The 144,179-nt window shown below is 36.8% G+C and overlaps 10 protein-coding genes and 1 non-coding gene across 12 annotated transcripts in view; 5 read left to right on the forward strand and 6 right to left on the reverse strand.

Annotated features, from left to right (window-relative positions):
- Positions 1 to 11,932: 11,932 nt before the first annotated feature.
- On the reverse strand, positions 11,933 to 12,958 carry LOC135628887 (CASP-like protein 1E1). Its single transcript, XM_065135839.1, has 2 exons — positions 12,688 to 12,958; positions 11,933 to 12,448 (listed from the first exon to the last, which is right to left on the reverse strand). The coding sequence occupies exons 1-2, from the start codon at positions 12,945 to 12,947 to the stop codon at positions 12,106 to 12,108; spliced, it is 603 nt and encodes a 200-aa protein (XP_064991911.1). The 5' UTR covers positions 12,948 to 12,958; the 3' UTR covers positions 11,933 to 12,105.
- A 2,554-nt stretch (positions 12,959 to 15,512) lies between these two features.
- On the forward strand, positions 15,513 to 20,388 carry LOC135628428 (lipase-like). 2 transcript variants are annotated; one of them, XM_065135063.1, is made up of 11 exons: positions 15,513 to 15,755; positions 15,910 to 15,999; positions 16,210 to 16,289; positions 17,000 to 17,065; positions 17,204 to 17,251; positions 17,350 to 17,417; positions 17,898 to 17,970; positions 18,057 to 18,218; positions 18,796 to 18,990; positions 19,800 to 19,888; positions 19,959 to 20,388. In XM_065135063.1, the coding sequence occupies exons 2-11, from the start codon at positions 15,933 to 15,935 to the stop codon at positions 20,071 to 20,073; spliced, it is 963 nt and encodes a 320-aa protein (XP_064991135.1). In that variant the 5' UTR covers positions 15,513 to 15,755; positions 15,910 to 15,932; the 3' UTR covers positions 20,074 to 20,388. The 2 variants fall into 2 exon arrangements, with proteins under 2 accessions (XP_064991135.1, XP_064991134.1); XM_065135062.1 differs by having other exon boundaries at positions 15,514 to 15,809.
- A 2,920-nt stretch (positions 20,389 to 23,308) lies between these two features.
- LOC103999078 (putative glutaredoxin-C14) lies at positions 23,309 to 23,852 on the forward strand. The gene has a single exon (XM_009420734.3). It carries the CDS (start codon positions 23,393 to 23,395, stop codon positions 23,702 to 23,704), a length of 312 nt encoding a protein of 103 aa, XP_009419009.1. The 5' UTR covers positions 23,309 to 23,392; the 3' UTR covers positions 23,705 to 23,852.
- Positions 23,853 to 27,388: 3,536 nt separating this feature from the next.
- On the reverse strand, positions 27,389 to 33,560 carry LOC103999195 (uncharacterized). The gene is made up of 4 exons (XM_065136393.1): positions 33,447 to 33,560; positions 32,157 to 32,356; positions 28,847 to 28,905; positions 27,389 to 27,883 (listed from the first exon to the last, which is right to left on the reverse strand). Exons 1-4 carry the CDS (start codon positions 33,558 to 33,560, stop codon positions 27,798 to 27,800), a joined length of 459 nt encoding a protein of 152 aa, XP_064992465.1. The 3' UTR covers positions 27,389 to 27,797.
- Positions 28,862 to 28,980, reverse strand: LOC135630103 (small nucleolar RNA snoR104). Its single transcript, XR_010493628.1, has one exon. It is a non-coding gene; the product is annotated as a small nucleolar RNA snoR104 (small nucleolar RNA).
- Positions 33,258 to 36,862, forward strand: LOC135628258 (SPX domain-containing protein 4-like). The gene is made up of 4 exons (XM_065134859.1): positions 33,258 to 33,467; positions 33,614 to 33,955; positions 35,982 to 36,141; positions 36,228 to 36,862. Exons 2-4 carry the CDS (start codon positions 33,662 to 33,664, stop codon positions 36,656 to 36,658), a joined length of 885 nt encoding a protein of 294 aa, XP_064990931.1. The 5' UTR covers positions 33,258 to 33,467; positions 33,614 to 33,661; the 3' UTR covers positions 36,659 to 36,862.
- Positions 36,863 to 58,074: 21,212 nt separating this feature from the next.
- LOC103999186 (pentatricopeptide repeat-containing protein At1g31790) lies at positions 58,075 to 60,182 on the forward strand. Its single transcript, XM_009420855.3, has one exon. It carries the CDS (start codon positions 58,117 to 58,119, stop codon positions 59,560 to 59,562), a length of 1,446 nt encoding a protein of 481 aa, XP_009419130.3. The 5' UTR covers positions 58,075 to 58,116; the 3' UTR covers positions 59,563 to 60,182.
- A 1,184-nt stretch (positions 60,183 to 61,366) lies between these two features.
- On the forward strand, positions 61,367 to 66,473 carry LOC103999054 (pentatricopeptide repeat-containing protein At5g12100, mitochondrial). Its single transcript, XM_009420702.3, has 2 exons — positions 61,367 to 63,667; positions 65,732 to 66,473. Exon 1 carries the CDS (start codon positions 61,417 to 61,419, stop codon positions 63,568 to 63,570), a length of 2,154 nt encoding a protein of 717 aa, XP_009418977.2. The 5' UTR covers positions 61,367 to 61,416; the 3' UTR covers positions 63,571 to 63,667; positions 65,732 to 66,473.
- A 286-nt stretch (positions 66,474 to 66,759) lies between these two features.
- On the reverse strand, positions 66,760 to 71,382 carry LOC135628248 (cullin-1-like). Its single transcript, XM_065134841.1, has 18 exons — positions 71,243 to 71,382; positions 71,055 to 71,154; positions 70,361 to 70,546; positions 70,204 to 70,251; positions 69,929 to 70,132; positions 69,781 to 69,858; positions 69,617 to 69,706; positions 69,440 to 69,520; positions 69,287 to 69,349; positions 68,766 to 68,852; positions 68,542 to 68,691; positions 68,397 to 68,452; positions 68,196 to 68,316; positions 67,956 to 68,117; positions 67,656 to 67,799; positions 67,352 to 67,570; positions 67,079 to 67,246; positions 66,760 to 66,953 (listed from the first exon to the last, which is right to left on the reverse strand). The coding sequence occupies exons 1-18, from the start codon at positions 71,380 to 71,382 to the stop codon at positions 66,852 to 66,854; spliced, it is 2,199 nt and encodes a 732-aa protein (XP_064990913.1). The 3' UTR covers positions 66,760 to 66,851.
- Positions 71,383 to 137,619: 66,237 nt separating this feature from the next.
- Positions 137,620 to 138,226, reverse strand: LOC103999038 (protein RALF-like 33). Its single transcript, XM_009420678.3, has one exon. It carries the CDS (start codon positions 138,189 to 138,191, stop codon positions 137,838 to 137,840), a length of 354 nt encoding a protein of 117 aa, XP_009418953.1. The 5' UTR covers positions 138,192 to 138,226; the 3' UTR covers positions 137,620 to 137,837.
- Positions 138,227 to 139,961: 1,735 nt separating this feature from the next.
- Positions 139,962 to 144,179, reverse strand: part of LOC135628877 (uncharacterized) — an 8,825-nt gene continuing 4,607 nt past the window's right edge. The window contains exons 4-9 of the mRNA XM_065135824.1: positions 143,953 to 144,006; positions 143,275 to 143,547; positions 143,117 to 143,179; positions 142,938 to 143,006; positions 142,738 to 142,783; positions 139,962 to 140,301 (exon numbers count right to left, since the gene is read on the reverse strand). Coding sequence (XP_064991896.1) covers positions 140,240 to 140,301; positions 142,738 to 142,783; positions 142,938 to 143,006; positions 143,117 to 143,179; positions 143,275 to 143,547; positions 143,953 to 144,006 — 567 coding nt within the window. The 3' untranslated portion in view covers positions 139,962 to 140,239. The remainder of the gene's footprint in view (positions 140,302 to 142,737; positions 142,784 to 142,937; positions 143,007 to 143,116; positions 143,180 to 143,274; positions 143,548 to 143,952; positions 144,007 to 144,179) is intronic.

The following is a 144,179-nucleotide window of genomic DNA, read 5'->3' on the forward strand; positions in this document are numbered from 1 at the left end:
TCCTATCTTGTTCATTCACATGCAAATTATTATAGAACAATCTAACAAGTCTATGATAGATAGGTTCACATATTTGAAGGATTGGTATGATATCTAGGTTAGCAAACCATTGAATAGGTTCTAAATCACTTAATTCTTCTAAATCAATATATTTATCCTTATGAATATTTCTAGATTCTATGGTTGGAAATTTAAGGGCATATTGATGAGAATCGAAAAGTAGGTAGTCATAGTTTTCATCTAATCTCCTCTTCCCTTTGTCCCTTAAGGATCTTCTAGAAGTCATAAATACTACAATTATGAAGACAAATAAGATGCAAGAATACGTAATGTAAAGGAGTAATCAATTTGATTTAGGGATTACCTTTGTAGTTTTTCCTTCTTGTGATCACAAAGAGGATGTTTGAGATTGATCCTTGATTTAGCAGAAAAATGGGGATTCTTTGAGTTGCTAGAGGGAGGGAGAGCAAGAGGATCAAGAGGTTTGGAGCACTTTGAAAAGGTGTAGAATGAGTTGGGGTCGGTTCTACCGTCGGCCCTAGCATGTTCTTTATATAGGGCAGGTTGCGAGCAGTGGCACCGCCAACTGGGCAATGCAACCGCCTACAACCCCTGACTAGCTGGCCGGTGCTACCGCCAATTGGGCGATGCCACCACCTATAGGTAGTGAGCATTGCTTGCATTGAGGTGGGTGCTGACATTTTGTGGTTCCTTCTTTGTAAGATTTTTATCATTTTGAGGTGCACACACTCATTTATGCATCATAAATTCTATTCTTATAAGAGGAGAAAATTTGCATTATAAGTTCATGCATCATATAAAATTAGTATGCAAACATCATATAAAATTTACATGCCATAAGTTCATGATCTTGTAAGATAGAATTCGATAAGGAAATCTAGAGAAAAAATTAAAGAGGAAAGAATGTATCCAAGAAATTTAGCATACCTAATTCTCTTCTTATAAAATCAAATTGTTCCTCAATCAAAAGTTTTATAAAAATATCAGCCAATTGATGTTTCGTGTCAATAAATTCTAATATTATATCATGATTATTATCATGATCTCGTATGAAGTGATGCTTAATGTCAATATGTTTAGTTCTAGAGTGTTGAATAGGATTTTTCGTTAAACATATTACACTTGTGTTATCACACTTTATAGGTATATTCTTCGGGTGAATTCCATAATCTTCTAAAGTGTTTTTCATCTATATAACTTAAGCACAGTATGCACCTACTGTGATATACTTAGCTTCGGTTGTGGATAATACAGCCGAGTTTTGTTCCTTGGAAGACCAAGAGACAAGTGCATATCCTAAGAATTGACATGTTCCAGATGTGCTTTTTCTATCTATTTGGCAACCAGCAAAATTAAAATCGACATAACCAAGCAATTCAAAATTTTTAGATTTTAGATACTATAATCCTAGTTTAGGAGTTCCTTTTACGTATCTAAAGATCATTTTGACAGCTTTTAAATGAGATTGCTTAGGATTAGATTGAAACCTAGCACAAAATCCTACACTTAACATGATGTTTGGTCTAGTTGTAGTGAGATATAATAAGCTACCTATCATACCCCTATAAGCTTTTTGATCAAGGTTTTCTCCACTTTCGTCAATGTCTAAGTTAGTGGAGGAACTCATAGGAGTATTGATAGCTTTTGAACTATCCATGTTAAATCGTTTTAGCAAATCTAATGTATATTTTGTTTGACTAATAAAAATACATTCATTAAGTTGTTTGATTTTCAAGCCTAAAAAGAAGGTTAGTTCCCACATTAGGCTCATTTCAAATTCTAGGCTCATACTTTTAGCAAATGATTCACATAGAGATTCATTTATAGAATTAAAAATAATATCATCTACATAAATTTGAACAATAAAAAAAGTATTTTTAAAATTCTTAATAAATAATATAGTATCGACCTTACCTTTAGAGAAATTATTTTGGATAAGAAATGAGCTAAGTCTCTCATATCAAGCTCCTGGGGCTTATTTCAATCCGTAGAGAGCTTTAGTTAATTTAAACACATGATTAGGAAAATTATCATTCTCAAATCCGGGAGGTTGTTCAACATATACTTCTTTGAAAATAAAGCCATTAAGAAAGCACTTTTAACATTCATTTGATATAATTTAAAATTATTACTATTAGCATTGGCAAGGAACATCCTTATGACTTCTAATCGTGCCACAGGAGTGAAGGTTTCTTCATAATCGATACATTCTTCTTAGTTGAAACCCTTGGCCACTAATCTAACCTTATTTCTAACTACGATACCAATTTCATCTTGCTTGTTTCTAAAGACTCATTTAGTACCAATAATTAAATGGTCATTTGGCCTCGGAACAAGCTTCTACACCTTATTTCTCTCAAATTGAACTTTTCTTGCATTACGATAACCCATGAATCATCTTTCAAAGCCTCGTCAATGCATTTAGGTTTAATTTGGGAGAGAAAAGCGATATTGACATAAAAATTCTTAAGAGAAGAACGAGTTTGAACCCATTTTGATGTGTCTCCTATGATTAGCTCCTTAGGATGAGCATCAACATACTTCCATTCTTTGGGTAAGGATGTTTCGAAAGAAGATACATCCAAGTTGCTAGATGGAGAAAAGGTTTCATTTAAATTCAAAGCATCAAAATTAAGATCATCATCAAAATCATTTTTCTTAACTCCGGAAACTTCATTAAAAACAACATTAATATATTCTTCTATAACTAAAGTTTTTTTGTTAAAGATACGAAAGGCCTTAGAAATAGAAGAATAGCCAAGAAAAATCCCTTCATTGAATTTTGTATCAAACTTTCCTAAGGCATCTTTTTCATTCAAGATAAAACATTTACACCTGAAAACTTTAAAATATGAAACATTGGGTTTTTTATTGTTTCACAACTCATAAGGAGTTTTGGAGATTAATAGTCTTACTAGAACTCTATTCATGATATAGCATGTCGTATTTATGGCTTCAACCCAAAAATATTTAGGTAGGCTATGTTCGTTTAACATGGTTCTAGCCATTTCTTATAAGTTTATATTTTTTCTTTCTATTACTCTATTTTGTTGAGGATTTCTTAGAGTAGAGAAATTATGGTTGTCTCCATTAGATTCATAAAATTCTTGAAAATCATGATTTTGAAATTCATCACCATGATCACTTCGAATTGATGAAATCATAAAACCTTTTTCATTTTGAACAAGTTTACAAAACTTAGAAAAATACCTAAAGCAATCACTTTTGTGTACCAAGAAGTAAGTCCAAGTGTATCTACTATAATTGTCCACGATGACGAAGGCGTATTTGCTACCTCCTGGGCTTGATGTAGCAATTGGTCTGAACAAGTCTATATGGATTAATTGCAATGGTCTAGAAGTGCTTATTTGGTTCTTTGGTTTGAAACTAACTTTTATTTGTTTTCCTAATTGACATGCATCATACACATTATCTTTAATGAATTTAATGTGAGGAATTCCTCTTACAAGTTCTTTTGATGAGATTTGAGTGATTAGTTTTATGCTAACATGACCTAATCTCCTATGTCAAAGCTAAGCTTCGTTATTCAAAACTAAAAAACACATTTCATTACAAAGATCATCAATGTCGATAGTGAATATATTATTTTGTTTTAAAGCAGTCATAGAAGTATTTTTGTGTGGTTTTTCAATAATGCAAGTATTAGATTCAAATCTAATGATATATCCTTTATTATACAATTGACTAATGCTCAAAAGATTATGCTTTAAACCATCAACCAACAACACATCTTCAATAAAAAAGTTGGATTTGTTACCTATGGTTCCTTTGCTAATGATTTTATCCTTGCTGTTGTCTCCGAAGGTGACATATTCTTCATCTAGGCTAGTGACCTTAGAGAATCAAGATGGATCTCCGGTTATATGCCTTGAGCATCCACTATCAAAGTACTATCTCTGGCTCCTAGCTTGTGATGGTAAACGTTTCTACAGAAAAGGATGATTTTTAGGTACCCATTTGACCTTGGGTGCCTCAAAAATCGATCGACTTAACTTATCATTTTGTATGGAGTTCTTTACGATTCTTTTAGGAACCCAAATCAAATTATGTGGATTACATTTCTTAAATGGACATTGATAAGCAATATATCTAAACTTTCAACAAAAGTTGCATTTGTTTCGGGGTGAAACATGCAAGGTTGGACTTTTAACAAAGATGATTGGATTTTGATATGTTACTCACAAAGTTGATTCCATCTCTTCTATGAACATGATTTTTGCTTGCAAGAATTATGTTTAAGGATTTGCTACCTACTTCAAATTTTTCTAAGGTTTCATGTAGTTATGAATTTTCCTTTTTAAGTATTTCTAATTCATCGCATTTTGTACAAGGGGCTAGACTATCATGCTCAATTTTAGTCTATCAAAATCACTAATAAGAGAAGCATGTTCCTTTTTTAATAATTTATATTTTTTACTAACTAATTTACATTCATCGAATAAATCATGAAAAGCACTTACTAATTCATCAAAAGATAAACTTGCATCTAATGAACTACTTACCTCATCTCCAATAGCCATTAGCGTAAAGTGAGCAACTTGCTTGGTGTTGGTTTGCTCCTCAACTTCGGATGCACTTGAGTCATCCTACGTTGCTTTAAAAGCCTTCTTCTTCTTTTGTTATTTCTTCTTTGCTTGGGGACATTTATTTTTGAAATGTCCTAGCTTCTTGTATTCATAGCATATGACTTGTTCTTTCTTGGGTTCAAATTTATTTTTAGTATCATTTCTAAATTTATTTTTTTTTATAAATTTTTTAACTTTCTTGTCAAGAGTGCCAAGTCATCATCATAGTCCTCATCACTTGAATTTTCTTTCAAGTGGTCTTCTTGAGTTCTTAGTGTCATATCCTTCCTGTTCTTCGGAAGGTTGTTCTCAAGCTCTATATGAGCATTACAAGTCATCTCATAGGTCATTAGTGACTCGATTAATTCTTCGACAGGAAAGTTATTTAAAGCCTTGGCCTCTTGAATGGTCGTTACTTTAGGATCTCAACTCTTTGGAAAGGATCTTAAGATTTTATTAACAAGTTCAAGATCTGAGAAACTTTTACCAAGTCCTTTTATACCATTGACGACATCTGTAAATCGAGTGTACATGTCTCCAATGGTCTCACTCGGTTTCATCCGAAACAACTTATAAGCATGGACTAAAAAATTAATTTTTGACTCTTTTACTCTACTCGTGCCTTCGTGAGTCACTTCGAGTGTGTGCCAAATATCAAAAGTTGTTTCATAAATAGACACATGATTGAACTCGTTTTTATCTAAAGCACAAAACAAGGCATTCATAGCCTTGGCGTATAAAGCGAAAGTCTTCTTCTCTAACTTATTTCAATCATTTATTGGAAGAGAAGACTTTCGAAAATCATTCTCGACAATATTCCTAAGCTCAAAATCCATAGAAATCAGAAAAATCCTTATTCTAGTCTTCCAATATATGTAATATGTTCTATTGAACATGGGAGGACGTGTAATTAAGTGATCTTCTTGGTTGCTGGCAAATGTTATCTCTCTTGGGTTTTAAACCAAATGAGAGTGACTGAGCTTTGATACCAATTATTAGGATCAAGAGCGACACTAAGAGGGGGAGGGGGTATGAATTAGTATAGCAAAAAAATTACCGATTTCAAAAGTCTTCGTTTCGATTAAACCCGATTTCGACGAAAATCGTTTCGTAAAGATTTTAACTTAAAAGCATATGGGAGCATAGAGAAAATAGTAAGAAGGTAAAATAGCTTGCAATAAAGATAAATTACTCAAGACAAAATGTAAACCAGAATTTAGAGTGGTTCGGTCGTTGTGACCTACATCCACTTTTAGATTCCTCCTCTGTCTAGGTCACCAGCATCCACTAATGGCCTTCCTTCAATATGCGAAGACCAATCACCTTTTACAGTGCTTTATCCTTTTCACGGGTTTAGGAGATAACCCTTACAAGTCTTACACCTCTCTTGAATGCTTTCAACACTTAGAAAGGGAGGAGGAGGACTCTAGCACTTTTTACAACACTTTAATACTAAAAAATTCAAGATTATGCCAATGCTTTCATACTCTTTCATGTAGAAAAGGGTAGAGTATTTATAGACCCCAAATGGCTTCAGAATTGGAGTAAAAAAGTGTCTCATCCCTAGATTTCGGGGTACTAGCAGTACCACCGCCATTATTGGGCGATACCACTACCTGACACCTAACACTGGGCGGCACCACTGCCTGACAGGGACAATGCCACTATTGATAGCATTAACTGTCGGCGGTATCACTGCCCAAAGCACCTGGGAGACTGGGTCCCGGGCGGTGCCACCACCGGTCGTGACTTCAGGTGCTGAGTGGGTTGTTCAACGAGCCCAATTCAGCCCTGTTAAGGGCCTAGTTGGCCCCTATTTGAGTTAGTGGGATTACCTCCTAATCCTAGCTCACCTAATGTACTAACTATGATTAAGGAAAGTAATTAGTCCGGTATGTCGATTTCTCTCGGCGATCCTCCAGCGAACTTCTCAACGAGTCTTCCGGCGCGCTTCCGATGAACTCTCGGCGATATTCTGACTAGCTCTCGGTGATCTTCCAATGAGCTTTCGACGATGAACTCTCGGCGATCTTCCAACGAACTCTCGATGATCTTCAGACGAGCTCTCGGCGAGCTCATGGTACATCGTCCGAATCTTCGACTCCGACCTATTATCTATTTTACGCCTTACTGCTATCATAGTTAGTCCTGCATACTTATCTCAACACATAGATTAGGTCAAACAATTTACCAATTGATTTCATCATCAAAATTCAAGATTCAATATATTCTTCTTGATCGAAATCTTTAGCCACTAATCTAGCCTTGTTTCTAACTACGACACCAAATTTATCTTGCTTATTTCTAAAGACTCATTTAGTACCAATAACTAAATGGTCACTAGGTCTTGGAAGAAGCTTCCACACCTAATTTCTCTCAAATTGGTTCAACTCTTCTTGCTTTGCAATAACCTATGAATCATCTTTTAAGGCTTTGTCAATGCATTTCGATTTAATTTGAGAAAGAAAAGCGGCGTTGGCATAAAAATGTTTAAAGGAAGAATGAGTTTGAACATGTTGAATCTCGTATTTTGATGATGAAACCAATTGATAATTATGTTTATGTTTAACTGCATTTTGAGTTATGCAAGTCTACTCGATCAGGATTAGACAATTAAGGCAGGAGGAATTGACGTTGTGCCGGAGGAGATCACGTTAGGATATTGGATGGCAGAAGGCTTCGGACGTTGGGCATCGGGCCAAGAGCGGAATTGCGCCAAGGATATCGGTGTTGCGGAGGTCAACCGCCGATTGGGCAACAAGCCGCAAGAGAGGATGATGCGCCGAAGAATCGGATGAAGCGCCAACCAATGACGTACCGAGCAACAGAATGTCAATTCGCTTTATAATAATTGTCTAGATCGGAGTAGAGTTTTTGCTTGTGTGTGCAGGATTAACTACGATAATGATGAAGACATAAAGCAAAACAAAGTGTCGGAGTCAAGCACGAAGGATTCATTGCGAGTTCAAGAGTTCGACGGAAGTCCGAAGGTTCGTCGGGAATGCTGCCGGAACTAGCCGAGAATGAGTAGGGAGCTTGCCGAAGGGTTTTTCGGAAGCTCGCCAGAAGGTTCGTTGGAAGTTCGTGGAGCTCGCCGAGAAAGATCGGAGCTTGCCGAAGAAGCTCATTGGAACTCGCCAAGATCAAATCGTGAAGTCTAGGAGCTTGCCGGGAGTCCGCAGAATGGTTTCTGAGAGTTTATCGGAAGACCGCCGGAAGTTCGTCGGAAGCTCGTCGAAAGAAGTCTTGACTTGCAGACTTTGTAATAGCTTAGAAAATGTCTTTAAATTCGTAGTTAGCATGTTACTTAGGGTTAGGATTAGGTGTTAATCTTATAACCCAAGTAGGGGCCAATTGGGCCCGAGTTTGGACTGGTTTAGGCCAAGTTTGGAGCCCAAACTAGTAAGCTGTAAGGGTCTGGCGGTGGCACCGCCAGACTGGGCGATGGCACCGCCCAGCACCCGAGAGCTGGGCGGTGGCACCGCTTGACTGGGCGGTGGCACCGCCCAGCACCCGAGAAGTCGGGCGGTGGCACCGCTAGTGCAACGGTCGACAGGCGGTGGCACCGCCAGTGCAACGGTCGACAGGCGGTGGCACCGCCAGCCTCGGGAACTCAAGGGAATTCAAATTTTGGAGATCAATTTTGAATCCTCTTGGGGTCTATAAATACCCCCCAATTCTCAGCAGAGAAAACAACCTTTGAGAAGCAAGAGAGTGAGCCAAAAGTCTTAGCAAAGTCTTTAGCAAGTTTTTGTCTTCAATTGCTTTGAGTGTTCACCTCCTTCTTTCTATTCAAAAATTTGTAAGAGTGTGAACCACTTGTAAAAGGTTGTAAGAGGGGTATTAGTCCTTCCCCTACAAGAGATTTACTAGTGAAAGTTGGGAGCCTCCTCGAAGAAGGCTTCGCAAGTGGATGTAGGTCATTTTGACCGAACCACTTTAAAACTGCTGTGTTATCTGGTTTGCATCCTACTCTTGCCATTTATATACTGCAAACTTCTCTACTTAGTTACTACACTTCCATACGTTTCTAAGTTATCAAGCTTCTAAAATCAGTTTCCATTGATATTGCTTTTCATCGTACGAAAGATTTATCAAAACCGAAGTTTTAATCCGCTGCACTAATTCACCCCCCCCCCTCTTAGTACCGCTCCGATCCTAACAGAACACCCTTTGATGTGTTTCCTATGATTAGCTCCTTAGGATGAGCATCTACATACTTCCATTCTTTAAGTAAGGATGTTTCGGAATAAGATGTATCCAAGTTGCTAGTTGGAGGAGAGGGTTCATTTAAATTCAATACATCAAAATTAAGATCATCATCAAAATTATTTTTCTTAAATTCGAAGACTTCATTAAAGACAACATGAATAGATTCTTCTATAACCAAAGTTCTTTTATTAAAGATACGAAAGGCTTTTGAAATAAAAGAATAATCAAGAAAAATGCCTTCATCGAATTTTGCATCAAATTTTCCTAAGGCATCTTTTTCATTCAAGAGAAAACATTTACAACCAAAAACTTTAAAATATGAAATGTTGGTTTTTTGTTATTCCATAATTCATAAGGAGTTTTGAAAAGTAATGGTCTTACTAAAACCCTATTCATGACATAACATGTCGTGTTAATGGTTTCGACCCAAAAATATTTGGGCAGGCCATGTTCGTTCAACATAGTTCTTGTCATTTTTTGTAAACTCTTATTTTTTTTTTCTATTACTCCATTTTGTTGAGGATTTCTCGGAGTAGATAAATTATGGTTATATCCATTATATTCACAAAAATTTTGAAAATCACAGTTTTGAAATTCACCACCGTGATCACTCCGAATTGATGAAATCATAAAGCTTTTTTCGTTTTTAACAAATTTACAAAACTTAGAAAAATACTTAAAGCAATCACTTTTGTGTGTCAAGAAGTATATCCAAGTGTATCTACTATAATCATCTACAATTACAAATACGTATTTGCTATCTCCTAGGCTTGCTGTATCAATTAGTCCAAACAAATTCATATGGATCAATTGCAATGGTCTAGATGTGCTTATTTGATTCTTTGACTTGAAACTACCTTTTATTTATTTTCCTAATTGACAAGCATCATACATATTATCTTTAACAAACTTATGTTTGGAATACCTCTTACAAGTTTTCTAGATGAGATTTAAGTGATTAGTTTCATGCTAGCATGACCTAATCTCCTATGCTAAAGCCAAGCGTCGTCATTCAAAATCGAACAATACATTTCATTACAAAGATCATCAATGTCAATAGTGTATGTATTATTTTGTTTTAGGGCAATCATGGATGTGCTTTTATATGGTTTTTCAATAATATAAGCATTGGATTCAAATCTAATGATATATCCTTTATCACATAATTGACTAATGATCAAAAGGTTATGCTTTAAGTCATCAACCAACAACACATCTACAATCAAAAAGTTAAATTTGTTATATATGGTTCCTTTGCTAATGATTTTACCCTTATTGTTATCTCCAAATGTGACATACCCTTCGTCTAGACTAGTGAGCTTAAAGAATTTAGAAGGATCTCCGGTCATGTGCCTTGAGCATCTACTATAAAGGTATTATCTCTTGCTCCTAGCTTGTGATGATAAATATTTCTAAAAAAAAGGTGAATTTTAGGTAACCACTTAACCTTGGGTGCCTCATAAATTGATCTAATCAACTTATCATATTGCATTGAGTCATTTGAGGTTCTTTTAGGAACCCAAATCAGTTTATGTAAACTATATCTCTTAAATGAACATTTATAAGCAATATGTCCGAGTTTACAATAAAAGTTACATTTGGTGTGGGGTGATATATGCAAGATAGGGCCTTTTACAAAGGTGGTTAGATTTCACAAATTCAATTCCGCCTCTTATAAGAACGTAACCCTTATTAGCAAAGATCATGTTCAAGGACTTGCTATCAACCTTAAACTTTTCTAAGGTTTCTTTGAGTAGCAAGTTTTCCTTCTCAAGTGTCTCTAAGTATTCATACTTAGTGCATGAAGATAATGAAGGATTATCATGCTTAAGTTTTTCAAATTTATTATTTAAAAGGGTTTGCTCCTTTTTTAAAGAATTATATTTTTTGCTCATTATTCTACATTCATCAAACAAATCATGAAAAGCATTTAAAAGCTCATCGAAAGATAAATTTATATCTAATGAACTACTTACCTCATCTTTGATGGCCATTAGTGTGTAGTTGGCAATTTCCTTGTTGCTTTATTCTTCGTCTTCGGAATCGCTCGAATCATCCCATGTTGCTTTGAGCGCCTTCTTCTTCTTTAGTTGTTTCTTCTTCATTTGGAGACGTTTGCTTTTGAAATGTCTCAGCTTCTTGTATTCGTACCATATGACTTGTTCTTTCTTGGGTTCAACTTTATTTTTAGTGTCATTTTTAGATTTATTTTTTATGAATTTTTTGATAGGGTGGTACCATCGCTTGGCAGTAATAACTGTGGACGGTACCACCATTCAGTCTGGGTAGGACCACCGCACAAACCACCTAGGAGACCGTTCCCTGGGCGGTTCCGCCGCCTCAGTCTGGTGGTTCCAGCAACTTGGTTGGACCTTGAATCCGACCCAAACCAATCTAATTACGGGGTTATTTGGCCTCTAACTGAATTAGTGAGATTATATTCCAAACCTAACCCTAATTATATGCTAACTATAATTCTTAAGGCATACACTAAGCAAAACAAGTCTGCTTAGTTTATGTTTCTTCCGGCGAGATTCCGACGATCTTCCACTTTAAGTCCATACCTTTTTAAATTGATGATGAACTTATTATTTATATGATATCCATGTTGGTGTTTATTCTAACATTATTTATATGAGATTTTAAATGAAACTAATTATAAATTTAAGTTATAGAGACCATCCTTAGAAACTAAAAATTTTAAATTAAGTATAATTAAGGCTAGATATATGAATAAAAAAATTAGATATTTATATTAATTTTTAATAAGATAGAGAGATTGATAAAGATATCATTTATAGAGTAAAAATATGATGATCAAAATGGTGGAGGATTTATGTGATTGTGTGGTCATCAACTATCTTTGAGATTAAAAAAAATATAAGATAAATTATTAGATCAATAATAATTTTTGAATCTAAGTGTTGGTAAATAAAAACTAACATATTTAAAAAAATATGTGTTCATGAGATGAGAATATTGAGTTGATATATGGAGTTATAAAAGGTTTTGAAAGAAAATATTTTTATTCATGAATAATTAGTGTTTCTTGATACATTATAAAATAATAAAGAATCATTTAAGATCATTTAAGTACATTGATGCGTATCTTTTCCCTGTTTCCAACAGCAATAAATCACACACCTTGCATGCTTCGCTCCATGCACGTCTTGTGCTTTATTATCCCCTCATAGAGATCAAAGGAAAACATCGGATGCATTACAAGAACATGTCCTAATTGATCAAAGAAACAACTAGTGCAAACATCTGGAATCTGCGTTGAAGACTACTGAGACTTCTTCTGCAGGACAAGTAGCTTGAGGAAGACTACCAGCAGGTAAACCACAGCTGCAAACATCGACAGAACGATGGCGGCCTTGACGCTGGCGCAGAAGCCACTCGCGTTGCTGCAGATAAATTTCGTCCAGAAAAAGCGCGCTTGTCCCTGTTCTGCCACGAGAATGATCGCACTCGCAGCGCCATTGCTCGTGAACAGGAAAGCCAGCATCACCACGTCTGCAAGCGACAGTGCCAGTTCTAAGCCCTTGGATGCGGCCCTGTTCACGAACGACAGTGCGAGGGAGGCGATGGAGTAAACCAGCACGAGCACGTTGGCGATTATGAAGTATCTGCATGAGATGAAAGATGGAGATCAAGATGATACAACACGCCAACGATTATGAAGTATCTGCAAACGATGAATTAAGATGGAGAAGATGATACGACACTTCTTCTTCTTCTAAGATCGTAAAAGTCTTGGAATTAATCTCTGGTCATCAAGTATGTAAACGAATACCCCCATGCAACTCCATGCATGCATGGATATGCCGCGGCGGAAGGAAGCGGGAAGAAGGGAAGAAGTACTTACACGAAAGCGGCGGAGTTCACTGACTTGATCTTTGGGCCGGTCACAGACGCACCGAAGAAAGAGTCCGCAGGCGTCAAGTCTTCCTTCGCCGCGCCCATCACGACCGCGGCGATGAACGTCAACACCACGGCGGCGGCGCGAAGGACGTGGTCCAGGAGCCGCTCCGGCGGCGCCGACGCTTGGGCTGGCGGAGAAGAAGAAGAAGGCATGGGTGGTGCTTGGGTTGGAGGAGAAGCAACGGGCTTGGGTTGGGACTCCATTTCCAAGTATCAGCCTGCTGTATGGAACTTGTTCTTCTCCATTGATGATGCTATAATATATATGCAGCATAGATATGTGAATGACAAGATGCCAGCTGACATTAATGAGCCACCAATTGCCCAATTGGTGTCCCATAAATCATTAATCTTGAAGAAGGTGACATTAATGGTGAGCCACGCATTGCCCATTTGGCATTTTCATACATATAGACTAAGGGACAAATCAATTGAAATATAATACAAAAGAAAAAAGGATGAGTGTCAATTAAGATTAGAAAGAACAATGGCGACATGGTTGTGCCCATCACCAAATAACTTTATATATCTTGATCTAAAACGCCAGCTAAAGCCACAGATGCATTCAAGAAAGCATCTACTAGTTTGACTTAGGTTTTTGAATGCAAGGCCAAATTCTACATGATATGCGATTGTTGTGGTTTGCATATTCCGTGCTATTGTTCCACTGTCATTAGAATAGTATCTGACTTGAGGATTGGAAGGGGTTAAATTAATCTCACAAACAAAATCTCTTGTCATCAACATTATTTATGTGATGTGTGCTGAGGGATGTTGAATGGGAAACATGGGTGTATGTGAAATGTGTGCAACAGAAGACACCTATAATTGGTATGTATTTTAAGAATATTAATTATATTTAAATTATTTAGAGAAATTTTAATTAATTTTATTTTTTTTTTAAGGATTAGTATTAGAGTTAAGATCAGAAAATTAAGACTTGATGAATTAGGTTTTATTGCTATAAATATATAATATATTTCAAGATTTTGAAGAAAGGGAGAAAGGTTATTTTAATGAATCTACTTTGAGTGCTTTTACGTTTTTTTTAATGAACCTAGATAGGGTCGAAAGGTTATATGAGAAGGTGTGCAATGGTATTTTTATTTTAATTTTTCTTATATTATAAAGGATTCAGATTCTTGAACTATGTTAATTTTCTATCAATTTTTTTATATTTCTTTAGACTATTTTTATTTGGTCTCAAAAGTCTTCTATCACTCCCCAACATGAATCCAACAACATTCCCCTTCTTCATAGGAGGAGAATCTGAGTTGATCCCAAATCTACACCACCAACCATGATCCCACAATGACCATTAATTCTCTTTTCTAATATGGAGTTCAACTCAAATTATTGTAAATGCCAAAGCCTTCTTCTTGCCTGATGATACAGCCCATCATCCCTTCCTAGTCATCTAACAAGGAAAAGATATCGTCCTAGATAATGAGGTTGAGAGGTGGTCGATCGATACCCTTCCATGCTAATTCATGCTTTTATCAATGGATTATAGCTACCGACTCTAAAGTGTGAGCCAACACCTAACGATGAAAACCCTTTTGTTTGATAACAAGAAAGATGACACTAAGAAGCTACACAAAGACAAAAGATGCTTATACTTGTACTCACTTGAGACAACAATAGCCCAACCACATTGAGGCGACATCCTTATGAAGTCAGCATCATAAAGTGATTGTATCTTTGAAACGTTTCAAAGACAATTGAGTCTTCAAGTTAGTTCATCAATGCCTAAGTTGCCTTATGCCAAGGTCCTATCCACACAATGATTGTGTTCTTCAACAAGTTGGCAGAGTCTTTGCAGCTTTAGTCAAACTACTTGTCCTCAAGCCAAAATGTGCAATTAGCAAACCAATTCATTCAATAACTAATCATATGGTTTACTAAAAAATAATTCCTCCTTACAATTACACAACATATTCACTTGTCTGATTAAGCAAATGTAGAAAAAATTGATTTATGTCCGTTTAATATGTCTCATTGCATTGTACCAAGATATCCCTTTCGTATTTGTCTATAATAAATAAAGTATTAATATGTATGATATGATATTGTCAGCGAAGATATTTTCTTACTCGTGCATGCTAAAATCTAAGAATAAAAACACGCGATGCATTATGACTGATAAAATATTATTTTTATCCGAAATATCTATGGAAGATATCCTCTAATTATTTTTGGTATAAATAATAACTACCTAGTTCTCAAGATCAATATTTCAATAAATCCTAACCTAAAGTGCAATGAGGGCCAAATGAATAGCCCAATCATCCTGTATATTATATAAAAACATGCTAACTAGGTATTCTTGGTTAGCATGAAATATATTGCCAATCTGATATTACTGTACAATATTGAAAACTATGACATCATAGTGCATCCTATCCTTGGATCCTCACATTCCCACCACAGAGTTGAAATGTAGCAGCCAAGAAACTAAACAAAGTGAACCTCACAGTATTCTGGCCCTACTTGCCAAGTTGGACATGTTCTTGTCTTTGATGCATTGATTGAATTGCTTTTCCTGTACCTCTCGGAAATGCATCATCAGCTCAATCAAAGCAGCAACAAATGTTTCTGGATGATGTATTTGTAATGTTTGTCATTCCCATCCTTAAAACATTTTCATCTTTTAATATTTGTTCATACTGACAGCCATATTCCCTTTTCATCCAACTCTGTTGTTAGAAACAATTAACTGTGGCCACCAAATCTGTTGTTGGGAACAAAAAGTGACGCCAATTTCAGAACGAAAAATGTTTTTAGTTCATGGCTGTCTCTGCTCCATATTCCGACAATTACCAAATCTGTTGTTAGAAACAAAAAAATTAAAGGTAATTTTGCAACAATAACGTTTTCATTTTTTGTTTTGACAGAGCAACTCCGTCGGCTGGCAGACCGAATGGGAGACGACCTTCGTTGCTTCATAGGGTTCCCGCCCGCGCTCCCGACGTGATCGATCTCGGTTCACCCAAAGAACTCGAATCATCGAAGGTGCCCGCATCTTTTCCGCATCGTCCATCCTCCGAAGCTTCGATCTTTCACACGGTTTCAACAGTTTCTTCTTTGCAACTCCCTTTCATCGAAAACTTTCAAGAACTGCTTGGTGAATCCCCGATAGGTTTAATCTTTGTTGGGTTTCGTGTAGGAATCCGTCGTCGCTGAAGGGTTATGGCTCGATGGCTGTGGCTAAAGTTGTTGGTTTTGATTGGATTATTTGCTTTTTCCGGGGGAAGAGGTAATCACTAATCTTTGGTTATGTGAATTCCTCAAATTTTAGCTCAAAGAATTAGATGTGATTTGCTCATTTGCAAATTCCAGTTTATCTGTAAACCCTCTAATTGTGTGTGAAGTCTGTTATATCGTCGCCTATGATGAGTGAGAATATTTTGTTTTATTTGCATGTTTAAATCGTAATGTCGCGACTCTTCTTCGTGATGGTTAACAGAAATTAAGATCGAGTATGAGGATGATGCTCCTCTCTACAATCGTACGCTCGCCAAGATACTCGTGGAATATGCTTCTGCTGTGAGTATGACCTTGAATGTCGATCAAAGACGTCGACTTACGTTGAACTTGGCTTTAAATAAATTATATGTATATATCATCATTTTTATATTTTTGAAGTATAAGTATTATGCTTTTAAAACAATACGTCTCTTTCATATATCCCTTTTTCTCTATTGTGTTTCCTTGTCAATTATGCATCTGTATCAGTTCTCTGTGTCTGTGCCCATGCAACCTTAACAGGGAAGGAGGAGGAAGAAGAAAATATGAGAGAATTTTGTTATTATTCGAATGAGTACAAGGGAAGTACAAAAAGAAGTGCACTACAGTGTTTTCTTTGATAGGGAGAAAGGAAAATTGTACTACACAATTCTTGATTCCATGAAAGTTAATTTTGTTGAGAATTCCTAACTATAAGTGAACCACTCTTATTGATGAGAAATAGGGTGCTTATTGTAGAAGTAGATTTGGAATCCCAATGTCCAATGACTATGAGTTTGCTTTTTTTTTTTGTATCTTTAATTTCTGAAATTCTGAAAATAGAAAGCTTTTCTTTAGAAACCTTGGAAACAATGGAATTCCTTTTGATAAAAGAACTATGTTGGAAAACATACTTGATGCCTTGGATTTGAGTTTTTTTCCTTAAAAATTGGTGACACATAAACCATATTCAGTATTTAGTCATTGATGTTCTGCTTCTATTTACCTGCAAGTGTAATTGTCTCTTGCAGGCCTATGTCACAGATCTAATGACACTTTTTACTTGGACCTGCTCAAGGTGTAATGATTTGACGAAGGTAAAAGGAACCACAGTTGTTCATGCACATTTGTGTTTTTTGCAAAGATTAAAGATGCTCGTTCCATGATGGTCTTTCTAACTGCTTGACAAGATAGTATCTCTGCCTTTCTAACGCTGGATGCATGAACTCAACCAGGGGTTTCAGATGATAGAGCTGGTAGTTGATGTCCAAAACTGCTTACAGGTGCACTCATTTTTCTAGATTCTATGTATGTTAAACCTAATTCATGTTCTCCCCAACTCAGAGAAATATCTTCTGTTGTATATGAACTGTCTATGTAGGCATTTGTGGGAATTGCTCATGATCTGAACTCCATCATTATTGCATTCAGAGGTACCGCTGGGACCAGGTACTAATGTAACATTCTGTTATCTATTACAATTATGCTGTTAATACCAGAGGGGACATGGATGGCTCTAGCATTCAGAGTATAGATAATAATTGACTACTAAGGTGCATGCCTCTCAACGCATGTGCTTGCATGCAGATTCTTTTGCCATTGTTGGCATGGAAGTTTCTTTTCCATGCTGTGTACTGGCTGTTAAGTACCGTGTACCATTGAATAAGAACTGTTGATGTATATGTGCTAATCGTATGTGAGTTACATATCTCAGTGTGTGCCATGTCATCTGCCTAATGGCATGGGAACACTACATGACATTTTAATCCTTGATCACTCTGACTTTAGCTGTCAAGGATGGATCTATAGTGAAGGAATTGATTGCATTATCTGTAGATCTTTAATTGTAAAGGGAGTCTGTATCATGTTTCCTGAAATACTTACTGATTATGGAGTCAATAGACATATTTGACTTACTGGATTTTGCAGCATAAGGAATTGGATTGCTGATTTGTTCTGGAAGCAGCTTGACTTAAGTTACCCAGGTGCAGAAGATGCAATGGTATTCAATTCATCCTCAGTTGATTTGAACCTGACAATTGGTGAATACCTCTGAGTCATCTTTATTCTCCACTTTTGACATCATAGGTGCACCATGGGTTTTATTCTGCTTACCATAACACCAGTTTGCAACATGGGATTCTTAGTGCTGTTCAAAGGACAAGGGAGTTATATGGTAATCTCCACATTATTGTTACAGGGCATTCATTGGGAGGGGCTCTGGCTTCATTTTGTGCATTGGATCTTACTGTAAGTGCCATCGAAAGTTCTCATTTGCTTTCTGCTATTAAGACAGACAGCCTTACGGCTGGTCTGCTAACTGTCCAAATGATACTTCTATGCCAATGTATTTAGAAATGGGATGATTCTCCTTGCATCTTGCTGGCTCTTTTTTATTTTTAATCGAAAATGTGAGCATGGATTTCAGATTACTCATATGACAATTGACTTGGACTGGGTAACTAATTTCTTTTTAAGAAATATCCTTATCATTAAAAATATCCTTATCACTCACTGTTTCAAGTAATATGCCAGAGAGTATTTTAATGAAGTAATTTCTTTTTAAAAAATGTGAATTATGTACCAAACTAGCTCTTGTGTTTGTGTGAATGTAGTTAGATAAGGATGTTTTTGATGAATTTTCTACTGAGATTAGAAAGCCAGCAATGACAGTCATTATTCTATTTACCTTTTGTTTAGTAATTTTGCATGAAAGAGTCTTGGTTTAGTAATTGGTTTTGTTAGATGAGATCATCGACTACGAATACACCATTGCTTGATGACTAGTTGGCATTAATGTAACAGGATTTCTTCTTGAACTTTGCAGGTTAATCACGGAGTAGAACTTGTTCATCTTATGACCTTTGGACAACCTCGCATAGGCAATGCTGCTTTTGCCTCCTACTTCAGCAAGTTTGTGCCAAATGCAGTTCGTGTGACGCATGAGAATGATATAGTGCCCCATTTACCACCGTACTACTCATATTTCCCAAAAAAGTCATACCATCATTTCCCAAGAGAGGTATATCTGCTTGAACTTGTTGTCACAATGTTAAAAAATAGTTCAAAGTCAAACAAAATATATTATGTAATCCCATAATTCCAGTTCTATGATATCACAAGCTCCATTTTTTCTGACTTTTTTATTCCTTAAGTTTAATTCTCTTACTTCGATGTCATAAGTTTTTTAATTTCATTACCTTCATTAGCTTTTTCCCCCTACTTTTCCTAGGGGAGGTGATATGTTTGTGGTTAATGTTGTGTCACAGCACACCAATGTTAAATTTGGGAGGGCCAGATGGGATCAATGCACAGTAGATACTTGACCTAACTAAACTTAGAGGCTGGTGAATCGTCTGTGTCAAGTTATGCTAAACAAATATACCAAGCCAGAACATTGAGTTATGCTTAGGCTTTTGTTATTCTATAAGCCTTAACCATACTTGTTATTCTGCAAGCCCTCTAACCATAGAATTACAGGTTATCTTTGTTTTTGCTTGTGTTGGAAAACCCACCATAAAAATGTGTACATAGCTAACCAAGCCAAATTAAAGTGAGAAGAGCAGTTATAAGGTTAAAAGGTTCTGGTTAAAACATGCTTAAATTAGTCTTAGATGGTTCCTTCTTGGAATGTGGATTGAAAATGGTTTAGTTCACAGCTGAAAGTTCAACCTCTACATATGATGTCATATGTGTGCCATCTTTTTCCTTTTTTCACTCACAGACTACTCATCATATCATGAATGTATTCCATAAAAATCCTCTTGATTGATCTAAGCTTTTTTCCCATATAGTTCAAAAGCAATCATTTTTATTTCGAAACAAATTCAGGTGTGGCTTCATGACATTAAAGTGGATGGCGTAGAGGACAAGGGAGAGAAGATTTGTGATGACTCTGGAGAAGATCCTTCTTGTTGCAGGTATGTCTACCTTCTATTAATGTAACAAACATTACAATTTTCATTGATGTTATGCTTTGTTTTTGTATAGGTCCGTTCATGGGACAAGTATAAGGGACCATCTCAAGTATTACGGCGTCGAACTCAGAGCTGACACAAGGGAGTCTTGTAGCATTCTAGTTGATTCTAGTGTTTTACAGTATTGATGTAGGGTACAATGATGACATCTTATCCAGGGATCCTACTGCTCCATCACATTTGAAACTAAGTTCACGATCAGATACTGCTAGCAGCTCTGTTTAGAATTCGTTCATTGGAAAAATTATTCCTAAAATCCATTCCTTGTAAAGAGTTCTTTGTTGCTGTATATTTAAAATTAAGTTCACCATTGGATTCCGATACCAACTCTGTTTAGAATTCGTTCATTGGAAAAATTATTCCTAAAGCCAATGCCTTGTAAAGAGTTCTTTGTCACTGTATACGGTGAGAACCATCTCATATCTTTGTCATCCTGAGAAGAATGTACATATGCACCCACTTTTTTGTGATAAGAGGCACTGATTAATGTATTTTAATGTTTAATTTTACATGAACTCGTGCTTGTTAAGGAATGTAATTATGAACAGCATTATTACCACGACTACTTGATACCAAGGTGCTCTTATTGCAAGCATAGAACAGATCGAATACCCTCAATTTGTTCTATGCATAAAGAGAATGCTCATCCAAGTTTATTTGTGTTTCTTGGTCTTGTTAGTTGTGTTTGGGTGTATGTGCTCATGAAGATCATCCACATTCATAACTGCTCATAAATGATTTCTGTCTGATTCTTTGTCTTTCTCCTATTTAGAGGGATTTCCAGTTATGATATGCATGGACAACACATTTGGATGTTGAAAGGGTTGAAGTTACCTGATTGTTTTCTGCCCCCCATATCACCTGAGATGATTACACAAATGGCAGATCCAGTCACTATCATGCAGTGCTTTCAACCCTGACTAACAACTAACTTTAGTTTACCAACCTTGGTCGACATATTTGACATCTAAAACATTATTTCTAAGCTCTTCGAGGATGTTGGGTAGTTTAGTTGGTATCATCATCTTCATCATTTATCTTTATAAAAAAAATCTTTTTTATGGTATCATCCAAAACACTATGACTCGAATCTTGATTACTTGGATTGTAAGGAAGAAATTGGCAAAATCAATTTTCTTTTTTTTAATAATAATAATATTTTTAATCAGAAGCGAGGATTTAGTCGGCACCATTTTCTAAAGAGTTGAACAAACTGTAAGAAAATTCCTCAATGTTTTCAAGATTGATAACTCACTCACTGTCTCTGATGACAAATATCTTGTCGATCTAAATTATGAACCAGCGTTCATGTTGCAAGGAACAAGAAGATGTAATTAGTACCAGACGAAAGCATTGAAGAGCTTCTTGATGGTCTTTAGACCAGACGATCACCCACAGCCTTCCACGAGACCAGCCAGCTTCATCCCCCTATCCATCTCCGAGCATCAAATGCAAGCTAACTGAGAGGTGGAAGTGTGGACTTCACCAAAGGTTAGCCGTTCATCTCGTTGGATATCCAAGATCGAACAGAAGGTTAAGCAGCTCTCAAAGGAGAAGCTTAAACCCCAATGTGGGTCTAGAAATAGCTTAATGAGTAAAGAATGCTTACGGAACTTTGATCTTGTGATGCTTTGATGCAAGAATATTGTGGACTTGAGAATGATGCACTTTGTATGGGAGTCAACTACTATGATATGAACACTTCAAGCAGCAAATATTCTAATCTGCATTGAAGCATCTGTGTTCGCTGAACAAGCCACCACATGCAGAAAAGTTTTATTCCATGACTCACCTTGCTTCAAATGAATCAAATTACCCAAGCAAGCACACACAGTGATGGGTGCTCCACAACCATATCTGCAGTTTAGTGAGAGAAGGATGGGTATCTTCTCGTTGACTTCCTTTTGTAGAGAATTCCCCACATGTGGCCATGGAAGAGCCAAGTCCTTCATTTCAGATACCTTGGTGCTGTCATCATCTTAATTGGTCATGGACAGAAGGGGCAAGAGGACCTGCAACATGTTTGACTCCTCAAGAACCCAAAGGTTACTACCACCATCAGCTTCAATTCCAAACCAAATGATGTGATTTCCTCTTACTTCACTCTCACTCCAATGACTAGGAGTGTGCAAACCATGATCTGGAATCTAGTTCTTGTGGAGTTCAATCTGCTTGGTACAAACAAGGTTCTGAGCTTTTTATGTCGTTTCTTAGAGACTGCTGATGCATAAAATCCTTATCTATCTATAGACAGCAATCCAACATCAAAAAGAGGCATCAACATGGAGAGGTTTCGGCAGCGGTATGAACAGAATGAAGCTTTCGCTTGAAGTCTCAACACGCATTTTGCTGAATTCCCAGGGAACCAACTTATCATTGAGTTCAAACCCAATGAACATTACCATCAGCCACAAGCTCGAATCCTTGTTTATCTACTACGGATGATGTCTTTTCTCAACCTCAGATGTACTAAAGATGCTAAATCATACATATTTTCTGCTTTGATGCCAGAAACAGTGGCAGGCAAAATGCTCAACACAAAGTCAATGCAACTTTTCGCATCAGAAACAACCAGTTCAGCTTGTTAGAGTGGAGAGATGGTGTGGTCTGTGTCATTCAATATGTGGCCAGCAGCAGATTGATGCTATTCCATACCTACGCATCTTTGTCTTCTGAGGTCTCTTCTCTGTGTTAGATTATCTGATTTTATTTAATTAGATAAAAATATATTATAAACTTGATTGAATTTTGATTATAGTTATCGGTCAATAAATAAGAAATAATCTTAATAAAAGGAATTCTCTTAATTACTTTTTTTTATTTTTATCTATAAATAGATGATATTTTTTAACTATTCTTAGTCTTTATCACTATAACTTTCGGATCAAACGATAATGTATTTATAATCATAAAAATTTTTATGACTGATGTCAAAAGATAACCACATCTAAACTTCTTATTTGATTTTAATTTTTTATATTAATTTTTTTTTCCTATAAGAGAAATATAATTATAGTTTTTATATTGAGACTGTGGTCGTTCCAGAAACAGGAACATGACAAAAACCTGCATCACTCGACAGCCCCAAACAATGAAGAGGGAATTCAAACCTTATCAAGGCATCATGTGCTTGTGGCATCAAAGATTGACAGCGGAGTTTGCCTCCCCCATATTCCTAATTTGCAGAGCCTTATCGGTACTGAAACAAAGTACATTGATAATCGAGGCCCACTTCCGGTACCAACTTGTTCCGAGACAAGACGTGATCGCAGCCATACTCCCAGAAAGATACTGCGTGATCAAATATCTAGTGATCATGGACTTTGTTAGATTATACCGAGACCAGTGGACTTCCATGCCTATATAAGCAAGATGATCAGAGAGCAGCAGTGAATCAAGCACCGAGCGCACCAAGGAGTAGTTCACCGAGAGCCGTAACATCCGGGGATGGACAAGGTGACGAAGCTGGCTTCGCAGCGAGCTGTGGTCATCTTCAGCCGGAGCTCCTGCTGCTTCTGCTACAGCGTGAAGAGCCTGTTCCATGAGCTTGGCGTCAATGCTGCCGTCCATGAGCTGGACGAGGACCCGAGAGGTGCGGAGATGGAGAAGGCGCTGGTGAAGCTGCTGGGCCGCAAGTCGCCGGTGCCGGCCGTGTTCATCGGCGGCAAGCTGGTCGGATCCACGGACAGGATCATGACGCTCCATCTCGGTGGGAATCTGGTGCCGCTGCTGAGGGATGCCGGAGCTCTCTGGCTCTAACTGCACTTACTGCTACCTGTGGATATGCTGGCTTTGTATGGAGTGGCTTCAGTATGGAAGTCTCTTCCCTCTTTCTTCTCCGTCCTCCTGTTTGTGCGTGATGTATGGAAATAAACTGCAGAGACCGATGTCAACAAAAATTTCTTCTTCTTCTTCTTCGTTTGTGCGTCATGAACTAACTGTAGAGATATGAACAGTGTTCTCTGCATCATGTATCTGTCTCTGGTGAAGACTTCGTTTGACCTGCAGAAACCCCACCAAAGTCACGTCACATTGGCCGCTGAAAGATTTGGGTGACCCACAAATTAGGATCGAAGGCATGAAAAGCAACTTGGCTTTGTTCATAGTGTTCCCAAACCCTATCTAACGTAAATTATTCCCATGCTTTATGTTCGTGGTGAAGAAAAAAGCCAATATATTATACAACCACACTTCTGCTTGAGAAAGTAAAACAGCAAATATTATACTTGAAGTGCAATAATTCTTCAAGTATGCGCATGAAGTTGATTGATGTTAATTAAGGCATTTTTTATGTAATAAAAAGGAGAAAAATGATGGTTGAATTAAAATTGTCTGTTTTTTTATAATTATAAATTAGGCAATTTGCAATTAATAAATCTTTTTTTTTTTTAGGATTTTTTATGTAATATATTATTTTAATATATGAAAATTATGTATAATTTAATAAATATATACATATATATGCATATTAATATAAATAATAAATGCTTGGTTATTATTTTAATATAGTATACTATAAAATCAAACCTTTAGTTTCCATTTTCTTTACTTTAATTATGAATTTCTTTATTTGAATTGGAAATAAAATTTCAATTTATTTATATATAATATATATTATAATTAATTAGTTGACTATTAACACTTGATTTATTAATTTTGGCGATGATGAAATCTGTTCTATATTTACAAATTATATACAATGTTCCATATGCCTATTCTATGATTATAATATAATGTTTCATATTTATAATGACAACGTTATAATTAGAGTGTTTTAATATCTTTGTTACCAAGTTATATTAACGTCTTTCTTAAAATTTAAATGTTAATCAATATCTTCTTTTACTATATTATTTTCTTTTTCTGTTCAACTTCAAATTTCATTACATAATTAATTAAAAATTTTATTTTACTAATCCATTGAACGAGTTTTTCTTACCAAGGGAAATTAAAAAAAGAAAAAAATTGATAATTGAATTAACACAATGGTGATTTCTCTAAAAAAATATCCATGTTTTGGATTTTTTTTTCAAAAGGTACCTCTATATTACTTTTTTTTTCAAACCGTTTCCCTAATTTAAAAAATACCTAAAATATCCCTTAAAGGTTTTCTCATCAATTTTTTTCATATTTTTTATTATTTTTTAATCGTTACCATATTTTTACTGAAGTATTGAAAATGCTATAACTGCTATTAGAAATTCTATAAATAGCATCATATTGTAATACATCATTACGATATTATATTTTTTAGATTTGCTATTTGGTTTGGTTGATGTTAGGAGTTCATTTAGATCATTTATAATATTTTCAAATAGGTCATACAGTGTTTATATTATGATAGTTAAACATTGTAAGGAGTCAAAAATAGTTACACATAGAAAAAAATTTCGAAGGACGGTTTAAATATTTTTAAATTAGAGATACCATTTTAAAAAATAAAATGAGGATATTGATTGAAAAATATCGAAAATGTGAGTATTTTTTTGAAGGTAAAGTATAATTTAGGTAAATTAGAACCAATAAATGATCCATTCCTAGAAAACTAATGCATGTGATTATTCCTTCCATAAATTCAACCACTATCTTGGTTAGATTTTCAACTCTCTAGGCAAACCCTTTTGTGTTTTTTGTCTGTAAGTACAACAATATAGATGTATCTCAAACAATTACTTCCACTGAAAAACTTTGGCAAGTGATGACAGTGAGAGCATATAAAGTGCGAGGTCGATTTGCAGCATCACAGATAGGCCTCATACCACTAAGTCGATGCACATGACATGGGATTTATACCCTCTGGCCCCTACATGCAGTCAAGGATAAGAGAATATTGAGAAGGGCAAAGTGGTGGAGGAAGACTTCGGCCTCGTGAAACATTCACGATTCCTCAAAACCCAACTTGTTCTTGGAATCAATACCTCGAACACGATGATGGTTCTGCCGCTGACAAACGCATGCTTGTTCATGTGGGGGGAATCATGGCGTCGCTATATTGCCGGTTGGATAATGCAAGATAAATGAAACGATTTAATTTCATGTTGTAATCATACAATGAACATTCTTCTTTTATGCAAAAATAAATAAAATTCTATTAAATGAAGTTAAACATGCCATTCATTCCCTCGCAATCTTTCGCGATAATTCGTAAGCCAATCGGCCGATCGATCACGCTCACAAGACAAATGGATAATCCGAGATAATGAACATTCTAAAATCGGATAATCCTCAAAGAAATTTGAGTCAAGCAATTGCCAAAAACATCAACTTTTAAGAAATTTTCTTTTTGGCTTTTTTTTTGGTAAAAGAACTAGAGTTTCATCCTTGTAATACATCAGGACTTACAGGGGCAGCCAAACCCCAAGAGACGAAATCCCTCCAAAAAAGATTTAAGGCAATCCAGTACATGAAGCTCTTTTCGATGTCAATGCACTTGCACAGGCTTGAATCCTAATCACCTTTTAAGTTGCCAAGAAAAAACCAACCTTATCGGTTATATGATGACCATATGATCACAACTCGAGAGTGAAGAAGTCAGTCTATTGGTAAAGATGACACGCCATATTTCTTCAGCCACACAAGCAACACATCTCCTTAAGGGTAGCAGCCGCAGCAGCGATTACCCTCCCTCAGCAATCCAGAGGATGAAGCCAAACCCTCCAATTTCACTTCCAGCTTTGTTTTGACCTGCACAATAATACCAACTTTAGCAACCACATCAAGGATCATATCCAGTATTTTGAAGAAAAAAGTTGCTAAAAGCCGCAAGACCTTCTAGCTAATATCAAGCAATTTCTACTATCATAGAAGCAGTTGTGTAACAAAAGCAAATACTCTGACCTAAACTCTATCTTCCCATGCAACAGCGACACCCTGTGGGTTGCATTAAAATGAAACTACAAAAACATAATGCTCTGACCATGAAGGAACAGCTGTTAGAACAGGGGACTCCAATAGAACATTTGGGACATATTAAACAAGCCACGCACATCAGGAGCCAATGGAATCATCTCTCTGATTAAGATTAAAATCACCACCCTTTTCAGCTCATAAATGATCCAACAACCACAGTTATGAAATGTGTGACTCAGACCTCAACCAAAATATTACTTCAGCAAGATGAACCTAGGCAAAAGAGGGCCTGAACATTAAAGGAGATTTGGATGCATGTATATCTAACAGCTTACATGCCTAATAAAGCAAGACTTGCTTTGGGATCAAATTATAAAAGATCTGCATTTTCAGCAATACTCAACTGCCTGTATTCAGTCTCCAAATCTTCCTACCATAATGATCTTAAGTAGATGGCGCAAGCCACTCTTAGGTCACCAGAAGAACCAGAAACATAACCATACAGCCAAAGAGGAAGCATAACCACAACTCTTCAGATTAATGTGACAAACAAGGAGTATAAAAGTACTGAAATCAACTTTTAAAAACTAGAAAGAAAAGCAAGGGCGCATTGCTCAAATAATCATAAAATCTGATATGTCCACAACAATTTTTTTTTTTAGTAAAAAAAACATATATACAATTTGGGAGCAGCAGCTCACACTAAAGTAATGCTTATGCAGGTCCAAGAAACCAGAAAGCAGTATAGAAAAGTAGAATTCTATAAGCATACACTAATTGACACTTGACATCCCACTGAATTCAGATGTTAGAATCAACCAGTTCAATTGGATAGTCCAGATTCACCACAACCAAATCACTCTTCCTCAAGTAGGTTCTTCCTGTTGCAAAGGGCCCAAAACAGACATAATTTACAAGCACAGTAGCAACAGTACCACCTCGCACAGCTGGCAAAAATATCAGCAACAGTGATCCTCAGATGGAGAGTAGGTTTGACCGTGTCTCAGTTCTCTCTTATATCTTCAAGACGTGGGTCATATTTCCTGTCCTCAGTCCACTTCTGTTGCACGTCTGGCGAGCAAGCAATGCCTGATAAGGAAAATGCATCTCAATGTCACAAAGCATAGCAGGAAGAAGATACCCTAAAGTACTAAACTACTGCTCCCAATGCCTCAAGACTTGTGGTAACAATGTATCAACAAAACAATAGCTAAAATATGACAAATTTCCAGTTTGTCATGACAAATAACTAATGAACAGTCCATCACTTAACTGGTTTTACAATGCTTTACGGTAACCAATGACTTCACATTCAAGTATAGACCTTGTGACACTGACAACATCTTTTGTAACATCTGATACATATGTACACCATTACACTAGGCCAAATAACTTGCAGAGCTCCTAGTCAGAGTACATATCCCCTTTAAGAATCACAGATTAAATATTGACAGGGTAAACAACCAAAATAGCATGTATAAGGCTTGCATAGTGATGATTATAATCAGATGTAAGGTGTCACCACTAGGCACTTAGTTCTCTAAGATACCCTGATGACTAACTCTCTATTCCTATATTCCTAAATCAATTCACATACTTAAAGAACAAAAATTCAAGCAATGGTTTCAGTATACTTGCTGAAGAATCTTACACAAGTACCTTCTTGCTGGGAAACCAGTTACGATTAGTTGAGATGAATAACCATCATAAATGTAACAAAAGAAATGTAGCAGTCAATCATTTTCCATCTGATGAAATACCAGCATATTGATAATTGGATTACATATACACAACAGAATTAAAAAAATGATTTTGCCATGTAACACAGTATCAAGATACCCCGTCCTACATTATAATACAATTTATAGTCCAGACAAGAATGCATATGCATTATCAAGCAAGTCAAAAGTGCAAAAAGTAATCTCACCAGAAGATATCATGTGCAATGAAAACCCAAATAAATTTCGAGAAAAGTTCAGCTTGTTCGGATCATCACAAGATATGGTATTAAATCCAAACAATGCTTCAAAAGATTTGCTCTCCGAATTTTACCTAATGTCCTCATAGATGCATGTCTTGTATCTTGAGACTTGTAGAACTTTCTTGTAGTACTACAAGCAGGAAAATACAAATTTCAGTATAGGAAGATTGTATCGGGTGAACATCTCTTTTAACATATGCCCCCCTTCTTTTCTTCCATAGTGTTTCACTTCACATAGACCCTTGTCACCCCACCAAATAAACATCTAAAACACAAAAGTCTAATTAAAAAACTTAATGAACTTAAGAGATGAATTGCATTCAGCAAATGACTTCATTAAATATTAAGAAAATGTTTGGTAGCTATTAACATCAATAAAGGTCATGCAAATTCATGCAGAGCAGAAAGCAAATATGTTTTACTTTTTTTTCACCAGTGAAGCAGATCAATGTATAAAAGTTTTTCAATCAATGAGAAAGAAGAAACACTGTCAAATCATACACATCAAATTATCTTCTTCTTTCTACTTTTCATGGTCCCATGAAAAGTTTTATTAATAAAGAACAAATAATATCACCACTGTTTTCAAAAGGCGTTCGAGCAAGGCCCGAGAGTCTCTCAACATGTCAAGGTGAGGCATTTCAATGAAGTGCCGCTCAAGCACTCGCTTGAGCCCAGGAATCAGGCACCTCAGGTGAGCACCCGAGTCAAGTTGGATCAAGGTTCTAGCAAGGTTCAATTGAACAAGTTAGTTCAATCAAATAAACTAATGTACTCTAACACAACCCACCGCCGCCCCCCCCCCCCCCCATCGTTAGTTCAACACAATCATTGAATTTGATATTAAACTCCACTTTTTTAATATTTTTGTTATTAGAAAATGAATAATGTAATTTGGTGCTTTATATGATTTCAAATTGATATATCATTTTTATTTTTATGATCATATTTATCAATCGTAATATATATACTTTTTAAATTTTAATATTCAGGAGCACCTCGCTTTGCTTGGTCTAGCACCTGGAGCCATAGACATTTTAGGACCTTAGCACCTAGTACTTTTAAAAACACTAAATATCAGTCAATATTTTAAACAAATTTAACGACAAACAAAGACAAAAATCTACTTTGTAACACTTAGGAAAGTATAGTTATTCTTTAGGCACATAAAAATATAGGTAGTCAGGTTCTCTAAAACAATGACATGATTTAAAACTTGTATTTTGTTGTGTATTGAGGGCATAAAGCCAATTGGCCAACAAAGTTTCCCTTTGCTCTCACCCCTCTTCTCGTTGCTCGCATGGGTAATTATTTGCTCTGTCGTCTTTGTATTCAGACCACCGATAGGCTTCGCCAACTCCATGGGTAATTATTTGCTCTGTTGTCTGAATACAAAGTTTCCCATTGAGCCAACATCACGCAAGAGATTGTGAGCAGCTTGATCGACCAATGTAAGGAATTACACAGCAACAAATATGCCTTACCCCCACTTTAAGTGGGACAATGTTGCAAAGAGATTGGAGACACATCGGAAAATCAAGACGATAGCATATGACTTTAGTGACTATGCAATGGTATTGATGGGCTTCTATGAGAGGGCAAATAACTCTAAGTGTGACCACCTCATGGAGATGCAAGCAGAGACAGAAGATGGCATCACTTGTAAGGAAATTGCATCGATTATAAGTTTGTAGCATAGGCACCATTTTCTCGCTTCTGTGCCTATGCCACAAACTTATTATCGATGCAATTTTCGTGCAAGTGATGTCATCTTCTATCTCCACTTGCATCTCCATTAGGCAATCACACTCCTCCAAGATACCATTCGTCACTCGCTTGCAGAAGCCCATCAGTACCGCCACCTAGCAGCCAAAGTCATACACTTTAGCCCGAAGTGTGCGATGCATCAATAATCTCTCCACAACGTTATCCTACTTCAAGTGGAGTGGGGTATTTTCATTGTTGTGTAATTCCTGACATTGGTCGATCGAGTCACTTACAATCTCTTGCGTGATGTTGACCCGAAGGTTGACAATGCCCGATGACAACAACAATTCCCTTCTATCGGAGTTGGCGAAGCTGGTCGACTATGGCGGTTCCCTTCTATCGGAGATAGCAAAGCCCGTCGATGATCTAAATACAAAGAGGATAAAGTGGATATTACTCTTGTAAGCGACGAGAGAAGGAGCAAGACGATGAGAGGGGCGAGAGCAAAGGGAAACTAAGAGGGAGCAGGGGCGAGACGACGTGAGAGGGCGAGAGAGGAAAACTGAGAGAGAGGAGCAAGGGGCGAGAGTAGAGGGAAACTGGAAGCAAAGAGGGCGAGACAAGGAGATGACATTTTAAATAATAATAATAATAATTATACCTCTTTTAGTTAATCACTAAAAAATAATGCTATTTTAAGATTACTTTTTCTACAAGCACAATAATATTAATAACAATAGTAATAGTAATAATAACTATTTAAGGTTAATCCCTAAGAATAATACTATTTTAATATCATTTTTTCTAAAATATCAAAATTTAAAAACTTTGAAGAGAAAAAATATTTTTAAAATCTTAACATAATATTTTCTCTTATAATTAATATAATATTTTAAAAACCTTAGTATGCAGTTTCTACTCTTAGAATTAATATTTCTCTTAGCGTTTATATTGTCATCAGAAGGTAATAAGTCTGAGAGACAAAACATATGAAACTTACTTTGTTCAGTTGTAATGTTGCAGCATTTGAAGGCTTCATGTAATGGACCTCCAAGTTGATGTTTAAGCTAAAATTTTACTAATGAATAGCCCTTTTTATAAGTTTCATATGGTGATGTTTAAACTTTAAAATCAAGGAGGTAGCACAAAACATTAAGTTTGGTCGACACTCACATAACATAATAACACAAAACTAATAATTTAGTAAGAAGAATAATAAAACTAACAAAATGTCTACTTGTGATTCGCTATAGTATCTTAGAAAGTGTTCATCAAATTTCCTAAAGTTCACAGGTGTCTACTCATAACCACTTGTCAGCATAAATTGCACGATCCGCCTTGATTGATAGAACTTTCGTCATGTGCTCTTGTTAATAATCCATCATATGCCTAAAAAACAAAAAGATTGATGATCAATGTGTATATCCACCATCACATTCTCAACTATCACTGCAGTCATAATTCTAATGCCAACCTCATCCAATCAGGACTCCATTTTCGGTTCAATACTTTTAACTTAATAGCAAATCCAATTTGCACTAAGCTCTCGATCGTGATCTAAACAGACAAAGTATCCCCATAACGCGGTATTAGAAGACGAAATAAACTTTCCAGCCGAAGTAGGAAAAATGTGTCGAAAGAAATGAGGACAAGATGATGAGGAAAGGAACTCACCCATGAGGGCTTCCAAGCCAAGGCCGGTGCCGGATCCGACATAATGGCCGCGCTTGGACGACGCGGGTGAGATCCTCTTGGGCGTGGTCGCCGCAGCAGCAATCAACCACCTCGGACGGCGTGGTCGGTCGATCGAACCCAAACCCTACATCGAAGCAGTGGCGGTACTTTATGGCGAGCGAATTTTGCGTATCAGTCCACTTGAAATTTTCACTTCAGTTCGTCTAATTATTTATATTCCTACAATCTAAAAATCACAGATTATATTACATATTTTTAGCGTATTTAACTAAAAACAAAATTATATTCTTAAAAATAAAATGTTAAAATCATTTCAATTAAACCACACCATCAATTTTTATTCATAAGCAAAACAATTGATCTTTCCGCGGGCGGTAGAAATTTAACCAGCAATCAAACACAAACGTTACCGAAAAGAATCCATTTTCTTCTTAGTATGATTCAAAAGTAAATTCTATTATATATTAAGTTCGATTAAGATGCCAAAGCACAACAAGAATGGCAACAGTTGCTCAACCGTCCATAGCAATGGGTCGGAGCTATTGAATTTAATATATCGACAAGCATCTTTTTGGTTTTATCGAGATTTTAAATATTTTAATTTATGTAAAATCAACATAAATGAAAAATGAGAGAAATTTGTTATGCGAGTCAATACTTTTTATCTTTTATCACACAATTCTCTAGTTTTCCAAATTTTATAGCATGCTTTTTTCTTCTACTAAATGATGTGAATGTATTCAAAAAATATATAACCTATTATTAATTTTGTTGAGCCTTATCTTAGCATGATGTTACTCAAGTTCCTCATCACGTTCAACATTATGTTTGATACCATTTTATCAAGATCTAAAATCTTTTTTCTTAAGCTCATATATTAATGATACTAGACTCATATTACTCTTTATAATGGCCAAAATTGAAGTATTTTTATTTAAAAAAAATAAGGTAAAAGATCAAAGTGTAAAAAAAGAATTAAGATTTATATAAACAATATAAAAGTAGTAAAATTCACAACAAAGAATCATGAGTTTAAACTAATAATAGACTTCTCTAGGAAAAAAAAGACCGAGGTATTTTTAATTTAAAAAATCACAGTATAATTATCAAAATGTAAAATATAATTATAAAATTTAGTAAATTTCATAACAAAGAGACTTTGCAAAAAAAAAAAAAAAATCATAACAAAAGAGAATCTTATACTTTGTTTCCTTCTCTTCTGCGGTGGGCGGATAAGGACGCAGCCGGAGGAAGAATATACTCCGTCACCTGACGACGACGTAGACGTGGGTGGGTATCCCAAACTCCTTCCTCGAACGTTTTCTCGTCTCCTCCCTCGCTCTCATCTCCCAATTCGCCGGCCTTATTCTCCCTCTTCCCCATATTTAAAACCCTTCGATTCCCCCTTCAACCTCAATCTACGTCGTCTTCCTCAGTTATTCTTGCCGGATCAAGAACCCCATCACGGAGTGGGCGAGAAAGGCATGAAATTTGGGAAGGATTTCCGGAGGTTCCTCGAGCAAACACTGCCGGAGTGGAGGGACAAGTTCCTCCCCTATAAGCCCCTCAAGAAGCTCATCAAGCACCTGCCGCCGCCGCCTCCTCGGGCGGAGGGGCTGCCTCCTCAGGCGGAAGGGCCGCCTCGCCCCACCGGAGGCGCCGCCCGGCCCTTGGCCCCCGCCCTCGATGCGTGGTTCGCCGCCGTCCTGAACGAGCAGCTCAAGAAGTTCAATGACTTTTATGTCGACGAGGAGGAGTATTACGTGATATGGTTGCAGGTGATTGACTTCATCGTCGAACCCTCCTTAAATTTAGTAGGCGATGGTCCATCATAAATTCGTGTATATTACCATGGAGAAAACTTTCCTGATCGGAGTGGAATATCATGAAGGAAGGAAGAGCAGCACCATTTTTTGGGAAACAAATTGGCCAAATTCACACATGATTTACTCCTGCAATCTCCTTGGAAGCTTTTAATGTCTATATGGTATCAATGTATTGATTTTAGTCTACTTGAGCGTGAGAAGAAGGCATGCGGCTCTTGAATCGACACTTCAAGATTTTGGACGTAATTGACATTACATGTGGAGAGAAAACGTTGAGGTAGTACTGCTGTATTTATAGATTGGTTAGGCAAAGCTGCTACCTTTATATAGTTACACAAAGTCCACTTACATGGCTGTTTCTCAAAGGCAACTTGACAATATCGTTATTTATACAAAGGCAGATTTGAGCTTGGTAGGGGTTTACTGGAGCTGGAACCAGAGTATGTGATTCAATTATTCATAATGATTCTGGTGGAATCCTACTTGGTCGATGATATAGCAAAGTGTTGGGTCAAATTAATTCTTGATTTGGACAACAATGTTTTCTGTCTTTTATGTGATTTAAGGATTCCTTCAATCCACATATTAAGGTAGAGGGTCACATCTGGCTGAGTAAACAAAAATCTGAAAAACAGCAGTCACTTTAGGTCTTTAGATCGACATCTAAGTTATCCTTTAATCTTAAAGGGTAAGTTAAACGGTTTTCAGTGGAAGTTTTTATCATGTTAGGTTTAATATGTTCTCTTGTCTGCTGTTTTTCGGTTATTTAATTTGTCTTGTTTACTATGACTGACTCTACATTTACGTCTCTAGTGATATCCTCTTTTTGCTAGGAATCCTTCTGTGTTAAAGTTCTAAAGGACCAAAATGAGTAGCCATTCAGAAGGATAAAGAGGGTTATGCCAATAGGTGTAGACGAGCTCTAGTTTGTCCTCTGCTTTTTTTCGTGATAAGGTCTAATTTATGTCTTTTATTTATTTATCAGTGATCACTCGAAGTTGCTTGATGGAGGCTTGATAAATAATGTTTCTAGCTTCAAAATTAGCCCCAAGTTTGAAGTTTGAATCTCTACAGAAATGTGCTACTTATTTTTCACCTCTTGACCTTTTGAACTAGTCAAAACACTCATGCACACCTAATTTCTAGCTTTACTGTACAAGCAATGGTGTAAATGTTGCTGAATGTTAACAACTATAATTATTAGTGAAAGAGCTAGCAGGATAGAACTGAGCATGAGACAACAGAAGATGGTTGTCTTGAGACAAGCACAACTGGAAAATGAAAAGGCTGAATTAGTACGAGTAAACCTAGAAAATAATGAAGTTGCATTGCTTTCATGAAGAAGTATGATGTAGCATATATGTGATGTTACACAGAAAAATCATACTAGGTATAACTACATGGAAAGCAAATATTTCTTTGGAGGTATTTTAGCATTTTTAATGATAATTTTTAAATAGTTTTATTATTTTCTTTATGTCATTTTTAAGGGAGTAATTTTTCAGTAGGATGTGTCATGTTATCCCTTTCTTTCATCCAGGCTTTCAATCTTCTATGCCCTGATTTACAAATCTCTTCTCTTGGTAAAAGTATTTATTATGACTTTATATATTTTAATTTAAAATTTTCCAAGGTTGATACTTGAAATTATTTTCTCTGTGAAGATGAACTGTGTTCATTTGACAATCACCGATACTGTATCTGATTGTTTTGACCTCAGTGTCTCTACTTAATCTTGAAATCCATCTTGATCACTGTAACTGCTACTTGTGGACGTGGTTATGACTAAGCGAAAAAGCTGATTTATTTGTTATCATAACTAGTCAGCCTTTTCCTTTTAGAATATTTCTGTGAGAAATAAAGTGTTTGGAGTTCGAACATCTTGAAGATGCACTTGCTTTCATTTTTTCTTGTTTCCTATGGTTATTGTTTGCGGTCCCATATTAACTAAGTATTATACGTCTTTAATGGATTCCAGGGACTCAAGGAAAGAATTGAGAAAATCAAAGAGCACAAACGTGGAACATTTACATTTGACAGAAAATTTAGTGAGGAGATGTTGGAGATTCGTAAAGATTTTGTCACTATCCATGGGAAGATGGTTCTTTTGAAGAACTACAGCTCCCTCAACTTTACAGGTAAAATTTAGTTACGTTTTGTGTAATCCGTAGCTGTAATGGACAAAGTTAAATTGCAATAATTTACCATTGCACTCCGATTACAGGCCTTGTCAAAATACTAAAAAAATATGACAAGAGAACAGGAGGTCTGTTAAGTCTGCCTTTCGCTCAACATGCTCGTCATCAACCATTCTTCACAACCGAACCACTGACTAGGTTAGTCCATGAGTGCGAAGCAAATATCGAGGTGCTTTTCCCATTGGAAGCAGAGGTTATTGAATCACAACAAACAGAAAAGGGAGAAACACATCAAACATGTAATCCTGAGGTTTCATCTGTTCGAGCAGATAATATTGGTGTATATCAAAGCATAAAGGCCGCTATCAAAATAATACAAAGACTACAGAAGGCCCGCTCCACCTACAATGATGATGATGGATCTGGAGTCGTTACCACTGAGAGTTCAGCGTCTGACACGTCGGCAAACTCACAGAACCCGGAGGTAGATCAAGAAAGTGTACATTCTGATGACTAGGCCTCCCATTGTGTCTAGAAATCTGCCTACTGTTTTTCTGTTTTTTAGCTCCTGAGTGCACAATGGAATCAGTCTTCTATCGTGGATAATAATTCATTACGGAAATTAACCATTGTTGTAAATGTGTAAATTTTGTATTATTTGGCTCTACGATAGACCTTTATCACAAAAATGTTCAGGTTTTGTGCACCTTTCTCTCGTTAATCAGATGTCATTCATCTTTTGCCATATATGCGGTCTTATTATGTTCAATCATGTTCTTTCGAGGTATCAATACAGGCCAAAATTGCAGTTGAATTATTGCATATTGGCTATTTCTCTTTTAAGCTAAGATTGATTTATTTCTTCCACCTTTTGTACTGTTATTTAGGGTAACACGATCCTTGCAACTTTCAATCAGGTATCGATCGCCTACTAGAGAAGAACTTTGGTCGGATTTGGGCTCCTTCCTTCTCTCTGCTTCTCTCCTTCGCTTCCTCGCTGTTGTACCCCAAAGCTCCATTTATGTGAGCGAGGGAAGGTGGAGGGCCGTTGCCCACGAGCAGAGAGGTGTGACTGCACATGAGTGACTGCCAGGAGCAACACGCGGGCGAGTGTAGCGAGTGACTGCGGCGATAAAGACTACAGTGGGGAGCATTATGAGCAGAAGGCAACTGCAATACGTGGGCAGTGGTGAGGGCCGCGGGGTCATGCGCAAGGATTACAGATCGGTATGGGCACGTGGCAAGCGGTGACGACGTGAAATGCATCCGTTGCAGCAGTGTGCGTTGGAAGCATAGGCATGTAATGGGGGCCCACATGGTAAGGAATGCCAAGCGCGAAAACCTTGCGTAAAGGCGATGTGCTATGCGAAGGTGGGGGCCCGTGAGAAGTTGACTTAGGTTGACATCCCTACTTGATTTGATTGAGCCAAGTCTAACTCAGTTTTGAGTCAGTTCAGCTTGAAAACTTCTTCTCCTCTTCTCTCAAAACTGACTCAAAACTGAGCCAAGTCGAACTGACTCGTAACTCAGATTTAACAACCAGAGAAAAACTATCTTTGTATCGTGACTCAGTTTTAACAACTAGAGAAAAACTATCTTAGTATTCAATACTTGCTATCTCGCTATATCCCTTAGCCACAAGGCGAGTAACTACCTCCTTCCATGATTTTAAAGATCTACTTGCACCCAACTAGCCTTTTGTTAGGTGGAAGCTTTATCAATTCTCAAAGTATGATATTTTAATAATGATTGTAACTCCTTTATCTTCATTTGATGTAATTTCTTTTAGTTTGAACTATCAAGAGTCTCCTTATATGAAGTTGGCTCTTCTGCAACTCCTTTGTAACAACGAATGCGTAAGTGATGATGTTTACATATTTTGGGTTTAGATGTGGTCTGTGATATTATCTGTTGAGGTCAATACTACAAGGTCACTCCTCCTTAGTTGATTGTAGTTCCTCCTTCTTTGTTTTATCTTTGAAAGATATAGGGGTGACGACAAGTTTTTTAGGTATGGAGGATGATTTTAGAATCAAAATTTCTTTGTTTAGTCAAATCTATATCTTTTGCAGCCTCCTCATTGTCCTTATGTATTTTGGATTTATGAGTCTTTGGGTACCAAACTTTAAAGCATTTTAACTCTAAGAGATAACCTAAAAAAATGTAATATTTTGATATAGGTTCTAGTTTACCATTATTTACCTTTACATATACTTTATAACTAAAAATTTATAAATGTGAATAAGAGGTAAGGGATCTACTTTTTTTTTTTTTTTCTAGTTTCTTGAACTCAATAGTAGATGATGGTGATTTGTTTATCAATTAGCATACAGTCGACTATACCTTAACAAATAATGACTTTGGAAGCTTACTATTTGAGATCATGCACACCACTCTTTCTAAGATGGTCTAAGTTATTTTCTTTATTACCCTAATATGTCGTGGAGTGTAAGACACTATATAGTGACAAATGATTCCTTCCTTCACATAGTAATTATTGATTTTGCTACTATAAAATTCTAGGCCAATGTAGATAGGAAGCATCCAGCACACCTCCTAGTTTATTTCTCTATCATATTTTTTCACATCTAATTTTTTTTAAAAATATCACTCTTATATTTTAAAATATATAATAATATCTTCCTTGAGAAGTCATTAAAGAAGATGAGTATATAGCAAACTCTTCCTTGAGACACTACTGGCGAGGGACCTCATAAATTTGAATCGATATAATCGAGAATTCCATTTGTGTGATATTATCTAGTGGAAAAGAAAACTCTTACTTTGACTCTTATTTTCAAAAATTTAGTGCTCACATTATTTAAATCTTGATAACTTTATATCGCCTAATAAACATTACTTATTTAAAATCACCATGCCTTTCTCTCCCATATGACTTAGTTTCCTATATCACATCTTTGTATAGTCTTCATACGAGATAAATGAACTAGAAAGAATCAAATCTTCTTGAAGGATGTAGAGTTGACTTTTCTTTTTAGCTTTCATCACCAGAAGAGCTCTCTTTTTTACTTTAAAATTTTCATCTTGGCTAGAGTAGCCATAGCCTAAGGTAACCAAAGTAGGCAATGGAATTAGATTTTTTTAACTCGAGAACATGCTATACCTTTACTAGGGTCCTTACAACCCTATCATGCATCTTGATTTTAACTGGTCTCATTTTGATAATTTTGCATGACGAGTTATTTCCCGTAAGCACATCTAATTTTTCTTGGGTGAGTTCATATGCGGGGAATATTGGAAAAAATAAAATAAAAGTTAATTTCCTAAAAATAGGTTTATATCAAATCATGTGCGACGATTGGGAGCGAAAAATTTATCAATCTGAAAACTATCTCACCTAAAAGAACTTGTATATTCATGATCTACATATTCTAGTATATTGATGAAGGAGATCTCACATTCTTCTATTTAGTAGTGATCTATATAGTGGATGAAGTGGCGACGCACCTCCACCAATACAGCAGGGGCAATCCTTTTTTATGCCCTTTTGCATTAGAGAAGGGATAATCGACTGAGAACGAAGTAGGGAGAGAGATAAAGAGGTGGTAGCTATGGGGGATAGCCTTATAACCATTTTAGTCCCACATCTCTTTTATAAAGAGCTTTTGTTGCTAATTCTAATGGATCTTGTTTTATTAAGTATTAGATCTTCATCCAATAACCCTGGTATATTTGATATTTGATTTTTATCTAATTATCTTTAGCTTAATAGAAATTGAATCTTTATCTAATTATCCACTTTAAACTCTTAATGGGTTTCACATATCTAATCTAAGCTAGTAGTGAGTTGTACATTTCAGATTCTTCTAAAGAACTTATTCTTTCTCAATCTGAATGACCCTAGCTAGAGATTTGCTTGAGCAAGAATACATATGATATTTCTCTCATGACATACAAGGCGGATGATTATCTATTAACACTTAATTACCCTGATAAGGATAAGATTAGCTACCTCTCCTAATGATCGATTGTGCTATATCTAAAACTTTCAGACCTATAAATCTGGTATCAAAAAGTGAAGTACTCATATAGGGATATCCTTGGTGTCTCAAATATAAAGATCAGATACACAACTAGGACTACATAACTATTATTTAACGATGTGATATCATTAACCATCCAACATTCCATGAGCGGATCATTTAGTGAACTTATTCTCCAATGAGCACATACACTATATCTCTAGTGTCCTCACATAAACAACAATGAGACTAGTTGCCTCCGTTATATAGATCGATATATAGTATACTGATTTGTTTGGCTATCCCGATGTCCCTTTCGAGTAACCTATTGCTAATCATAGGTACCCTATAAGCTAATCACGTGAGTGATGACATGTATTATTAGTCATATGTGCCCTGCAAGCCAATCACATAAGTGATGACACGTGTAATATGACACACTCTTTTTACTTATTATTATTATTATATTTTCTTATTTTATATTATATATATATATATATATATATATATATATATATATGTTGGGAAAATACCTGTTAAAGCGGAATATTCTTTTCCCTCTTTGTGTATCAAAATGGGTTCCTCATCAAAATACCAACTTGATCCAAATGTAAAAATCAACCAGCACAGCATAAACAATAGAACAAATAATCAACCACACAGTGAGACCAAATCTTTTAACGTGGAAAACCGAAAAATCACGGGACCGTAGTCCACCTCAAACTTCCACTATCAATAATAATGATAACAGGTTTATAGTATGTCTTCTCTAGAATAACTAGATGATCAGTATAACATCAAGAATATAGATCTTGGCTCTAGCATATCATCAGGATGGATCTCCTCAAAAGAAAATTCTAGGTCTCACAGAGTTGATATCACAGGAAAGTACCTTAGAGAGGGTAAACTGTAGATCAACACCGTTAGGATTGTAGAGTTTGCTGCAAGGATTCTCCACATAAAATTTAGGCCAAAACTGACAACGTTTGGCCACCGATCGTCAAATAGAAAACTCAGAAATCTTACTTTCTCTCTCTATTTCTCTCTCCTCTTTTCTCTGTACGCCGCTGCACGCTGCACGCTGCCGCACATGTTCACTGCACACTCTCTGATCTATTTTCCTCACATTCTCTCTTCTCTTTTTAATTTCTTTCATTTGGGCTCAAACGACCCAATTTGTCCAAGCCCACATATGGGCTAGACCTAACAATTCTCCCCCTCCAGCTCATATGGTGGGCTGTACCAAGCCCGCTCTTCGCTTATATGCTTCAAGCTTCTCCTTAGGCAAAGACTTTGTCAACATATCTGAACCATTATCATTGGTATGTACTTTTTCCAATTGTAATTCTTTCATCTCAAGCACATCACGAATCCAGTGATATCTCACATCAATATGCTTGGATCTAGAATGGTATGTTGAATTCTTAGAGAGGTGAATGGCACTCTGACTATCACAGTAAACAGTATATCCTTCCTGTTTCAAGCCCAATTCCTGTAGAAACTTTTTCATCCATAAAGCTTCCTTGCAGGCTTCAGTAATTGCTATATATTCTGCTTTTGTGGTTAATAGAGCAACATACTTCTGTAACTTAGACTGCCAAGAGACTGCTCCTCCTACAAATGTCATCAAGAATTCCGAAGTGGACTTCCTGGAATTAGTATCACCTGTCATGTCTGCATCTGTGTAACCTTCTAACACAGGTTCATCACTACCAAAACATAAACACAACCTGGAAGTACCTCTTAGATATCTTAATATCCATTTCACTCCTGCCCAATGTTCCTTTCCAAGATTAGAGAGAAATCGACTGATAACTCCAACTACATGAGCTATATCTGGCCTAGTACAAACCATAGCATACATCAAACTGCCTACTGCAGATGAGTAAGGCACTCTGGACATTTCTTCTTTTTCTTTCTCACTTGTAGGACATTGTTTCGAACTAAGCTTAAAATGACCTGCAAGTGGAGAATAAACTGCTTTGGCTTTACTCATGTTGAATCTTTGAAGAACCTTTTCAATGTAAGTCTCTTGAGATAGCCAAATCTTCCTTTTCTTCCTATCACGAAGAATCTTCATGCCAAATATTTGTTTCACCGATCCCAAGTCTTTCATGGCAAAAGACTTACTTAGCTCTCTTTTAAGCTTTTCAATTTTTCCAACATCATGACCAATAATTAGCATATCATCAACATATAGCAGTAAAATAATAAAATCATCATCTGAAAATTTCTCCATAAACACACAATGATCAGATGTGGTTCTATCATACCCTTGGCTCATCATAAAGGAATCAAACTTCTTGTACCACTGTCTAGGTGCTTGTTTGAGTCCATATAAGCTTTTCCTAAGCTTACACACCATATTTTCTTTTCCCTTGACTTTGAAACCTTCTGGTTGCTCCATGTAAATTTCTTCTTCTAAATCACCATGAAGAAATGCTGTTTTTACATCAAGTTGCTCAACTTCTAAATTCAAGCGGGCAGCCAAACCAAGAACAACTCGGATAGAGGACATTTTTACAATCGGAAAAAATATTTCTTCAAAGTCAATACCTTTCTTTTGACTGAATCCTTTCACAACTAGTCGTGCCTTGTATCTTTGTTGTGAGCTATTGTTTTCAATCTTCAATTTATAAACCAACTTATTCTTGAGAGCTTTCTTCTCTTTAGGCAACTTTACCAAGTCATAAGTGTGGTTCTCAAGTAAGGATCTCATCTCTTCTTGCATAGCTTTAACCCACTCATTCTTATTCTCATGTAGAATAGCTTCTTGGTAAGTTTCTAGCTCTCCCACGTCAATAAGCATAACATACTCATGTGGATGATATATGGTAGAGGGTTGTCGCTCTCTAGTGGATTCTCAATGGAATCTCAACTAGTGGTGGAGGTGCCTGTTCAGTTGGTTCAGCATCATCAACTATAGGTGTATCATCACTAGTATTATCACCACAATCTTCTTGTTCATCTCCCCCATAATCATCATGAACTATAGGTGAAGGAACTGGACCCAAACTCCAAGGAATATAAACAGAGGTTTCTGGCTTCTCAATATTATTACCATCATCAAATAATTGGTCTTCAAGAAACACAACATCTCTACTTCTAATAATCTTCTTGTTCACTGGATCCCATAATCTGTAACTAAACTCTTCATGACCATATCCCAAGAAGATACATGCTTTTGCCTTATTATCAAGCTTGGACCTCTCATCTTTGGGAATATGAACAAATGCTTTACACCCAAAGACTCTCAAATGATTATAAGATATATCTTTTCCTCTCCATACTCTCTCTGGAACATCACCTTGCAGAGGAACTGATGGAGAAAGATTTATCAGGTCAACTATAGTTCTCATAGCCTCCCCCCAAAATGACTTTGGTAACTTGGCGTGGGAAAGCATACACCTAATCCTTTCTTCAATGGTTCTGTTCATCTTTTCTGCCACACCATTCTGTTGAGGAGTTTTAGAAACTATTTTCTCAAGCCTGATACCATGGAACCTACAATAATTCTCAAAAGGACCCCTGTACTCGCCACCATTATCTGATCGAATACATTTTAGTTTTCTGCCAGTTTCTCTTTCAACACTAACATGAAATTCCTTGAAAACATCGAGTACCTGATCTTTAGATTTCAAAGCAAAAGCCCAAACTTTTCTAGAATGGTCATCAATAAAAGTAACAAAATAAAGAGCACCTCCAAGAGTTCTAGTTTGCATAGTATAAACATCAGTATGAACTAAATCAATAACATCTGATCTTCTAGATGATGGATATGTCTGAAATGCAACTCTATGTGTTTTTCCAGCTAAGCAATGATCATAAGATTTAAGAGATATACCTTGCAACTCTGGTAAGAACTACTTTCTAGCAAGAGTTTGAAGTCCCTTCTCGCTGATATACCCAAGCTTCTTTGCCAAAGATCTATACTTTCACCTTTTCGAATTGCATTAATCTCTCCTTTGTGTAGCTTAGCTTCCATGGCATAAAAACAGTTAATCTTCTTTCCTTTTGTCACAATTAGAGAACCATTAGTGAGTTTCCATTTACTTTCACCAAAATAATGTGCAAAGCCCTCATCATCAAGTCTGCCTGTAGATATCAAGTTAAGATGAATATCTGAGACATGCCTTACATCTTTGAGTATCAATTTACTCCCAATACTGGTCTCCAAACAAATATCTCCAATACCCACATTCTTAGATATACCACTATTTCTCATTCTGATATTACCAAATTCACCAGTAGTGGAAGATATAAAGAAATCACCATGAGAAGTGACATGAAATGAAGCACCAGAGTCAATTACCCAATTACTGTCCTAAGCTACAAGACTAACACAAACTTCATCATAAACAATAGTGATATTACCTTCAACAGCAATTGTATTGGTCTCTTTTTCATTTTTCTTCATTTCATTCTGTTCTCTCTTCCAAAACCTATACTCTTTCTTCATGTGACCTAGCCTATTACAGTGAAAACATTTGATATCTCTTCTAGACTTGGATCTTCCTCTATAACTATGTGGATTTCTACTATGACTTCTTTCACGTCTTTCTTGTTTTTCAGTAACAAATGCCCCAGAAGAAGATTCACCCTATTCTTTCCTTCTAGCATCTTCATTTAGCAAACTGTCTTTAACCATATCAATAGTTAGAGTTCCCTCTGGCGTGGAGTTACAAATAGTCATCACATACGTTTCCCAACTTTCTGGTAAAGAGTTGAGAAGTAACAATCTCTGCATCTCATCATCTATATTCATTTTCATAGCAACCAACTTGTTTGCAAGACTCTAAAATAGGCTTATGTGCTCAACAATGTTACCACCATCTTTATACTTCAAATTTACATGCCTTCTGAGGAGAGAAATTATATTTCCCACTGTCTTTTTCGCAAAGAGGTTTTCTAACCTTTGCCAAACAACATCAGCTCTGGTTTCATTTGAAATATGCTCATGCAAGTTTATATCCATCCATCTTCTAATATAGGCAATAGCTTTTCTATGTTGAACTTCCCATTCTTCATCGTCCATAGTAGAAGGTTTATCTTTAACCTTGATAGGCTTATACAAATCTTTGCAATATAGCAAATCTTCCATCAGACGCCTCAAAATGGAATAATTTGATGAGTTCAATTTAATCATACCATCTGACTGCTCCATTTCAATCACACAAGAAAACTAGTACCAAACAACATGTTGCTCTGATACCACTTGTTGGGAAAAAACCTATTAAAGCGAAATATTCTTTTCCCTCTTTGTGTATCAAAATAGGTTCCTCATCAAAATATCAACTTGATATCCAAATGTAAAAATCAACCAGCACAGCATAAACAATAGAACAAATAATCAATCACACAGTGAGACCAAATATTTTAACGTGGAAAACCCAATGTGGGAAAAACCACGGGACCGTAGTCCACCTCAAACTTCCACTATCAATAATAATGATAACAGGTTTACAATATGTCTTCTCTAGAATAACTAAAGGATCAGTATAACATCAAGAATATAGATCTTGGCTCTAGCATATCATCAGGATGGATCTCCTCAAAAGAGAATTCTAGGTCTCACAGAGTGAATATCGTAGGAAAGTACCTTAAAGAGGGTAAACTACAGATCAACATTGTTAGGATTGTAGAGTTTGCTGCAAGGATTCTCCACATAAAATTTGGGCCAAAACTGAAAACGTTTGGCCACCGATCGTCAAACAGAAAACTCAAAAACCTTACTTTCTCTCTCTATTTCTCTCTCCTCTTTTCTCTGCATGCCGCCACACTGTCACGGACTTAGCTGGTTTTGCCTAAGTCGTGCGGCACCCTTACGTGTCCGTCCGCAAAGGTCAATCTCCCCGAAGCTTCCCATTGTCCCTTAGGACCAACAAAAGAGAGAACGGGTTAGAGAGAACGCCTCAATCGGGATCCACAAGCAAACATCTCCGAAAAACACTTCATAGACAATGCAAATTACAAACAGACTTTGCAAGCTCTGAACAGTTGCACAACAAAGGGTAAAATGGTCAATTATAGACCAAAAATCTCTCGCACGTGTCCACATGACACAACCTTAATTTACAAGCCTAAAGAGGCCACCAACCCGACTAAAATGAGATTATTAAGCTTTCGATCGCCCCTCTACATGCTTTACAAGGCATAAACATGCCAAAAGACACGGACATACATAAGCATTACATCAAACATCTTGTTTAGAAGTTTGTCCGTGATAGCACGCTGCACGTTACCGCACACGTTCACTACGGGCTCTCCGATCAATTTTCCTCACATTCTCTCTCCTCTTTTTAATTTCTTTCATTTGGACTCAAACGACCCAATTTGTCCAAGCCCACATATGGGCTGAACCCAACAATATATATATAATGATATATATGGATTTATGCAATGAGAATCAGATCGTGATAAGATCATGATAAGATTACTTGAAAGATATCGAAATAATCAGATAAACTAATTTCCCTAGGGTACTTCGTACTTATTTAAAGCCAGAGGAGATGGGCTTGGAGCCTCGTATCAACGGGCTGCATTTGTTGACCAGGGCTACGAGGACGGTTCCTGACGGTGTTCGTGAATTGCTACCAAGAGGATGTGGCTGGTAAACTGATGGAGTACTATTCCACCCTTAAACGAGTGAAAGGTTGGCAAAGGTCTGACAGGACGAGATTCCCCTTCTGAGATTACTTCACCAAGTGAGAAATGAGCTCCTTTTGTTTGTAAATATTGTTGTAGCTTCTGCAGTTTCATTGTTAGTGTGATATAAGCTCAATGCAGGGATTTCTAAATCAAAGATTTAATGGTTTCATTACAGCTGCAGGATGGCTTTTCATGGACTTCACAATCCAACACGAAATTGGATGGCAGTTGTGCAGGTGAAACTAGAAATTGGATTTTCATGCTTGTTATTTGCTGGTTAGACATTAAGAAACAGGATTATGTTCCTTTCTTGATAGTTCAAGAGCTCTTGCTCGTAGTGATTTGTATCTCATTTTTTGGTTATCTTTTAGCATACTTAAAACTTGCTCTGCCTGTCTTTAGTGTATGCCAATCATCTATCTATTAGATTTTTTGTAAAAGTAATTTGTAATAATCATAAAAGTTATAGATATTGGCTAATAGTGGGATGCTCTTGATGAGAGAAACTCTCATAATAATTTATCCTAGATCCTCTACTCTCACCTATAAATAGATAGGACATTTATGGATTGGATGAGGCATGTAACGCATCTTATAAAAAACGTAGTCGAGAGATTATAGTTTCTCTCTCAGTCTCCCTGAATTATCAATTTAAGTGATCAAAGTAGGAAGAGAGGAAAATGATAGTATAGTTCTCCTTGCAGATAACGATTTTAGATTTAAAGACAGTGCTCTTGTATATTATATAGAGATTCTTTTCATATGACATCAAAATGTACACATCGTAAAACATATATAATGTTATTTGATTTCAATCCTAACATAAAAGATTTTTTTCGCATTACATATAGCATATTATATATTTTATGCTTATAATTGGTATCAGAACCTAGGTTCTTGAGATCAAATACATTAGATTTATTATTTTTATTTATGATGTTTGAATGATCCATATATTATTGATTTGTATTTTTATCTATTCTGGTTTGCTCTTTGCTTATCGGCAACATTAGATTTTTTGTAAACGTGATTTTTAATAATTGCATAGGATCGTTGTGCAGCATTATTGTCGACCTTGCTGTGCACGTCCAACAGATTTGTTGACAGCAACGGCTATGCTGGGCAGAGTGCGCATCGCAATAGACGTTCACACAGTCGATAACCGTGCATACACACCAGGTGGTGGACCGCGCTCAAGCATACACCACGCACGAGGTTAGTGCTGCAGGGGGGGGGGGGGGGGGGGGGCACACAGTTAGTAGCCACTCGCACGCAATGATCGTGCGTGGGTAGGAGCCGTAGCCAGACGTGCGCAGGCGATGGTAGCCACTCGCGGGCACAAGCTGAGTGTTGGGCTAATTGCACGGGCAGTCACACGGGCGGTAGTGCGTACACGCGACTGCCGTGCACGGCTAGAACCCGCGTCGGTGGGCAGGCCACACCAGTAGCAGTCGTGCATGCAACGACGACACAAGCAGAAGGGTTTTGGTAAAATTACAGTTTTGCCTTAGGGTTTTACTTTTTATTAAATTACAACTTTGCCCTTTTATATTTTATCTTTTTAATATTTTGATAGTCCTACCCTTTACAATCTCGTAATTCTAGTTTATGTCCTATCAACATATTTATAATTTTACTCTTATAAAATTGAGAATTCTAATTTATATCCTTAATTATAAAATTGATAAATATAATTTATTATAATTATGATTGAATTTGATCATGATTATTTTTTATTATTTGATTGGATTTAATTTTGATTAAAAACTATAAATTAGGTTTACTTTTATAATTTTCTCATATGACTTATTGATTACATTTTTACATATGGTAAATAAAATCCAATTATTGTTCTTGGATATTCATTTGATTATTCACATGTATATATTTAAAATTATGAAATAATATTTATCTTTCACATGAAGCCATGATTTATATGTTATCATATGAGTTTTTCTTTTGTTGATTAATGTTTAATAATTATTATGATTATTATTCTATTATTGAATTGCTTCGCATAAATTAAATTAAAAAAATTAATGAATATTATTTGTAATTCATCTCTCTAAATTTTATTTCACTTGTAGCTACAAAAGTGGCCTAGGATGATAGATTTTTGGGATGTGAATTATAATAAAAGTTTTATCATTTATAGGATATTTTAAATTATATTTTATATTATTGTATTTGTCTTGTAGACACCAAAGTAACCAAGACCAATAACTTATAAAATAATATGAATGAATTAGTCTTAAATGATATTAGAAAATAATATTCACATTGATATACATAATTAGGAGATTTAAATAATCCTAAAGAAAAATATTTTAAATAATTATGTGATGAGATAGGATGATACTATTTTGGATATCTTTATAATTTAGGGTTGTATACCTAAAGGTAAGAACACTATTCCACATGGATGGTATTAGTCCTCCATAGATGATCTTAAGTGAACACTAGATATGTCAATATTTCACTCAAAGGTGAAATATAGATAATATCAATAGTTCATCATATTTTAAAAAACTCAAAATATTAATGTTATTTTATATTTTATAGTGGTATTTGCGTCCATACATTCTTATGCTTCTAATGTCCTTGTACTATTTGGATCAAATTATTCAGAATGGTTAAAGTATATGCAATTCACATTAGGCGTATGAGATCTTGATTTAGTATTGCTTGTTGAAAAGCCCGCAGATTTGATTGATGAAAGTACTATAGAATGAGTTAATGAAATGAAGACTTCGGAAAGATCTGATAGGCTTAGTTTAATGTTCATAAGAATGATGATTGAAAATAATATAAAGACTTCATTACCGATTGCAACTAATGCATGAGAATATTTAAAGGTTATTAAATACATATTTAAATCTGTTAATATGTCATTGGTTGACATACTAATGAAAGAATTGACTACGGCTCAATATGATGATACTCGAGGAATTCAGGATCATATCCTCAATATATTTGATAAAGTTGTAAAACTTAAAGCATTAGGTATGAATGTTAATGAGTTTTTCCTCGTGAAATTCATTCTTAATTATTTTCCTTCTCAAGTTGGCCTATTCAAGATTTACTATAATACAAATAAGGATAAGTGGACCTGAATAAGTTAACTAATATATGTGTTTAGGAAGAATTGAGATTAAGATAGAAAAACTCATATAATGTCATGACTACTACTCAAGGAGTTGGTAAAAAGAAAAGAAAATTGAAGCATCATCCATCAAACAAATTTGTTGGGTCTGAAAATGTTAAACAAACCAATAAAAAGAAAGTTTTTATAGTAAAATGTTTCTTTTGTGGCAAGAAAGGACATGTGAAAAAGGATTACCTTAAACATAAGACTTAGTTCAAAAAAATATATATAAACTCAACCTTTATATGTTTCAAATCAAATATTACAAAAGTTCATTCTAATACTTGATGGATTAATTTTGGTACTTCAACTCATATTACTAATACTATGTAAGGATTTCTTTCAATCTAGAAACTAAAAGAACATAAAAAATTCATCATTATGAAAAATTATCTCAAAGTGAAAGTGATATGAGTATGGACTTATCGTCTACGCCTAGAGATAAGTTATCTGATGGATCTTATAAACACGTGTTATGTTCCTGTTATTTCTAAAAAATTAGTTTTTCTATCTAGACTTGATGAGTTAGGATATTGTCTTTCTTTTGATAATAGTAAACTTAATATATTTTATGATTCAATAAAAGTTGGTTTTAAAATTTTGTGTAATGGTTTGTACATAATTAATTTGAATCTTGAGTTTGTAAATACATTATTGACCTTGGAATCAAGTGTTGGATTGAAACATAGTTTCAATAATAAAATATCTTCTATACTATGGCATAGACGATTGTAGCATATCTCTAAGGAAAAAATAGAAAGATTAGTGAAGGATAATATTTTGGAACATTTAGACTTCACTAATTTTGATGTTTGTATATATTGTATTAAGGGAAAGCAAACTAAACATACAAAGAAAAATACCACAAGAAGTAAAATACTCATTGAGATTATTCATACTTGTATCTGCAGACCACTCCATATTCCTTATTTTAGTAGAGAAAGATATTTCATTATATTTATAGATGACCTATCCAGATATGACTATATTTATCTAATATATGAAAAGTCTCAGACCATTGACACTCTTCAAGTGTACATAATAAAGTCAAGAGATAATTATATAGAAAAGTTAAAATTGTTAGATCTGACAAGGGTGGTGAATTTTATGGCAGATATAATGGATCTGATCAGAATATTGGTACTTTTGCTAGATTCCTAAAATAATGGGGTATTTATGCTAAATATGCATTACTAGGTATGTCACAGCAAAATGGTATTGTTGAAAGGTGAAATCGTACTCTTATAGATATGGTTAGGAGCATGATGAGTTATTCCTCTTAGGACAGCTATGCACATCTTGAACAGGGTTCCTAGTAAGTCAGGTCCATCACTCAATTTGAGTTATGGACTAGTAGGAAGCATAATCTGATATATTTATATATTTGGGGGTGTCATACAGAGATAAGAGTATTCAATCTATATCAAAAGAAATTGGATCCAAGAACTATTTATGGATATTTTATTAGTTATCCAGAAAAATCTAAGGGATACAAATTTTATTGTCATAATCATAGTACGAGGATAGTAGAATTTGATAATATAATATTTCTAGAAAAAGAAAAAAATTAGTGGGAGTGAAAAATCTCGAAGGATCAATTTTGATATTAAGAAGATTCAAGTTAATTCTCCAATATCATCTTCTATTCAAAAAATTTTTGTTCCACAAATCAATAAGAGAATTGATGAGGGTGAACAACAAAATAACATTAATGAACTCTCACATGGTGTTGATGTCATCGCTGATGATCTTATAGAACAATCACAATTGGTAGCTTTAAGAATATCCCAAAGAAAAAAAAAACATATCATTTCTGATGATTATGTGGTATATCTACAAGAATCAGATTATGATATATGAATAAAAAGAGACCCCTTATCATTCTCACAAGCCATATAAAGTTACGATTCTGAAAAATGGTATGATGCAATAAAAGAAGAGTTAAAATCAATGGTCCAGAATGGTGTTTAAAAACTCATTAAATTGTCCAATAATTATAAAAAAGTCAATTATAAATGGGTCTTTAAGATAAAACACAACTCGGTGGGCAATATCGAATGATATAAAGCTAAACTCGTGGCCCAAGGATTTTCTCAAAAAGAAAGCATCGACTATAACAAGACTTTTTCTCCAGTTTCTAAAAAGGACTCATTGAGAATCGTTATGACATTAGTAACTCATTATGATTTTGAGTTACATTAGATGGATGTGAAAATAACATTTCTGAATAGGGATTTGAACGAGAAAATATATATGAAACAACCTAAAGGAATCATAGAAAAGTGAAAAGAAGGTTGGGCTTGTAAACTTAAGAAATCCATTTATGGCCTTAAACAAGTTTTCAAACAATGGTATATAAAGTTTAATAGTACAATTACTTCCTTCAGATTTAAGGAAAACATTGTTGATCAGTGCATATATTTGAAGGTAAGTGGGAGCAAGTTTATTATCTTAGTCTTATATATGGATGATAGTTTACTTACTAGTAGTGATCTTGGTTTGTTATACAAAACCAAGATATTTCTCAATAATAACTTTAAGATAGTTGATATGAATGAGGCAGCCTATGTTATTTACAATAAGATATTCAGAGATAGATCTCAAAGATTATTAGGATTGTCTCAAAAAAGATATATTAATTATATCTTGGAGAGATTTAATATGCAACTTTACTCAACCAATAATATACCTATTACTAGATGTGAAAAATTCAACCAAAACCAGTGCCCGAAAAATAACTTAGAAAAGAATCAAATGAAGAATATTTCTTATGGGTGCCTAGTTGAAGGTCTATTATATGCTCAAACTTGTATAAGACCATATATCAGTTTTGTAGTTACAATGTTGGGAAGATACCAAAGCAACCCATAAATGAAACATTGGAAAATTACAAAGAAAGTAATAAGATATCTATAGGGGACTGAAGATTATATGCTTACATACAAGAGATCATATCAGCTTGAAGTGACAGGATATTCATATGCTGATTTTGCAAATTGCCTCGATAGTAGGAAGTCCACTTTATGATTTGTATTAATATTAGTTGGTGGGGCAATTTCTTAGAAAAATATAAAGCAATCGTTTATTGCATCATCAACAATTGAAGCTGAATTTGTGGCATACTTTGAGGCCACAAATCAAGTCTTATGGTTGTAAATTTTCATCTTAAGGTTTGATGTGGTCGACTCAATTGTCAAACTGCTAAAGATACTTTATGATAATACCGTAGTTTTCTTCTATAAGAATAACAAGTACTCTAGTGATTCTAAGCATATCGAGATAAAGTGCTTGGTGGTTAGAGAAAGAGTCCAAAAATAACAAGTGTCAATTCAGAACCTAAGAATCATTATGATGATTGCTGATCAATTTACTAAAGCTTTATAGTATAAAATATTTAAAGAATATGTTCTTAGAATGGAACTTGTGAGAAAGTCATAAAAGATATAGTCATGGTTGTTTAGGTGGATGATATTATTGACATTCTTTTTTACTCAATTAAAGTTATTTGTTTCTACTATCATGTTTATATTTATGTTTATGCATATTATAATTGAATATGATAATATGATTGTCTTGAAAAGATAAATTATATGAGTCATTATGGACTATATTAGGAAAGACTAACAATGATGTGGTACATAGAAGGGAGTATGACATTGATGATAGAAATTGCTATGATTCATATTGATAGTTGGACTTAATATAGTATTATTGTGTTTATTTGACTTATTGGCTTATTTTTATAATTCATGGCCATGTATAAAATACTTTTCAAAATTTTTAGAATCCAATTAGGTAAAATTATTTTTAAACAAATTTTATTTTATTTATTTTGATTTTAAATATCTTTTATATCTTATCAGATCAAGTGGAAGAATGTTAGATTTTGTGGCCTTTTATAATTGGATAAGATATATAATAAAACTAATTGGATTATGATGACATATATTGGTTAATAGAAAAGTTCATATTATAGTAGGATTCCTTAGGGGATATCGTTGATGGGAGAAACTCTCCTAATAACTTATCCTAGACCCTTTGATCTTGCCTATAAATAGAGAGGACCTCTAGAGACTGGATGAGGCATGCAATGTATCTCATAGAGAACACAGTTGAGATATTACAGTTTCTCTCTCAACCTCTCTGAACTATCAATCTAAGTGGTCCTATGAAAGGATAAGAAGAGAGGAGAAGGAGAGTCTAGTTCTTCTTACAGATTGATAATAATTTTGGATATAAAGATGGTGCCCTTGTAGATCATATAGAGACATTTTTCATATGACATCAAAAGGTATGCATCGTAAAATAAATCTAATGTTATTTGATTTCAATCCTGGCATAAGAGATTTTTTCCACATTACATATAACATATTATAGATTTTATGCTTACAATATGCATAAAAGATTTTATTCTTATGAACATTAAACTAAGCCTATCAGATCTTTCCCAAGTTTTCATTTTATTAACTTGCTTCAGAGTACTCTCATCAGTCAAGTCTATAGGCTTCTTAACAAGTAATGCTAAGTCAAGATCTAATATGCCCAGTGTAAATTGCACATGCTCTAACCATTCTGAATAATTTGATCATACAGGGACACTAGAAGCATAAGAATGTATGGATGGAAGTACCACTGTAAAATATAAAATAATATTAATGTTTTGAGTTTTTTAAAATATGATATCATCTATATTCCACCTTTGGGTAAAATATTAATATATCTAGTATTCACTCAAGATTATCTATGGATGACTAATATCATCCTTGTGAAATAGTGTTGTTACAATTGGGTATACAACCCTAAACTACAAGGATATCCAAAACACTATCATCCTACAACATCACATAATTATTTGAAGAAGATTCTCTATTGGGATTATCTAAATCTCATAATTATGTGTATCATTATGAATATTATTTTCTTAATATAATTTAGGACTAATTCCTTAAGGTTATTTTATAAGTTATTAGTCTAGATTACTTTGCTGGCTATAAGACTAATATAATAATATAAAATATAATTTAAAATATAATTTAAAATATCTTTTAAATAATAAAACTTTTATTGTAATTCACATCTCAAAAGCCTATCACTCAAGCCTGTGCGATGCCTATGCGATCTGCCCAACGCTCGACCTGTGCTCGCGAGTGGCTGTCGTCGCTTGTGCACGGTTGGCCATGGTTCCTGCTCATGCACGTCTGCTGCGTGCGGGTGGTTGTCGACTGTGTGGCCCCCCTGCAATACTAACCTCGCACGTGGCTTATGCCCGAGTGTGGTCCACTACCTGGGCATGTCCTACTCGCACACGACTACCGCTTAGACGCAACCATTGTATGGTGTGTATGTGCGGTTATCGATTGTGCAAACGACTACTGCGGTGCGCAAGCTGCCCAGCGCAGCCACTGCCGTCAACAAGTCTGTTGGCCATACGTAGCAAGGTCGACAACAGCGCTGCATAGCGATCCTTTATGATTATTAAAGATCACGATTATAAGAAATCTAACATTACCTGTATGTAGATGATAAAACATAACAGATAGGAATGCATATCAACAAAATATAGATAATTCAAGCATCGTAAATAAAAATAATAGATCTAATATATTTGATCTCAAGAACCTAGGCTCTGATACCAATTATAAACATAAAATTTGTAATATGCTATATGTAATGCGAAAAAAATTTTATATGCCAGGATTAAAATCAAATAACATTAGATATGTTTTACGATACATACCTTTTGATGCCATCATCTTTAGATCTGCAAGGGCATCATCTTTAGATCCAAAATCATTATCAATATGTAAGGACAACTAGACTCTCCTTCTTTAATCTTTTAATTACATTTTATATGAGATGTGTAACATACCTCATTCGATCCCTATAGTAGAAGGTCTAGGATAAGTTATTATGAGAGTTCCTTCCATCAAGCACATCCCCTAAGAAATCCTACTATAATATGTATTTTTTTTTATTGGCCAATATCAGAATCCAATTAATTCTATTGTATATCTTATCCAATTATACCGAACCACAAAATCTAACACTATCAGCGTACATCTCACATCTTCTAATATTTTGCTTAGTTTGGACAACCACTAGGCAGACTTCTTTTCTTAGTTGTTGGCAAACATGAACAAATTCAACACAAGTCCTCCAATCTTTGTCAATGTAATGTTGGGCATGTGATGAATCATGATAAAAATCACTAACACTTGAACTTGTTTTAGGTCGCCTTTGAATTTGAGCTGTAAAAAAGAATAGCGTCGTATTTGGTTTGTAAATTATATTCTTCCACTAATGCTATGTCTGCATCAAAAGGGTAAGGCGTTTGTTCACACAAAATCTATTGATGGTCACTATGTCATGCTAGATTGAATTGGGAGTAGTCTCCTCTTGCATCAGGTACTTATGATGCCTTTTGGTTTTTTTTTTGAGATGCAACTTGCTGGTGTACGTAACAGATGTAATTACATCTGCTTCTATCTGTTTGTAACCAAAATAGGTTTTATCTAACATGGAATGGAAGAACAAATGGTGATACACCAGAGTTTGATTACTGGAACATGTACCAGTTGTATGTTATGACTTTGCTTGAATACCGAAGGGGTAGTTTTAGCTTGTGTTATTAGGATCGATGGGGTTTTATGGGTACTACCAGGAGCTGGAGCAAAATAATTAATTGTATTGTGAGTCTAAAGGCAGTTTTGGTTTTAAATCTTATGAAGTATGATCACTTCATAACGCTTGATGATCACCTTGGATAAATGGCATCTCATTCCCACAATCATGCAAGCAATTCATGTCATTGACCAGGCATTTACTATGATCAAGGCTGATTAACTAAAACTTTAAAGCAACTAGCAAATTTGGAGTATGATTTCTTCTTGGTCAAAATGAGTTAACATGCAGGTTTGACGGCTGCAAGGACTTGTGTCAGCTAGCTTGCTTATGGATATCTACCCTGCAAAACCTGATCCCCTGGTGTTGCAGCTACCTCAATCCTTCTGGCTGATTTGCTTGGATCTTGCAGGCCAACTTTCTTGTTAATGGATGGCCACCGCATTGCTTGAATGCCGGCAGTCAGTGACCCTAGCGGAACTCTCTGTATTGGTTTCTTGAATGGCTGTACAAGAAGCAAAAAAGAAGCTCCGCAGTATCGAGCATCATTGTTTGCATTCATGGTCGATGCATTTATGCTTCATAGGGTTACAATTTGTGTCAGTTTCTTGGATGACTGTAGAAGAGGAGAAAAAGAAGATCCGTAGTATTGAGCTTCTTTGTTGACATCACAATCGATGCATTTTTGCTTCATCTGGCATACCACTCTTTAACTAAATTTTTAGAGCTATCCTATTACTGAGTCTGTAATAAGGTTGGAGTTTGCAGCTACAACCCATAATTGGCTTGAACAATGGCAGCAGAAATCGTCATGCCCCATGGAAGGTAGGAGTATTTTCTCTGAAGATGATATGAGCTTGTAATTTTAACAATGTTTGATTGTGTAGAATGCACTTAATACTGACTTCTTAGAGCAGCAGTTAAGTGCAAGTTTTTCTCAGTATGTGTATTATGAATGGTTCGAAACATGCTGTAATGCATTGATAATGATGGTTTCCAACCTTTAAGATGCCTAATTATTTAGATTTAGATCACTAATTATTCAGATTTTTTTGCAGGGATCAGTTGGCAAAAAACTTGTCAGTGTGTAACAAGAGATTATTATTATTATTATTATTATTATTATTATTATTATTATTATTATTATTATTATTATTATTATTATTATTTTTAGATAATTTTTTGTCATACGATCGTCATCAGTATGCTTGCCACAAATTCATCTTCTTTTTGTATTAAGTCGATATCAGTTAGTATTATAATTAATTAATACGAAAAGTTATATTCTCGAGAAAAAAAATTCTGAATCACAATTTATTTTGCCAGCTGAGACATGTAAAACTTATCATAATTGTTCACTGTGAATCGGCAAATAAGAAAAGAAAGAGTCAATTTGCAATGTGAAATTACATACATTACACATTAAACGCATGAAATATATCTTTTTCTTTTCAGTGCAACGGGTTGGATTGGAATACGTAATCCGATCCATATAAAGCTGCTGCACAAAACAAAGGAATGGGTTAAAAAGGGGGGAGGATCCGTATTACGTGTTCGAGGTACCAATGAGCGGTGCCAATGAGAATGGGGTTCTCCTCGACGGTGGGTACCGCGGCAGCTGCGCCTCTGTCTCATATGATCCCCAAGCTTACACATCGCCACCGCTATTGTAACAGCGGAAGCAGCAGCACATCCCCAGCAGCAGCAGTGAGATGGAGGCGGCAGCTGTCTCGTCCTCCTGTTCCAGTACCGCCTCAGGTGCTGCTCCCGTTGCGCCGCCCCCAGCAACCATCACCAGCAAACAACCCCCGCCCGCTCCCGACCAAGCCTTCCCCACGTCGTCCTGTTGTTGACGCACCCGATCACAGCAGCCACGACGATGACGATGGCGATGAGTGCAGCAGCAGCAGCAGCGGCAGAAACGTAAAGAACTCGTCGTGTGCTCCCACCGATGTCCTCCGCCTCATGGACGTCCTGCAGCTCCCCGTGGACGAGGACTTGTACGTTTCCCTTATCAAGGAGTGCGCCGAGTATCGGGACGCCGCCCAGGGCGCCAGAGTCTGCGCTCACATCCGCCGTAGCCTCCCCGACCTCCTGCGCCGGCCCGCCGGCCTTCACCTCGCCAACCGCTTGCTGTTCATGTTCGCCGCCTGCGGCCAGCAGCACGTAGCCCGCCAGCTCTTCGACCAAATGCACTTTAGAGATGCCACCTCCTTGGCGGTCGTGATCGCCGCCCTGTCGGCCAGCGGCAGCCACGGCGATGCGCTGCGGATGTTCGTGGAAATGTGCGTAAGAAGCGGTGGTCGTTCGCCGGTGCTTGAGCCGGGTGTTTGCTGGCTGGAAGCCCTCGTCACCGTTCTCAGGTCGTGCGCTCGGACGAGAGAGCTGGGTTTTGGCCGGCAGGTTCACGGGCTGGCCCTCAAGGTGCTAGGAGGCGATGACGCTGTTCTTCTCGGAGATGTGGGCGAGTCGCTCATCCAATTCTACAGCAGACTTGGGCACCACGGCAGCGCCGTAAAACTCTTCGAGGGGACGCGGTCTCAGAGTGCAGCGGCTTGGACGTGCATGATCAGTGGGTACACTAGAGAAGGGCGGTTCAAGGAGGCCATCGGCGTCTTCAGAGAGATGGGAAGAGCAGGACGGAGGAAGAACTGCCACGTTTTCTCGAGCACTCTCTCGGCATGCGCTAAGATGGGGGACAGTGGCTGGAGCGGCAAGCAAGTTCATGCCGCTGCCATCAAATTGGGAACAAGCTCGGATGGGTTCGTCTGTAGCAGCTTGGTAGACATGTACATGAAACACGAGCTTCCAACTGAGGCGCAGAGAGCATTTGCGACAATGGACGGCATGCGAGACTGCGTGTGCTGGAAGTCTTTGCTCATTGGCTATGCGCGGAGTGGCTGCGGCATGGAGGCTGTCAAGTTGCTGTATGAAATGAAGGCCGCAGGAATCAACGTGCAAGAATCGATAGTCCACGAAGCAATGACGGCTTTGGACATCGTAAAACAGGTGCAGGAAACATGAAGATACGGCTAATCTTCTCTATTGTAACGTCAACTGGACCTGGAAGTCTTGCTTCAGAAAGATCAAGTCTTCTTGTACAGATTCAGCTTTGTCGTTCTTCATGAACAGACAAACCACCATGAACGAATTCTGCAATCGAGCAAAGAAATGATCAGAGACGCAGCAGCAGATGCATGTCACGATGAGTATGTGAATAGATGTTCAAATTGCACAATCCAGACTAGCAGTCCACTGATCAATAGTATGAATCATGTGCAAATGTGTCATCCACTCTGATCACTTCAACGCAAACTTTATTGTTCATTTCATTGTTCGCAAGATGAAGATTGAGGAACTTCTGATTTGATTGATACTTTGTCATGGTCCGCTGCAGGAACATTGGTAGAGCTATCTGACAGATACACGTATATGAAAGCTAAAATATGGCCATGCAGAAGCAACAGTGTTCCATGATGTTAAAGGACATTGTATATGAACATGGAGACATCAAAAAATCTGTATACTCTATTTGCTGTCAGCCTACATGTCTCTGTTCCACATGATACTGTCTTAGAATTTTGGAGTATGTAACTATGACACTGAAAAAGCTGTATAAAAGTATATTATGTTGGCTTTCTGTATCTCTAATAGAGAACTTTTCTGTTTTTTCATACATGTAAGCTCACTGATAATGCTATATAAATCGGTTGGTTTAGGTATTATTATGCTGTTGCATGTTGAACATCTCTAGCATGCAAGCTAGTATAATACAAATTAAGAACTTAGCCTTGACTATCAAGTTCTAAAAATTATGTTTTACTTGCCGCTTGAAAGTGAATGTATGCAGTCATTGTAGTTGATACTTTGAAGAACATCACACAACTTTCTTGGCAAATTATAGTCTGGAAAGCTACAGCTGTCCAAATGTCAAAAGATGTTAATGCCTTTCCTGTGAAGTGATGATTCGACCAGCTAAAGTCATTTGATGAGAAAAAAATTACATAAGTTGGTGAGTGAAGAGACATTCCTTCTGTCATTCAACTTGGGCTGATGCAGCCTTGTACAATCATAGTGGCATGATTTATTCCAAGATTTCTACTTTAAATACTTCTAAAACCTAGAACTTCCTTCCCATCTAAAAAACAAGCAGGATTATGTAAGAAATGAGCAGATGAACTCCTTATGGAAAAAGGATAATAGTTCTTCTGGCTTATATCAGCTTGCAGAAGTGAATTTGGCAGTGTATTTTTAGTTGACATTTTCAAGATGATTGACAGTAGTACTAACTTGAAAGAATAATTACCTATCGCAAAAACAATTGCAGCAAAACTACTGAATGCTCTTACCTTATATCATGCAGATAGAGATTATATTTGCAGATAGGATACTTCAATATTTTTATTTTATTTTATTTTCAGAAGAAGATAGGGTATTTTTTTTGTACGGCAAAGAACTCATATCAAGTTGGAAACATAGATAATTGTCATTAGCAACGATCGATATGTATTATCTTGAGCAAAGATAGAATACAACAAACAATATCAAGTAATTCAAATTTTGCCACTTGTAGGTGTTGCACGAATCTCCAAGTGGTAATCAATCATTTCTTTTCAAACTAATGGTTACTAGTCATTAATCTGAGTCTACCGGACATATATATATATATATATATATATAACGGGTCCTGACAGCCGTTATAATGAATGTTAAGACCGTTATTTTTTACAATGGCGTGTGTAACGGGCAGCGGAGACCGTATGATCACCTGTGAATGCCAGTCTCTTTGCATACGCATACATATTATTATTATATTCATATCTTCTGAAGCTTAAACCTCTGCAGAATCCCATTACCGCCGTCACGGGAGCTGGAGAGATGGCGAAGCTCGTCCGCCACTCTCTCCGTCGAACCCCAAATCCCTCCCGCCTCTCCTCCCTTCCTCTTCCCCCTCCTCCTCGAAGATGTTTCTCTTCTAATGAAGCAGATATCCTCGAACGCCGAGGAGAAGACATCCACGGCAGCATCGGCGGCGGCGGCGGCGGAGGAGGAGACCAGGCAGAGGAACTATTGGATAAGTTGCGTGCACAGCTCCGGCAAAAGGGCTGCTTTCATTCCTCCCTATCACTCTGCCAAACCCTAATTCTCTCCCACAAGCCCCTCGTCCCCCCCCCCTCCCACCTCTTCCGATCCCTCGCCGGCTCCTTTTCCCATTCTCACCCGCTCTCCCACTCCGCTGCCAGCCTCCTCGTCTCCGCTTACGCTTCGCTTAACCTCCCTGACGAGGCCCTCGACCTCGTCTCCTTCGTCGCCCAGGAAAGCTCCCACCTGTTCCCCTGTCTCCGTTCGTGCAATCTCCTGCTTGAGACCCTTGTATCGCGCAAGCGGTACACCGATGCCTTGTCTCTCTTCAACCGGTTGGTCGCCTCTCCAATTCGCCCGGACACCTACGCCTACAATAAGGCCATCCAGTCGGCTGTCAAATCCGGAGATCTGGATAGAGCGATGGAGTTATTTCATTGCATGGAGAAGAAGGATTGCCTAAAGCCGGATGCTTTCACCTTCAATTGCCTGATATCGTGCCTGTGCAGGGAGCGGCGCCTGGATGGTGCTCAGAAGATGTTTGAAGAAATGGAGAGGAGGGGAATCACACCAACCCTCATCACATATAATACGATGGTTGATGGGTATTGTAAAATTGGGAATTTGGATGCTGCTTTTGGTGTGCGGGATCGGATGCGGGCTTCGAAATTGAAGCCAAACCTTGTCACGTATAATACCTTGCTATCGGGGCTTTGTTGTGCCAGCCGGATGGATGACGTAAATTCCTTGTTGGATGAGATGAGAGCAGCTGGTTTCATGCCTGATGGATTTACGTACAGTGCTCTCTTTGATGGCCACTCGAGAAGTGGCGATGTGGAAGCCGCATTGGTTTTATTCGAGGAGTCAGTTAAAAAGGGTGTAACAATAGGAGTGTACACTTGCAGTATATTGTTGAATAGACTTTGCAAGTATGGAAAAGTTGCCAAAGCAGAAGAGGTCTTGGAGAGACTAGTAGAAAAAGGCTTGGTCCCAACCAGTGTGATCTTTAATACGATTGTTGATGGATATTGTCGCATAGGAGATATGGAAGGAGCCTTTGAGGCCATGGGCCGGATGGAGTCACTTGGATTGAAAGTCGAATGCATCACTTACAATTCACTGGTAAATGGGCTGTGCAAATTGCAAAGGATGGCTGAGGCAGAGGGGTTGATCAAGGAGATGGTAGGGAAGGGAGTGTCACCAGAAGTGGAGACATATAATCCACTCATCGATGCTTATGCGCAAGCTTGTCACTTTGAGAGGTGCTTCGACATTTTTGAGGAGATGAAGGATATGGGGCTGGAATTGAATGTTGTGTCTTATGGATCGCTGGTCAATGGTTTCTGCAAACAAGGCATGCTTGTGGAAGCAGAAGCACTCTTCCAAGACATGGTATCAAGAGGTATTCGACCAAATGTGCAGATATACAACATTCTAATTGATGCATATTGTATACAGGAAGAGTTGCAAAAGGCTTTTGAACTGATGGAGGGAATGAAGAAAACTGGGATATCTCCTAGTATTGTGACTTATAATACTCTAATAAAAGGTCTGTCTCTCAAAGGAAATCTATCAGAAGTTCAACACTTGGCCCTCAGGTTAAGAGATGAAGGTTTAAGCCCTGATGCAGTTACGTACACCATTCTTATATCTGCCTATTGTAATACCAGCTCTACTGATAAAGCTATTGAGCTTTACAAAGAGATGGAGAAGCTAGGCCTCAGACCAACCTTGTCTACTTATCATGCCTTGATTAGTCAGACGAGCTTAGAAGGAAGGATGCAAGATGCTGAGAATTTATTTGAAGAAATGCTACAGAAGAAACTGCTTCCTGATAGGGATATCTATAGTGCACTAATGTCTGGTTATGCTAATTATGGACATCAAGAAAAGGTAGTTGTTTTACAGAAAGAGATGGAACAGAGGGGAATGTTACCTGTTGTAAGGTAAGAAATGAAAAGAGGTGTATATTGAGCTGTAGCTGAAAGATATTATCCGAATAAAATATGCAGAAATCTCTGGGTGTATTTGGAAATCTCAGGAGAAGGTATGAGATGCAGACAGAACTTGATATATGTATCTTCAAATTGATAAGAATCCTCTTAGTTCAACTATTTCATTGGATCTCTTCTTTAAATTATTGCATTTCTTGTGATATCCAATCTTTGCTCACCATTGCTAATTTGACATTGCAACATCTGTCACCATTAGAACTCTAATATAATACCATATGTCCCAACCCTAATTGAAGGGCAACATTTGATAGATTAGACATCAGCACTTAGAGTTATAGTCTGTAGAATTGGTACCTATTATTTAAAAGGAGAATTATGACATGTTTCATCTTTTATCTATCTTCCATCTCTTTTGAAGTTTTATTTACATTGAACCAACGACATGTTTCTCCTAAGGTTTTTAATAGACGCCCAGGCGCTCGCCTAGGTGCTAGGGCGAGGCAAGGTGAGGCCCAAGCGCATCACACAGCTTTCGGGCGATGCATTTGACTGAATCACCACTTGGGCGCCTTGAGTGAGCGCTCGAGTGAATTGTGACTTGAGTTCCTGCTTGGTTCAATCAAACCAACTAAACCCTAACACTAAACCACCACCCCCTCAGTGAATGCCCTGAGTGAATTGTGACCTTAGCTCCTGCTTGGTTCGATTGAATAGGCAAGTTGGTTCAATTGAACCAACTAAACCCTAACACTAAACCAACCACCCTCCTCGTGTGCTTGGCTCGATGAAAACTAAAACCCTACATCATCGCTCGACCCACCTGTGGTCTGTCGCTCAGTGTGCCTTTGTGCACAGTTCCCTTTGCCATTGCTGCCTTCGTGCGCAGTTCCCTACACTGCCACCTTTGTCCAAAGCCCCCTCTGCCACCGCCGTCTCCTTCCCCACCTTCCTCCATAGGCTGGTTACTCCTCTTATCACCTCTCTAAAGTTGATTAGCATTAATCCCTCTTTAGAACCATTCTCAGTCCCTCTTTAAACTTTAAAGTCATTTAGCATGGTTAATCCTTGTTTGAAATTGTCTAGCAATATTTAGCACCGTTTACTCCCTCTTTGGAATTATTTAGCATTGGTTGCTATTAAAATATATTTTTTATATTTTAATATTCTAGAGCGCCTCAGACATTTTGGGATCTTGGCACCTGGCACTTTTAAAAACACTAGTTTTTCTTCTAACATGGCCCTAAGCATGTCATCTTGGAAACATATAATATTTGGTGCAACAACAAGAAGTTATAATGCCCCACCTATTTAAGATCAACTATATGAATTTTTCCTACCATCGAGCTCTATTTATAGTAATATCACTAATCAAACTAAGAATAGTTAAATCTCTCTTATTGTTTCCAATAACAATTTTATGGGTTTTCCCTTTCCTATTCTTATACCATTGAAGTCTTAATTGAGACACCTTATTTGTATGAGACATTTATATATGTATTGTTTGGAAATGACCGTTCAGTTTTAAATAATTTTCTCTCATCTTATCTTTTATTGGTGTGTATAATTGTTCATGAATGTAAACATTTTCTTTTCTATCTTCTATAGTGACCCACACACATCCATCTTGATATTCTTATCTCAACAAAACTTCTTTTTTCCTAACTATCCAACATTGTGATCAATGTCACAATCATTGTTTGGATGAACTCTTGTATATATATATATATTTTTTTTTTGTCAAAATGGGTGTCAACATGGTAGCACTTTGCTCTTTGGAACATCTAGGTGATGAGATGCCTTGGGTTACTTCTAGTTGATGATCTAGTTGCTTCATACAAACCTCCCTTTTTTTCAAACTTGGAATGAATAGTGATAATGCCTAGGTGGAGTTTAGAAACTCCATGCCATAATTGTGCATTCATATTGTTGTAAGCATGTCATATTAACAACTGCACCAAGGTATTCATAATTCATTCTAAGGACTCCATGTGCTTCATATAATTACTCTTGGTTTGTATGATGATGTTGTCATGCATTATGGTGCCAACTTTAGCAGTCAAGGTGTTTGCTGTTTCTATAACTGTTGGACTTGTTTCTTGTTGCTACTTTTTTGTTACTTGTCCATAAACTGAATTAGCATTTCTTTTCATCGACAGGTGAGGTGATACGAGTCATCTGCATTTTGCTCGTTGGCCTATATTTGCCTTGGCAAGACTCAGGTATCAGAGGGTAACCATGTTTGCTTTCGTTATTACCTTTGGATGTTACGCTTAGACTGGCCAACAGCATTATCTTGATTGAGGATGTCTTGAGAGCTTGTTTATCATCTGGTTCAAGCAAAATATGAAAAGATCAGCATGTTTCTTCCTTGGGTACTTTTTCTTTCTGAACATTGGAATTATCCACTCCAAGTCGCTCATTGCTGCACGGACAAGAAGCTTTATTTCTTGGATTTTTGCTATGGCACCCGTTCAAGAGTCTATCGATACATGGACCAAGGTAAATTGAGTGATACGCTTTGTACGTGTATCGTTCAATAAAGGCATGTACTTTGGTACTGTACCAGTGTTTTTTTTCAGTTTTTCTCAGGGTTTTCCAAAACTCGATTCGTGCTTGTATATTGACACATGCTACACAAGATTGTGAACCTTGGATATGAATGCAATCAGAAAGTGTAAGCAGATCACAAAGTGTTGATGTAAGAATTGACGGCTGCAGCAACTTCTTACCAATATGATGATCAGCAAGTCTAGCATGGCAACTATCCATGCTGGTATCAGCCTCTCAGATCACTGCACCAATAGGTGTAGCTTCAGCAATACTCTAATTGTTCATTGGTCTGATAATGGTGTAACAGATTCATTAGATAATGGAGTATCAGATTCATATTTTACCGAATTCACTTGGTTGAGGATTTAAATTATTGCTTATTCTTTTGGACTTCTCATGATAAATTCTTTATGCATGGACGGTTCAAGCATTAGCACCACAAGCGGCAGCACCAGCTTTCCATACGACTGCTGATGCCACTCGTCGACCTGGCTATCTTGGAGTGATTGGATTTGCAAGTGCCAGTCGAAATACATCGAGGAGGACAGAAATCAACCAATGTATTAACCGCAAAAGAAGAGAACAATGCATTTCTATGGTCAGAGGTCATGTAATTACAGTACAGATGTTTTCTTCTTTCTCTTGGTATAAGCTACCGAGTTAGGGCAAATCCACAAGATGCATCTTCGAGTCTGGAAAGCTTGTAATCGATTGAGATCAGGTCGATCAGGCAATGTATTTGTAAATGTTTGGGTCCTCCTCGTCCCGCTCTAAAAATTCTCTGGTGATCAGATCTTCTATTCGTTGCTTGATCAATTTTACGTCAGGCTGCAAATTAAGACCACGACTTAATTAGGACAGTCTGAAAAGTTGTCTTCTTTCTGAGACCCTTCTAATTAACACACAGTATTCCTATGTTTCGGTATACGATTCATCGGTACTATCTATACTACCTTGAAAATGCGGCTAAGCTGTTGGATGCATTCCAACACCAACTGTTGATGACCCAAAGCCTTTCGACTTTTCATGATGCGCACGATGTAAGCATCAATAGCATATCTTCGATCTTTGTTGACATCTTCTATCACCTTCTTGTTCTCGTCCACCGGGGGAAGAGGTACCTGCAGTCGAATGAATGTGTCAATCAAAGAACCAAAAAAACCGAAAAGAAAGAACTTAATCTTCTTCTTCTTCTTGAGTATTCAAGAGGAAAGTCATGTCCAGACCTTAATCCTTCTCATTTTGTCGGTGAATTTGGAATTGAACTCGAAGATGTCGTTGGGAGAGACGGTGTCTGTCATTGGCGCTTTCTTTAGAATCTTATATCTGGCACAAGAAAGCGAGTGAAGCACTCTGACCATGTCCTCATCGGTCAAGTTGAGCTGAGCTTTGATCTCTGCGTAGCTCAATCTATCTGCGGAGTTAAATAGCAGCAGAACTGCCGCCTGTTCACGACTCATCATGTGAATACTTCCAGTTAGCATCCATGTCTGTTTTACATGATCAGAACGAAAAGAATCCGATAGATACCTGATAAGTTGCCACATTAAGCTCTATGGATTTGGCATCAAACTTGGCATTGATGTTACATGTCCCTAACGAATATATCCACGAAAGCTTTCTGTTCTTGGTGCTGGACTCATAAAACTTCTTGTAGGCTTCTATGCATTTGATCTGAAAGCGGCAACCGAAATTAGCAATCAGCAGCGACCAAGCATTCTTTTTTTGCATGTCAAATCCCTCGAGTTAAAGTTGATCAATTATAATTGCTTTTTTTGGGTGAAAAACTTGCAATCAATCATTCATATCAAGAAAATGGGTTTGCCTTACCATCTCATCGGGAAGGGTGAGATCAGATGATTTGTAACTTGGCCAGAATCCAGTCGTGAGAACACTGACACTGAGCTCTGTCCCTGGATGCGCATGGGGGTTCGCGTAGAGGTAGTCCTCGAAACACGATTGGTTTTCTTTAGCAAGAGTTAGATCAGTCACCTGAGACAAACAAATTTTAGTCTGCCAACCCGCGTATTCAGTGCCAATCACCATACAAACATGATGGATGCTACTGACCATGCCCTCCATCTTTGAGCTGAACTGCCCTCCACATTGCTGCTTTAGGTACGTCAAAATGAGCCTCTCATGATCCTCGTTAGCATATCTGTCAAACAGCAACCTCCTCGCAAGCTTCTTCCTGCAAATCAATTTCGCAAATTCGAACATGACCGTAATGACAGACAACGTAAATAGCTCAGCATGCGACAGCCTTTATACCTGGAGAACTCAGCAAACAGATCTTTTTCATTGATGTAAGAAAGCAATTTCATGGCCTGCAAAGACGGAAGATTTGTTCAGTTGCACTGTAGATTCATTCCACAGTAGAAAGAGAGAGACACTCATGTCAAAACAAGGCATTTACCTTCTCCAAAGTCCTGTCAATTTCTTCATCACTGAGCTTCTCACTTCCTGCTTTTCTAAGAACATTATCGCAAAAGGAAGCCAGCATCTCGGCACTCGAGGAGCTCGCGACGCTCTTATTGCAGAAAACTTCAAAAGCCTCTTTGAGTGCCTAAAAGGGATACACAATAATACTTGGGCAAAGTTGAAGACTTGGAACAGTGGTTGGTGCATGACAAACCAAACCTTGTTGAGAAGGGTGTGATTCTGGAAGCTTTCCTGGACATATCCCATATACTTGTCATGCAGCTCAATAATTCTTCTGATCAAAACCTGAAAACCCAAGAGGTTCATCAATTCATGATTCTCAGAAAGAAACTGAACCGATTGATCTGCTCAAGCTAATCGAGAGGTTCACTACGCACCAGCTGCGGCGAATCAGCAGCATCCCTTTTCTCTGCCTGCAAGATTTACATTGTCAGCGTTGTTAATGGTGTGCATGTCAGCAAGAACGGAAGTACTGAAGGATGCTGATAATAAGAGTTGAAACTAAATAATCAATTGACTAAGGATTAAAGGTTCACCACTGGACAACGATTCTTATGCTAATATTTAGTATTCTTTTTTTCTATGAGAAAGAGAAAAAATGCCTCGAAGGATTCCTCAAAACAAGTCAACTAAATATATTCACTTCAATTTCTTGTGGATCTTGTTGTTGTTAAGATCAAACGACAGTCAACTTCAAGGAAAAGACTATGGCCACATACTCTCTTGCTACTCGCAGCGTTCTCCGCCTGGCTGACTAGGGCTGTACCTTCAGCTTTCACATGCTGCAGTGATGTTTCAATGACCATGAGATTCAAGTAAAATAATTTACTGAAGACTGCATCAAATCAGAACATCATAAAACTGAGATAAACCTGCGTAAACAACTGAGAAACATGAGTCAGGCCTTCAGGTATTCTGCTGAAGAGCCTATACAGACGCTCGAGGTCATCCACCTAAAATACAAATTAGAAGAATGGTTGTTAAGTTTCATAAAATCCTGAAAGGGGCATAATCTAACTCATCGGCATCTAAGAGGTAGAGAGAGGTACCTTGCCGTCTCGAAGTAATGCAATCAATCCAGAATTTTCCTTTTCTAGAAGTTGGATTTCATTTACAGACAGCAACTGATGTTCCACATTCTATAAACAAACAATATGACGACTCAAACGAATTTATCCAGCTGAAAATATTCATCGATATTATCGAAATATACCTCTATCAATTTCTTTTTAGTGGTATGGTCCAAGTAATGATCAACCCTGTCCTTCTCCTGCTTCAAGCGCTCCTCAGCCTAACAAAAGCCAAGACGCTTTCAGCGTTAGGTGAGTGATAATTACTGAATGGTCGCGCAACAAAAGTACCTTCAACATGTATTCCGGGCATGAATCCTCGAGAATCCATTTTGAAGCTTTCCTGGAATAATAGGCAGCGGTGTCTTGAAGCAAAGGGGCTTCCAAGTCAACTTCATAATACTCTTTACTTCCTAAACCGATCTGAATGAAAATTTCCACGACGTTGTTCAACAAAGGTCTATCTATTTGACTCCCCTCTCGCTCTTGATAAATCTGCTTGAAACACACAGCGTAATCAATGAACGTGTTCAATGCTCGAAAGGAAGAAAAGTGAATAGACTTACCAAAGAGATGACGGCATCTTTTATTTTTCCTTTCATCTCCTCATAAACCTATAACCACAAAAAAAAAAAAACAATTAACCCCCGCAGGAGACTCGAGTTCAATACACCGAAAGCAAACATGCTGCAGAGATGTGACAGAAGAAGGATGAAGGCGCACCAGGTCACGGAAGCAAGTAATCCCAGCTTCCTTGAGTGGAAGAAGTGCCTTCTTCTTGACAAAATAGCGATCGAGGTAATGAAAGAAACGCGAAAGCCATCTGACCATGACTTTGTAATTTAACCATCTCCGGACGAGTTCCTTCAGCATATATTCATCGTTCTTCGACCTCAAAGAAGGTAAGACCTGATCGAAAGAGAAGAAGTTCTCGTAAGACTAGGACAAGATGGCATTGATACAGACTTCTTTTGCAATTTACATGATGGAATGATCATATCGTATCCAAAATGCAAGTTCTATTTGAATCGTTCATCAAACTTGCATCCAAAATGCACAGACGACAGAATTCTGCTTATTCCTCCTTTTTCTTTTATAGAGCTTCTGTTTCCCCAATGGTTTTACCTTTCACAAAAAGCGAAAACATGTGAAACCTATATTAAGCATCTGCAAACGAAACTAAATCTGAACTCCGATGGTACTTATAATCGACACAATTGCATGCAAGCGACTAATAGTCAACCGGCCTACTCGAAATCAAGTTCGTCTGAAGAGTACAAAAAGGGTAACTTATTCAAGGGGCGTCGAGGCCCAACTCAATTCCATCATCAAAGCTGAGAAGATTTAGCACGGGAAAAAAAACCTTTTTCTTTTTATTAAGATTGTGTAAATCCAGATGCAAGCGGTTCATTCTCACCCTGGAATGCAGGTAGTCCATCAACGATTTCTTGTACTCCGCATATAACTGCTCACTGAGATCATTGGGGGTTTTCATAGTGCAAAAATCGTAGATAGTCCTGACATAACAACGAGAGCAACAAATCCATCATCAGACGAAGGAACGATAAGAGCGAAAGCGAGAAGGAATCGGTGGACACAACGTACGTGCAGAGAAGCATATACTCCATCGTGTTGAACGGCATCTCGGGAAGGCCCTCCAGGATGTTCGTCAGCTTGGTGACGCTTTGCTTCAGCACCGCCATTCCTGCCTCAACATCCACCGTCTTCGGCGAATGAATCGGCATCCTGCTAAAGAACCACCTCAGAATCCAACGGCAACGCCTTGCGGGAAAGAATCGGGATCCTTATACTACAGCCGAAATCAAGTTCGACAAACGTAGGAATATGGGATGGGAGACCCAAAACGAATGGCTTATTATATATAGGGGAGGCGTAGGCGTCTCCATGCATCGAATCCAACCCACGCCTGCAGCCGACCATTTGGTGATGGCAACTTCAGTGGGGGCTCTCCGTGTCTTTCTTTAGACCCTCCCGAAAGTAATTTGGACAATTTTTGGCAAAAAAAACAATTCTTAAAGAGCGCCCCGTTTTTATTTTTATTTGCCTACAGATTGTTCTTTACTTTTTTTATTTTAACATTAATCCCTTCTTTATTTTCCCTCCCCTTTTCTTTAAGAATTATTCCTTTTTCGGTTTGGTTCAATGCATTGAGAATCGGACGAGCCAATTTGATCGAACAAAATTGACAATAAATAAAAACTAACATTATAAAAATTAAAGGAATATTCCATATGACATAAAAAATATAATTCAAGTATATATATCAATATTAATAATTCAATTGATAATTAATTGTAATATTGTGAAAGGATCTATCACGACTGAACACAAACATCCTATTGGTTATGTCGGTTAGCATGGTACTGTATAATACTTACTATATAAGCTTACTCGGTTAACATGAGAATGATAGATAAGCTTATCCTAAACCCTAAACCCTAATGTGACATTCAAAAGAGTAATTTTCATTTCCCACTATAGGATTTATAAATGGTGAGAACTCTAGGTATATACTTGTCTTTGAACTCTTGGAATTATATTTATACTCTTGAGGTCTTCATTAGTCTAGATGTTAGAGGGATCTCGCATAAATATGTCTTTGTTATATTTTTGTATGATCCTACGATTTGAAATGAATCTACTATTAAAAGAATGAGACGTTGAGGACTAGTCAACTTGGATGTTTACGAAGGGTCGTTAATTTTCAAATATAATAATATTTGGAATAGGGTTACATCAGTTCACAAGGAGTTGATGATCCTTTTTGACATTAATATATTGATGTAAGGAGGGCCCAAAGAAAGATATCACAAGAAAATTAAAATCAAAGTACCCCAAAGAAGATACTGGTAAGAAAAATCCGGTTCTTGACTTTTGACATTATAACCAATATCGAGATTAACTCTCTATTCCTCTTGCTCGCAAGAGTGTCGCAATCGAGTCAAATCTTACTTTGCTAGTGATGACTCTTTTTTATTATCAAGTCTTATATTTTGATGATAAAATCAATTGATTATTTTAGATAATTGATATTTTTATAAGTATATTTATTATATAAGTGATACTAATGATATTTTAAGAGTGTGGATCATGAAATGATCAAATAAATAAATGTTGAGCCAAAGGATTAGACATTAAGAAAAGAATCAAACATTATGTCAGAAGATCGAACGTTGAGTTGAAGAATTAAGCATTAATTGATAGGATTAATCGATATCGTGGAGATTAATCAATATGCCAAAGGATTGTCAATGTGTCGAATGATTGATTGATATTTTGAAGGATCACTAATGTGTTGAATGGTTAGTCGAAAAGCTATAGGATGTAGTTGAATTGCAATTAGGTTAAAACTATCTCTTTACTAGGTCAACCAGCTACTATGGGGTTTTCTATGAGCTGTTTGGGTTCTTACTAGGCTTGGCAATGGCACCACCTAACCTAAGTAGTCGCAATGCCCATACAAGTGGTGATACCATCTAGCATATCCCAGATAGCTTGATTAGCATCGACTCAATGTTTCAATACTCTAGTTTCAGGTTATTTTGATTGATATACTCCATGTTTTGGGGTGGTTGGAGCCTTTATAAAACTTCACTAGGTTGGTGATTCGAGGAGAGAGTTACTAAGTGTTCTTTTGCTTCTAGTGTCAAGTTTGTCTTGTCAAAAAATCCTTTTTTAAATTATAAGGGTTGTTCATTATAAAGCGATGAATAATTCAGAGAGGAATACTTTTAAGTGTAAGACTTACTACTAAATCTTAAAACAGAGAAAGGTGTAAGGTTAGTTGATTTATACTCAGACTAAGATCAAGATAGAGAAAACTGATGGCTTCAAATGAATAAATAAGGAGTAAATGTAGGTCGTGAAACCAAACCAATGTAAATGCTTGCATCTTTTGTGCTCTTATTTAGGCACCTACTTGCTTTTTTATTTCTCTTATATTTTTATTTAATTAGTTTTCCAAAAAAAAAATCAAATACACTTACACTAATCCTAACATCGACTGTCCTAGTCTCTATGCCCAATTAGGTATCTACTAGATCTCTATATAACGTGTTTTACAACTTACCTAAAAAATTCAAGTTTTGATAGGCATGACATAAACCCCCACCTCCCGTAATCGGTGGCTACATAGAAATCGATGGATAATCAATTATAGTTGTTATAGTTGTGGATCCGATGATCCCTCATCACGAGCAAGCACCAAGCACCATCGTATCTTCCAAATGAGACATGTGAATATTTAGAGATAGCCTACTATTGACAACTAAGGATAGTCCCCTTTCTATTTAGAGATTCAATAGGAGCTTATTCTTTCAAGTTTTCATCTTCTTAGCTTGGAAGCATTTGATGAAAGCACGGATGTTATGAAGCATATGACGAAACCCATCATATATGCAACTTATGATATACGTAATTGGTTTTGCCTAAGTTATATGATACCTCTATAATATTCATCCGTAAAATATCAACCTTCCAAAAATCTTACAAAATATACTATGGATATAAAAAATATATTTTAGTAAACAAGCAAACTATCCAACTCAAGATACTACAAGCACAAGTAAACACTTTATTTTAGCAACTAAAATGGACCAACCAATTAGATCAACCCAAATGAATAATAAAAAATAAAAATATTAAAATAAATATAAATTCTATTGAAATTTAAAAAAATTCGAAATATAATATGGAAGGCATACAAATAAATCCAAGTTCTTATGTTTTGAATAATGTCTAAGTATATATAAATAATAAAAAATTAATATTCTAGAGTTGACAATCAAATTAAGACTCGACAAGCATCACTCAATTGACCACAAGGTCTTAGGGCACTGAGATGGCATCTCCTAAGCTTGCCTAGTTAGTATGATAATAATGTGGCACTATGACATCCAAAACAAAATATTTCCCACTGATACTAATAATGTTAATAATGTAGCTTGTGACTCTTTTGATATACACTCTCCGAATTAGACTTCAATTCTTAAACTTATGCTTTCTTAAACATTAAATAAGCCTTACTGGGCACGTTATTGGTGTAGAGTCTAATAGAATCCTTGAGCTTATGGTTATGGCAACTTATAGTGATCCTTTACACCGTGACTGAGAGGTCAGTACAGCTTGGTTTGATCCCAGGTACGTAAGATCATTCACGTCGATACTTGAGCGATGGGAGTTGTCATCCAATGAGGTCGGGCTTGGGCTTTAGCTTTAAGATATGGAGACTCCCCTTTGGCTGGCCGCCTTCCTTTCTATCGTCGATCCCTACACACAGGTCGGGGTCGGGAAGGGGACTCCCGACTTCGACCCCTCTGAAGATTTTGTTAGAACTGGATAGAAAATGGGCTAAGAACCGATCCCCGTCGTCGGCCCCGTGATGAGTTTTTATCCTTCAGCCCGAGAATTGGTTGTACCTATCATATTTATGGTTGCTGACCCATCGGGTGACGAGCTTACTCTTGGAGCAGAGGTTGGGCATCCTCAGTGCCATGGCGTCGAACAGCGGTGTCACACTCGATGCCATCCTAACCTTTACGGGACGACATTGTACTCGGTCGGTGCTATCCTGATCTTTGTGAGACGGTGTTGTACTTGGTTGGCGTTGTCCTGACCTATGCGAGACGGCACTGTGCTCGAGCGACGCCATCTTGACTTTTGCGGGATGGCACCGTACTCGGTCGGCGCCATCCCGATCTTTACGGGACGACGTTGTACTTGGTCGGCACCGTCCCCACTTTTGTGGGTCGGCACCATCCCAATCTTTGTGGAACGGCGCTGTACTCGGTCAACGTCGTTCAACCTTTGTGAAACGACATTGAGCGGGGGGCGTAGTCCATTATGTTGACCTTGACGCTGATGTGGCTATGAATAGTGGTTGGAGGGTAGGTTTCCAAAATGTGCCCTATCAATCTCTCCCTCCCTTAGAGAGTGGCTTGTACCGGGTCACTCCCCGAGGGGCTTGTGTATGGCGCGGTGTGATCTCGTGAGTCGAGTTTGCTTGTATAATGACTAGTGGTACGATCGGTGGTTGGCCGAGGATTTCTGGGAGCAGAGATCGGTCATAGATAGGGTCAGTTGGGGAAGACTGTTAGGATTTTGATTTAATAATAGACACTGCTCGACATTGGGTGCAGCAATTCGGTCGGAGACAGCAAGCACCTTGGCTTGGATATTGAAGGATTGATGCAGTTGAGTATCACGGCTTAGGTTATTTGAAGACTGACATAACTGTGAGGCACGGTTTGGGAGCTGTAGACTGGCGTGACTGAGCTGTATGGCTTGGGTACTGAAGACTAATGTGATTGAGCAGCACGGTTCGGGCACTGTTTGAATGATGTGGCCGAGCGACATGATTCGGGCACTGTATGACTGATATGACCAAGCAGCACAGCTTGGGTACTGTAGATTAATGTGACTGAGCTATTGAAAAATCTTGGGGGCAACATTACATATGCAGCGGAAGAACAGAAAACAAAATCCTCAATTCCCAAAGATATGTTCGTCATCGTGTGAAGATTGGTGCACAAAAATCTACAAAATAGAAAATCACGCATGAGATAAATTGTATAACCTAGGGAGATCATATATCCTTGAATCCCTATATATCTCTAGGAGAGGGTGAAGGAGGTCAAGTGCCCTCCTCTCTAGCGGTAATCCATACAGTAGGGCTGTGACGACGCTCCTCAAAACTCTAGATCTTCTTTGAAGTGGAGAGGGGAAGGAGAATATGAGAGGAAGCAAAAGACTCTAGCCTATGAACCACTAGTTCTCTCCTATTTATAGAGGTCCTCTATCAACTTAACTTTAATGGATCCTCCCCTATTGGGTATTAGATCTCCATCCAACTATCCACACCTCTTAGATTAGTGGATCTCTATCCAATAATCAATCTCTCATGGGCTCTTATTGGATCTCATCCATAAGATCCAATAATTCAGGGGCTTATTGGATATCCAATAAGATATGAGTTTCGACAGATATCTCATATCCGAACCTCTACTCATCGCAACGCCTACCATATGTGTGTGACCCTCTAGGCCCAATATCGAGCTGGTCGTGAGTTATACCTATTAGAACTCCTTCTGGTTTAGTGAATTATTATCTCCATAATAATTAACTCGACTCATTGACTACGAACGTATTAGACCACTACACTGTAGTCCCCAAACGATACAGGGGAATCCAATCCATTGGATATGTTTATCCTTGGTTACCGTTAACTTATAGTCCCTCATCCATCTAATATCCCAAAGACTATATACCGGGTATGGTGCTGTCAAACCCATACAATTTCTACTCGAGTCTCGCTCTAATCGGATCCTTTCATGACATCGAGAGTGGATGATCCTCTATTGATACTCAATAACACTCGTAAGGTTGACTGCCACTCCTGATAATCGGTTGTGCTAGATCTAGGACATCCAAACCTATAAGTCTAGTATCAAAGAGTGGAGCACTTATATAGGACATCCTTGGTATCTCAAGTCTAAAGACTAGATACACCACTGAGACTATGGAATCGCTGTCTGACAATAAGACATCATCAACCATTCAGCATTTCGTAAGCAGATCAATTAGTGAACTCATTCCCCAATGAGCACCTATATTGTATCGCTAGTGTCTCCATACAAGCAGCTATGAGACCAGCTACATCCATCATATATACGGGTATACAACACACCAGTCTGTTTGGTTATCTCGATATCCCTCTCGAATAACCTATGACCGGGATTATTTAGGATTTATGTTTAAAGGTAAATCGGTCTCATTATCGTGATCTTATCACAATCTGATTCTCATTGCATAGATAAAAGGACATCACAATATATATATATATATATATATATATATATATATATATATATATATATATATATGTAACAAATAATATAAAGTGATAAATGCCAAAATATAATAAGCAAAAGGACTATGTTAAGTCACATGTGCCATCACTCATGTAATTGGCTTACATGACACCTATGACTAGTAATCTCCTACTTGAACAAAAGTCAATCACCTATGTGTATGATCCTTATCAGACGTTTGTGACGCTAAAAAACAATCTGAGTCAATAGCTTTGTTAGTGGATCTGCAATGTTATCTTCGGATGGAACTCTTTCTACTACTATATCTCCTCGGGTCATGATCTCTCTGATCAGGTGGAACCTCCTTATAACATGCTTAGATTTCTGATGAGACTTGGGTTCCTTCACTTGAGTAATCGCCACATTATTGTCGTAATATAAAAGAATCGACTCCTCGTTGCTTGGCACGACTCCCAGATCTATGATGAACTTCTTCATCTAGACTCCCTCTTTTACTGCCTTTGCTGTAGCAATGTACTCCGCCTCTATGGTCGAATCAGCAATAGTATCTTACTTGAAACTCTTCAAGCACACTACTCCTCCAATCAAGGTGTACACATAGCCCGAATTTGACTTGCTATCATCGACATTGGACTGATAACTCGAGTCTATGTAGCCTTCAACTCTGAGGCTACTACCTCCATATACTAGTAAAAGATCCTTAGTCCTTCTTAAGTACTTAAGGATATACTTTACTGCTTTTCAGTGCTCGAAGCCTAGATCCACTTGATACCTACTCGTGACACTCAAAACATGTGCTATATTAGACCTGGTATATAGCATGACATACATGATAGACCCTATTGCTGAGGCATAGGGTATCCTATCCATATTCGCCCTTTCTTCAGGAGTCTTTGGGGACATACTCCTAGAAAGCGTATCCCATGTCTCATCGGTATGAGACATCTCTTAAAATTTTTCATGCCAAACCTTTTGATAATGGTGTCTATGTACCTAGACTGAGACAAGTCAAACATCCTCTTGGATCTATCTCTATAGATCTGAATCTCCAAGATATATGATGCTTCCTCTAAGTCCTTCATGGAGAAGTATCTAGATAACCAAGCATTTACTGTGGATAGCATTCCTACATCATTCCCAATAATCAGGATGTCATCCACATATAACACCAAAAAGGTGATAGCGCTCCCACTTACCTTCCTCTACACATAAGGCTCATCTTCGTTCTTAACGAAGTTACAAGATCTGATTGCCTCATCAAACCTTATGTTCCAACTTCAGGAAGCTTACTTTAGTCCATAAATGGATCTAAGCAACCTGCACACCTTACTTGGGTAGTCCTTGGACATGAATCTCTCGGGCTATATCATATACACCTCCTCCTCGAGGTTGCCATTGAAGAATGTAGTTTTCACATCCATCTGCCAGATCTCATAATCATAGTGTGATGTAATAACTAATAGAATTCGGATGGATTTTAGCATGGCTACGGGTGAGAAGGTTTCGTCATAGTCAACACATTGCCTTTGACGATACCCCTTAGCCACTAGCTTTGCTTTATAAGTCTCTACCTTTCCATCTACTCTGATTTTTTTCTTAAAGATCCACTTACAACCGATGTATACAATACCCTTGAATGCATCAACTAGGTTCCAAACCTTGTTGGAGTACATGGAATCCATCTCAGAATCCATGGCTTCTTGCCACTTCCCATAGTCTATACTCATAATAGCCTCTTTATAGGTCTGAGGATCAATATCCCTAACATTCTCTTCTTCAATATGTCCCACATATCTTTCAAGAGGATGAGATACTCTGCCGGACCTACGTAAAGTTGGAACTTGTGTGTTAGGTACCTGAACAGACTCAGGCTATAGAGTGGTGCTTGAGCTAGGTTCTCCAACCTCGCTTAACTCTATCATGATCCCATTGTCTCTGCCAAGAATGTGTTCCTTCTCAAGTAACACGCTCTCTTGGCTATAAAGATCTTTTGGTCTTCGAGATGATAGAAATAATACCCACAAGTTTCCTTGGGGTATCCCATGAACTTGCACCGCTCCGTCCTTAATTCCAACTCATCAGGGTTGTGTCCTTTAACATGGGCAAGGTAGCCCCAAATCTTAACAATCTTAAGATCATGTTTCTTCCCATTTCATATCTCATATGGTGTAGATACTACCGACTTAGTTAGAACTTTATTTAGAAGGTAAGTTGCGGTCTCTAGGGCAAATGATTCCTCAAATAAATCCGTACCATGTCTAACAGCATATGATTCCTCAATCTAATCTGTATTTTTGAGTAATGCAGGACTAGCTTCGATCAAGGAGAGGTAAATTAATTTAAGCAGGAAGAATCATATTAGGCCGGAGTGAACATATCAGAAGATTGGATGTTGGGCCGGAGGATCGGTCGACGTGTCGGCAGAAGACTCATGCCGTAAATTCAGGCATTGGGCTGAAGGAGCGGATATTGCTCCAAGGAGATCAGAGTTATGGAGGTCAACATGCCGATTGGGCAAAATGTTACAAAAGAGGACGATGCACCGAAGGATTGGACGAGTGTCGGATGAACCAATGACATGCCTAACAAAGGATTTATGCTTTGTAATCATATATCTAAGATCGAAGCAATTTATGGGGCTAATTGAGTTAGCTTTTGGTATAATCATGCTAACTCAATTAGGGGCCAATTAGGCCTTAATTGGGACTGATTTAGGCTCATTGGGAGGCCTGTTGAGTGACCCAAAAGTTGGGTCAAGCGGTGGAACCGCTTGTGAGTTAGAAAACTCAAAAAACCTAGTCTCCGAGACTATCAAGCGATGGTACTACCAGTCTGGGTGGTGGTACCACCTAGACATAGTCTCCTAAGCGTTAGTATCACCAGACTAGGTGGTGGTACCGCCCAGTGTCAGGCTGCAAGCGGTAGTACTGCCCGTACCTCGAAATCTTTGGGATTTAAATTTTAAGCTCCAAATTTGAATCCATTTAGGGCCTATAAATACCCCACTCTTTTATGCTTAGAATGGCAAGAATTGGGTAGAAAGGGGAAACGAATCCTTGATGAATAAGAGTTGAGAAAGCTTGAAAAGTGTTGAGTGTTCCCCTCCACCTCTTAAGAGTTTAGAGTTCATTCTAAGAGAGGTGTGAAACTTGTAAAGGTTCTCTCCTAAGCTTATCAAAAGGAGAATAGAGTTGTAAGAAGGTGGTTGGTCTTCTTCTATTAAAGGAAGACCATTAGTGGATGCCGGTGGCCTCGACGGAAGAGGAATCGAGAGTGGATGTAGGTCACGACAACCGAACCACTATAAATTGGTTTGCATTTTTGTTTTGATATTTACCTTAATTGCAAACTACCTTACTTTCTTTACATCAACTATATTCTTTTGTATGCTTTCAAGTTAACATCTTTCGAAATAGATTTAATCGCAATGAGATTTCGAATCGACGTGATTTTATCCGTTGCACTAATTCAAACCCCCCCCCCCCCTCTCTCTCCTCTTAATGCCAACTCGATCCTAACAGTTGGTATCAGAGCCATATTATTTCTTATTTGGTTCAACACCCAAGAGAAATGGCTTTTTTCAGATTTCAAGAGGGCTTTTCTATCATTCGTCCTCCTATGTTCAATGGGACGGACTACACTTATTGAAAAACTCGGATGAGAGTTTTCTTGCTTTCCTTGGATTTAAACTTATGGAATATAATTGAAAACGACTTTCAAAAGTCTTCTACTCCAATGAACGAATGAAATGATTTAGAGAAGAAAACTTTTTCTTTAAATGCTAGAGCTATGAAGGCTCTATTTTATGCTTTGAGCAAAAATGAGTTTAATCGGGCTTCTACTTGTGAAATGACCTTTGATATATGACACACTCTTAAAATTACACACGAAGACATTAGTAGAGTTAAAGATTCGAAGATTAATATTTTGACGCATGATTTTGAGTTATTTCGAATAGAACTAAGCGAGACTATTGAAGACATGTACACCCGTTTTACGGATGTCATCAATAATCTAAAAGCTCTTGGTAAAAGTTTTTCAAACCATAAACTTGTGAACAAAATTTTATGATCTCTTTCTAAAAATTAGGATTCTAAAGTAACGGCTATTCAAGAAGTCAAGGATTTAAACAACTTTCCTCCCGACGAACTTATCGGATCACTAATGACCTATGAGATGACTTGTAATGCTCATGAAGAGCTTGAGAACTACCTTCCAAAGAAAAAAAAGGATTTTGCACTTAGAACATTAGAAGACCACTTGAGCGAAAGCTCAAGTGACGATGAACTTGAACTTCTCACAATAAAGCTTAAAAATTTTTTAAAACAAGAATCAAAGAACAAAAATAAACTTAAAAAGAACGCAACTACTTGCTATGAACGCAAGAAGAGGGAAGTACCTTGGGATAAATCAAGCTCATCCAATGACGAGGAGCAAACCGATGAAGATGAAATGATGAATTTCACTTTGATGACTCTCGACAATGAGGTAAACAACTCAAACGAAACTCTTTTGTTTTATTTCGAAATTACATGATGTATTTCATGAGTTGTTCTTAAATTAGTTTAAAAAATTATTTATAATTTTTTTTAGTTGCATGATTAAAAAAAAATGGGAATCATACTTATCCTTCTAATAATTTTGAAAATGACCGTGAAAATTACATACTTTATGATAAAGGAACAAAATATTAGACTTAAATCTAATGCTTAAGATAAATCCTATGTATGTTTTTAAAGCATTAATATATATCTTAATGATTTTCGTATTGCTTTTTTATTTCATTTAAAAATATTTTATGATTAATGAAATCATAGTTGATGATTTAATGATGCATAATGATGATTTGAAATCATGTTTAATGGTTTTATATTTTAAAATTATGTATGATTATTTTTGTGATTTATAGATTATCGATCTTTGTCGTAATGAAAGTTCTTTTTCGGTTTTAAATATTGATGCATGTTTAGCATGCTTCTATGAAATAAATCACATGAATTGAAACAACTAAAAAGATAAAAGAATATTTCTTGAAATTTTTTTTCTCTATCTTATCGATTTTTTCACTAAGAGATTGATAAAGTTGTTTATGTCATTTTGAATCTCTTGAAAGTAATTTTGATGATTTGACGATTTGAATTTGAATAAGCTTTATCTTGATTTTTTGAGATTTATAACTTGAGATTTCTTATGCATGAATCAAGATATTATATCATTTGATCTCCTATGTTTCTTTTTGTCATTTATAAAAAAAAGGAATAGATATGTTGAAATAAATCATGTCTTATGGCATTCATGATTTGATATTAATATCTTTTATGTCATAATTTTCATACGATTACCTTTGTATTTATGTGATGCTTAGAGCATTGATGTAAGAAAGAAATAAATTGCATCATTAAAAATTCTTCTTTTTTATTTACAATGACAAAGGAGAGAAAGGAAATCACTTGCATTTAGAGAGATTGATAAATCTTTTTATTTTATTTTGAATCTTTTGGGAGTCACTTTATTGATTTGACAAATTGAATGAGTTGAAAATAATGATGAATATTTTGAAAATAATTGTTTGTATCATGTTTGATGATTTTACATTTTGATATTATGCATAATGAGTTGAAGTGATGATGGTTTAAAAAATATTTAGTCAAATGTATGAATCGATAATCTTTTTGTCAAATGAATCATGATTTTTCTTGTGAATTTTTGGAATTATAACATGAGATTTTTTTTGAATTAAGATCATTTACTATGATTCTTCTTTTCGTTATTTGAGTTATCCAAAAAGAATCATAATTTATCTTTTGATAGTCATAATTTATCTTCATGAATTGTATATCTCATCACTAAGTTAATTTTTCTTGATATATTTTATGTGATGATTTGAAAAATGATGTAATGGGAAAAGTTTTGCATATTAAGGGAGAGTTTTGCTAGCTTGGATAAATTGGTGTAAAACTTACTTGATATACTTTCAAACACTTATATTGTTGAATGATTCTCCTTTTTGCCTATGACAAAAGAGGATAAATTACTAGCTTGCACATCCCAAGTAAAAGCAAAATTGCTAGCTTGAACTTCTCAAAAGAGAAGAAAGAAATTGCTATCTTGAACATCACTAAAAACTTGCTAGCTTGCAATCTTAAGAGAAGCATGAGTGCTATCTTGCACATCTCAAAAGATGTAAAAATTTTGCCAACTTTTATATGTAAAAAACTTACTAGCTTGCATGTTCTAAACTTGCTATTTACTATTTACTATCTCGCATTCAAAAACATGCTAGTTTGAACATCGTAAAGAAAAGAAAACATGTTAAGTTGCACATCTAGCAAAATTTATAAACTTGCAAAACTTAAAATTGTTGCTAGCTTGCATGTTATAAAATGATATGAAATTTTGCTAGCTTGCACTTTGCAAAGGAAGCAAATTACTAGCTTGCATAATGATATATGCAATAATGAAATTATGTAATGATTTGAAATTATATATAAAAAATATGCTAGTTGTACTTCTCCTTTTTGTTGATAACAAAGGGAGAGAAGTTATGTTGATGATGTATAGAATGATGTATTGAAAAATTGATTATGCATGATTTTATATTTCTTAGACTCATAATGATTTCATGATTAAATTTGACTTGACTTGAATTCAAAGTTCTATCAATATGACATATTTATAGGGGGAGTTAAGATTAACTCCATCATTAATTGGTTATCATCATAAAAAATGGGAAGATTGTTATCTCAGATTTTGATAATGAAATCAATTGATGAGTTTGTGATCTAATCTATATTTTTAAGTGATGCAGGACTAGCTTCAATCAAGGAGAGACAAATTAATTAAAGTAGGAAGAATTATATTGGGCCAGAGTAAACATGTCAGAAGATTGGACATCGGGCCGGAGGATTAATCGACGTGTCGGTAGAAGACTCGTGCCGTGAATTTGGGCATCGGGCCGAAGGAGCAGACATTGCACCAAGGAGATCGGAGTTACAGAGGTCAACATGTCGATTGGGCAAAAGGCTGCAAAAGAGGACGATCCGCCGAATGATTGGACGAGTGCCGGATGAACCAATGACATGCCGGACAAAGGATTCATGCTATGTAATCATATATCTAAGATCGAAGTAGTTTAGGAGGCTAATTGAGTTAGCTTTTGGTGTAATTATTCTAACTCAGTTAGGGGCCAATTGGGCCTTAATTGTGACTGATTTGGGCTCATTAAGAGGCCCATTCAATGACCTAAAAGTTGGGTCAAGCGATGGCATCACCAGAACAAGCAGTGGTATCGCTAGTCTGGGTAGTGGTATCGCCAGTCTGGGCGATGGTACCATCCAAACACAGTCTCCCAAGCGGTATTACTATCAGAATGGGCTATGGTACCACCCAATGTCAAGCTGCAGGCGATGGTACCGCCCGTACCCCGAAATCTCGGGGATTTGAATTTTGGGCTCCATATTTAAATACATTTGGGGCCTATAAATACCATACTCTTTCCTGCTTAGAATGGCAAGAATTGGGTAAAAAGGAAAAATGAATCCTTGATGAAAATTAGTTAAAAAAGCTTGAAATTTGTTGAGTGTTCCCCTCCACCTCTTAAGAGTTTAGAGTTCATTCTAAGAGAGGTGTGAAACTTATAAAGGTTCTTTCCTAAGCTTGCTAAAAGGAGAAAAGAGTTGTAAGAAGATGACTAGTCTTTACCTATTGAAAAAAGATCGTTAGTGGATGCCGATGGTCTCGATAGAAGAGGAATCGGGAGTGGATGTAGGACACGACGATCGAACCACTACAAATTGGTTTGCATTTCTGTTTTGCTATTTACCTTAACTACAAACTGCCTTACTTGCTTTACATCCACTGCACTTTTCCGTATACTTTCAAGTTAACATCTTCCGAAATGGATTTAATTGCAACAAGATTTCAAATCGACGTGATTTTATCTGTTGCACTAATTCACCCCCCCCCACCCCCCCCTTAGTGTCAACTCGATCCTAACACCTCAAGATTATTCATATTAAAATTCATTATGAACTATGAAAAAGAATATGGTAGGGATTGAAGCATAAGATCCATACACTAGTTATTCTTATTCCTAGACCTGTGAGTTTCCCTATCCACTCAATCATCTTTAGGATATGGTTCTAAACTAGTGTCCCCTCAGTCATCCTAGCATGGAAGAGGCTCTTGGATATCTCATATCGTTGAGTCCTTCCTTATTCCTCAAACAGTTTATGGACATATAGGAGAATGGATCTGGCATCCATCTTTTCATGCTATCTCTATAACTCAGGAGTCATGGAGCCCAATATGTAACACTGAGCAAGAGTGGAGTCATCAATGTACTTCATGTAACGAGTGATCTCATCTTCGCTTGCCCCTTCCTCGGGCATAGGCATCACTGTATTAAGGACATACGCGATTTTCTCCATCATGAGAATAATTCTTAAGTTGCAGAGCCAATCCGTATAATTTGGACTAGTGAGGTAGTTAAAGTATGACATGTAAGGGATTTGAAAACGATTATTTCTAAAAATAAAGATGCAGTAGAAATAAATAACATATAGATTTTATAAAAAATAAATAATAAAGATATAGACTTCTATATTAATATGCTCCCACTATTTTACTAGCGAGTCACACGACACCCTCAACACATGAAATGAAAGTCTCCGATAGACTTCTAGTGGGGATCAGGATCCAATCAGTGTCTTACTATAACTTGGAGGGACTCGATCAATTATACTAAGCTGGAAAGGTAGGCAACTCTTGTCAATCGTAACTCCTTATGATTCCCATCATGTTCGTGTTAGGAACGGGGTCAGCAATAAGAGGGGGGGGGGACTCGATCAATTATACAAGCACAGAGAGTTTAAAATTGAGGAAACGCTGTAGAAATCACATCTTCAAAATCCTTCATACGATAAAAACATTTACATTGAAAATCGATTTCGGAAGAATAGCTTGAAAGCATACGAAAAAGTGTAGTGGATGTAAAGCAAGTTAGGAGGTTTGCAGTTAAAGTAAATTGCACAAATAAAATGCAAACCAAAGAACACACTAATTTTATAGTGGTTCGGTCATCGTGACTTACATCCACTCTATCGATTCCTCATCCGTCGAGGCCACTAACATCCACTATCGATCTTCCATTATAGACAAAAATCAACCTCCATTTTACACCCCTCTTCTCCTTTTACCGGGTTTAGGAGACAACCCTTACAAGCACTCACTCTCTTCTCTAAACAGAAATCTAAGTTTAAGCTAGAGGAGGGATTTCTCAAGTGATTTCTACAGCGTTTCCTCACTTTTAAACTCTCTGTGCTTGTATGTTTTAACTAGGGATGAGAGGGGTATTTATAGGCTTTAAGTTGATTCAAACTTGGAGCCTAAAAACATCTCATCCTGGGTTTCCCGAGCACGAGCGGTACCACTGCCTACACTGGGCGATACCACCGCTAGTGTTAGTCTTACATTTACATTGCATTGGGCGGTACCATCGCCTAATCTAGCAATACCATTGCCTAGGATGCTAAGCTGGGTGCTACCACCACCCAGACTGACAGTACCACCGCCTGGCACCTTGCAAGGGGTGGTACAACAGCCCAGACCGGCGGTACCACAACCTGACACATTCTCGAAGATTATGCAATGATGGTGCCACTTCTTGGGACACTGTTAGGGCCTCTCATAGGGCCTAACACAATCTTTACATGGGCCTAGCTAGCACCTAATTGGGTTGGCCCAAATCCAAACCCAATTACGTGCTAACTATGATTCCTAAGACATTTGCTAAGCTAAATAAGTCCCTATGTCTTGGTTTCTTCTAGTGAGCTTCTGGCGATCTTTTGGCGAGCTTCCGACGATCTCTCAGCAATGTTCCGGTGGACTCCCGGGAAGCTCCTGGACTTCACAACGATCTTCTTGGCGAGTTCCGATGAGCTTCTCTGCAAGCTCCGAGACTTCTCGGTTGGTTTCGCTATAACTTCCGACGAACATCTGGACTTCCAACGAACTCTCGAACTCCCAACGAAATTGCGTCCTTGACTCCGGGACTTCATTTTGCTTTATGCTTTGCTATTGTAGTTAATCCTGCACATGTAAAACATACTTCAATCTAGACAATTAATACTAAGCATTAATTATGTTGTCCGGCATGTCATTGGTCCCTTGACGCTTCGTCCGATTTTTTGGCTCATCGTCCTTTCTTGCAGCCTATTGCCCAATTGGCCAGTTGACTCCACAACTCTGATATCCTTGGCATAATATCCGCTCTTCTTGGCCCGATACCCGAATCCATGGCCCGAAGCCTTTTGTCGATACGTCGACCGATCCATCGGCTCGACATCCAATCTTCTGACATGTTTTCCTCCGGCCCAACATGATTTTTTCTGCTTTAATTGTCTCATCCTGATCGAAGCATCCTGCGTCACTCAAAACGCAGATTTAAACATAAACACTTATAAATTGGTTTTATTATCAAAATCTGAGATTCAATAGTTCGACCTCTGAATCACCATGGTCTCGAGGGACTCGACCAACCATAATGTACGGTTAAGTCAACACCATCGTTATAAGATGAGTATGATTCGATAATATACCCTCGAGGGACTCGACCAAGCATACCATGTCCTCAAGTCACCGGTGACATCTCTATATTGTAGGCAAAATAGCGAATCGTGATATAGGTGAGCCTCGAGGGACTCGACCAACTCAACCTACACCGAGAATTAGTCCCTACTATTAGGATCGAAGCAGCACTAAGTGGGGGGGTGAATTAGTGCAGTGGATTAAAACTCGTAAGTTTGAAATCGATTTCATAAATGTGTAGAGATTTTGATTCGACGAAAGATGACTTAGCTAAAATAGCTCGAGTAAAGGAAGTCAAGAGTAGGGAGATGAAAACCAAAGGATTTGCAGCTAAGTAAAGAAATGATTCAAAAAATTAAACACTCACACATTCAAGGAACACCACGATGTATAGTGGTTTGGTCAAATGACCTACATCCACTTTCGAAGCCTTCTTCAATGAGACTCCCAACTTCCACTAGCAAATTACTTTGAAGGGGAAGGACCAAATACCCCTCTTACAACCTTCTTATAAGTGGTTCACACTCTTACAGAATTTTCAAAGAGAAAGAGGGAGGTGAACACTTAAGCTATTAAAAATAAGACTTTGCTAGAGCTTTTTCTCACTTTCTAACTCATCAAAAAGGTGTTATCTCTGCTGAGAATTAAGAAGTATTTATAGGCCCCAAGAGGATTCAAATTTGGGCTCTAAATTTGAATTGCTTTTGGGTTTCCCAGTGCTAGCGGTGCCACTGCTTGTCAGTGGCGGTGCCACTACCTATTAGTGTCTAACACTAACAATGTACTGGCGGTGCCACCGCCAGACCTCTTGGGTTCTGGACAGTGCCACCACCCAGTCTGGCAGTGTACTGGTGGTGCCACCATCGGACCTCTCGGGTTCTAGGCGCTGCCACTGCACAGTCTGACGGTGCCACCGCTTGGACTGTTCTAGCTCACTGGTTGGGCTTCAAACTTGACCCAAACCACTCCAAACTCGGGTCCAATTGGCCCTTAACCAGGTTATAGGATTAACCCTTAATCCTAACCCAAATTATATGCAAACTATGAAATTAAGACATAGCCCTAAGCAAATTTTAACGGGCAATGTTGAGTTTCCTTCCGACGAGCTTTCCGACGAACTTCCAGCGGACTTCCAATACACCCTCGGATTTCTTCCGGCATACTCCCAGCAGGCTCTTGGTCTTGTGGTGAGTTCAATGAGTCTTTGGCAAGTATCCGAACCTTCTCGGTGATCTCCGCGAACCTCCAACGATCTTTCCGGCGGACTTCCGAAAACTTCGGCAAGTCTCCGATTCTTTCTCGGTTAGTTCCGACAGCACTTCCGATGATTCTTCAGACTTTCGGTGGACTCTCGAACACCCATCGAACTTGACTCCGGTAAACTTGCTTTATGTCTTCATGTTATCGTAGTTAATCCTGCATATGTAAAACACACTTCGATCTAGACAATTAATCCTAAGTATCTAATCAATTTGTTTGGCATGTCATTGGTCCCTTGACGCTTCGTCCGATTCTTCGACGCATCATCCTCTCCTGCGGCCTATTGCCCAATCGGCTAGTTGACTCCGCAACTCCGATATCCTTGGCGTAATGTCTGCTCTTCTTGGCCCGATGCCCGAATCCACGGCTTGAAGCCTTCTGTCGATACGTCGACTGATCCACCAGCTCGACGTCCAATCTTCTGACATGTTCCTCCGGCCTAACATGATTTTCTTATTTTAATTATCTCATCCTAATCGAAGCATCTTATATCACTCAAAATGCAGATTAAAATATAAATATATATTAATTGGTTTCATCATCAAAATCTAAGATTCAACAATCTCCCCCTTTTTGATGATGACAACCAATCAACAACGGAGTTAACTTTAACTCCCAGAGTTTAAACAAACTCCCTCTATCAATATACCATATTGATAGAAACTCTTGGATTCAAAAATTCAAGCAACATGTCATGATAAAATCATGACATATAATCAACATACTTCTTCCCCTTTGTCATCAACAAAAAGGAGAAGTACCATAATCAAGTGTTTATGATATACAAGTTCAACTCATTGCATGAAAAACATAATATCCATTTTTATCATCATACAAATTTGCTATCATCATAGATATACATGGTAGCACGATAGCAAGTTTACAATATAAAAGCTAACAAAATTTTTCAACATTTTAAGACACGCAAGCTAGCAATTTTGAGATGTTCAAGAAGGCAACTCTTGCTTCTTGAAATATAAGTTTTGCTAGATGTGCAAGTTAACTTTTTGCTTCTTGAGATAGGCAAGATAGCACTCCTTGGTGATGTTCAAGATAGCAATTTCTTCTCTTTTGAGAAGTACAATTTTTGTTTTTTTTCTTGAATTGTGCGAGCTAGCAAATTAGCTTTTTAGCATATTTTGCTCCCCCTTTGTCATTGTCAAAAAGAAGGGAAAACCCTTTACGTTAATTTCTAAATTATGATAAAGATAAATAGCATAGATGAAAATTCAAGTCTTGAATGTCAAAATAATTATTTAATCATGGATATTTCATCATTGCGTGCATCATTATCATACATTAAAGTATTGCATGCATAATATCGAATCATCATATATATTTTCAAAATATATAAACTCATTATGCATGATTCCAAATTATCATTCATATTATTTCAATCATTGTTTCAATCATCACTATAATTCATTATGCATAAAATGTAAAATCATCTAACATGATACAAACATTTATTTTCAAAATATTTATCACTATTTTCATGTATGATAATAAAATATTCATGATACCAAATATTAAATCAATATTTTTAAGTATTTATCACTTCATGATTGTTGGTACCAAACATTTATTATTTAAAGCATTCATGATACGCATCATATGCAATACATCACATATATTATCATAATAAAAAACATATGCATAATTCTAAATCATAAATATTTCAAATTATCATGATATTAATCTGTCAAATTGCATCCTACCGTGCATGATCGTAACTTTTCCCAATTTTATCATTGTAAACAAGAAAGAATAAGGGAAGAACAAAATAGTACAAAATATTTCAATTATTTCAAGGCATACAAGCCATAAATCCAACGGCATTATGTCATGAAAAGATAAGGCCTCTTGAATTATAAAAGACATGATTCATTTTATCAAATCTCTTCGTTTTATAAATAACAAAAATTATAAGTGTACAAAGAAGAGATCGTGATTAAAAAAAATCTCAAATAGTAAATCCAAGAAATCAAGATCATAATTTGAATACAAACTCATTCAAATTCAAATCATCAAATTCATCAAAATCTTAATATTACTTTCAAGAGATTCAAAATGGTATACATAGATTTATCATAATAATCATCAAAATCAATAAGATAGAGAAAAATAATTTTCAAGAAAAAAAATATTTTCCTCTTTTTAGTTGTTTCAATTCATATGATTTTATTTCATTTATGTCAAATAAAAACATGTATCATGTTTAAAACCGAAAGTGTAAGATATATTACGATAAAGATCAATAAGGCACTTTCATTATGGTAAAAATTAATAATCCGTAAATCGCAAGATTCATCATGCATAATTTCGAATTATAAAACCATTAAACATGATTTCAAATCAATATGCTCAAGTTTTTTTATATGAAAACATACATCATACTTAAAACCGAAAATGTAACATTTCATCATGATAAAAATTGATAATCCATAAATTACTTAAAAATCACTGTGCATAATTTCGAAATTTATTAAGCATGATCATTATGCATGATATTAAAACATGGTTTCAAAATGTTAAATATTTTCATTACATAATTTCATCATTATGTATCATCATATTTTCAAATTCCAACATGCACAATTTCAAAACTATACATTTCATTTTTCATGCATGATACAAATAAATCAATCATCATTATGAGTATATCATATACATCATTTTGGCAACATGATCATAGTTTTTCAATTGATGGTATCTAAATGTCAAAGTTCATTACATCCTATCATGCATGATCATTAACTTCTCATTTATATTTCATGCATAATTTCATTTCATCACATTAGGAATATCAAGAAGAATTAATTGGGTGATGAGATAAATATTTTATAAATACACGGAATTATATACAAATTATATCATGAGTGTTTCATGCATTCATATCATAAATAGTGAAACATAAATATCAAAAAAAAATTTGGTAATGAGATGCATAAATAGTGAATATAAATTTTGAATATCAAGAGACATATTATGATTCTTTTTTAATAACTCAAATAGTGAAAAGAAAGAATCATAATAGACAATCTTGATTTATAAAATAAATTTTTAAGTTATAATTTTCAGAAATCAAGATAAAAATCTTGGTTAGATGAATCTCATTCAAATCATCAAAATCACTTTTAAGATGATCAAATAGATTCATTAAAGTCAATAAGATAGAGAAAAAGAATTTTTAAGAAAAATACTTTTTTCTTTTTAGTTGTTTCAATTTATGTGATTGATTTTATATTAGCATGCTCAAATATTTGTTCTTATGTTAAAACCATGCATCAACGTTTAGGATCGAAAAATAAATTTCGTCATAAAAACCACCAAGATCAATAAACCATAAAAATCATCATGTATAACTTTAAAATCTCATGCATAAAATCGTCAAATCATGGTATCAAAATTTCAATATTTTCATTACAACTTTATTCTTCATTACGTATACAATCGTCATGCATGACACTTACACTATTTCATATAAGCATGCCTATTTTATTTATGTTAAATCAAAACATGCATCATTTTTTAAACCGAAAAAGTCACTTTTATTATCATGAAAGCCGATAATCCATAAATCACAAAAATCATTATGCATTATTTCAAATCAAATATGATTTTATTTATTTTCAAAATATTCATCATGATAGGACATTCAAGGAAAAAAAATCATTAAACATAAAGCATATTCATCAATCATGGTTTCATTGAGCATAAGGTATTTTCAACCAAAATCATTTTGTTATTTGTTGTAGTCATGCATTTTTCTTTTTAGGTGAATCTATCTTTTCATGCTTAGTTTTTCATACAAAAGTCATGCATCATCATTAAGCAAGATATTAAACTTCTTAATATTTTTATTAAGACATCAAGCATGGTTTCAATCAAAATCGGAAATCATCAAGATACACATTTTTTCTTCTTAAGAAAAACATACATATGATCATTAGATTTAAATCTAACATTTTATTCCATTAACATAAAACATATAATTTTCATTATTATTTTCAAAATTACGATCATGATCATATTTTTGTATTTTCAATTTTTCAAACATGTAATTTTCAAGAAAAATAATTATTCTAAAAAAAGAAAATTCATCATGGAAAACATCAAGTAATTTCAAAATAAATTAAGGGGGTTTCGATTACCTCATCATTGAAAGCAGTTAAGGCGTAGTTTGCCACCTCGCCTTTTTTTATTTTCTCCTCGTCTTCGGAGGAGCTCGATTCATTCCAATTTTTGTTCTTCTTCTTGTGTTCAAAGCAAGTAGTTACGTTCTTTTTACTTTTTAATTTTTGTTTCATTTGTAGTTTAAGTTCACCATCACTTGAGCTTATGCTCGAGTGCTCTTCAAATGTTCTTTGTCCCAAATCCTTCCTATTCTTTGGAAAATTATTCTCGAGTTTCCTTTTTGTCACATTATTCATTTTGTAGGTCATTAGAGACCCAATAAGTTTTTCAAGAGGAAATATTTTAAGGTCCTTGGCCTTTTGAATGGCTGTAACTTTTCGATCCCAACTCTTTGGAAGTGATCTTAAAATTTTAGTTACTAGTTCAAAATTAGAAAAACCTTTACCAAGAGCTTTGAGTCCATTGATGACATCCGTGAAACGGGTGTATATGTCTCCAATGGACTCACTTGGTTTCATCCGGAAAAGTTCGTAAGAATGCACAAGAATGTTTAAAGCAAAAACCTTCTTCTCCGATTCATCCCATTTGCTCATCGGAAGAGAAGATTTTTAAAATCCATTTTCAACAATATTCCAAAGCTTAAAATCCATGGAAATAAGGCAGATCCTCGTATGAGTCTTCCAATACGTGTAATCCGACCCATTAAACATAGGCGGACATGTAATAGAGTGACCCTCTTGTATGCTAGAGTAAGCCATCTCTCTTGGGTATTAAACCAAATATGAGAGTGAACTTAGCTCTGATACCAATTGTTAGGATCGAAGCGGCACTAAGAGGGGGAGGGGGGAGGGGGGGGGGTTGAATTAGTGCAGCGGATTAAAACTCGTAAGTTTGAAATCGATTTCGTAAATATGTAGAGATTTCGATTCGACGAAGGATGACTTAGCTAAAATAACTCGAGTAAAGGTAGTTAAGAGTAGGGAGATGAAAACCGAATGATTTGCAGCTAAGTAAAGAAATGTTTTAGAAAATTAAACACTCACACATTCAAAGAACACTACGATGTATAGTGGTTCGGTCAAATGACCTACATCCACTTTCGAAGCCTTCTTTGATGAGGCTCCCAACTTTCACTAGCAAATCACTTTAAAGGAGAAGGACCAAATACCCCTCTTACAACCTTCTTACAAATGGTTCACACTCTTACAGAATTTTCAAAGAGAAAGAGGGAGGTGAACACTTAAGCTATTAAAAATAAGACTTTGCTAGATCTTTTTCTCACTTTCTAACTTGTCAAAAAGGTGTTATCTCTTTTGAGAAATGAGGAGTATTTATAGGCCCCAAGAGGATTCAAATTTGGGCTCCAAATTTAAATTGCTTTTGGGTTTCCCGGTGCTGGTGGTGCCACTGCTTGTTAGTGTCTAACACTGACAGTGTACTGGCAGTGCCACCGCTAGACCTCACGGGTTCTGGGCGGTGCCACCGCCCAGTCCGGCAGTGTACTAACGGTGCCACCGTTGGACCTCTCGGGTTCTTAGTGGTGCCACCACCCAGTCCGGCGGTGCCACCGCCCAATCCAACGGTGCCACCGCCCAATCCAACGGTGCCACCGCCTAGATTATTCTAGCTCACTGGTTAGGCTCCAAACTTAGCCCAAACCACTCCAAACTTGGGCCCAATTGGCTCCTAACCGGGTTATAGGATTAATCCTTAATCCTAACCCAAATTATATGCAAACTACGAAATTAAGACATAGCCCTAAGCAAATTTTAACCGGCAACATCGAGTTTCCTTCTGGCGAGCTTTCCGACGAACTTCTAGTGGACTTCCGATACACCCTCAGATTTCTTCCAGCGGACTCCCAGCAGGCTCCCGGTCTTGTGGCGAGTTCAACGAGTCTTTAGCAAGTATCCGAACTTTCTCTATGATCTCCACGAACCTTCGATGATCTTTCCAGTGGACTTCCGAAAACTTTAGCAAGTCCCTGATTCTTTCTCGGTTGGTTCCGATAGCACTTCCGACGATTCTTCGGACTTTCGACGAACTCTCGAACACCCATCGAACTTGACTCTGGTAAACTTGCTTTATGTCTTCATGCTATCGTAGTTAATCCTGCATATGTAAAACACACTTCGATCTAGACAATTAATCCTAAGCATCTAATTAAGTTGTCCGGCATGTCATTGGTCCCTCGACGCTTCGTCCGATTCTTCAGTGCATCATCATCTCCTGCGGCCTATTGCCCAATCGGCTAGTTGACTCCGCAACTCCAATATCCTTGGTGCAATGTCTGCTTTTCTTGTCCCGATGCCCGAATCCATAGCTCGAAGCCTTCTATCGATACGTCGACTGATCCACCAGCCCGATGTCCAATCTTCTGACATGTTCCTCCGGCCCAACATGATTTTCCTGCTTTGATTGTCTCATCCTGATCGAAGCATCCTGTGTCACTCAAAACGCAGATTAAAACATAAACACATATTGATTTGTTTCATCATCAAAATCCAAGATTCAACACCTACTTATAACGATGGAAGGCTACGTGGGTCAATCTAATTGCCTCACGTTTACTGATTTAATATTGTCAAGAGAGGGATTTCTTTAATTTGGTCTCCTAATATGATATGTCACACATATATATATTTAATATATATATACATCGCATGCAAATATGTATACATATCTAGTAGGTGTATAAACAATCACATATCACATGAGCAATTATACCAAATGATCATGGACCATAGCTTAATGTGATCAGACCCGAGCTAGTGGGCCTAATCACTCATATTAAGATCTATGTATGCAGTGGTGCATCTTCATACCTTATAATCGTCCATCTCGTTCTCGTCGGTTCCGTCGGCATCTCGACACATCTCCATGCATCGCGATCGTCCATCTCGTGGGTCTTGCTATCACATCCATGCTCCGCTGTGCCTTCTCATATGATTACAACATAATCATAGGTACGCAAGCCTGACAATAAATGAAAAATATAATGGAGGCTCGTAGGCCATAATAATAATAATCATAAGTACACACATCATACGGTCCATGATCATTCGTCCACAGAGCATATATCATATGCATAAATCATCATTATGTAGGACTATTAGATAATAATAAAAATAATAATTAATTAATTATTTTAATTAATTAATATTTTTTGAAATCAGGGATATATAAAGAATTTTTTGAATTCTGAAGCGTATTTTCATAATTTGGTCAAAGAGGACAGAAAGGAAATTTTTTCAATTCATAGGGGTAAAACTATTTTTTGTCCAAAAACCCTAATGCCCTTCTCCCTCTCTGGGTGGCGGGGGACAAGGGTGCTACCCCTGCCTGCGGGTTGCGCCGTCGCTACAGGTGGGCATCCCTACAGGCGACGGCCGCCCCTCGATGAGGTCCATTAGGTGGAATATCTCCATCTTAGAGGAATTCAAAGGCGGGAGTGGGGGCATTGGCCTTAGACTCAACCGTTGCTCGAGCGACGGGTGGACCAAAATGCTTAAGCGAGAGTTAACGTAGTACACTCATCAGGCCCATATAACCCAACATAACCTAGATCGAACCCTAGCATTGTGCATGTGAGGTTTAACTCAATGGTGGCTCCACGCTGTGATGAGTTCTCTAACTCCATCCACGAGTAGCCCCTCCATTTTGGTCCTTCAATTGCAACATTCATCAGGCCCATTTAAGCCAATCATACTCATTGCCCACTTCCGTTGTTAGCTCCTTCAGGCCCATATAAGCCAATCATACTCATTGCCCATTTCCGATGTTTGACTAATGGGATATCCCCAACTCAATTAGCTTGACTTCCTCGTCAAGGCCTAACATAACCCAGATTGAACCCTAGCATAGTGCATATGAGGTTTAACTCAATGGTGGTTCCATGCCATGATGAGTTCTCTGACTCAATCCATTGGTAGCCTTTTCCTACTCAAGCCCTCTCACCCTACCCAAATGTTAGGTCGGCTCTGATACCAAATTGTCACGACCCGAGTCTGATGAGCTAACTAACCAATAACTCCATTTTGGTCCTTCAACCACGGACCAAAATGCTTAAGCGAGAGTTAACGTGGTACATTCATCAGGCCCATCTAAGCCAATCATACTCATTGCCCACTTCCAATGTGGGACTAATGGGATGTTATAGTGTGTCAGGCTGAGGAACGCCTCGGCGGAGATGGAAGGTTAAGCGGTAGCCATTCCTAGGGGCGATAACCCTAGGTTAGTGAACAGCCGCCAATAATGCCCCGGGGTCGCTATAGAGCCTTTGGCCTCCTGCTCGGGAGGAGGCAGATGTTGCTCCCCGAACCCAAGAGTTGAGTGGGTTAGGAGGCACTCATTGCCCAAGTGTTCGGGCATGTTTCTTGGTTAGGATTGATCCTACGTCATTGGGCCCTCCTTCTAGCACCAAAATGATAATGATCCTTTACATCGTGGCTGAGGGGTCAGCACGGCTTGGTTCGGTCTCGGGTGCGCAAGATCATCCACGTTGGTACTCGGGTAGTGGGAGTTATCATCCGATGGGGTCGGGCTTGGCTTTGGCTTCAAGATCTAGATACTCCTCTTTGGCTGGCCGCCTTCCTCTCTAGCGCCGGTCCCTGCACACAGGTTGAGGTCGGGAAGGGGACTCCCGACTTCGACCCCTCTAAAGATTTTGTTAGAACTGAGTGGAAAATGGGCCAAGAACTGATCCTCATCGCCGGCCCCGTAATGGGTTTTTATCCTTCAGCCCCGGGACCGGTCATACCTGTCATGTTTATAGTTACCGACCCATCGGGCGACGAGATTACTCTTGGAGCAGATGTTGGGCATCCTTAGTGTCATGACTTCGAACAATGATGTTGCAGTCGATGCTGTCTCAACCTTTACGGAATGGCGTTGTACTCGGTCGATGCTGTCCTAATCTTTGCGAGACGACACTATATTTGGTTGGCATTGTCCCAACCTTTGCGGGATAGTGTTGTGCTCGAGTGGCACCATCCCAACTTTTGCGGGACGGCACCATACTCGGTTGGCGCTATCCCTATCTTTGCAGGACAACGCTATACTTGGTCGATGCCGTCTCGACTTTTGTGGGTCGACGCTATACTCGATCGGCACTGTCCCGATCTTTGCGGGGCGATGCTGTATTCAGTCGGCATTGTCTGACCTTTACGGAACAACATTGACCGAGGGGCATGATTCGTTATGTTGATCTTGATGCTGATGTGGCTGTGAACATTGATTAAAGAGCATGTTACCAAAATGTGTCCAATCAGCAACAAATCCAACCTACAGACCATTTGATTATAGGAACTTTAGTGGGACTCATCATTTGAAGTTGTCTTTCGTTAGGTCCTTTGTAATACTAGAAGAATCGAAAAGGTCACAAAATTAATTTAGAAAATTTTTAAAAAAGAAATTTTTAAAAAGCACTTCATTTTATTTTTATTTTTATTTTACCTATGGAGCGTTGTTGACTTTTTATTTTATTTTATTTTAACATTATTTCCTTCTTTATTTCTCCTCCCCTTCTCTTTATAGTTATCATGTTTTTGGTTTGGTTCAATGCATTAAGAATCATACGAACCAATTTGACCGAACAAAATTAATAGTAAAACATAAAATAATATTTTGAAAATTAGAAAGATATTCTATAAGACATAAAAATATAGTTCTAGTTATTATTTGTATATAGTATTTAAGTATATATTGATATTAAAAATTAATATCCTAGAATTTGATTTCAATTGGAACTCTACACGTGACATCCAATTAAGCTTCAACACATGTTGTCGAATTAGCCATTTAGTCTCAGCTATCATGGTGATGTATAGGACTGCCTAACCTTACCCAGTTAACATGACAATGATATAGCACTTCTTCAGTTTGCCTAATTGACGTGGCATCAAAAGAAAATATTTTTTTGTTATAATCACCTTTGGACCTATACATGCAGGCAATTCAAGATGTACACTTACCTTTGAGCTCTTCTAGTTAGACTTGTATTCTTAAGGTCTTTGGTGATTTAGGCATCAAAGGAGTCTTATTGGGCATGCTCTAATTTTGTATGAACTTATAAAAAATATACTATCAAAGGAGTAAGATGCATAGTAGCAGTCAACTCAAATGTTCTTGAGGGACCATTACCTTTCATATATGACAATATTTGGGAAACGGGCTACCTCGGGTCAAGCTCAACAAGCAGAGGTGATGATGATTTCTAATACTAACACATCGATGTAAAGAGGGCCCAAGAAAATTAGAATCAATGTGTCGATAAGAGACTTATTTTGCTCTAAACTACTTCGATCAAGGTACAACAATTATAATTATAAAGTCTACGTTGTCCAACATATTATTAGTTTATTCGGTACTTCGTCCAAACTTTCGACACATCATCCTTTTCTTCGATATATTGCTTGATCCATCGACATATTGACCTCCTGCAATATCCGATTTTCTTGGCGCAATATCTGATCATTTTGGCCCGATGCCTAATTTCTAACATGATTAACTCTGGCCTTTCTTCGTAAGATAAAGAAGTTTCAGTTGAGTCATATATCTCATCAGTAAAAGCCATCAATGTGTAGTTTACTATTTCGTCTTTATTGGTTTGCTTTTCGTCTTCTGACATATTTGATTCATTCCAAGTTGTCTCGAGTGCTTTCTTCTTCTTTTGTGCTAGTAACTTTTTTTTAGTTGTGGATACTCATTTTTTATCTTGATCTCTTACATTCATAATAAATAATTATATCCTTTTTAAGTTTATTTTTATTTTTAGATTCTTATCTTATAAAATTTGTTTTGTTTCTTTTCATGAACTTTTTAAATTTTCTTATAAAGAGTGCTATGTTATCATCATCACTTGAGTTTCACTCAAATAGTCTTCTTTAATTCTAAGTGTAATATCCTTTTTATTTTTTGAAATATCTTTTTATGTTCGTCATGTGCCTTGCAAGTCATTTCATAGGTCAATAATGATCATGTGAGTTCTTCAGAAAAGTTATTCAAATCCTTTACTACTTCTTGAATTGTAGTTACCTTTAGGTCCCAACCCTTTGGAAAAAAGCTTAAAATTTTATTAACCAATTCAAGATTAGTATAACATTTATCAAGAACTTTGAAACTATTGACAACATCGGCAAAATAGATGTACATGTCATCAATAGTTTCACTTAGCTTCATTCTAAATAATTCATAACTATGTACTAAATATTTAGATTCTTTTACTCTATTTGTTGTTAAATCTCGTATTTTGATGATGAAACCACTTGATATGTGTTTATAATTTAAACTACATTTTGAGTGATGCAGGTCTACTCGATCAGGATTAGACAGTTGACGCAGGAGGAATTGACGTTGCGTCGGAGGAGATCACGTCAGGGTATTGGACAACAGAAGGCTTCGGACGTCGGGCATCGAGCCAAAGAGAGCGGAATTGCGCCAAGGATATCGGGGTTGCGGAGGTCAACCGCCGATTGGGCAATAAGCCACAAGAGAGGACAATACGCTGAAGAATCGGACGAAGCGCCAACCAATGACGTGCCGGGCAACAGAATGTCAATTTGCATTGTAATAATTGTCTAGATCAGAGTAGAGTTTTTGCTTATGTGTGCAGGATTAACTATGATAACGACGAAGACATAAAGAAAAACAAAGTGTCGGAGTCAAGCACGAAGGATTCGTTACGAGTTCGAGAGTTCGACGGAAGTCCGAAGGTTCATCGGGAATGCTGTCGGAACTAGCCAAGAATAAGTAGGGAGCTTGCCGAAGGGTTTTTCGGAAGCTCACCGGAAGGTTCGTTGGAAGTTCGCGGAGCTGGCCGAGAAAGATCGAAGCTGGCCGAAGAAGCTCGTTGGAACTCGCCAAGATCAAATCGTGAAGTCTAGGAGCTTGCCGGAGTCCGTAGAATGGTTTCCGAGAGTTTATTGGAAGACCGTCGGAAGTTCGCCGGAAGCTCGCCGGAAGAAGTCTTGACTTACGAACTTTGTAATAGCTTAGAAAATGTCTTTAAATTCGTAGTTAGCATGTTGATTAGGGTTAGGATTAGGTGTAAATCCTATAACCCAAGTAGGGGCCAATTGGGCCCGAGTTCGGACTGGTTTGGGCCAAGTTTGGGGCCCAACCAGTAAGCTGAATTGGCCTAGGCGGTGGCACCGCCCAACACCCGAGACCTGGGTGGTAGCACTGCTTGACTGGGCGGTGGCACCGCCAGTCCACTGTCAGTGTCAGACACTGACAGGCGGTGGCACCGCCAGCCTCGGAAACCCAAGAGAATTCAAAATTTGGAGCCCAAATTTGAATCCTCTTGGGGCCTATAAATACCCCTCATTTCTCAGCAGAGAACACAACCTTTTGAGAAGCTAGAAGTTGAGAAAAGCTTTAGGAAAAGTCTTGTTTTTAATAGCTTGAGTGTTCACCTCCTTTCTTTTCATTGAAATCTTTGTAAAAGGGTGAACCACTTGTAAGAGGTTGTAAGAGGGGTGTAAGAAAGAGGTTGATCTTCGCCTAGTAAAGGAAGATCATTAGTGGATGCCGGTGGCCTCGACGGAAGAGGAATTGGAGGAGTAGATGTAGGTCACGATTGACCGAACCACTATAAACTACCGTCTTCTTTGGTTTGCATTTTATTCTTGCCATTTACATACTGCAAACTACTTTACTTAGTCACTACGCTTCCATACGCTTCTAAGTTATTAAGCTTCCAAAATCGATTTTCATCAAAATTGATTTTTATCGAACAAAAGTTTATCATACTTTACCGTTGCACTAATTCACCCCCCCTCTTAGTGCCGCTCCGATCCTAACAATTGGTATCAGAGCCCGGTATTTCTCATTTCGGATTTACACCCGAGAGAAATGGCTCTTCATGGCTTTTAAGAGGGCTTATCAATTTTTCGTCCACTGTTGTTTAACGGATTGGACTACACTTATTGGAAAACTCGAATGAGAGTTTTCTTGATTTCTATGAATTTGGATTTATGGAATATCGTTGAAAATGGTTTTCAACTTCCCTCTAAACCGATGAACGAATGGTCGGATTTGGAGAAGTATTTTTCTTTAAACGCAAAGGCTATGAATGCCTTATTTTGCGCTTTAGACAAAAATGAGTTCAATCGGATTTCTACGTGCGAAACGGCTTTTGATATTTGGCAAACACTTGAAATCACGCACGAAGGAACTAGTAGAGTCGAAGACTCGAAAGTTAACATTTTATTGCATGATTTTGAGCTTTTTCGAATGCAACTAAGCGAGACTATAGGTGACATGTACACCCGTTTCACGGATGTCGTCAATAATCTAAGAGTTCTTGGTAAATCTTTTTTGAATTTTGATCTCGTAAGCAAGATTTTAAGATCCCTTCCAAAAAGGTGGGATCCTAAAATAACCGCAATACAAGAAACAAAAGATTTAAATATTTTTTCACTTGAAGAACTAGTTGGTTCGTTGATAACATATGAAATGGTGCACAATGCACATGATGAACACAATGAACACTTGAACCACCTTCCAAAGAATAGGAAGGATTTGGAACCCCGGACAAATGAATACCACTTGAGTGATGACTCAAGTGATGAGGACAATGATGAACTTGAACTTCGAACACTAAATCTTAATAAGTTTATTAAATAAAAATCTAAAATAAACAATGAACTTGAACGGAGGAAGAGGTCAAAGAAGAGGAAGTCTACCAAGGATGAATCAAGAACTTCCAAAGGTGAAACAGCGAATTGGGCTTTGACGGGCTTCGACTATAAGGTAAGTAACTCAACTCTCTTAAATTATTTTGAAATTACTTGAAGTTTTTCATGAAGTGCTTCATTTAGATAATAGGAATAGGAAATAAAAAATTATTTTTCAAAAATCATATTATGTTTTTCTTTGTAGCATCTTTGAAAAATTAAAAATTTGATCATAAAAAGTATATTGTAAAAGTTTCATGCATGTTATGTTTTGAAATGTTGAATGATGTAATATTAGGGATGATAATATGATATGTGATAATGCTTAGGATTAATCCATACATATGTATGTTGATGATTTTATGTCATGCATGAGTTTTTGAAGTAAATGTTGATTTGAAACTCTCATTTTGGATTAACATGTTTTTGGTTAAATCATTTTTATGATGAATTAAGATGACATTCTCATGACATATTAAGATGACATAGTGCATGTACATCTATATATGAATTTCTTGATAGTCTTTTGATGTTAGATGTGATATCATGATGTTTTATTTTTGATGTGTTTGGTCTTGACGGCTTTATGACGAAACTTATGTTTTGATTTTAAATGATGATACATGTTTTCACAAAAAAACTTGAACACCCTCATATGAAATCAATTGTATAAAATGGAAATAAATTTTATATCCTATTGAGATTAATGAATTTATTTTACCATTCTTGTGAATCTCATGAAAATAAACATGATGAATATTTTGAAAATAAATGAGTGTCATGCATATTGATCATGCTTAATAAATTTCGAAATTATGCATGATGAAACTTGTGATTTATGGATTATTGATGTTTACCATAATGAAAGTGCCTTATTAATCTTTGTTGTAATAAATCTTACACTTTCGGTTTTAAACATGATACATGATTTTATTTGGTATAAGTGAAATAAAATCATATGAATTGAAACAACTAAAAAGAGGGAAATATTTTTTCCTTGAAAATTTATTTTTCTCTATCCTATTGATCTTGATGTTTATTATGATAAATCTATGTATACCATTTTGAATCTCTTGAAAGTAATGTTGAGATTTTGATGAATTTGACGATTTGAATTTAAATGAGATTGTATTCAAATTATGATCTTGATTCCTTGGATTTACTACTTGAGATTTTTTTTTAATCACAATCTCTTCTTTGTACACCTACAATTTTTGTTATTTATAAAAAGAAGTGATTTGATAAAATGAATCATGTCTTTTGTAATTCAAGAGGTCTTATCTTTCATGACATAATGTCATTGGATTTATGGCTTGTATGCCTTGAAATAATTGAAATATTATGCACTATTTTGTTCTTTCCTTATTCTTTCTTGTTTATAATGATAAAATGGGAAAAAGTTATGATCATGCATGACAGGATGCAATTTGACAGATTAATACCATGATGATTTGAAATGTTTATGATTTGTAATGATGCATACAATACTTGTGCTTTCTAATTAATATGTGATATATTACATATGATGTAAATCATGATTTAAAATACTATGAGTTGTTGCTAAAATGATGTATTATAAATATTGATTTAATGTTTTGTATCATGAATACTCTAAATGATGAATGTTTGGTATCATGATCAAAATGTTGATAAATAGTTAAAAATTTTAGTATCATGTATGATATCCTCATAATGTTGATCGATTTATTCAATATTATGCATGAATGAATATAAGATTTTTGAAAATGTGCATATTCTAATTTGAAAATATGATGATGCACAAATAAGATTGATACTTACCTTTGTCATAATTGATGTAAAGGGTCTTCCCTTCTTTTTGACAATGACAAAGGGGGAGATAGCTAGCTTGCACAAGTCAAGAAGATGCAAAAACTTGATTGCTAGCTTGCCTATCTTAAGTAGCAAAGATTGCTAACTTGCTTATTTCAAGAAGCAAAAGTTGTCTTCTTGAACATCACTATCTTGCCTATCTCAAGAAGCAAGACTTGCAACCTGCACATTACAATAGGAAGCAAGAATCGATAGCTTACACACTTCAACAAGAAAGCTATCTTATATTTGCTTTCGAGATTTTTGCTAGCTTGTATGTGGCAAAACTTGCTCACTTTTTCAAACACTTTGCTAGCTTGCACTTTGTAAAGGAAGTGAAAAATAGCACTTCTCAAAAGAGAAGAAAGAACTTACTATCTTGAACATCACAAAAATTGCTACCTTGAATGATGTAAAATTTGCTAAGATCACTATCTCAAAAGAAGCAAATGTGCTATCTTGCCTATCTCAAAATACAAAACATGCTAACTTGTTACGGAAGCAAAATTGCTAGCTCAAACATTGCAAAGGAAGCAAAAATTTGCTAGCCTGCAACTTGCATATCATGAAAATTGCTAGCTTGTAGTCTAAAGAGAAGCAATTAGTTGTTATCTCAAGAAAAGCAAACATGCTAAACTTACACATCTTTAAGTGCTAGATTGTATGATGATAAAATTTAATATTATGTTTTTCATGCAATGTGTGGAACTTTTTATCTCTAACCACATAAGAGTAGGAACTTCTCCTTTTTGTTGATGACAAAGGGGGAGAAGTATGTTGATGACATGACATGTGATGCATAAGTTTATGCGTATGTTCATGATGATGTGTTGCAAGTATTCATGATGAATATTGCAATAACTTGAATTCTGTTTGAATTCAAGGTTATATCAATATGGCATATTGATAGGGGGAGTTGGTTTAAACTCCGGGAGTTAAGGTTAACTCCGTCATCAAGTGGTTGTCATCATCAAAAAGGGGGAGATTGTTGAATCTCGTATTTTGATGATGAAACCACTTGATATGTGTTTATAATTTAAACTGTATTTTGAGTGATGTAGGTCTACTCAATCAAGATTAGATAGTTGACGCAGGAGGAATTGACGTTGCGCCGGAGGAGATCACGTTAGGGTATTGGACGACAGAAGGCTTCGGACGTCGGGCATCGGGCCAAAGAGAGCGAAATTGCGCCAAGGATATCGGGGTTGCGGAGGTCAATCGTCGATTGGGCAACAAGCCGCAAGAGAGGATAATGCGCTGAAGAATCGGACGAAGTGCCAACCAATGACGTGCCGGGCAACAGAATGTCAATTTACGTTGTAATAATTGTCTAGATCGGAGTAGAGTTTTTACTTGTGTGTGCAGGATTAACTATGATAACGATGAAGACATAAAGCAAAACAAAGTGTCGGAGTCAAGCACGAAGGATTCGTTGTGAGTTCGAGAGTTCGACGGAAGTCCGAAGGTTCGTCGGGAATGCTGCCGGAACTAGCCAATAATAAGTAGGGAGCTTCCCGAAGGGTTTTTCGAAAGCTCACCGGAAGGTTCGTTGGAAGTTCACGGAGCTCGCCGAGAAAGATTGGAGTTGGCCGAAGAAGCTCGTTGGAACTCGCCAAGATCAAATCGTGAAGTCTAGGAGCTTGCCGGGAGTCCACAGAATGGTTTCCGAGAGTTTATCGAAAGACCGTCGGAAGTTCGCCGGAAGCTCGCCGGAAGAAGTCTTGACTTACGGACTTTGTAATAGCTTAGAAAATATCTTTAAATTTGTAGTTAGCACGTTAATTAGGGTTAGAATTAGGTGTTAATCCTATAACCCAAGTAGGGGCCAATTGGGCCCGAGTTCGGACTGGTTTGGGCCAAGTTTGGAGCCCAACCAGTGAGCTGAATTAGCCTAGGCAGTGGCACCGCCTAGACTAGGTGGTGGCATCGCCTAGACTAGGTGGTGGCACCGCCTAGACTGGGTGGTGGCACCGCCCAGCACCCGAGACCTGGGCGGTGGCACCGCTTGACTGGGCGGTGGCACCGCCAGTCCACTGTCAGTGTCAGACACTAACAGGCGGTGGCACCGCCGGCCTCGGAAACCCATGAGAATTCAAAATTTGGGGCCCAAATTTAAATCCTCTTGGGGCCTATAAATACCCCTCATTTCTCAGCAGAGAATACAACCTTTTGAGAAGCTAGAAGTTGAGAAAAGCTTTAGGAAAAGTCTTGTTTTCAATAGCTTGAGTGTTCACCTCCTTTCTTTTCATTGAAATCTTTGTAAAAGGGTGAACCACTTGTAAGAAGTTGTAAGAGGGGTCTTAGAAGGAGGTTGATCTTCACCTAGTAAAGAAGATCATTAATGGATGCCGGTGGCCTCAACGGAAGAGGAATCAGAGGAGTGGATGTAGGTCACGATTGACCGAACCACCATAAACTACCGTATTCTCTGGTTTGCATTTTATTCTTGCCATTTATATACTGCAAACTACTTTACTTAATCACTATGCTTCCATACCCTCTTAGTGCGGCTCTGATCCTAACATTTGTTCCTTCATAAGTAACTTCAAGTGTGTGTCAAATATCAAGTATAGTTTCACATGTAGAAATTATTAGAAATTTTTTATACCAAAATGTGTTTCTAAACCATTATAATAGAAACACAAAAAAAAATTATGTAAAAACGGAATTACGTACCTCCAGCCATTATTGTCAAGAATTTCAACAACGATTTCTTCTTGAATTTTGGTACTTCTCGGTTCAGAACTCTCGCTTTAGATAGTGTAGGAAATCATTTGGACTTGAAAGAGATATTGAGCCCAGGGACCAAAACTCTCATTTATATAGATGTTCTCCCATCAAGAACATTTATTATCACCAACTCATAACGTTCAAGAATTAATTCAAATTTGTAACGTTTGGACCATAATGAAGAATTTAATGATATTAAATATTTAATAATAATGGTTACATTTAGAATGAAAAACTAAAATATTTAAAACATAATAAATGAAGAAATTGATTATAATGCATGATCAACTTAATGAGAATGGTTACATTATTATTAAACAAAATATTTAATAATAACGATTACATTCTCCTACTTGGTCCATATGTTTAGCTTAATAATTTGAATTAATTTTTATCGAACAATTTTCTTAAGAAATAAATACATAAATCATGGCGATAAGTCCTCTAAGAGCGAGTATTATCATCTATGTATCACGATGCATTTAGTTTCTTAATCTTAATGTGGTAATATTACTTAATAAATAAACCTTATGCTTATTCTTGGTCCAATACCAATATATTTTCTTAAAATAATGTGCACATGAATGAGAAAATATCATAATATATAATAGTTTTAATATCATTACAAAATGGAACCAAGTCCCATTTTCTCTACATGATCCTTGAATTTCAAAGGTGGCATGCCTTTAGTTAAAGGATCAGCAATCATCAATTCAGTGCTAATATACTCAATGACCACTTTCTTTTCTTTTACATGTTATCTTATGGCTAAATAATTAATGTCGATGTGTTTACTTCGACTTCCACTTTTATTATTTTTAGTTATAAAGACAACAGCTGAATTATCATAGAAAATTCTTAATGGCCTAAAAATAGAATCCATGATTCTAAGCCCAGAAATGAAACTCTTAAGCCAAACACTAAGTGAAGTAGCCTCAAAATAGGAGACAAACTTAGCTTCCATGATATAAGTAGCAGTCAAGGTCTGCTTAGAGCTTCTCCAAGAAATAGCTCCACCAGCCATCATAAAAATATATCCTAATGTTGATTTACGAGAATCAACACAACCGGTGAAGTCTGAATCTGAGTAACCAATCACATCCAGATTGTCTATATGTCTATACATAAGCATGTAATCTTTGGTTCATTGTAGATACCTTATCACTTTCTTTGCAGCTCTTAGTGGTCCATACTTGGATAACACTGACATCGATTTAGCATCCCTACAACAAATGCAATATCAGGTCTAGTACAGACCTGAGCATACATAAGGCTTCCTATGACAGAAGCATATGAGATATTTTTCATTGATTCCCTTTCAAGATTGTTCTTTGGGCATTATTCAAATTGAACCTATCACCTTTCACAATTGGAGCAATACTTGGTGAACAATCCTTCATCCAAAATCTTTCTAAAAGTTTATCGATATAGGTTTCTTCTGATAGACCTAAAATGCCTCGAGGTCTATCTCTATGGATCTTAATACTAATGACATAAGATGCTTCACACATATCCTTCATGTCAAAATTTTTAGAAATGAATTGTTTCACCTTATACAGCAAACCCTTATCGTTGGTTGCAAGAAAAATATCATCTATGTATAAAACAAGGAAACATATTTTACTCCCATTGATCTTCTAGTATATGCATTAATCCATGGGATTTTCAACAAATCTGAATGAAGAAATCACTTCATAGACTTTAAAATACCATTGATGGGAGGCTTGTTTTAAACCATATATAGACTTCTTAAGCTTACAAACTAAGTGTTCACCAACACTAGAGGAGAAACTTTCAGGTTGTTTCATATAAACTTCTTCCTCTAGATCTCCATTAAGAAATATTGTTTTCATATCCATTTGTTGCAACTTAAGGTCAAAATGAACAACGAATGCTAAAATGATATGAAGAGAATCTTTCTTAGATATAGAAGAAAACGTCTTCATATAATCGATTCCCTCTTTTTGAGTAAATCCTTTTGCAATAAGTCTTGCCTTTGTTGAATCTCGGATTTTGATGATGAAGTCAATTGTCATTTGTTGTCTAATCTATGTGTTGAGATAAGTGTGCAGGATTAACTACGATGAAAGATAGACAAGCAGCAGGAGTTGCGCCGGAGTCAAGTTCATGATCACGTTGGGAGTTCGAGAGTTCGACGGAAGTACGGACGGTCGTCGGAGGTTCTGCGGGAACAGATCCGAGAAGTCCAGAAGCTTGCCAAGCGAAGCTCGTCGGAACTCGCCAAGTGGATCGTCGCAAAGTCCAGGAGTTTGCCGGAAGTCCGCAGAAGCATCACCGAGGGTTCATCGGATGATCGACGGAAGTTCGCCGGAAACTCGCCGGAAGAAGCGATTGACGCACCGAAGCAAAGCTGCAGAAATTGTCTTAGATTTAATCGTAGTTAGCACGGTGATTAAGTTAGAAATGGGAGGTGATCCCATTAGCTTAATCCTGGGGCAATTGGGCCCCTGAAGAACTCAAGTTGGGTCGAATGGTTCAACCCATTCGAACCCAAGAAGCTGTGGGAGGTGCAACCGCCCAGGCAGGGAGGTGCAACCGCCCAGGCTAAGTCTCCCAGCGAGACTGGGAGGTGCAACCGCTCCAGCCAAGCGGTGCAACCGCCCAGGGCTCAGTCTCCAAGCGAGACTGGGCGGTGCAACCTCCTCTGTCAAGCGGTAGCACCGCCTGAGCTCAAGTTTCGAGCTCTGCCTGGTGATGCAATCACCGAGCTCAGTCTTCGAGCTCTGGAAGAGATGTATGACCTCTCTGGCCAGGAGATGCACAGCCTAAGCTCAGTCTTCGAGCTCTGGCAGAGAGGTGCAACCACCTCTGGCAGAGAGGTGCAACCACCTCTGGCAGAAAGGTGCAACCACCTCTGGCAGAGAAGAGAAACTTCTCTGGTCAGGAGATGCACCGCCTGAGCTCGGTCTTCGAGCTCTGGCAGGAAGGTGCAACCACCCCTGACAAAGAAGGTGGAACCGTCCGAGCTCAGTCTTCGAGCTCTGCCAGGCGGTGCCACCTCTCCAGTCGAGAGGTGCAACCGCCTGAGCTCAGACTTCGAGCTCTGCCAGGCGGTGCCACCTCTCCAGTCAAGAGGTGCAACCGCCTGATCCCGAAATTCCGGGATTTGATCGTTTTGAGCTCGAAATTTGAATTGGGTTGGGGCCTATAAATACCCCACCCATTCAGCACTGAAAAGATACAGACCTACACCGAAATCTTGATCTTTTCTGTGATTCTAAGAGCTCAAAAGTGTTGTAAAGCCCTTAAGTCTCCTCCTTCTGTTCTTCAAGTTTTCAGTTGTAAAGTGAGGAGAGAAAGGTCTGTAAAGGTTGTCTCCTGAGCCTGTTAAAAGGAGAGAAACTGTAAAAGGGCAGTTTGGCCTTCGCCCATTGAAGGAAGGCCCCTAGTTGACGTCGGCAACCTCGTCGGTGGAGGAAGCCAAAAGTGGAGTAGGTCAAGGCTGACCGAACCACTCTAAATCTCTGGTTTGCGTTTATTTTTGAGCACTTTATCATTACTGCAAACCTCCTCCATTACTACTGCACTCTGCGCTTTCACGAACAAGTTCTAAGTGCTGTTCTTCCGAATCTGCATTCAGACGTAAATTCGTATTTTCGTACATTACAGTTTACGTTTACGTTTGATTCTGCAGAACTGTCTTCCATGCTTTTACGAAAGAGTTTCCTTGCAGTTTACACTTACATTTTGATCCTATTGATAACTGCAAACTGTCCTCTACAATTTTACGAACGAGTTTCAACATTTAGACGTAAAACTGCATTTAGACGTAAATCGGCTTTCCTCTCACAATCATCAGTTCTCAGTTCACGTTTACGTCTTGATTTCAACTGCATACTGCCTTCTGCGAGTATACAAACGAGTTTCAAAGTTTAGACGTAAATCTGCGTTTAGACGTAAATCTGCGTTTAGACGTAAAACTGCGTTTAGACGTAAATCTGAGTTTAGACGTAAACTGCGCTTAGACGCAAAACTGCGCTTAGACGCAAACTGTGTTTAGACGCAAACTGCGCTTAGACGCAAACTGCGCTTAGACGCAAACTGTGTTTAGACGCAAACTGCGCTTAGACGCAATCTGCGCTTAGACGCAAACTGCACTTAGATACAAACTGAGAATTAGCTTTTGCATCATAATAGCTTTTATTGAACGAACGCAGCTTTTGGTTTTTAATCGCTGTAAGATATCCGCTGCACTAATTCACCCCCCCCCCCCCCCCCTCTTAGTGCTCTCGATCCTAACAATTGGTATCAGAGCCCGGTTAACTCTCAAAAGGATTAAAACCCAAGAGAGATGGCTTACGCCGGAAACCAAGAGGGCCATTCTATTACACGTCCACCCATGTTTAATGGGACGGACTACACCTACTGGAAAACCCGAATGAGGATCTTTCGTATTTCTATGGATTTTGAATTATGGAATCTTGTCGAGAATGGTTTTTCAAAATCTTCTCTTCCAATGATCGATTGGAATGATTTGGAGAAGAAGGCTTTTGCTCTAAATGCAAAGGCTATGAATGCCTTATTTTGTGCACTCGATAAAAACAAGTTTAACCGTGTTTCAACTTGTGAAACTACATTTGATATTTGGCACACACTCGAAGTGACCCATGAGGGCACAAGTAGAGTAAAAGAGTCAAAAATCAATTTGCTGTTACACTCTTTCGAACTCTTTCGGATGAAACCGAGTGAAACCATTGGCGACATGTTTACCCGTTTCACGGATGTCGTCAACGGTCTAAAAGGACTCGGAAAGAGCTTTTCGGATTTTGAGCTTGTTAATAAGATACTAAGATCCCTTCCTAAGAGTTGGGATCCTAAAGTCACCGCTATTCAAGAGGCAAAAGATCTGCGAAATTTCCCTCTTGAAGAACTAATCGGGTCACTAATGACCTATGAAATGACTTGTAAAGCTCATGAAGAGCAAGAAGACATCCTTCCAAAGAACAAGAAGGATATGGCACTCAAAACGTCAGAATGCCACTTGAGAGAAAACTCAAGTGATGAGGACTGTGATGATGACTTGGCACTTCTAACAAGAAAGTTTAAAAAGTTCTTTAAAAGAAACAAGTTTAAGAATGATGCAAAAAATAAACTTGAACCCAAAAAGGACCAAGTGATCTGCTATGAATGCAAAAAGCCGGGACACTACAAAAGTGATTGTCCCCAAGTCAAGAAAAGAACAACAAAGAAGAAGGCGCTCCAAGCAACATGGGATGATTCGAGCGCATCTGAGGAAGAGGAGTCCAACACCGAGCAAGTTGCTCATTACGCCTTAATGGCCATCGAAGACGAGGTAACAAATTCAATAGATGCTGATTTATCTTTCGATGAATTATTAAATGCTTTCAATGACTTATTTGACGAATGCAAGAGTATAAGTAGAAAATATAAATTGCTGAAAAAGATGCATGATAGTCTTACTTGTGAGTTTGATAAGTTAAAAGTCGAACATCATGATAGTTTAAATTCATGTATCAAATGTCATGATTTAGAAACTATGCAAAAAGAAAACCTGCTACTCAAGGACACCTTGAAGAAATTCGAGGTTGGTAGCAAGTCATTAAACATGATCCTTGCAAACAAGGGTCACATTCCAAAAAGGAGCGGGATTGGATTTGTGAGAAATCCTCACCAAAATCCAACCACCTTCATAAAAGGCTCCATCTTACATGTTCAACACCAAACCAAGTGCAACTTTTGTTGCAAATCTGGACACAAGACACATTGTTGTCCATTCAAGAAAATAAGTCCAAACAAATTAATTTGGGTTCCTAAAGGAACCATGATAAACTCTATGCAACATGATAGAAAATGTAGATCTATTTATGAGGCACCCAAAAGCAAATGGGTACCTAAACATCATCCTTTCTTGTAGAAAACTAAACAATCGCAAGCTAGGAGCAAAAAATGGTACCTTGATAGTGGATGCTCAAGGCATATGACCGGAGATCCATCTCGATTCTCTAAGCTCACTAGCATAGACGAAGGATATGTCACCTTCGGAGACAACAACAAGGGTAAAATCATTGGCAAAGGAACCATAGGTAACAAATCCAACCTCTCTATTGAAGATGTTTTACTAGTTGATGGTTTAAAACATAACCTCTTGAGCATTAGTCAATTATGTGATAAAAGATATATTATAAGATTTGAATCTAATGCTTGCATCATTGAAAAACCACACAAAAATATATCTATGATTGCATTAAAACAAAACAACGTATACACTATTGACATCAATGACTTATGTGATGAAATGTGCTTTGCCGTTATGAATGAGGATGCTTGGCTATGGCATAGAGGATTAGGTCATGCTAGCATGAAACTAATCACTCAAGTATCATCTAGAGAACTTGTAAGAGGAATTCCTCATATCAAGTTCATCAAAGATAATGTATGTGATGCTTGCCAATTAGGTAAGCAAATTAAGGGTAGCTTCAAAGCTAAGAATCAAATAAGCACCTCTAGGCCCTTACAATTGATCCATATGGACTTGTTCGGACCAATCTCTACATCGAGTCTAGGAGGTAGCAAATACGCCTTTGTCATTATTGATGACTATAGCAGATATACATGGACCTACTTCTTAAAACAGAAAAATGAATGCTTTAGATATTTTACCAAGTTTTGTAAACTTGTTCAAAATGAAAAGGGATCTATGATTTCGTCAATTAGAAGTGATCATGGTGGAGAATTTTAAAACCATGACTTCCAAGAATTCTGTGAACTCAACGGATATAACCATAATTTCTCTACTCCAAGAAATCCTCAACAAAATGGGGTAGTAGAAAGAAAAAATCGAAATTTACAAGAAATGGCAAGAACAATGTTGAATGAACATAGCCTACCCAAATATTTTTGGGCCGAAGCTGTAAACACTGCATGCTATATTTTAAATAGAGTCCTAGTAAGACCCTTACTCACCAAAACTCCTTATGAGTTATGGAATAACAAAAAACCCAATGTCTCATATTTCAAAGTCTTTGGGTGTAAGTGTTTTATCTTGAATGAAAAGGATAACTTAGGAAAATTCGATGCTAAATCTGATGAAGGAATCTTTCTTGGTTATTCTTCAGTTTCTAAAGCTTTTCGCATCTTCAATAAAAGAACCTTAATTATTGAAGAATCCATCCATGTTGTTTTCAATGAGATTTCAGAAATTAAGAAAAATGATCTTGATGATGATTTTGATTCCTTGAATTTAAACGAAACCCCGTCCCCAACTAGCAACTTGGATGCATCCACTTCCGAAACATCCTTACCCAAGGATTGGAAGTATATAGATGCTCATCCTAAGGAGCTAATCCTAGGAGACACATCAAAGGGGGTTCAAACACGATCTTCTTTTAAAAACTTTTGTGCCAACGCCGCCTTTCTCTCCCAAATTGAACCCAAATGTGTTGATGAAGCCATGAAAGATGATTCATGGATTATCGCAATGCAAGATGAATTAAATCAATTTGAGAGAAATGAGGTGTGGACGCTTGTTCCTAGGCCAAATGACCATTTAGTTATTGGTACTAAATGGGTCTTTAGAAACAAGCAAGATGAAAATGGTATCGTGGTTAGAAACAAGGCTAGATTAGTGGCCAAAGGTTTCAACCAAGAAGAAGGTATCGATTACGAAGAAACCTTCGCACCTGTGGCTCGATTGGAAGCCATAAGGATGCTCTTTGCCTACGCCAGTTGCAATAATTTTAAGTTATTTCAAATGGATGTTAAAAGCGCTTTTCTAAATGGTTTCATTTCCGAAGAAGTTTATGTTGAACAACCCCCTGGATTTGAAAATAATGGCTACCCTAATCATGTGTTTAGACTAACTAAAGCTCTCTATGGTTTAAAACAAGCCCCAAGGGCTTGGTATGAGAGACTTAGTTCTTTTCTCATTGAAAATAATTTCATAAAAGGCAAGGTTGATACTACATTGTTTATCAAGAATTTTGAAAATAATTTTCTCATTGTTCAGATTTATGTTGATGATATCATCTTTGGCTCTACAAATGAATCTCTTTGTGAATCGTTTGGTAAAACTATGAGTCTTGAATTCGAAATGAGCTTAATGGGAGAATTAACATTCTTCTTAGGTTTACAAATCAAACAACTAAGCAATGGCATCTTTATTAGTCAAACTAAATATGCCATGAATTTATTAAAAAGGTTTAACATGAACAACTCAAAGGCCAGTAACACTCCTATGAGCACCTCCACTAAATTAGAAATTGATGAAAGTGGAGAAAGCTTTGATCAAAAAACTTATAGGGGTATGATAGGAAGTTTACTTTACCTCACTGCAACCAGACCAGACATCATGTTCAGTGTAGGACTTTGTGCTAGATTTCAATCAAACCCTAAGATGTCTCATCTCAAAGCAGTTAAAAGAATATTTAGATATCTTAATGGTACCACAAATCTAGGATTATGGTACCCAAAATCAGAAAATTTTGAGTTAATTGCTTATGCTGATGCTGACTTTGCTGGGTGTAGATTAGATAGAAAAAGCACATCAGGATCATGTCAATTTTTAGGACATGCCCTTGTTTCCTGGTCATCAAAGAAACAAAACTCAGTTGCACTATCAACAACCGAAGCTGAATATATTGCAGCAAGTGCATGCTGTGCACAAGTTGTATGGATGAAAAATACCTTAGAAGATTATAAAGTTCATCTCAAAAATATTCCAATTAAATGTGATAACACAAGTGCAATATGCTTAACCAAAAATCCTATACAACACTCAAGAACAAAACATATTGATATTAGACATCACTTTATACGAGATCATGTCACCAATCATGACGTAACCATAGAATTCATTGATACTAAACATCAACTAGCTGACATTTTTACAAAACCTCTAAGTGAAGAACAATTTGATTTCATTAGAAGAGAGTTAGGAATGCTCATGTGTCCGAATAAATAAACTTGTTAAAATTATTTTTCGGACTATATTGAATGATCAGATCACATGAATGCCATTTTCTATTATATGTGAAAATCTGTAACAAAATCTTGTCCAAATGCATCTTAGTTGTTCGAATGCTATAAAACAGATTTATTCGTACACTTTCATGAAAAATAAGTTTTTGAATTAAATCTGATAAAGTGATTCCTGAATATGTATGTCATTCTGTAATATCTTTACGAGTAAAAATGAATTATAACAAAAGGGGGAAGAAGTCTTCAAAGCAATCTATGTAAAATCCCTCTATAAGCTTTCGTCTAAATTGGTCTTCCTTGTATAACAATGCTTTTTGTTGATGACAAAGGGGGAGAAATATATGAATTGATAAACACTGTGATTAGAAATACCTTGAGTAATGCTATAAATAATGTTTGCACAATGCCATCCTTGCATCACCAAGAGATATATGAAACATGTGCTATAGTTTGCATTATGTCTTGAGTTGATATCCTATTTTGTGAAGTAAATGCAAACTTGCTAGAATGATAATATGTGTGCATCATGTAATAGTTCTTCGAGCTTTAAATGATAATGTTCAATTACATGATGAATAGTCACAAACACTATCATACAAACTTGATGATGAATGTCAAGCTTTGACATCATCCTTGAAGAGATACATCATGATAGGTATCATGATGGGAGTATTGATAAGTTTAACTGATCTAACTTATCAATACGTCACTTGAATTCTTAGTCTTGAATTCAAGGTTGACTTATCTCAACTATGGCATATAGACAGGGGGAGTTAAGGATAACTCCATTATCAATTGATTGTCATCATCAAAAAGGGGGAGATTGTTGAATCTCGGATTTTGATGATGAAGTCAATTGTCATTTGTTGTCTAATCTATGTGTTGAGATAAGTGTGCAGGATTAACTACGATGAAAGATAGACAAGCAGCAGGAGTTGCGCCGGAGTCAAGTTCATGATCACGTTGGGAGTTCGAGAGTTCGACGGAAGTACGGACGGTCGTCGGAGGTTCTGCGGGAACAGATCCGAGAAGTCCAGAAGCTTGCCAAGCGAAGCTCGTCGGAACTCGCCAAGTGGATCGTCGCAAAGTCCAGGAGTTTGCCGGAAGTCCGCAGAAGCATCACCGAGGGTTCATCGGATGATCGACGGAAGTTCGCTGGAAACTCGCCGGAAGAAGCGATTGACGCACCGAAGCAAAGCTGCAGAAATTGTCTTAGATTTAATCGTAGTTAGCACGGTGATTAAGTTAGAAATGGGAGGTGATCCTATTAGCTTAATCCTGGGGCAATTGGGCCCCTGAAGAACTCAAGTTGGGTCGAATGGTTCAACCCATTCGAACCCAAGAAGCTGTGGGAGGTGCAACCGCCCAGGCAGGGAGGTGCAACCGGCCAGGCTAAGTCTCCCAGCGAGACTGGGAGGTGCAACCGCTCCAGCCAGGCGATGCAACCGCCCAGGGCTCAGTCTCCAAGCGAGACTGGGCGGTGCAACCTCCTCTGTCAAGCGGTAGCACCGCTTGAGCTCAAGTTTCGAGCTCTGCCTGGTGATGCAATCACCGAGCTCAGTCTTCGAGCTCTGGAAGAGATGTACGACCTCTCTGGCCAGGAGATGCACAGCCTAAGCTCAGTCTTCGAGCTCTGGCAGAGAGGTGCAACCACCTCTGGCAGAAAGGTGCAACCACCTCTGGCAGAGAAGAGAAACTTCTCTGGTCAGGAGATGCACCGCCTGAGCTCGGTCTTCGAGCTCTGGCAGGAAGGTGCAACCACCCCTGACAGAGAAGGTGGAACCGTCCGAGCTCAGTCTTCGAGCTCTGCCAGGCGGTGCCACCTCTCCAGTCGAGAGGTGCAACCGCCTGAGCTCAGACTTCGAGCTCTGCCAGGCGGTGCCACCTCTCCAGTCAAGAGGTGCAACCGCCTGATCCCGAAATTCCGGGATTTGATCGTTTTGAGCTCGAAATTTGAATTGGGTTGGGGCCTATAAATACCCCACCCATTCAGCACTGAAAAGATACAGACCTACACCGAAATCTTGATCTTTTCTGTGATTCTAAGAGCTCAAAAGTGTTGTAAAGCCCTTAAGTCTCCTCCTTCTGTTCTTCAAGTTTTCAGTTGTAAAGTGAGGAGAGAAAGGTCTGTAAAGGTTGTCTCCTGAGCCTGTTAAAAGGAGAGAAACTGTAAAAGGACAGTTTGGCCTTCGCCCATTGAAGGAAGGCCCCTAGTTGACGTCGGCAACCTCGTCGGTGGAGGAAGCCAAAAGTGGAGTAGGTCAAGGCTGACCGAACCACTCTAAATCTCTGGTTTGCGTTTATTTTTGAGCACTTTATCATTACTGCAAACCTCCTCCATTACTACTGCACTCTGCGCTTTCACGAACAAGTTCTAAGTGCTGTTCTTCCGAATCTGCATTCAGACGTAAATTCGTATTTTCGTACATTACAGTTTACGTTTACGTTTGATTCTGCAGAACTGTCTTCCGTGCTTTTACGAAAGAGTTTCCTTGCAGTTTACACTTACATTTTGATCCTATTGATAACTGCAAACTGTCCTCTACAATTTTACGAACGAGTTTCAACATTTAGACGTAAAACTGCATTTAGACGTAAATCGGCTTTCCTCTCACAATCATCAGTTCTCAGTTCACGTTTACGTCTTGATTTCAACTGCATACTGCCTTCTGCGAGTATACAAACGAGTTTCAAAGTTTAGACGTAAATCTGCATTTAGACGTAAATCTGCGTTTAGACGTAAAACTGCGTTTAGACGTAAATCTGAGTTTAGACGTAAACTGCGCTTAGACGCAAAACTGCGCTTAGACGCAAACTGTGTTTAGACGCAAACTGCGCTTAGACGCAAACTGCGCTTAGACGCAAACTGTGTTTAGACGCAAACTGCGCTTAGACGCAATCTGCGCTTAGACGCAAACTGCACTTAGATACAAACTGAGAATTAGCTTTTGCATCATAATAGCTTTTATTGAACGAACGCAGCTTTTGGTTTTTAATCGCTGTAAGATATCCGCTGCACTAATTCACCCCCCCCCTCTTAGTGCTCTCGATCCTAACAGCCTTGTATCTCTCAGCTTAATGAATCTTTCTTGGTTTTAAAGACTCATTTGCAACCAATAGCCTTTGCTTTATTAAGCAACTCTATAAGATCCCAGACTTCATTGTTCTTCATGGAATTCATTTCTTTTTTCATGGCAACGTGCCATAAATTTGATTCTTTGTAACTCATGATTTATGAAAAGGTTTCAGTATCATTTTTTGCTCCAATATTATAGTTAGATTCTTGTAGATATATAACATAATTACTAGGGATTACTGATATTTTATTTCTAGTAGATCTTCTTAATGTTGTACCAATATTTTTCTGATGAACTTGTGGTTCAACTAGTTGTTCAGGAGCTTGTTGTAATTCCTAAACTGCTTGATCTATTAAAATATTGTTAGCAACTTATGAAATTTTAATGATTGGTTGTTCAGCACTAGTTTATACTTAAGGAGTGCTATGAACTATAACAAATCTATCATTTGATATAGAAGGTTGAGATTCTATATGATCATGTGCAAAAACTATGTTCCTGAACTGATCACTCCCACTGATCATGTCATCCTCAAGAAATTTAGCATTTCTTGATTCCACAATCCTAGTTGTGTGAAATGGACAATAAAACCACAACCTTTGAACTTTTCAACATATATAATGAAATACCCACTAATAGTCCTCGGGTCCTATTTATTCTCTTGTGGATTATATATCCTGACCTCAGATGGACATCCCCAAATGCATATATATTGTAAACTCGATTTCCAACCTTTCCATAATTCAAATGGTGTCTTTTTGACAGTCTTGGTTGGAACTTGGTTTAATATATACACACTCATCTTTAGTGCTTTAGTCCACAAGAACTTAGGAAGGTTAGAGTTGCTAAGCATACTCTGCACCATGTCTAATAATGTTCGATTTCTTCTTTCTGCAACATCATTCTGGTCTGGAGAACCAAGCACAGTGTATTGGGCAACAATCTCATGTTCTTGAAAAAACTTGACAAAAAGACCAAGTGCTTATCTATTTTCAGTATATCTACCATAATATTCTCTAACTCTATCTGATCTCATAATTTTAATTTGCTTACCACATTAGTTCTCAACTTCAGCCTTAAAGACTTTGAATGCATCCAATGCTTCATTTTTGTTATGAAGCAAATAGATATACATATATCGTAAATAATTATCTATGAAGGAGATGAAGTATTTTTGACCATGTGTGTCCATATCTGGATAACATATATCAGTATGAATGATCTCTAATATGTCTGAACTCTTACTAGCACCCCTTTTGGACTTATTAGTCTATTTTCTCTTAATATAGTCTACACAAGTTTTAAAATTAGTAAAATCAAGAGTACTAAGTACCCTATCATGAACTAATCTCTTAATTCTCTCTATGAAGATATGTCCTAATCTCCGATGCCATAACATAGAGGAGTCCTTATTAATATTACACCTTTTAGTGTCAACATGAATATGCATTGAACTTTGAGTGTCATCATTTTGTAAGAAAATACGATAAAGATCATCAGACAAAATACCTTTCCTAACACAATCAGATTTATATAATAAACGAAATAATGTGTCTTGAAAATTAAAAAAATACCCAACTGGTACGAGCTTGGAAACAAAAATTAAGTTTCGTGAAAAACTTGGTACATAAAAGGTCCTTTCCAATTTTAAAACAAAAACACTACTTAAAGTTAAAATGCATGTTCTAATTGCCCCCACATGTAAGCCTATCTTATTACCTGATAAGATGCTTTGCTCACTTTCCACTAGCTTCCTTAGGTTTTGCATACCTTGCAAAGAGTTTGCAATATGGATTGTTGATCTAGAGTCAATCCACTAGGTGTTAATGTTAACATTAACCATATTAGATTCATAACACACAAACGAGATTGGTTTACCTTTCTTTTCAAGCCATTGTTGAAATTTCGTAAATTCCTTCTTCATGTGTCCCTTTCTTTTACAAAAAAAATACTTTGCTTCTTTCTTGATATCAGCTTAGGGTGGTATTTTACCTTTTCCCTACTAATAAGCTTACTGATTGGCTTGATTTTTGTTAGATTTATTCTTTCCGCGAGTGGTTACCATCAATGCACTCTCACCCAGTTCTATCACTAGCCTCTCTTCTTCTTGAACACACATGGTCATTAATTCATTAATTGATCATTTGTCCTTATGTGTATTGTATGAAATTTCAAAAGGCTCGTATTGATATGGAAGATTGTTTAGAATATAGTGCACCAGGAAAGATACTAATATATTAACCTTGAGTTTCTTAAGTTAAGTCATAATATCTCGCATTTGCATTATATGCTCACGCACACCCTTTATGTTGGTGAGTCTTAAGGGATGAGAATTTCATTATTATGGTACTTATTAGTGTCTTTTCCGAAGTGACGAATTACTCATCAATAGCTTGTAGCAAGTCTCGGACCTTCTCATGCTGGTCAATAGAACCATGTATGTCAACAGTTATCTTAGTTTTGATAAATATCACGTTGAGCCGATTGGATCGCTCCCATCGCTCATATAATGCGACCTCAGTTGGAGTGCTGGTATTATTGACTGTAGGTGGTTCATCTTTCCTAATAGCATAATCAATATCCATCCACCCTAAATAGAGGAGAATCCTCTCCTTCCATATCTTATAGTTATCACCACTAAGTTCGGGAATGTCACATCGAATATCCGAGATATTAACAGTTTGAGAAACTATATAAAATCAAACATGTTTATGTTAAAATTTGAGGTTTAATAGTTTAAATTACATGTTTTACATTAATATGAATCTCATGACATAAAAATTGCCTATGGGCTAAATTTTTAATTCAAATAGATTCAAATGGTCTTTATGATAAAACTATCAAATTATATTCTAATTCATAATCCCTGTAGGTAAATTATGAAAATAATCTAATATTTTATCTTGATTAATTATATTGAATATAATAAAAGATCTCATGGGATAATAATTATTATATTAAATATAATCAATCATAATATGATGTCTAATTGCTTATGTGATCCTTATTTTAACTTTATATATAATTTTAATTAATTAAGGATGTTGTGGCTAATTCCTAATTAATTAAGATTATATAGATCACTAGACATTTTGGACATATAAAATTGACTCATAAGCATGAATTAATATAACCAAATATGCATCCATAATATGAGCATTTTATTGACTAAAAATATTGAAATGTTATATCCTCATGATTTTCAACATAAAATATATCAAGAAGTTTCAAAAAGAAATCAAAATCAAATCATATTCATGGTATAAAAATGAAAACTCTTTCGTATCAAGGCAGAGGTCAATTGGCTCTGATACTAAATGTTCAAAATTTTTGATACCAAAATATGTTTCTAAACCATTATAATAGAAACATAAGAAAAACTAATGCGGAAACGAAATTGTATACTTCCAACTATTGTTGTCAAGAATTTCAGTAATGGTTTCTTCTTGAATTTTAACATTTTTTGGCTCAGAACTCTTACTTTAGATGGTGTAAAAAATCCTTTGGACTTGAAAGAGATGTTAAGTTCAGGGACCAAAACTCTCGTATATATAGATATTCTCCCATCAAGAACATTTATTATCACCAACTCATAACATTCAAGAATTAATTCAAATTTGTAACATTTAGACCATAATAAATAATTTAATGATATTAAATATTTAATAATAATGGTTATATTTAGAATGAAAAAATAAAGTATTTAAAACATAATAAATGAAAAATTATTATAATGAATGATTAATTTAATAAAAATAATTACATTATTATTAAATAAAATATTTAATAATAACGGTTACAAAAACATGATTAAACTTATTTCTATCTAAAACATAAAATAAAACGTTCATAGCTTTAGTATTTTAAAAAAATATTTTCTTCTTAATATCATTCCATTCATTCTTTAGTTTAGAAGATTTTTAAAAACCATATTCAATGATATTTTATAAATCAAAATTCATAGAAATCAAAAAAATATATATTCATGTCTTCCAATAAGTGTAGCTTGTCTCACTAAATATAAAAGGATGAGTGATAGAGTGACCCTCTTGATTGTTAAAAAAAATCATTTAATCTCTCTTGTATATTAAACCAACTGAGAGAATTAGACTTTAATACCAATTATTAGGATCGTAAAGGCACTAAGAGGGAGGGATGAATTAGTTCTTTCAAAATAAAGTTTCGATTTAAAAAATTTTAATCAATAAATCCATATCGGGAGTGCGTTGAACTTTAGAATGTAAGGGTAGTGAGTAACTAGATAAGTTAGTAATAGCAAGGAAAAGCATAAAGAGAAATGCAAACCAAATTTATAGTGGTTCGAGCGTCCGAACTTACATCCACTCCTGATTCCTCTTCCTTCGAGGTTATCGACTTTCACTACTGATCTTTTTTTTAATGGGTAAAGATCAACAACCCTTATTATAACTCTTTTTTTCTTTTTCACAGGCTTAGGAGAGAACCTTCACACCTCTCTTTTACAACAAGTCCTTACACCTCCCTTAAAATGACTTCTAACTTCTAAACTCAAGGAGGAAGAGATTCAATACTTTTCAAGAGAGTTTACATACTTAAAATCATAAGTTTTTCATTGCTATACCAAGTATGAGTGGAGTATTTATAGACCCCAAATGGCTTCAAAAATAGTGCCAAAAATTTAAATCCCAGTGTTTTCAGGGTACTGGCGGTACTATCGCCTACGTTGGGCGGTACTACCACCTAATAGAGCTTGGGAACCAGGGATCTGGTGGTACCATCACTTGCTTGAGTAGTACTACCACTTGACAACTTGGGAACCTGATCTCTAGCAGTACCATCACTTGTTTTGGTGGTACTATCGCTTGATAGCTTGGGAACTTAGGATCTGGCGGTGCCATCGCCTACTTGGGCAGTACCACCTATTGAATCTTGGATTTTGATGATGAAATCAATTGATAAATTTGTGATCTAATCTACGTTTTGAGTGATATAGGACTAGCTTCAATCAAGGAAAGATAAATTGATTAAAGCAGGAGGAATCAAACACTAAGCCAGAGTGAACATGTTAGAAGATTGGACATCGGGCTGGAGGATCGGTTGACGTATCCGGCAGAAGGCTTTGTGCCATAAATTCAGGCATCGAGCCGAAGGATCGGACATTACACCAAGGAGATCGAAAGTTGTGGGAGTCAACATGCCGAATGGGTAATATGCTGAAGGAGAGGACGATACGCCGAAGGATCGTATGAGCGCCGGATGAACCAATGACAAGCCAGACAAAGGATTCATGCTTTATAATCATTTGTCTAAGATTGAAATAGTTTAGGGGGCTAATTAAGTTGGCTTTTGGTGTAATCATGCTAACTCAATTAAGGGCCAATTGGGCCTTAATTGGGACTGATTTGGGCTCATCGGGAGGATCATTCAATGACACAAAAGTTGAGTCAAGTGGTGGAACCATCTGTGAGTTAGAAAACTTGAAAAATTTGGTCTCCAAGGCTGTCAAGGGGTGGTACCGCCAGACTGGGCGGTGATACCGCCTAGTGTCAAGTTGTAGGTGGTGGTACCACCCGAACCTGGAAGACCCAAAAATTTAAATTTTTGGCTCCATGTTTGAAATCATTTGGGGCATGTAAATGCCCCACTTTAGCAGTAAGAAAGGAGCAAGAATTCTTGAGATAAAAACTGAGTAAACTCTGTTAAAACTTTGAGTTCCCTCCTCTTAGTGCTTAGAGTTAGTCCTAAGGGAGATGTGTGAGGGACTACTTATAAAAGAGTGGCTTATAAGGGTTGTCTCCTAAACCCGTGAAAAGGAAAAAGGGTTGTTAGAGGGTAGTTGGCCTTCACCCATTAAAGAAAGACCGTTAGTGGATGCCAGTAGCCTCGACGAAAGAGGAATCAAGAATAGATGTAGGTCATGACGATCGAACCACCATAAAACTCAGTTTGCATTTCTATTTGTGCAATTTACCTTTACTATAAACTATCTTACTTGTTTTTACTTTCTCATTATATGCTTTTGTATGCTTTCAAAATTAAGTATTTCTTATACGGGCTTTATCAAAGCGTTTTTTATCGAACGAGATTTTCGAACCGACATGATTTATCCACTGCACTAATTCACACCCCCCCCCTCTTAATGCCAACTCGATCCTAATAGTTGGTATCAGAGCCATGTTATTTCTCGTTTGGTTTAACACCTAAGAGAAATGACTCTTTTCATATTTTAAGAAAGTCACTCTATCATTCGTCCTCTTATGTTTAATGGGACGGACTACATTTATTAGAAAACTCAGATGAGAGTTTTCTTACTTTCATTGAATCTCAATTTATTATTTTGTGCCTTAGACAAAAATAAATTTAATCGTGTTTCTATATCCGAAATTGCGCATGATATTTAGCACACACTTGAAATCACACACGAAAGTAGTAGTAGAGTTGAAGACTCTAAAATTAATCTTTTGATGCATAATTTCGAGTTGTTTCATATGAAACTAAGCGAAACTATTGTTGATATGTATACCCATTTTATGAATGTCATCAATAGTTTAAAAGCACTTGATAGAAGTTTTTGTAACCTTGAACTTGTTAACAAAATATTAAAATCCCTTCATAAAAATTAGGATCCTAAAGTAACGGCTATTCAAGAATCGAAGAACTTGAACCATTTTCCGATTGAAGAACTTATTGGGTCTTTAATGGCCTATGAAATGAGTTGTATGGCACAAAATGAACATGAGAACTATCATCCAAAGAATAGGAAGGATTTGAAACTTAGAACAAAAGAAGACCAAAAGAATGGTGATAATGATAATCATGATGATCTTGAACTCTTAACAATAAAATTTAAAAATTTCATAAAGCAAGAATCAAAAATAAAAATAAACTTAAAAAGAAGGAGCTACCAATGAATAAGAAATTGTTCAAGGTGGCTTGGGATGAAACAAGTGCATCCGAAGATGAGGAGCAAACCAATGAAGACAAAGTGGTGAACTTCGCTTTGATGAATATTGACAATGAGGTAAATAACTCAAACGAATCTCCTTTATCTTATTTTGAAATTTCTTGATGCTTTTCATGAGTTATTTTTTAATTTGTTTGTAAAAAAATAAAAAATTAAAAAAATTATCATTCTTCTCTTTCTAGTGATTTTGAAATAATAATAATTAAAAATTTGAGAATGACAATTGTATGTTAATTCCTAGCACTAAGCATAAAAAGTTAGATCCACTTAAAAAGAAAAATATATTACTATAACAAATAAAATGATTTTGATTAAAAATACTTCATGTTTAATAAAATCATGCTTGATAATTTAATGATGCATAATGATGTAATGATGTAATGAAAATGTCAAAGAGTTTTGAAATCATGCTTGACGATTTTATAATTATGCATGATGATTTGAAGTAATGATGATTTTTGGGTAATTTATGGTTTATTGAGCTTGATGATTTCTATGATTTTCATATTGTTTTTCGATTATAAATGATGATGCATAGTCTTTGTATGAAAGACTTGAATATAAAATCAATCATAAAATTTGGAACTAAAAGAACTTAAGCTATCTTTAATCTGATAGGAATCTATCTACATTGCTTTCATTGATTTTTTTGAAAAGTGATTTTGATGATGATTTTGGATTCCTTTTCATATGATTTGTTTTAATAATGAGATGATATATCCAATCGAATCATTTATTGATGTTTGTGACTTGAGATGTATTTTATATGAAATATTTTTCTTGATTCATGTGTGATTTACTTGTCAAAGAGAATATTTATCCAAACGAATCTTGATTCTTGACATTAATAATTTGAGACTTGTTTGATCTCGTATGATTCTATTCGTTATTTACTAAAAATAAGATTTGTCAAGATAAATCATTTACGAATTGATCTTTCATATTAATATCTTTCATGTCATTATTTTTATATGACTCCTTTGTAATTATAATTTGTCTATCTCATGATATAATTGAATTATTGATAAAAAAAAAGAGAGATTAATGATTCTATCTATCTTTTTTTATGAATCTCTTGATAATAATTTTGATGATTTGATGATTTAACTTTGAATGAGTCTTATCTATAATATGATCTTGATGTTTTTTTGGAATTATAACATGAGATTTTTTATGAATCAAGATCATTTACTATGATTCTTCTTTTTGCTATTTGAGTCATCCAAAAAGAATCATAATTTTCCCTTGATTTTTTTATATTCACAATTTGAAATTTAGTTCATGTCTCCCATGCATGGTAGGATATAATGTAATTTGACATTTTGATATCATCATGATTTAAAATATTTATGATTTTTATATCTTATGATATTATTGAATCATTGTTGTAAAAAAAGAAGGAAATTGTTAGTTTGCACATTGCAAAAGAGAACCAAAAAGTGCTAGTTTGAATGATAAACTTAAATCTCCCAAATGCATAAACTCTTCTTATATATTTTTCGGATCATTATCTTGATTTCTTGATTTTTATAAATTGAGTGTTGTTTTTAAATTAAGATCGTTTCCTATGTTTCTTTTTGCTATTTACAAAAGAAGAGATTTACCAAAATTAATCATGTATTTTGGTATTCAAATGATATTTAATATTATATCTTTCATGACATGATTTATATATGATACTCCCTTGTATTCATAAATTGTATACCTCATCACATTTGTTTTAAATTTATCTTTGTCAAAATATAAAAATTGATATAAAAGGAAAAAGAATTACAAAATTATATTCTTCCCTTCTTTTTGACAATGATAAAGAGGGAGATAAAATTTGCTAGCTTGCACAATTCAAGAAAAAGCTAAAACTTGTTAGCTTGCACGTTTCAAAGAAAGGTAAAACTTGCTAGATTGCATATTCTAAAATGATGCATTACTATCTTGCTATCTTGCTAGCTTGCTATTTACTATCTTGCATTCCTTTTCAAAAACTTGCTAGTCTTCATACTTCAAGAGAAGTAACACTTGCCAAATTACTAGCTAGCTTGTATGTTCTAAAATGATGTATAATTTGCTAAGCTTGCATGTTCTATAATGAAGTAGAACTTGTATGTTTCAAAAATTGCTAGCTTGCACTTCTCAAAAGAGAATAAAGAACTTACTATCTTGAACATCACCAAGAATTGTTAGCTTGCTATCTCAAAAAAAAAGGAAAGCTAAATTTGTAAACTTGTATAACTGAAAATTGTTGCTAGAAAGTATGATGATAATTATGCATATTATACATAAAATGATAATTTAAAATTATGTATGATGATCATTCATGTAATAATGATTTTAAAAATATACATTATGTTTTGGAATGATGCATGCAATACTCATGATTTTATTACGATGATGCATATGATATATTGCATATGATGTGATTAAAATAGTCTCAACTTGGACTAAAAAGTCATCATTTATTTGAATGATACCTTATTTCAATATGGTATATTGATAGGGGGAGTTTAGTTTAAACTCCGTCATCAATTGATTGTCATCATCGAAAAGGGGAGATTGTTGAATATCATATTTTGATGATAAAATTAATTGATGAGTTTGTGATCTAAGTTTTGAGTGACGTAGGATTAGCTTCAATTAAGGAAAGACAAATTGATTAAAGTAGGAGGAATCGGACATTGGGCCAGAGTGAACATGTCAGAAGATTGGATGTCGGGCCGGAGGCTCGGTCGACGTACCGGTAGAAGGGTTTGTGCTATGAATTTAGGCATCAGGCTGAATGATTGAACATTGTGCTAAGGATATCGAAAGTTATAGGAGTCAACATGCCAATTGGGCAATACGCCAAAGGAGAGGACGATGCGTCGAAGGATCAGACGAGCGCTAGATAAACCAATGACATGTCGAAGAAAGGATTTATGCTTTGTAATAATTTATCTAAGATTGAAGTAGTTCAGGGAGCTAATTGAGTTAGTTTTTGGTGTAATCATGCTAACTCAATTAGGGGCCAATTGGATCTTAATTGTTGGGAAATCTTGGGGAGACATCACATGCGCAGCGAAAGAACAAGAAAAATAAAATCCCCGATTCCCAAAGAGATGTTCGTCGTCGTGCGAAGATTGGTGCGCAAAATCCGTGAAACTTAAAACTGCGTATAGAGTATATTGTGTTACCTAGGGAGATCGTATATCCCTGTTTCCTTGCAGATCTTTAGGAGAGGGTGAAGGAGGTCAAGCGTCCTCCTCTCTAGCGGTGATCCACACAGTAGGGCTGCAACGACGCTTCTCAAAACTCCAATCCTGCTCTGAGATAGAGAGGGGAAGGAGAATAGGAGAGGCAAATAAAGACTCTAGCCTATGAGACTCTGAATCCATCCTATTTATAGAGGCCCCTTGTTAAACCCTAATGGATCCTCCCCTAGTGGGTATTGGATCTGTATCCAATAACCCAAGCCTTTTAGATTAGTGGATCTCTATCCAATAATCTCTCATGGGCTCTTATTGGATCTCATCCATGGGATCCAATAATTCAGGGGCTTATTGGATATCCAATAAAACAAGGGCTCCGTCGGATATATCATATCCGAACCTCTACTCATCGCAATACCTACCATATGTGTGTGACCCTCTAGGCTCAATATCGAGCTGGCCGTGAGTCATACCTGTCAGAACTCCTTCTAACTTAGTGAATTATTATCTCTGTAATAATTCACTTGACTCATCGATTACGAACGTACTAGGCCACTACGCCGTAGTCCTTAGACGATACAGGGGAATCCAATCCATTAGACCTGTATGTCCTCAATTACCGTGTACCTATAGTCCCTCATCCATCTAATATCCCAAAGACCGTATATCGAGCATGGTGCTGTCAGACCCATATGGTTTCTACTTGAGTCTCGCTCTAATCGGATTCTCCCGGAGAACTCTTTCTCTCTCAACCCGAATGACCCTGGCCAGGGATTTGTTTGAGCAAGAACACATGGGATATTCCTCTCATGACGCCGAGAGTGGATGATCCTCTATCGACACTCAATAGCCCTTGTACGGTCGACTACCACTCCCAATGACCAGTTGTACTAGATCTGGGACAACCAAACCTATAAGTCTGGTATCAAAGAGTGGAGCACTCATACAGAACATCCTTGGTGTCTCAAGTCTAAGGACTAGATATACCACTAGGACTACGGAATTGCTGTCTGACAATAAGGCATCATCAACCATCCAGCATTCCATAAGCAGATCAATCAATGAACTCATTCTCCAATGAGCACCTGTACTATATCCCTAGTGTCCCTACACGAGCAGCTATGAGACTAGCTGCATCCATCATATGGACGGATATACAGCACATCAGTCTGTCCGGTTATCACGATGTCTCTCTCGAGTAACCTATGACCGAGATTATTTAGGATATGTGTTTAAAGGTGAATCGATCTCATTTTCGTGATCTCATCACGATCCGATTCTAATTGTATAAATCCAAGGACATCACAATATATATGTGCATATATGCAATAGTTATAAAGTGATATATGCCAAAATATAATAAGCAAAAAGATTTTGTATCAAGTCACACGTGTCATCACTCACGTGATTGGCTTGTTGGGCACCTATGACTAGCATTAATTTGGACTGATTTGGACTTATTGGGAGGCTCATTTAGTGACCCAAAAGTTGGGTCAAGTGATGGTACCACTAGAACAAGCGGTGGAACCGCCTATGAGTTGGAAAACTTGAAAAACTCGATCTTCAAGGTTGTTAGGCAGTGGTACCGCTAGACTAGGCGATGGTACCACCTAGTGATAGTGTATCAAGTGGTGGTACCACCAGACTGGGCGATGGTACTACCCAATGTCAAGCTGCATGCGGTGGTACCGCCCGTACCCGAAAGACCTAAAAATTTAAAATTTTGGCTTTATTTTTTAAACCATTTGGGGCCTATAAATACCCCACTAGGGCAGCAAGAAAGGAGCAAGAATTCTTGAGATAAAAACTGAGGAAACTCTACCAAAACTTTGAGTTCTCTCCTCCTAGTGCTTAGAGTTAGTCCTAAGGGAGATGTGCGAGCAACTACTTATAAAAGAGTGGCTTGTAAGGGTTGTCTCCTAAACCTATGAAAAAGAGAAAGGGTTGTAAAAGGGTAGTTAGTCTTTGCCTATTGAAGGAAGACCATTAGTGGATGCCGGTAGCCTCGACGGAAGAGAAATCGGGAGTGGATATAGGTCACGACGACCGAACCACTATAAAACTCAGTTTGCATTTCTATTTGTGTAATTTACCTTTACTACAAACTACCTTACTTGTTTTTACTTTATCATTACACGCTTTTGTATGCTTTCAAAGTTAGTTTTGAAAGGTGTCAGACTTTATCATCAAAATAGTCTAGGTCTTAATTGAGTTAGTTTTGGGTATAATTATACTAACTCAATTAGGGGCCCATTAGGCCTGATTTGGGGTTGATTTGGGCCCATTGGGAGGTCCATTAGGTCAGGCGGTAGAACTGCCTATGAGTTGAAACGTACGAGGTGTACGTTTTTCGGAAGACCCGACGGTGGTACTGCTAGTGTCAAGCGATGGTACCACCTATACTAATAATAGTACTGCCAGTACACGATCTTCAAGGGTGCCGAGCGGTAGTATCGCTCAGACCGGGCGATGATACCGCTAATTAGCAGTGCTACCGGCGGTAGTACTTCCAGTACCTCGGAAACCCGGTATGAGACCTTTTTTTGCTCTATTTTTTAAGTCTTTTGGAGTCTATAAATATCCCAATTATTCCTGCTTGGGTAAGCAAAAAAAAAAGTAAAAAGGGAAAAGAATACTTGAGACAAAAGAGTTATAATATCTCTTGAGTTAGTGAATCTCTTCCTGTTAAAGTTTGAAGTTTTCTAAGGGAGAACTCATAGGATCATTAATGACATATGAAATGACTTGCAAGGCACATGATGAATATGAAAACAACTTTCCAAAGAATATGAAGGATATTATACTTAGAACAAAAGAAGACTATTCGAGCGAAAGCTCAATGATGATGACATAGAACTCCTCACAAGAAAATTTAAAAAGTTCATAAAACAAAAATATAAAAATAAATTTAAAAACGATATAATAACTTGCTATGAATGCAAAAGGCCAAGGCACTTCAAAAGTGAGTGTCCACAACTAAAGAAGAAGCTGCTAAAAAAGAAAAAAACACTCAAGGCCACTTGGGACGAATCGAGTGCATTCGAAGACAAGGAACAAACCAATAAAGACGAAATGACAAACTACGCTTTGATAGCTCTCAATGACGAGATAAGTGACTCAACCAAAACCCATTTACCTTACAATGAATTACTTGATGATTTTCATGATTTGTATGATGAATTTAAATTAGTTGGTAAAAAAATATAAATTGCTAAAAAAGAATCATGCTTCTCTCTCTTGTAAATTTGAAATTTTAAAAAATGAGTATGATAATTGTATATTAACCTCTTATACTAAATGTGAAGAGTTAGACTTAATCGAAAAAGAACTTAATCGAAAAGGAAAATGTGGCATTACAATAAATATTAAAAAATTTTAAAATTGGTAGCAAATCATTAAACATAAACAAACAAAAGCCAACTATATTTATTAAAGGATCCACATTACATGTTTCTCAAGTTAAGTGTAATTTTTATGGTAAATATGGATATTATACTTGTAAATGTTCATTTAAAAAGTATGGCTTGTATAAATTAGTTTGGGTTTCTAAAGAAATCATAAATGACTTAATGCCAAAAATCAAGATAGATAAATCTAACCATGAGGACCCCAAAGTTAAATTTGTATGTAGAACAAACTTATCTTTCTCATACAAATGTCTACAATCGAAAGCTATGAGCAAAAGATAATATCTTGATAGTCGATACTCAAGACATATGACCAGAGATCCAACACACTTCACAAAGCTCATTAGCCAAAACAATAATAATAAAGAAAAGATTATTGGAATTAGAATTATTTATAACAAATCAAATCTATTGATTGAAGATGCTTTAATGTGTTATACTATTAATCTTGATGATTGTCATGATAAAATTTATTTTTTGATTTTAAATGATGATGCATGGATTTTACATAAAAGACATGTGCATGCTTATATGCAATCAATCGCATAAATTGAAATAAAAAATATATATATATATTTTTCTTGAAAATTTCTCGATCTTTATCTTATCGAATTTTTCAATAAGAGATTAATGAATCTCTTGAACTATAAAAGTGATTTTGATTATTTGATTTGAATGAGTTTATCCAAATCTTTCAATTGATACTTGAGATTTATTATTTGTTCTCCTATATTTCTTTTTGCTATTTACTAAAGAGGAGAATGATCCAAATAAATCATAAATTTTTTTTTGATTTCTAAGAATTCATGACTTTAGATTTCTCTTGTATGAATCAAGATTGTTTACCATTTGATCTCCTAAGATTTCTTTTTGCTATTTACCATAGAGAAAATTTATCTAAATGAATCTTGATTTTTCTCTTGATTTCTCAGTATTCACAACTTGAAATTTATTTATTTTATATGACTTTTTGTGTTTATAACATGTAAACCCCATCATCAAATCAAACTTATCTTTGATATCTTTTATATGATTATTTGAATATTGATGTAGATTTTGTACTATTATATTTTTCTCTTCTTTGTGATAATGACAAAAGGGGAGAAAGAATTGCTACCTTGCACATTTCAAGAAGAAGCAAAAACTTACAAACTTGTACATCTTAAGAAAAGCAAAGAATTGCTAGAAGGATCGAACATTGCACCAAGAAGATCGGATATTGTAGGAGGTCAACATGCCGATGGATTAGGCAATACGTTGAAGGAGAGGACGATACGCTAAAGGTTCAAATGAAGCGTCGAATTAACCAATGACATACTGGACAATATAGGATTCATGCTTATAATCATGTGTCTAGATCAAAATAGTCTAGGTTTTAATTGAGTTAGTTTTGGGTGTCAGCATGCTAACTCAATTAGGGGCTCATTGGGCTTGAGTGGGGCTGATTTAGGCCCATTGGAAGGCTCATTCAATGACCCAGAGTTAGGTCAAGCAATAGCACCACCAGACCAGGCAATGGAATCACCTATGAGTTGAAACATATGAAGTATACATTTTTTAGAAGACCCAACGATGGTACCGCTAATGTCAGGCAGTGGTACTATCCAAACTGGCGGTAGTACCGCCTAGACTAGTAGTAGTACCGCTAGTACACAATCTTCAAGGGTGCCAAGTGGTAGTGTCGCCCAAACTGGACGGTGGTACCTCCAGTTGGTAGTGCTGCAAGTAGTGGTACCACCCAGCATAAATAGTGGTATCGCCAGTGCCTTGTAAACCCGAGATGAGATATTTTTTGGCTCTATTTTTGAAGTCATTTGAGGTCTATAAATATCTCAGTTATTCCTGCTTGGGTAAGCAAGAAAAAAAGTAGAAAGAAAAAAAAGTACTTAAGAAAAAAGAGTTATAATCTCTCTTGAGTTAGTGAGTCTCTTCCTCCTAGAGTTAAAAGTTTTCTAAAGGATGAGTGATGTCTAATTATAAAAAAACAGTGGAGCCTGTGAAAATGAGAAAGAGTTATAAAGATAATAGTTGATTTTCGTCTATTAAAAAGAAGATCGGTAGTGAAAGTCGATGACCGTAGGTCGGAACGATTGAATGACTATAAATCGGTTTGCATTTCTGTTTATGCTTTTCATTCATATTACAAACTGATTTACTTATCACTACTCTTAGAACATTTTTATGTTAAACACATTTCTGATACGGTTTGATCGAACAAAATTTTTAAAATTATAATTTTACGAAAGCACTAATTCACCCCTCCTCTTAATGTCGTTTACGGACGGATAACCTCTCCTTTTAATATTCTCATAAGTATCTTCATCTTCCCACATAAATACTATTTAAAATATTATTAATTAAAGTAATTTTTAATAGGCTTAATGTTTCCAATACTTTCATCAAAACATTTAAGGGCTATATAAAACATTGTAGCCCAAACAAATAAACTAAAAATCCAATTGAAACAAACTCAAATAAAAAAATAGGAATTCAGATATTTCTCCTCATTGGTTTAGATACAAAAGTAAACAAATAGGGTGATTTGTAGGTCAAGTATAATATTTCTAAAAAATACTATAAATATATTTAATAATACTATAATCGAGAACGTAGATCAGTCCAAAATCAGTGATTCAGTTCTATGTATAGACTGATCAATCAAAACAAAAAAATATATTCTTATGTCATATTAGGACTATTTCAAGAATTATGAAAATGTAATGGCACCCTACAAATATGAAAAGAGGTACCTCATGAAAATAATATCTTTTTCTCAAGAATTCACCCTATTATTTAATTTATATTACTTATTATTTATTTTGGATATGTCATTATATTAAGTGAATGCATTGATTGAAATGAATATATTTTAAAAAGAGGGGGAAAAGTTACTTGGTAACACTTGAATTAAAAAAAGGTATGCCATGCTTAAATAATCAAAGTTATTCGCCCTCTTTTTCTTAGTTTGATCAAACGCAATCTTGGTTTGCCATGCTTGATTGAATTATCTTGTATATGTTTTCCACCATGAGTAGTTTGGTTTAACTCAAGAAGAAATTAGCTGCCCTTGTTTTTTACTCAGAATTGACCAAATAAAATCCTGATTGAATTTATATGTTACATATGTTTTCCACCATAATTAGTTGTTTTGTTGAACTTAACAAGACATAATGTAGAATGGGCTTGATTAGGATTACTTCTAATCAAGTTGCTAACGTGAACGAGCAACTTGAACGATGCTAACGTAAGCATAGAATTCTCTAGAAAAAAGGGGTAGATTTTTCGAGAAAAGTGTTTTAAATAATTTTTTTTAAGATGTATTGTTTTATATATTTATCAATTAGTGCTTCCATTTTGTAATGTTTTTCATGATAAAACTCTCTACCAATCTGATTCCTTAATCAAAGTATTTTTTGAATAAATTTATAATATTTTTAAATTAAAATAAGATTTAAAAATAAATATATATTGATTTAGAAATAAAAAAACCAAATAAGATGATTTCTATAATAATAGTAATAGTATTTTAATAGATACAATATTTTTATTGATTTAAAAATAAAAATAACCAAATAGAAAGATTTCTATATTAGTTATATTATTCAACTACATCACATGAACATTTCAGACATTATGATAAATAAGAATAATTAATGATTGTTCAATTACTGTATCATATGAACATTTCACATATTATGATAAATATGAATGCTATTTAAAAATATAAAAAAATGTTTTTTTGGGAAAAATAAACAACTTCCCGGAATTCAAGAAAACAACGGCTATGCTATTGCGCCGGAAACACCGATGGACTAAAAGATCGTCCTATCGGCTAACGTGCTACCGTGAACGCACACAAAAACGCGTGTCCGTCTAAACGACGCAACAACGTGGCCAACACCGCAATGTGGGCGCACGACAAGGAGATCGAGGGATTGAAAGACAGCTGTGTCGGCTACAATGCGCCAAAACCAAACAACTCTCTCCAAACAAATAACGCGCTACAATGCGCGCCGCCGAGGGTCCGACGAAACCACGCGGCTGGCGCAAGATAAGCGGCCATTCTGCGCCGCACGCTATCGGCTAACGTGCACCGCTCCTTGCATCAAGGGTGAAGACCACTGAGCTGTACAACCAACCTAAAGAGGCCCCCATCACCGCATCTAAGAACACATCACCGACTCGGAAATAATAGTGTGCCCCAACATGTTGCCGCCCGTGATGATAGACCACGTGGGTCGTCATCAGTTCACTGCAAGCTGAAGACAACCTGGCTATCACTCATGTCATGGTGGTCTCTTCCTCGATGCTGCATGCGAACACACACCATCACCACAGCAGGCAGAAAATTAATGGCATTTCATTCCCCTTTGATCAATAATATTTATTACAATATATTTATAGATAGAATAATAAAACATCCAAACTCTTACTCATTAAATCGGTTTATGTCTACAAACGGATTTCGAATGAAGAAGGGGAACTCCTGCTGTTTACAATTCCGTAACACCACAAAGAACAAATCAATCCACGTCTGACGAACCGAATGATCGGATCTTGTTTCACCGCCGGCAGCGGGTGATGGCGGAGCAGCTGCGGGAGTAGGGGTTGGCGCGGGCGCCGGGGCGGCAGTTGTAGTAGGAGGCGCCACGGCGGGAGCAGGGCACGCTGTCGCGCCTGAGAGCGGCGTAGCTGATGTAGTAGGAGCGGGCGAGGATGCGGCGGGTCACCTCCGACCCTAGCTCGAACTCCTCCCCTGCCACGCACTCCGCCACGCTCCCACTGCAGCCGGATCGAACGGGGATCCACCCCAGGGAGAGCTCGTCCCCCGACGCAGCGGCTGCGGCTGCCGCCGAGAGGAGGACCAGGAGGAGGCCGAGAGACATGAGAGAAGGAGCTGCCGAAGATCTCGCCATCTCGATCGCTTTGCTTCTTCCCCTCTTTGCTCCCTTTCCAGTTGTTATATATGGTCGTGCGGGGGAGTCATCTAAGAAGGGTAGGTGGATTCATGTTTGGACTCCGATGTCATCTAAAATTACGGCAGTGACCTTTCAGCCTAATTTTTTTAGCCGGTCCAGTCGTCGTTCGTATATATATATATATATATATATATATATATATATATATACATATATATATGATGCATTGATGTAATGTGTTGTAAGCAGTATGGGGTATGGGGTTTACACATGTTGACGTTGAGAAGAACAAGTGGCGAACTGATGAAAGCATGGGTTGAGTCTGTCTGTGATGGAGTCAGGGACAGTTGTACCGCTTGACAAAATGACAGAGGTGTCGCCTTCAACTTGAATGGCAACAAAAGAAAAGGCTTGGAGAGCCACATGCATGTCCTACAGCAACATTATCCTGGCTGGCCGAGAACCGGAGGAAGAAGGCGAGAAGAAAAAAAGAAATGATTGTAGAAAAGGAAATCATTAATTTTGTTGGCCGCGGCGTGATTGAAGAAGAGAGAGAGAGAGAGTAGATGTCGGTGTTCAAATTTGTTCTCTTCGCGGTACAGAGAATAAAGCAGTTGGGTGGGGGGTTAGCAACATGGGACGCCTGATCGAGTTTATTATCACGCGTCTTTAATGCTGCACTGCATTACTCTCATCTAGTGTTAGACCACTTTATTATAATTGGAACAATATAAGTGGTATGAGAGAGAATAAAAAATTATTTTAAATTTGTAAGTTGTTTAATAATTGAAATAGAGATGATAAGTGAAAGACTCTCGGCACTCCATCACGTCTCATCGTCAAACGATCGATATCTCACCTGTCGGATAATATTTTTTCATCATTCGGAATGACATCATAAAAGAATTTTGTTTTCAGATTTAACGAAATGAACGTATAATCGTTCTGGATATCTAACCATAAACCCAAATACAAATACGGTGGTCTCAAATCGCACGATAAAAGACCTCGAAGATGGTTGGTATAATCTTAAAAGAGAATAGAAAACCATAGCTGGCCATAGACTATGGAGTAGGCATCCGACTTTCACACCATCTACTACTGATTGAGCTAATGTTAAGTTACTATTGGAAACGAAAATATGTACAGAGAAATAAGAAAAAAAAAAAAAGTGTGTGTGTGTATGTGTAAGTTATCATAACAAGTTTGGAAGAGTCCTTTTGGGGCCATAGGTAATTCACTTGCAAGCAGTTAGTTGTCTGCACGTAAGCAACTTACAGTTACGTGCGTGCTTGTGATTTGGAATGCCGCATATTAAATGTTATTAAAATTGAATTCAAATACCTCTTACCTCCGTCATGCATCCTCCTCTTCACATCCTTATTTAAAATTGTTGTTCATTTGGCACAAGTCATGAAAACAGTTCTCCATCTCTATTGGTAAAATTGAAACCCTCCCTGGTCTGTGCATTAGCATATAAATTAACCTTTATATTTATAGAGATAAAATTGACATCCTGCCTGGAAACAAAGACCGACTTAACTATGATGATGACAGCATGGTCGTCAAACATTTTGTAGAGGAAATAAATAATGAAAACTTGACTTTCAGCTGCGGAGACTATAATTCTCTTTTTTTAATCTTTGTGCAAAAAGATATATATTTAGGTTCATAAACTCACCAACATGTGTTCATAAATATCTTAGAGATTCATGAATAATCATATTATCAGCTGATCATAAACTCACAAACATGTATTCTGGGCAGTGGAAAGAAAAATCAAACCATAGTCTTAAGCTTCAACTTAAAACGAGGAACGGTAAAAGAATTTGAGACATGAGGGTGACAACTCGAATTGTTGAGTCATGTCATGATATCCTTTACTCAAAAATCATGACATGACTCAACAATCAAAATATTGGTTCTGACAATCAAAATAACTTTAGAATTATGGGTTTACTACGAAGGATTCAAAGATTTAAGCACTCTTAAATGAATTCCTCAGCAAAAAAATGTCAGCATAGGAGAGTTTCACTAAAATTGACTCACTTTATCCCATGGAATGATGGCAGAACGGCAACAAGTGGGTCACCATAGCCAACAGCTTCTGTAAGGGGAGAAAGTTGGTTAGCAGACAAATACGAGTAAACATCTTAGCACAAAAATATGCTTACAGGAAATACAAACATGAAAATGACATTGTAAGTAAAATCACATTCACAAGATGAGGCCAAACAGAGACAATCCCATCAAAGTGGTTTGAACTTTAATTATATTGTGTTTCCATCTACAATTTCTTCCTCCAAAAGTGTGTGTACTTGACAAAATCAGGAGTTAAAAATTTTCACTCATTTCTCCAACACCCAAAGCATTCCTGGAAAATCCAACACATTAGCCTAGCCGTGAACCATATTATGGGATGTTCTGAACTATAAATGGCCCTCTTTCAGCCACACTCCCTATCCCTTTTGTGCAACACAACAGCAATCGTCATTTCCCATGAATGCGATATTTATTTCAGCTGGTGATCCTGAATCCATGGCAAGTCTCTTCCTGTCAGCCCTCATCTTCGACCTAAATGTTTCTCTCGTGGGTTTCTTTAGAAGATAGCTTAAGTTAACAGGCAGGCAAAGTCGAGACTAAGTTAACTTGCATGAAAATTGTGTTCATGTATGGGTATCAGTACCAACAATCTCCAAAGCTAATAAAGAACATCGTTTCATTCCTTATTTTTGTTAAATGTTTTAGTTAGTGGCATTCAAGCATATGTTTGCATAACAATAACATTAAGATTCTCTTTTGTTTGAACTATATATCTTAAAGTCTTAACATATTTACGTTTTCCTGGTACGATCTTCTTTGCAAGGAAATTACTGCATGTCAAACTGTTACAAAGAGAATTGCATCTTTCGCAAGTGGTTGGAGTCCATATTATTAAAGAAAACTAAAATGGAAAAGCTATTTCATAGTGAAGTTACAAACTGTAATTCTGGGGGTCAGTGAATGACAACATGACAGTGGTGTCGCCTTCAACTTGAATGGCAACAAAAGAAAAGGCTTGGAGAGCCACATGCATGTCCTACTGCAACATTATCCTGGCTGGCGGAGAACAAAAAAAGGATTTTTAGGTCTTACAGCACTGGAGGGAGCGAAGAAAAAAGATATGATTGTAGAAAAGGAAATCATTAATTTTGTTGGCCGCAGCATGATTGAAGAAGAGAGAGAGAGAGAGAGTAGATGTCGGTGTTCAAATTTGTTCTCTATGCAGTATAGAGAATATAGTAAGGTGGGGGATTAGCAACAAGGGACACCTGATCAAGTTTATTATCATGCGTCTTTAATGGGGCACCTGAGCATGATGCAGATCTCAAGAAAATCAAGTTACATCTTCACATTCAAACTTACAGAGATATGCATGACCATATTTGACAGACTCGAGTTTTCAATATCTTGCTTCTAGTATGTATGTTCCATATACATGGACATAATAGGAGGGAGAAGGAAAGTAGAGTTGGTGCAGTGGTGTAAAATATGTAATTTTGGCCCAGGCATTGGTTCGTTCATCATTATTGCTTTAAGAGAATAAGAGCAGTGTGAGGAAAGAAATGGCACAGTTAATGAGTTGCTTTCGCTTTCTATTGCCAACCAACAACAGTGAGGAACCATATCTAATGGCAAAAGAAATAATAATGGAGAAGAGGATTAAGGAGAGGTGTTTGGAATAACAAGATCTATCATGAACCTCTGAGAGGTCAAGGATAGAATGTTTGATTAGCCACAAGGGCAAAAGTGAAAATTGTGCCCTGCTTGAGTTATTCCAATTCTTACCTTACCTAACTGGAACTCTTGATTAGGATCTGATCACGATAAGGATTCAACAGCTACATTGGCAAATTACCTAACTGTAACTGTCAATCAGGATCTGATCACAATAAGGATTCAACAGCTATATTGGCAGATTTCAGTTTGACAGGAAAAAATTAGCATACTCAACTTTACAGAGATGTCTACACAAAACTCCTCAGTAACTATGTTCATACCGATATTTAAGAAAAGGGGTAGGGTTGAGGAATGTTATCATGCTTGATTCATTATCGTGCTCTAATGAACAAAATCACATATAAGCAGAATAAGGGAATTATTTCTGAGCAATGTCTGCACCATTTTATTTTGTATCTGAGTAGAGGTTATTTGAGTTAGATCATCAATGAAACAGTAGCAAGCAATTAATTCAAAGAAATAGCCAAAGAAAATCGAAGATAACCAATACAGAAGCAAATTAATTAACGTATTATGATTAATTTGGACTCTTCTGGTAAGGGAGGAGGCCAATGGCGCCTGGCTCCAAGAATGTTAGTATGCAGCTGATCAATTGAAATGGTGAATGATCAACAGGGTAACATTAAGAGTTGTCATGGACTTTCATATTCTAATCCGAGAAGATATAGGCAACTTAGGTCTAGCCAGCAAATAGCAAGCACAACCAGAGTTTTGCGTATGATCAAATATAAATGAATTCTTGTGAATGGATCTTGATTTTTACCTCCATCCTCGTAGATTATCTTTAATACTTCTCCAGCAACATCTGACTGCACAAAAAAAATCAAGGAAGGTGTTATGCACTACCATGAAGTTGTTTGAACACACTGGTTTCTTAAGTAGCATCATACCCATGCAAATAATTTATGGGCAGCATTTCAGTAAAACATAAAACATGACAGTAAGTAAAGAAAGGCAACTCACTCTAACAGGAAGTTCATTTCCAAATTGATCCAAGAAACCGATGATTTGCCCTTCTTTGATGATGTCACCCTATTATTAGAGAATTATAAGATCATTAGACAGAAGCTATTTTGCAGAAATTTATTTGGTAATGTGGCTACAGAAAATAACAAGCCATGAGATTTGTATTATCAGAGAACCTCTTTACAGCTAGGAGGCTGTCTTTTCTCTTTCAATGTTCTTCCTCTTTGAAATAAACCAACCTAAATGGGAAGATGGCAAACATTTTTGTGAAGAAATTTCATAGGAACATTACATAAAAGTAGAAAATAGACCAACTCATATGAGTGATGCAAACCGTAGATGATGATACTAGAACATATGCATTCTGTCCAGAAGCATCCAAAGCAGCCAACTTCGATGTCTTTGCTGCAGAGGTGTTTGTAAATGAACCGAAGGTTGCTGCAGCAGATTCCTGTTCCGCAACAGGAGAGGGAGAAGAAATAGTTTCCACCATTGGCTTGCTTGGAATTGGTGGTGCAGTAGTAGGTGACTCAATAGGAGCTGAAACTGAAATTGGAGCCTTTGAATTTCCTGTGTCTCTTTTCAGAAGCATTTCAAAATCACCAACCTGCAGAAAATTCCATGGCAATAATTAGAGATTTAATGCTGATTGGCTAACTGTTTGTTATCTTTAGCTCTAAGTTCCAAAATTCATGGAACCGCCTTTCACATATAGCCCTAACATAAAACTGTGATTATCAAAATTATAGGTTTTTCAATCTAAACGAAATTTAGTTGCAATATGATGCTAGCAAGGTAATATGCCCAAAAAGTAAATCCCGTTCCAGAACAAGCACAAAACATGAATCAACAACAGAAGGTTCTGGAAACAGTAATAACATAATGTAGAATTTCTTCTAGGCACTCAAGTGGCTTACAACAAACAGATAATGTTGTCGCTATAATGATCATCAATCAGAATGTGCAATGCAATACTGATGCAAGAATTGTCTTCCTAAGATGTCAAAGGTACCTTTAGTTTGAGCTCTGCAACATCTGTCTGGTCACATACCTCCTCAACCAGCGTCTGCAATGGAATATGCAATTGAGGTGATTTTCAAAGTAGTCATGAAACATATTCACAGGAGAGAAAATCTTCTAGTATTAACTAGTCTATCTCAAGCAATTTACATCCTTTAAACATGAACTTAGAGCACATCCATTCATAAGAAGTGGCCTCAAATGCAAAGGTAATGTCCA

Source organism: Musa acuminata, chromosome BXJ3-1 (genome assembly GCF_036884655.1).
Source record: "Musa acuminata AAA Group cultivar baxijiao chromosome BXJ3-1, Cavendish_Baxijiao_AAA, whole genome shotgun sequence".
Lineage (NCBI taxonomy): Eukaryota > Viridiplantae > Streptophyta > Magnoliopsida > Zingiberales > Musaceae > Musa > Musa acuminata.

Bases quoted from the DNA above. Each gene is read 5' to 3' on its own strand.
- LOC103999186 (XM_009420855.3), top strand. From the start codon at position 58,117: ATGAGAATGGGGTTCTCCTCGACGGTGGGTACCGCGGCAGCTGCGCCT.
- LOC103999038 (XM_009420678.3), bottom strand. From the start codon at position 138,191: ATGGCGAGATCTTCGGCAGCTCCTTCTCTCATGTCTCTCGGCCTCCTC.
- LOC135628258 (XM_065134859.1), top strand. From the start codon at position 33,662: ATGAAATTTGGGAAGGATTTCCGGAGGTTCCTCGAGCAAACACTGCCG. The intron at 33,956-35,981 runs GTGATTGACTTC...AATGGATTCCAG, and splicing joins ATTACGTGATATGGTTGCAG to GGACTCAAGGAAAGAATTGA. The intron at 36,142-36,227 runs GTAAAATTTAGT...CTCCGATTACAG, and splicing joins CAGCTCCCTCAACTTTACAG to GCCTTGTCAAAATACTAAAA.
- LOC135628428 (XM_065135063.1), top strand. From the start codon at position 15,933: ATGGCTCGATGGCTGTGGCTAAAGTTGTTGGTTTTGATTGGATTATTT. The intron at 16,290-16,999 runs GTGAGTATGACC...TGTCTCTTGCAG, and splicing joins TCGTGGAATATGCTTCTGCT to GCCTATGTCACAGATCTAAT. The intron at 19,889-19,958 runs GTATGTCTACCT...GTTTTTGTATAG, and splicing joins GAAGATCCTTCTTGTTGCAG to GTCCGTTCATGGGACAAGTA.
- LOC135628248 (XM_065134841.1), bottom strand. From the start codon at position 71,382: ATGCCGATTCATTCGCCGAAGACGGTGGATGTTGAGGCAGGAATGGCG. The intron at 69,707-69,780 runs GTATATTTCGAT...GTTTGTTTATAG, and splicing joins CTAAAAAGAAATTGATAGAG to AATGTGGAACATCAGTTGCT. The intron at 68,317-68,396 runs GTATAAAGGCTG...ATTGATTTGCAG, and splicing joins CTGTTTGCTGAGTTCTCCAG to GAAGAAGCTTGCGAGGAGGT.
- LOC103999054 (XM_009420702.3), top strand. From the start codon at position 61,417: ATGGCGAAGCTCGTCCGCCACTCTCTCCGTCGAACCCCAAATCCCTCC.
- LOC103999195 (XM_065136393.1), bottom strand. From the start codon at position 33,560: ATGGGGAAGAGGGAGAATAAGGCCGGCGAATTGGGAGATGAGAGCGAG. The intron at 32,357-33,446 runs GTGACGGAGTAT...GAAAATTTCAAG, and splicing joins CACGTCTACGTCGTCGTCAG to TGGACTGATACGCAAAATTC. The intron at 27,884-28,846 runs GTAAAATTCGGA...TTTCCTTATCAG, and splicing joins TGCATCTATGAGGACATTAG to GCATTGCTTGCTCGCCAGAC.
- LOC135628887 (XM_065135839.1), bottom strand. From the start codon at position 12,947: ATGGAGTCCCAACCCAAGCCCGTTGCTTCTCCTCCAACCCAAGCACCA. The intron at 12,449-12,687 runs GTAAGTACTTCT...CATCTCATGCAG, and splicing joins GTGAACTCCGCCGCTTTCGT to ATACTTCATAATCGCCAACG.
- LOC103999078 (XM_009420734.3), top strand. From the start codon at position 23,393: ATGGACAAGGTGACGAAGCTGGCTTCGCAGCGAGCTGTGGTCATCTTC.